General features: G+C 43.8%; 6 protein-coding genes across 9 annotated transcripts; 4 read left to right on the forward strand and 2 right to left on the reverse strand.

Annotated features, from left to right (window-relative positions):
• The first annotated feature begins 5,936 nt into the window (after positions 1 to 5,936).
• ANKDD1A (ankyrin repeat and death domain containing 1A) lies at positions 5,937 to 27,362 on the forward strand. The gene is made up of 14 exons (XM_065412484.1): positions 5,937 to 6,027; positions 8,016 to 8,158; positions 8,724 to 8,822; positions 10,571 to 10,675; positions 12,163 to 12,261; positions 13,370 to 13,468; positions 15,696 to 15,794; positions 17,449 to 17,547; positions 18,813 to 18,911; positions 20,284 to 20,382; positions 22,942 to 23,037; positions 25,112 to 25,313; positions 26,673 to 26,804; positions 27,301 to 27,362. The coding sequence occupies exons 3-14, from the start codon at positions 8,730 to 8,732 to the stop codon at positions 27,360 to 27,362; spliced, it is 1,284 nt and encodes a 427-aa protein (XP_065268556.1). The 5' UTR covers positions 5,937 to 6,027; positions 8,016 to 8,158; positions 8,724 to 8,729.
• Positions 27,363 to 28,805: 1,443 nt separating this feature from the next.
• SPG21 (SPG21 abhydrolase domain containing, maspardin) lies at positions 28,806 to 44,991 on the reverse strand. The gene is made up of 10 exons (XM_065411920.1): positions 44,780 to 44,991; positions 41,165 to 41,361; positions 40,958 to 41,051; positions 36,157 to 36,318; positions 33,562 to 33,642; positions 32,636 to 32,781; positions 31,917 to 32,025; positions 30,673 to 30,780; positions 29,882 to 30,022; positions 28,806 to 29,472 (listed from the first exon to the last, which is right to left on the reverse strand). The coding sequence occupies exons 3-10, from the start codon at positions 41,018 to 41,020 to the stop codon at positions 29,350 to 29,352; spliced, it is 933 nt and encodes a 310-aa protein (XP_065267992.1). The 5' UTR covers positions 41,021 to 41,051; positions 41,165 to 41,361; positions 44,780 to 44,991; the 3' UTR covers positions 28,806 to 29,349.
• Positions 44,992 to 54,993: 10,002 nt separating this feature from the next.
• On the forward strand, positions 54,994 to 86,336 carry CLPX (caseinolytic mitochondrial matrix peptidase chaperone subunit X). Of its 4 annotated transcripts, none has more exons than XM_065411657.1 (14): positions 54,994 to 55,099; positions 61,191 to 61,351; positions 62,769 to 62,886; positions 69,153 to 69,307; positions 69,861 to 70,020; positions 71,935 to 71,976; positions 73,347 to 73,523; positions 77,516 to 77,680; positions 78,044 to 78,132; positions 78,743 to 78,907; positions 79,950 to 80,249; positions 82,267 to 82,359; positions 82,638 to 82,744; positions 85,060 to 86,336. In XM_065411657.1, exons 1-14 carry the CDS (start codon positions 55,030 to 55,032, stop codon positions 85,148 to 85,150), a joined length of 1,893 nt encoding a protein of 630 aa, XP_065267729.1. In that variant the 5' UTR covers positions 54,994 to 55,029; the 3' UTR covers positions 85,151 to 86,336. The 4 variants fall into 4 exon arrangements, with proteins under 4 accessions (XP_065267729.1, XP_065267731.1, XP_065267728.1 ...); XM_065411656.1 differs by lacking the exon at positions 54,994 to 55,099 and adding an exon at positions 60,828 to 61,018; XM_065411659.1 differs by lacking the exon at positions 71,935 to 71,976.
• A 4,082-nt stretch (positions 86,337 to 90,418) lies between these two features.
• PDCD7 (programmed cell death 7) lies at positions 90,419 to 99,627 on the forward strand. The gene is made up of 5 exons (XM_065411792.1): positions 90,419 to 91,270; positions 93,873 to 94,011; positions 95,106 to 95,342; positions 95,969 to 96,056; positions 97,113 to 99,627. Exons 1-5 carry the CDS (start codon positions 90,419 to 90,421, stop codon positions 97,228 to 97,230), a joined length of 1,434 nt encoding a protein of 477 aa, XP_065267864.1. The 3' UTR covers positions 97,231 to 99,627.
• Positions 99,628 to 106,152: 6,525 nt separating this feature from the next.
• Positions 106,153 to 117,844, forward strand: UBAP1L (ubiquitin associated protein 1 like). The gene is made up of 5 exons (XM_065412839.1): positions 106,153 to 106,284; positions 108,025 to 108,855; positions 110,710 to 110,919; positions 116,212 to 116,313; positions 117,710 to 117,844. The coding sequence occupies exons 1-5, from the start codon at positions 106,153 to 106,155 to the stop codon at positions 117,842 to 117,844; spliced, it is 1,410 nt and encodes a 469-aa protein (XP_065268911.1).
• Positions 117,845 to 134,360: 16,516 nt separating this feature from the next.
• Positions 134,361 to 135,722, reverse strand: KBTBD13 (kelch repeat and BTB domain containing 13). Its single transcript, XM_065411487.1, has one exon. It carries the CDS (start codon positions 135,720 to 135,722, stop codon positions 134,361 to 134,363), a length of 1,362 nt encoding a protein of 453 aa, XP_065267559.1.
• Between the last annotated feature and the right edge of the window lie 6,904 nt (positions 135,723 to 142,626).

The following is a 142,626-nucleotide window of genomic DNA, read 5'->3' on the forward strand; positions in this document are numbered from 1 at the left end:
ATTCTAGGAGCAAAGAGGTATAATTCACGAACCACATAAAGACTCAAGAGCCGGTTAAAATCTGACCATGCTTGATTTGACTAACAGAAACGTTAGAAAACCCAACCTTTCGCCGGGTCTGTCAACACGGATCTTCCCAAAAGTTAAGCTGGACACTGAGTTAGTTACATGGTCCTTGTGCTGTGCAGATGTATCAGAGAATTCACACTTCCTTGGGTGGATTCTTGAATGGGCAAATACTGGCCTATCACATCCTTCATCTTCCTCTTTTCTTCTTGCTGACATGCATGTCCTGAGTCCGCGGTCCATTGTAAGAAGTCAGGGGAAAGTAGGTGGAAAGACAGGGAAGAAAATGGTAACCTCACACGAATTGTGATGGAAAACCTAGTCCCAAATTCAAGATTAAACCCATTTGGAACAATGGTCCAGGTCTGGAGATGGAACACATGAAAACTTGAGCCCAGAACATGTTCCCCCTGTCCAGGTGGGAGGAGGTACAGAGTGGAAGCTGATGCTCATGGCTCTGTCCCATTCCTGCTCAGCCATCTAGCGGGACTCGAACAGTGCAGCGTTCATGGAAGGGGGGTTTTGAGGGGAGGCTGCTGTACAATAGATTTGAGGTGGATTCCTTGTCCATCAGTGTCAGAGGGGATGATCTGGCCTCTGACGAGGAAGTTCAGGAGGCAACATCTGCATCTGAAGTGAAAAAAGCGGCCCCCAGAAAACTGTGAATCCCGAATAGCAGAAGGATGGCAAGGTGGGCCGTTGAGACCATCACTCTATACGAAGCGTTTTCACTGTACTATTAAGGGGCAAAAGAAGAACAGTGCAGAGCGGCCAAGCTTGATCCACAATCTGCTGAAACGGGTTTAGTGTCTGAATTAATAACTTGTCAGAGGAGTTCCACTGGAAGAGCAGGGGCAGAGACCGAATCTGATCAAGGAAAAAAAAACCCTCTGCAAAATGGCCAAAAATGTTTCCTCGATACAAATCCAGCTGTAGAGCGTCTCTGTCAAACACTCTGGAAAGAGGCAGAATCCAGAACTGGGGTTTGATCTCATTAGTTAGCAGGAAGGTTTATTCAACAAAGCAGGGAACCGGTGTGATGTGTTAACCCAGTGCCCCGTCTGAAAAGTAAAGCCACTTAACTCGCTCCTAGCGCTGCGGGATTAGTGCAGTTATTCTTAGCAGAAGTGACGTTCGCAATAACCGTAGTCTATTAACATATTTAAAAACTAGTCCCTGCCCATGCTATGAGATACATAAGGAACCTCTCTGTACTATGCAATGCTGCTGACTCACGTTCGCCCTAAAGCAGTTACTGTTTAATTAAGACAAGGGGCCAGATTCTTATTAATCCTAAGGCCCCTTTACTTTGATCTGGCCATATAAAGAGGCCTTAAAGTGAACATAACTGTAATTTACACTCACTTTAAGACCTCTTTACAGCAGTGTAAAGGAGCCTAGGTGTCAATAAAAAGCAGTCTCTTTCTATTTTAATTACATCTGAAAACTACATTAAAAGAACATCAAGGTTGCAAAGTCAAGCACTCAGAGGTTAGGATACGCCAGTATTAAGGTTGCCCGTGCAACCTTAATTCAGCCCCTACATGTGCATATGATACAGTCTTTAACTACAGGAACTCCTCACTTAAAGTCATCCGGTTAACGTTGTTTCGATGTTAAGTTGCTGATCAATTAGGGAACATGCTCGTTTAAAGTTGTGAAATGCTCCCTTCTAAGTCATTTGGCAGCCGCCTGTTTTGTCCGCTGCTTGCAGGAAGAGCAGCCCGTTGCAGCTAGCTGGTGGGTGGTTGGAACCAGGGTGGACCAGCAGCTTCCCATCAGCTCCCTCTATCAGCTCCCCAGTCCCCTAAGTTCCCTGTACAGCAGCTGTCCCTCCCCCCACTGCCATGTGCTGCTCCTGCCCTCTGCCTTGGAGCTGCTCCCAGAGACTCCTGCTTGCTATACGGGGGGAAGGGGGAAGAGAGGGGCTGTCAGGGTGTCTCCCCCTCCCCCCGCTCCTGCACCCTGCTTACCCCATCTTCCATAAAGCAGGGGGGACACAGGAGGGAGGAAGGGAGCTTCTAGGCAGTAGCTGCGGTCTCAGGTCTCAGCAAGCTGATTTAATTAACAAGGCAGTGTACTTAAGCCTGGGGTCAGCTACTTAAAGGGGAAATGCGCATTTTTTCTCTCACACACAGGGTGTCAAGTATCAGAGGGGTAGCCGTGTTAGTCTGAATCTGTAAAAAGCAACAGAGGGTCCTGTGGCACCTTTAAGACTAACAGAAGTATTGGGAGCATAAGCTTTCGTGGGTAAGAACCTCACTTCTTCTGATGCAAGTAATGGAAATTTCCAGAGGCAGGTATAAATCAGTATGGAGATAAGGAGGTTAGTTCAATCAGGGAGGGTGAGGTGCTCTGCTAGCAGTTGAGGTGTGAATACCAAGGGTGGAGAAACTGCTTCTGTAGTTGGATAGCCATTCACAGTCTTTGTTTAATCCTGATCTGATGGTGTCAAATTTGCAAATGAACTGGAGTTCAGCAGTTTCTCTTTGGAGTCTGGTCCTGAAGTTTTTTTGCTGTAAGATAGCTACCTTTACATCTGCTATTGTGTGGCCAGGGAGGTTGAAGTGTTCTCCTACAGGTTTTTGTATATTGCCATTCCTGATATCTGACTTGTGTCCATTTATCCTCTTGCGTAGTGACTGTCCAGTTTGGCCGACGTACATAGCAGAGGGGCATTGCTGGCACATGATGGCATATATAACATTGGTGGACGTGCAGGTGAATGAGCCGGTGATGTTGTAGCTGATCTGGTTAGGTCCTGTGATGGTGTTGCTGGTGTAGATATGTGGGCAGAGTTGGCATCGAGGTTTGTTGCATGGGTTGGTTCCTGAGTTAGAGTTGTTATGGTGCGGTGCGTGGTTGCTGGTGAGAATATGCTTAAGGTTGGCGGGTTGTCTGTGGGCGAGGACTGGCCTGCCTCCCAAGGTCTGTGAAAGTGAGGGATCTTTGTCCAGGATGGGTTGTAGATCACTGATGATGCGTTGGAGAGGTTTAAGCTGAGGACTGTAGGTGATGGCCAGTGGAGTTCTGTTGGTTTCTTTTTTGGGCCTGTCTTGTAGCAGGAGGCTTCTGGGTACACGTCTGGCTCTGTTGATTTGTTTCTTTATTTCCTTGTGTGGGTATCGTAGTTTTGAGAATGCTTGGTGAAGATCTTGTAGGTGTTGGTCTCTGTCTGAGGGGTTGGAGCAGATGCGGTTGTACCTCAGCGCTTGGCTGTAGACGATGGATCGTGTGGTGTGTCCGGGGTGGAAGCTGGAGGCATGAAGGTAGGCATAACAGTCAGTGGGTTTTCGGTATAGGGTGGTGTTAACGTGGCCATCGCTTATTTGTACTGTGGTGTCTAGGAAGTGGACCTCCCGTGTAGATTGGTCCAGGCTGAGGTTGATGGTGGGGTGGAAGCTGTTGAAATCATGGTGGAATTCTTCCAGGGTCTCCTTCCCATGGGTCCAGATGATGAAGCGTAGGTAGAGAAGGGGCGTGAGAGGACGAGAGCTGAGGAAGCGTTGTTCCAGGTCAGCCATAAAAATGTTGGCATATTGTGGGGCCATGCGGGTGCCCATAGCGGTGCCACTGGTCTGGAGGTATATATTGTCACCAAATTTGAAATAATTGTGCGTGAGGATAAAGTCACAGAGCTCAGCAACAAGCTGTGCTGTGTCATCATCAGGGATACTGTTCCTGACAGCTTGTATTCCATCTGTGTGTGGGATGTTTGTGTAGAGAGCCTCCACATCCATGGTGGCTAGTATGGTGTTTTCTGGGAGGTCACCAATGCATTGTAGTTTTCTCAGGAAATCAGTGGTGTCACGGAGATAGCTGGGAGTGCTGGTGGCGTAGGGTCTGAGTAGGGAGTCCACATATCCAGACAGTCCTTCAGTGAGAGTGCCAATGCCCGAGATGATGGGGCGTCCAGGATTTCCAGGTTTGTGGATCTTGGGTAGTAGATAGAATAACCCCGGTCGGGGCTCTAAGGGTATGTTGATTTGTTCCTGTGTTAGTGTTGGGAGTGTCCTGAGTAGATGGTGCAGTTTCCTAGTGTATTCCTCAGTGGGATCTGAGGAAAGTGGCCTGTAGAATTTGGTATTGGAGAGTTTTCTGGCAGCCTCCTTCTGGTAGTCAGACCTGTTCATGATGACAACAGCACCTCCTTTATCAGCCTCTTTGATGATAATGTCAGGGTGGTTTCTGAGGCTGTGGATGGCATTGCGTTCTGCACGACTTAGGTTATGAGGCAAGCGATGTTGTTTTCCCACAATTTCTGCCTGTGCACGTTGGCGGAAGCATTCTATGTATAGGGGGTGTGTGTCTCTGTCTGCCCTCCCTCCTTTCCACTGCCTTGTAGAGTGTTGTGAGAATTAACCCTTGAGGGCTCAGTCAATTGCTAGTTCATTTAGCGGTAAGGCATTCCCTGGGAAATATCCCACCCTCTGACTCCTCCACCTCAACCAAGCTTCACAATCCTCATCACTGTGTACAGGACTGGCTCCAGGCACCAGCTTGCCAAGAACCCTGGAGCCAGCCCTGACTGTGTACCAGTATTAAATTGTTTGTTTAAAACTTATACTGTGTGTGTGTGTGTGTGTGTGTGTATATATATATATATATATATATATATATATATATATATATAGTCTTTTGTCTGGTGAAAAAAATTTCCCTGGAACCTAACCCCCTCATTTACATTAATTCTTATGGGGAAATTGGATTCGCTTAACATCGTTTCGCTTAAAGTCGCATTTTTCAGGAACATAACTACAACGTTATGTGAGGAGTTCCTGTACATGATCACATTCAAAGGCACATCCCTGACACCAGGGTGACCCCCTGCCAAATTCCAAGCCCCTGCTCCAAAGCATGGAGGCGCTAGAGGTTCTCAATCAAATGATTGTGAGAATTTTTTGAACGTGGGCAAAACGCTGTATTTTTGCCCCCAATCTCATTCTCAGAGCAGCTGGACTGTTCTTGCTGAAACTTTCCCCAATATATTTCAGACTAAACTCTTAAAAGTTTGGCAAAGTTATAAGCAATTAGAAACAGGGTCTTCTAATGGGAAGTGTCGGATAACCTTAACTAATGTGTTATTAGTGGCGTTTCCTAGAAAAGGAAGCGTGGGGTTATAGCGGAGATTCGGGACTGGGGATGAAGAGGGGAGGAGGCTTATTTCCATCTCTACCGCTGACCTGCTGAGGTGACCTTGGGCAAATCACATGAGCTTTCTGTGCCTCAGTTTCCCCAGCAGCAAAATGAAGGTAGTAAGACAATTACAGAGTGACGGAACAAACAACAGCCGAGGGAGAGCAAGATTGGGATGTGTGGGAAAGAAAGAAAGGATGTGTTTGCAGCTGAGGTTTGCAAAGAACAGGAGACGTGTTCTTCATGGCAGAAACTGCAGAGGAGAGGGCCCTTGGGCCTACAGGGAGGAGACTGTGTGGAGGGACAGAGGAGGCCAGTGCTGACTGACAGTGGGAGCCAAAGGGCACTGGAGAGACAAGATAGGCAAGAGCAAGCCCATGAGGCAGGTTTTGAAACCAGGAAGGCAATTTCAGTCTGGCTCCTGAAATGGATGAGAAGCCGGTGGAGCTGGAAGAGGACTGGGGTGACGCATTCATGCTTCTGTACATGTGAGAAGGCAGGGAGCAGCATTGTGCACACACTGAAGTCTGGAGGGCTGGGACTTCAGCAGGCAATAGGAGAGGTAGACACCTAGCCAGTGAATTATTCTTCCTAATGTCCATTTATAATGAGTGAGTGAGATGCAGGAAACGTTCAGCAGGAACGGCAATTACTTCTTGCTTCTGCTCAACACCACCACTTACCGTATTGCCTGTCTTGTCTTTTCTCGTGCTTCAGTGCTTCATTCAGAAAAAGAATTCCACGATGCAGCAAAGCGGAACGACATAGCCAGGATGCAAGAGCTCATCAGGACAAGGGTTAACGTCAAAGCCAAAAACAATGTAGGTGCCTTTTGCTTTCTAGCTGCAGAGGGGACCCTCGGAGCTGCAGCCAGTTAACATCCAAACTGTGTCTCCAGACACAAAAGAACGTTACTCTCCTCATTAGTTGCTCCTCTGGGCAAAGCGTAAAAGCACCAACCCAGGGCCAAGTAGTCAATGGTAGAGCACATTCTTCAATGCATTGAAATCCAGAGAGTTGCACCCTGTATCAAAGTTGCTGCCCCAGCGCGACCCCTCCTGGCTGGATGTGGCATTGCAGCATCTTTGCCTCAGTTTCCCCCGCTGTCCTTTGGCCTACTGCAGCCATAGCAGTGTCCTAGCTCTCCGGCCACAGCACTTTGCAAAGAACGGCCCCTTCTGGGGCCACAGAGTCCTTCACCGAAGTCTAACACACGTAAACAGAACCAAACCTTTAGCCTGGCTGGGCTCAGTTGACAGCCATCTTGTCACAGACGTGCTGCTGCTGCTCTGTGCCAACCGCCTGTCTAGCTACAGGCTTCTGTGCCTTGGTGAACCCCGTGGGCACAGGGGCTGGCACACTCCCCCCTCACTCAAGGGTTCAGGCTCACCCCCTGGAGTAGCCTGTCTGCTCCTCTCAGCCTTGTTCAGGCTGCTTCCCAGAGAGAGGAAACTCTCCACTCCGCCTCACTTCACATCTTGGTCTCCCCCCTGCCAACTGGGATCACCCAGTTTTTCATGGTGGGGAAAAAACCAGTTCCCCTCTCACCCAGCTGGGCTTTATCTCTAATTAGGCCTGGCCCATCCTCCAGGAGCACCCAGCCTGGTTAATTGGCCTCTTGGGCCCATATTAACCCTTTCACGGCATGTATGGCGCAAACACCCCACGGCACACGGCCTAAAAGGATTTGAAAGCTGTAAACACTGTGGAATGAGAGGAGTTGATTAGGGTGATTCTGAGGGGCTATAACTAAAAATGACGTTGAGTCTCAGGAGGTTTACTACTAGTGAAGGTCGCTTCAGTCTCCCTGGTTGACGATGCACAGAGTATGTTACAGCTACAAAGACAGGCTTTGATCCCACACTCCTCACGCACTCAGAACTCCCCCTGCACTGGTCAGCAGAGCTGTGGGAAATTTGGGTGCACAAGGAATTCAGACTTGTGGCCATACTTAAAGATTTGTTCCATCCATCCCTCTATTCAGGTGCTGCCATAGCTCTCCTCAGTGCAGAATCTGAGCACCTTGTTCTTTGGACGGTACCACTCCTTTTATGGGTGGGCTTTTCCAATATGTGCCCAGGCCCCCATTCCAGAGCACGAGAACCCATTGTACTCACTCACTGGATGGGGCTCTGCATGAACAAATGGGTCCCTCCCAAATATTTACAGAAATGCTTTGGAAAATTATCCCTGAAGCCCATAGGTTGAGATTGTCCCTAACTTTGTTTCCCTTCAGAGAGATCTCATGCATTTACCATTAGTCCTACTTGAATCATAGAATATCGGGGTTCGAAGGGACCTTAGGAGGTCATCTAGTCCAACCCCCTGCTCAAAGCAGGACCAATCCCCAGACACATTTTTGCCCTAGATCCCTAAATGGCCCCCTTGAGGATTGAACTCACAACCCTGGGTTTACCAGACCAATGCTCAAACCACTCCCCCCCTGCTTACTTCCAATTCACTCTTGTTTTCAAAACAAAGACTTAGATTCCTCACACTATAGAGCTATATTGGCCCAAAGACCCTAGTGGCTCGATCCTACAGTCCTTGCATTGCAATGGGAGCTTTGCCTGCATTTAGATTCCAGGGTCTGGCCCTGAACCTGCAAAATCCCAGGTGTCCACTTGCCCTTCGTCCTCGGTTTCATTACAGTACCGTATGGTGCAAGATGCATTGTGGTGAGTGAATACGCACTGTGGGTGAAATCCTGGCCCCTTGGAGGCAATAGGAGTTTTGCCATTGACTCCGCTGCAGTGGGATTTCACCCTGTGCTTGTATCCACCTTCCCTTTCCCTTTCCTCCTTTCCAGACAGACAGGACTGCTCTGCACTGGGCCGCTGGAGCTGGGAACGAGCAAGCCGTGCGGCTGCTGCTGGAGCACGAAGTCCCGGTGGACGACAAAGACAGTGTATGAGTGTGACTCTCCTTTGCAGCCTGTTGCAGGTTGTCTGCAGAGGTTGGGGCCGGGGGATTTGTCCTACATTTAATGTAGTGCTGGGAGAAGGCAAGGGATCAGCAGCCCTGGAGGCAGCAGGGGCATCAGCCATGCAAGCTTCCTTCTGACTGTGTCTCAAAGCACTAGGGGTGAGAAGGTCATTCAGGGGCCATGAAATCCTTCACCTCTCTGCTGAGGCTGTGAACCAGGCTGCATGGGAGGACCAGCTCAGTTGGTGGTTTATGGGACTCGTCTGCTAGATAGCGAATGGAGCCCAGCAAACCAAGCCAGCAGATGGGAACAACTTTCTGCCAGTGGATATGAGATGCCAGCCTAGAGGCAAAAGGCTGCTTAGCAGTCGCTGATGCAGCTCGCACCCAGAGCCGGGGTGCTGGTGAGGAGACAGGGAGCTGGGCCAGAAAGTGGGGAAACACTGAAACATTTTATTTATTTATTTTTTATCGCCATTCAAATTTCCTTTGACATTCTGAAGACCGATGACCCGCTGCAATGTTTGGGGGAGCGGGCGGGGCAGGGAAGGGCTATCACAGGAAGGGTGGAAATGGCTCTGTTTCCTTTGGCACAGTTTGGAATGAACGCACTCCTCCTCTCTGCTTGGTTTGGCCATCTGCGCGTTCTTCAGATCCTCGTGAACGCCGGTGCCAAGATCAACTGTGTCAATAAGGTGAGGCAGCTTCCTCCTGCGTCCTGACGCCAGCTATTCATTGCCAGTAGGTGACAGGGAGAGAGAGAGGCGAGGGGGAATTTCAAACTAGTCTCCTGTGTGTAATTACAGCGGGGAAAACCTGGGAGTGCTGAGAAAGCAGGAACTAGGAAATGCCTAGAAAACCTGACCCTTGTAAGCACTGCGGGGCTGTCTGCACAGAGGAAACTGTTACATAGAAACATAGAATATCAGGGTTGGAAGGGACCTCAGGAGGTCATCTAGTCCAACCCCCTGCTCAAAGCAGGACCAATCCCCAGACTAATTTTTGCCCCAGGTCCCTAAATGGCCCCCTCAAGGATTGAACTCTCAACTCTGGGTTTAGCAGGCCAATGCTCAAACCACTGAGCTATCCCTCCCCCTTTTGAGCGTCCGCACAGAGCGTGGTACTTGTACCCATACCAGTGTCTTCTGAAGCATCTGTCTCATAGTTCTGGTGGCATTACTCCTCTTACATGATTCCATTGCTCTCCGTGGGTGTTCGGATCTTATAGTTCATTTTTGTAATATTAGAAGAAGAATATATCCATGGGCTTAAATCGAGCTACAGCCCTTCCTCCCTGCCATGGGCAATAAACTCCTCCAGATCTCTCAGCGGTCGAATATGTGTAGCAAACCCAGGGGAATATGACAGTCCGTATTCTGTGCTGTATCACTGCTTTTGAGAGAAGTGATCGCGTGTCGTATCGCTGCTGCCGCATTTCCCCATACCCAGACTCAAGCCAGCTGTGTACATGACATTCCTGCTGAAGGAAGGTCACTTCCCAGAGGAGTGTTATAAAATGAATTCATGCTACATTATGTCACGGTTATGGTGTTTGCACACTCTGGCTGCTCTGGTAATGAGGGTGTGACACGCAGGAACGTCTGTAAGAGGTCGAGTTACAAACATCTGGAGAATGGAGGTTGTTCGTAACTCTGAAATGTTCCTAACTCTGAACAAAACATTATAACTGTTCTTTCAAAAGTTTACAACTGAACATTGACTTAATACAGCTTTGAAGCTTTACTATGCAGAAGAAAAATGCTGCTTTCCTTTTAATTTTTTTAGTAGTTTACATTTAACACTTCCGGTTCCAAAGGAGGTGTGTGGTTGACTGGTCAGTTCGTAACTCTGGCGTTCGTAACTCTGGCGTTCATAACTCTGAGGTTCTACTGTACTAATAAATCAGCAGTAGGTCTGTTTAAAAATCAACCTCCGTTGGGCCAGAGCACATCAGTTCTTAGAAATAGTGAGCAGCCATCTACAGCACAAGCTGACCTAGGTGCCAGATGGGTTTTCTAACAGGAACAAGCTCAGTGGTTCTCAGACTGGGGCCGCTGCTTGTGTAGGGAAAGCCCCTGGTAGGCCGGGCCAGTTTGTTTACCTGCCGGGTCCGCAGGTTCGGCGAATCCCGGCTCCCACTGGCCGTGGTTCGCTGCTCCAGGCCAATGGGGGCTGCGGGAAGCGGCTCGGGACAAGGGATTTGCTGGCCGCCGCTTCCCGCAGCCCCCATTGGCCTGGAGCAGCGAACCACGGCCAGTGGGAGCTGCGATCGGCCGAACCTGCGGACCCGGCAGGTAAACAAACCGGCCCTGCCCGCCAGGGGCTTTCCCTACACAAGGGGCGGCCCCAGTTTCAGAACTACTGAACAAGCTGTTTTAAAAAAAAAAAATCAAACAATTTAGCTGCTGATTCAGTAAACAAGTATGGTTTCTTCCCTCTGCAGAATGGCAGGAACCTGCTGCACTGTGCAGCTCAGAGAGGTCACATCAAGGTGATGGAGTTCATTATGGAGGACCTGGAGGACGTGCATGTGGATAAGACAGACAAGGTAGCAAGATGCTGGACCACTTTCAGTTTCCTAGGGCCTGATCTTGCTCCATTGGCATTAATGGGAACATTCCCATGGACTTCAACAGGAGCAGGATCAAGTCCTCGGGGCCAGATTTTGTGCTCAGATGCACACAGAGGGCAAATCTGGGTTGCGGCTTTAAGAAGAACAAAGCAGGGTTGACTCCTTGTTCACACCCAGATTCTTGATACCTTTACTCATGTTAAATAGCACCTCGCTTTAACAATACTGTACAGCTAGTAAAGTCAATGACACCACTCATGGAGTAAGGTGCTAGTCAACATGGGCAAGTGTGGCCTAGTAAACAGGACACTTGACTGTTACTGAGAAGACCAGGCTTCAATTCCCAGATCTGCCACTAGTTTGTTGGGTGACCCTGGGCAAGTCACTTCCCTCTCTGAGCCTCAGTTTCCTCATCTGTAAAATGAGGATAATGCTACTGACCTCATTTGTGAAGTGCTTGGAGATCTATGGATGAAAAGTGCTATGTAGGAGCTAGGGATTATTAATATTAAGGGTATCACACTCCAACCTCTGGTTCTCAAGCAAAGGCCTGCAGCAGGAGGTGAATCTTCCATCCCATCTCCATGGTGATTTGACTCTGGCTCCAGTCAGTAGAGAATTCTACAGCCAAGGGTCCTCAGCTAACGCCCTCTCTCCCACGCTAGTCCCTTGGAGTTTCAATCCAGGTTCCATTAATTGAAGCCTGCTCCCCTAACATAGCTGATGCAGTGGGGACTGGGTAATAGTTTCCTTTTCTTATTATTATATCTCCCACAGGTTTTTTACTGATTGATTGCTGCCGATGCGTTCAAGCGGCAGGCCTCTTTTTCAATCTGTTAATAAAGAAAGCACTTGCATTCACAAGGCAGAACTCCAGCCCCACATTCTGCCCTCCTGCACGCAGAACCCTCACTGATGTCAAGAGCAGCCCTTTCTTCCCCTGCCACACACTTCCTGCAGTGATCCATTCCCTTTGCTGCTCGGAAAAAGTGGGTCGAACATGCAAATTACCTTTAGCCGAAACCTTTATTAAAATAAATGACTCACCAGATAACTGATGCTGCAGATCGTTTTCCTTTTCTCTTTTTTAAACTGTAGTTTCCTGGTGCTAAACCTTTTACTTTCCCCTCTTCCTGTAAAATAAATACTGAGATTAACTTGCCATTTTATTGTGCCAGATGAAACCAAAGTACACCAAACTGTTCGTTCCCGGGGGTGGTTCAGATCAGCTTGTTTCTATAGGATCACCTCCAAATTTAAAACAAAAAATGTTTTGCTCTTGGTGGTTTATATTATTACCTTTAAAGTACAGCACTAATACCTGGGGGTTGAAATACAACCAGCCTGTCAGGATGTGAGTATTCACAAAGACATTATTTTGGGGCCTTTAGCAAAAATCATGGTGTTTGTGCTTTCCCAGTTTTCCCCATTTCTTCTTTCTTTCTTTTTTCTTTTACCTAAAGATGGACAAGACGGCGTTTCATCTGGCGGCAGAGCACGGGAGGTTAGAAGTGGTGGAGTTCTTGATTGGGTCAGGTTGTAGTCACAGTGTTAAAGACAAGGTATGGAAAGCAAAAACCGTTAAACAGGGCCATAGAAATGTAACCAGGGACTAGATGGTTCGAGGGACTGTTAATGGGATACGGAGCTGGGGGGCTGACTGAAATCTAGCGCAGGTGGGTTGTGAGCATAAGCTCATCAGCTGGTCGCACAGTGGTCTGCAGTGTCTTGCCAAGGAAATTTTCCCCCATCTGTTTGCCCTCCAAGTACACCACCGTAGTGGGGCAAGGGCAGGGGTGACACTCTTCCCTGAACTTTCTGGATGTCATAACTCTAAGGTACATTGCGATGAAGCTGCAACCTGACTCTACCAGAAAAAGCCGTCCCATTGGCTTGTCGCGGGTAGATGGTAGGCCCCTAGTGGGGAGAAGGACACTGGGATTTCTATCCTTGGGCCCAGACTGAGAGGACAGACGAAAGGATCATCAGTTCAGTCATCTAGATCAAGGAACGTACGTGCTCCTACCATTTGCTGAACATTAGGGGTGCTCCTATATTATGGTGATGGGAGATGTCTCAGTAACTAGACAGATAAAGGAGACAGAAGACATTTGCCCCATTCAGAGAAGGTCCATGAGACCCATGCGCCATCGCTCTGTAGTGTGAAATCTGAGGCATTACTTACACTACAGTGATAACAAGATCCTACAGCAATGTGGGACTGATACATGTGTTCCATAACAGTAATAATTAACATCACCTAGGATATATATTTGGGGATCTGGGAGAAGCATATTATTGTTACAAAGTAACGTTCAATGTATATTAAAAAGAACAGGAGTACCTGTGGCACCTTAGAGACTAACAAATTTATTTGAGCATACGCTTTCGTGGGCTACAGCCCACTTCATCAGACGCATAGAATGGAACATATAGTGAGGAGATATATATACATACAGAGAACAGTCTCCTAGACCTCCCTTTGATGTACTAAAGCATCTTTATCAGAATTTGATCTTTTTTTTCTTAAATGATGATTAACACATAAGACACTGACTACAGGATTTGCGATCAGACTAAATCACCCTAAATATTGGTTTGCAGAGAGTTGCTTTGTCTGAGTACTCGATCATGCAGTTTATTTACACACAAAGCAATGTTTATTTGCAGGAAAAGAACACAGCCCTACATTTAGCTGCTAAAAATGGGCACCCCACGGTGCTGCAGAAGATTGTAGAAATTGGACTGGACCTAGAAGAAAAGAACATGGTGAGTGCAAAACAAACCAGACCAGAGCGTCCCTTTCATCCTTAGAGGTGATCTCCCACACCAGCTGATTTAACCAACCCTACTGGCCAGGACTGATGGGGACTGTATCTAGAACAAGTTTATGTAGCTATCTGGTTTTATTTAAAATGCACTGATCCAAAGTGCTGGGCATGTATACAGAATATCGGTGAAAGACAAAATACCTGTTGGAACCAACAGCCAAGACCAAAATCCCTCATTGTGACACTTGTTTATCTTCTCACCCCTGCATATTCGGGATGCCTAAACAGCTAATGAATTTTATTTTAAAATAAATCTTGCTGAAACAATGTTGCCTTAGTCACTGAACAAATCACCCTTCTATCTGAGATCTTTCTCTCTACAGCTGAACAACGGAAGAGTCTGTGATTGGAATATAGTTAAGGCTTTCTGGTTTTTTGAGGTTTATGCATTTCATTTTGGGTGTTTATTTTCTTAGCAATTTTTGATTTTTATGTAATATCCAAAAATCAGGGGAGATTCAGGGCTTTCTCTTTGTATATATAGTGTAATGAGTAATCTCTTTGTAATGTTCCCTAGTGCAATGACATAGTACTGTTTCAAACAGCACTATGTTAAAGCATGTTAGGGAACCTTTAGTGCACGCCAGCAGGGTCTACATGGACTAATTAATGTGCAACACATTAGGGTGCTTCAGAAATCATGCTCCCATAGTCCGCGTTACTGCTCCATGTAGACAAGCCCTTAGCTACAAGGATAGGGTTACCATACGTTCGGATTTTCCCGGACATGTCCGGCTTTTTGGTCCTCAAATCCCCGTCCGGGGGGAATTGCCAAAAAGCCGAACATGTCCGGGAAAATGCCGGCATCCCTGCCCCAGTCCCCTGCTTACCTGAGCGGTTCCGGCAGACTGGGAGCTGCAGGCGGATTCCCCGCTGCGGCGGCGGCTGCTGCTGCTCCCCCCAGACACCTCAGCTCTGTGTAGCTGAAGAGCCGAGCTGCCCGAGCGCTACTGGCTTTACGGTTTGCCGGGCAGCCCCCAGACCTCCAGACCCGCTGCACCCCCGGCCGGGCGCTTCCCCAGCGCAGCCGGAGCCTGGGAGGGGAAGCGCCCGGCCGGGGGCACAGGGTCTGGAGGTCTGGGGGCTGCCCGGCAAATCGTGAAGCCGGTAGCGCTCGGGCAGCTGTTTCGCGTGGCTGGGAGGGAGGAGGGGGAATGTGGGGCGCTCAGGGGAGGGGGTGGAGTTGGGGCGGGGACTTTGGGGAAGGGGCGGAGTTGGGGATGGGGCGGGGAAGGGATGGGGCCAGGGCCCCGTGGAGTGTCCTCTTTTTTAAAACCTTAAATATGGTAACCCTATACAAGGAAGCATTTCTGCTCTTTATTGGATAAACAAAAACAAAAAAGAAATCAGTATTGGGGGCATTTTGTCAGTTAAAACCTAAAATCAGAAGACCTAAACATAGTTAAAACCCTGGATAGCAAATACTGGCTCAGTAAAGTCCTTAGCAATTGCAGGGCACACTACTAGTTAAGTTTATCAGGGTTCCTCTTATATCCTATTTAACGCTCTCTTTGCAGAGTAAATAAGATTCTGGTAAGGTGACATTTGATACTCCCTGGGATTTGATACTCCCTGGGAGTATATGTTTTAATTATTTTATTATAGTGTGTTCTTGTTGATGCACAAAAATATCTTTAAATCACATTAAGATTGTGACCTTAATTAATCAAAGCTAGTAAATTACAGGGTTAGGCATGGAGTCCTTTTCAACTCACTCTTTTGTGCCTAGGTAGAATTGCACTAGCTAGTATATGTGGGTAAAATCACTTTGCTTGCAGACCCTGGGGCAGATGGGTTAAAGAACAGTGTATTAGATACGACAGATCAGAACATTCAGAGTCCCAAGCTGCACGCAAAACTCCCACTGCAGTCTGTACGGAGTGAGGCCTTCACTCTATTGTTAGCGTGTGTGTGTTAATGTCCTTCCTTTTCCTAACTGTAGTCTGGAGTGAGAATGAATCCCTGGTCCTTAGAACCATGATTTTAACATATCAGTGATTCGGAAGACGAGCTGCCAAAGAAGACCAAGTTAATGAATGGACTCTCCTACCGCACAGCTGTGGCTTGTCCTTCCCTATGAAACAGAGAGTGACACTTGCTTTATTAAAGGCTCTCATAGCCTAAACTAGCATGCCCATGTCAAGCTTGTTCTGCTGTGTTTCCAGGAAGGTCTGACTGCTCTGCACTTGGCTGTGGAGGGAGGCCACTACGACTGCGTGAAACTCCTCTTAGAAGCTGGTTGTGACGTTAATGCCCAAACCCAGGTGAGCAGGAACGGTCTGAAGATTATTCTGTCTCTGAGCACTTCACGTTTGTGCTACTTGTAGCAACTGTGTGGCTGGCACAGCCGCAATGCACACGCAGGGCTCATCTCCATTCACCTTCTGGAATGCGTCTTCGGTTAATAAAGTATCAGTGCAGAGTGGAAAAGCCATTTGCCCAAAGGCTAGGCCTCAAACACTTGAATGTGAGCCGCTTTGCCCAGAAGGTCCCGGCGCAGGCTGTTGCCATTATGGTATTTTGTCTACACGTACCCTGGAATTTGTAGTAAGGTCTCACTTTCAGTCCCAGCTTTGGTGGGTCATTGGCTGCCTGTTATTCTGTCACCAAACACAGACTGACTTGTTCGCTACAGTGGACACCCTGCCTCCACAGGAATGCTCTTAGCCCTGGTCTACATTACGAGTTCAGGTCGAATTAGCAGCGTTAGATCGATTTAACCCTGCCCCCGCCAAACGACGAAGCCATTTTTGTTGACTTGAAGGACTCTTAAAATCAATTTCTGTACTCCTCCCTGATGAGGGGATTAGCGCTGAAATCGACATCGCTGGGTCAAATTTGGGGCAGTGTGTGGTAATCTGCCTTCTCAAGGGACAGTGCAGCTGGGAACCAGCCAACAGATGAGGCACTTCTTCAGTGCCAGGCCAAAGGGAGCAAGCAAGCCATCTTTTTGTCATGTAAAGTCTGGCCCAGGGTGGGAGAATTGTTCACCACCAATTAAACTGAAGTTCCCTTCATGGGGATGGAATCTAAGGCCTGGTCTACACTGGGAGGGGTGGGGGTGGGGGGATCAACCTAAGATACGCAACTTCAGCTACGAGAATAGCATAGCTGAAGTCGACGTATCTTAGTTCGACTTACCTCCCGTCCTCACAGCGCGGGATCGACGGCCGCCACTCCCCCGTCGACTCGGCTTCCGCCTCTCGCCGCGGTGGAGTTCTGCAGTCCATGGCAGAGCGATCGGGGATTGATTTATCGCATCTACACTAGACGCGATAAATCCATCCCCAATAGATCGATCACTACCCACCGATCTGGCGGGTAGTGAAGACATACCCTAATAGTGCTGTAGCATCAGGCTGATTGAACAGGTATCGTCTTCCCTCTGAAAACATGTACTGTCTGAGAGAAGGGGACAGCCCATCAGGACAGAGAGATATGAGACTATTACAGGGGAAAAACAACACCCAGCGAAAGATCATTAGGGGTTTCTGAAGGATAAGGGGGCAATTGGGAGATGGCGAAACTCATCTGAATTTTGTATCTTAGAGAAGATTCCCTCTGAACGGGTCAGTCCTGCATGCCTTGTACCTCCCAAATTCCTGATTTCACTGCAGGGCATGAGCAATCGAGGCCATTCAACCAAATAGTTGCATTCCCATGTGAAAGTGGTTATGGCTTTGGTTGTGGAGCTAGCCAGTTGAAATCTATCATCCTAGTATTGTCGTGTCCTTAACTGTGTGCACTGATTTCCTCCCTTGCTCCCCAGAGGAAGGAATGCAGGGAGAACTCTTGGGGTGGCCTCTAAAACAACTGGGATCACTGGGAAGCAGAATGAGCAGAGGCCCCGCTGGAAATACGTCCTTTGGCTTGATAAAAGGTCCCGACTAATATCGGCCGTGTTGCTGTCTTTCTCAGAAAGCGATGACCTGCCTTCATTATGCAGCTCTCCATGGCTATGAAGACATGGCCAGGGTCCTTATTGATGCAGGAATCTACATAGATGCAGTTAATCATGTAAGTCATATTAAATGGCTTTAATCATTGATGAACAGATAGTGCCAAATTCCAGCTTTCTTTCGGCTTGGCAAAAAAATACAGGGCTCAATTCAACACTGCAAAAGTAAGTATTGCTGCGAGCCTGTATTGTGGCTAATCACAGCACTCCATTCAGCCAAGGCAAGATTTGTGTGGGGGAGAACATGTCCTCTGATCCTGGGCCCTGCCTGAGAATGCCCCTTGGCAGCTCAGTTATGGAGTGCTTACCATATGGAGGGTCCATTCATGTCGGGGAGCTAGAACTGGGTAGAAAACTGCTCCCTCAGGCCACCCCGAGTCTGTGTGCATCTGTGCCTAGACTATCGCCAGCCATTGTCAGGAGAGCTGGGTTCCAAGAAAGCAGAGTTCAATTGCTGGTTGTGTTTCATATGACAACAGTAGCTGCAAGCTTGTTCCCATGGACTTCAGCAGGAAGAAGGCTAAGCCTCGCCGTACATCATTCCCTTGTAGAACCTGGAACAATCCTGGCTGCGGTTTATACGTTAAGCCAAAGGCTGCATGAATGGAAGTTAAGTTTCAGAAGTAGCCATTGTGTTCTGGCCAAGGTGCCCTTGCTGTTAGGAACCAGGACGTATCTGGCCCAGTGGGCAAAACAGGCATCCAGGTCAGAGAATGGAAGTGGGGGTAAGAGCCAGAGTCAACTGCCAAGTCCCAGAGCTAGGGGGTTGAGCCAGAGTCAGGACCAGTAATCAAAGGTAAGGATCGGAGCTGGGGTCAGATACCAAATGCCAGAGCCAAGGGTTGAGCCAGAAGTCAGAGCAAGGGGGCAGAGCCAGGATTGGTAGCCAGTGGTCAGGAGCAAGGTGAAAGGGCAGGAATTGGAGAGTGACAAGGATCAGACACGGAGCAGGAGCAAGGCGGGAGCTAGGAGTGAGGAGCAGGTCAGGAACAGGGCTGGATCAGGATTGCAGGAGGCAGGCAAGAGCAGGGGCCAACGTCTGCACAGCTGCTCAGACAGCCCACATGGCTCACTTCCTGGCGTAGGTAGTGGGTATGAGCCAATCGGGCAGCTGCAGGCCTTGGGGGCTCTGATTGACTTTCCAGGTTTAACAAGATGGTGCTTTGCCCATCTCCCTTAGTGCTGACAAATGAGTGTCAGCAAGCCATGGCCCCCACAGCCCCAGGATGTAGACCTGCATCCTTGGATCCTTACATTGTGTGTGAGCTAGACACCCCAATGCCTTTTCCCCCTCATATGCAAGTAATGCACCTTCTTCCCGCAGCAAAATGCATCAGCTGTGCACATTGCAGTGCTGCAGAACTTCCCAGCCATCGTTAAACTCCTCATCGACACAGAGTGCAACCTGGACATCCCGGATAACGTAAGGCTGGGAACCCTTCCATCTCTGAGCCGTGAACCACATTAACCGAGGTTTTAAATCAGCCAGTTCTGAGCAGGGGTGGGGGAAAGAACAACGCTTTTAAATGTGGAAAACGTGGACGTTCAGCTCCTGAAACATGAAAATGGCTGAATTGTTCACATTTTCCAAGCAAATGCAGGGCCCGACCCCGCAAGTGCTCTCTGTGCGTGGAATTCCTGTTGAGTTCTTTGGGTGCTTGATACACAAAGTTTGCCGATTCAGCCCCTCACCTCTGAGCTGTACACAAAGAGAGAGAATTTCAGCACAGAAGGATATTTTGAGACAGTTAAGAATGACTGAAAATGGGGGGTAAGGATGGATTTGGTTGGCTCTCAGTCAAAATTGTGGTCTCACTAATGACGAGTCTGTAACACAAAAAGATCTGTATAACCTAGCATTTGATTTTAGTTATTATTCATTCTACTCTTGCAGTTATCTCAATGCACGCTTGCTTGCTTCATGCCTGCATCAAATTGCCACATTATTTTGTTTGGTTTCTTTTACATTTCCTGGGATTTTCCAGAAGTCCTTGAGTATGAAAGAAAAAAATCACAACAGTGGTATCCATATTGACCTGCGGCCTTATGTGCCATAGAATGTAATGACTATTGGCTCTGGCTCCAGTTGGCCAAGGTGTTTTGTTGCTGCTGTGGTCATTGCCTATGGACGGCACTTAGAGCAGATTCTCCATTTCCTGGGCATCTCTGCTTGATTCACAGGGTTTAAAAAATTTCCTTCCAATAGTCCCAAAGGTGCTTTGTATAATACAACAAGTTCATCCATCTTTAGGCTGAAATATGTACCATCGAGGACTTCCTAGTGCTGGTACCAGACCAGGCCATTGTTATTTCTGAATGGCTCTAGCAGTTCACTGTGGGCCCATTCCAGTTGATGGGAGAGTTACATTGACATTGAATGGGCATGAGGGAGAACAGAACGTGCTCCCCTGTACACACTTAGCATTGTCTCGCAGTAGAATCATAGACTATTAGGGTTGGAAGAGACCTCAGGAGGTCATCTAGTCCAATCCCCTGCTCAAAGCAGGACCAACCCCAACTAAATCATCCTAGCCAGGGCTTTGTCAAGCTGGGCCTTAAAACCTCTAAGGATGGAGATTCCACCACCTCCCTAGGTAACCCATTCCAGTGCTTCACCACCCTCCTAGTGAAATAGTGTTTCCTAATATCCAACCTAGACCACTCCCACTGCAACTTGAGACCATTGCTTCTTGTTCTGTCATGAATTGTTATAAATGGCCATATTTCTTCCCATCATTCCTGGCCAGCATTTCCTCCTAGGTATTTCATCTTGCTTCTGCTTTCTTTTTACACAGAGGCAGCAGACACCACTCCATATTGCTGCAGAACACGGGAGACAAGACATAGCTGAGATGATTCTCATAGCAGGAGTTAACTTGAAGTTAATTGATAAGGTAAACATCCTTAGGGATGGGATAGATGCATGGGGATTTGGAGGAAAGACGTGTTTTGTTTGATCTCAGCCCATGAGTAAAACTGACAGTGTTATTAACATACAAACATTTTCAAGGAATAAACAGTTAAAATAATGCTTTTTTATTGCGGGGGTAGGGTGTGTTCAATTTTGAAGGGGATGTGAATGATTCTTAGAAAAGTACAGGGTAGTTCACTCTTTGCTATGCAAAGTTCTCAGACCCGACTCCTGCTACTGTAGGGTGACCAGATGTCTTGTTTTGAAAGGGACAGTCCCATGTTTTTGGACTTTTTCTTATATAGGCGCCTATTACCCCCCACCCCTGTCCCGTTTTTTCACAGTTGCTATCTAGTGACCCTATGCTACTGCCATATATTTTCACTTATACTAACTGAACAGTGTTATTCTGTAGCGATCATAAATAACAAATTATAGGGATTATAGTGCAAAGAAACATTTTAATGGGTAAAAAAATAAAAGATCCAGTGTGTGTAGATCTTAAATACCCAGCATTCAGTGCTCTGCTTGCTGGGGAGAAAAAAGAAACCCCAGAACTCCAATTAACTAAAAGAATTTTAAGAGCACCAGGCAAATTCTGTTCTTTGTTCTGAGAGTGTAGTTGGGCATATTTGCATATGTGGGGGGAAAACTCAAGAGCATTCAGCCACAGGTTAGTATCAGAGCTACAATTCACTATGAAGTTAAACAGCAGCACGTTTTATAAACAAAAACCAAATCCAATGACTTAGCCTTTGGTACTGAACCAAAATAAATGTTTGTTGTTGCCACCATCTGGCAGCTCTTGGAAGTAGAGCAGTGGCTCTCAACCTTTCCAGACTACTGTACCCCTTTCAGGAGTCTGATTTGTCTTGTGTACCCCCAAACTTAAAAACTACTTGCTTCCAAAACCAGACATAAAAATACAAAAGTGTCACAGCTCACTAGTACTGAAACATTGCTGACTTTCTCATTTTTACCATAGAATTATAAAATAAATCAATTGGAATATAAATAGTGTACTTACATTTCAGTGTATAGTAGATAGAGCAGTGTAAACAAGTCATTGTCTGTATGAAATTTGAATTTGTACTGACTTCGCTAGTGCTTTTTATGCAGCCTGTTGTAAAACTAGGCAAATATCTAGATGAGTTGATGCACCCCCTGGATGACCTCTGCGTCCCCCCAGGAGTACACGTACTCCTGGGTGAGAACCACTGAACAAGAGGAAGACACTGCACAGGGAAAACGTGCTTGCTAAATTGAGGACATTTTATCCCCAGTACAAAGTGAGAACTCTTCATTACCAAAAAGCCAATCCCAACACAGAATTCCTCTCCTGGTATGCTACATTTATTTCTGATAACTGATAGACAGATGATATGTATTCCAGTCCCATTCCTCTCTATCTATGCACAGTTCATACAATATACTGGTCATACATTAATAGTCAAACTGACCTGTGTCGGTTTCTAGGAGATGGTTTCTGTTCATACACGTACTGCAGAAATTTGTGGGATTACACGGATCAGTTCAGATTCATACACCTCGGTGAATCTGTTGGACAAAGGGCCGTAGTTCGTCTCAGACTTAACATGTAGTACTGAGTTGTGCCCTCGGAGACACGGGTGCAAGCGTTCGGTACTCCGTGAATGTCTGTAAAGTGCTTTGAAGCCCCCTGTTTTCTAAGTGGTGAGATCAGAGACATTTAGGGCCAAGTTGTGGTTGCTCCTGCCTGATGCAGTGGGGGGAGGGCACGCAGAGAGGGCATGGTTGCTGTCGTAGAGAGGCATAGGGAACCTGGTTCTGGGCAGGGCACAAGGCAATTAGCAAAGCTACCACACTCCCAGAGCAGAAGAGAAGGCGAGCAGTGAGTGGCATTCAGCATCTAAAGGGACAGATGACTGGCTGGGTTGGGAGAGTGGCTAGAACCTGCCCCATGCACTTAGTGCTCAGTGGTGCAGCATGTGCCATTTTGAGACTCCCTCTAGCACCCCCTGCAGGCACTAGGCTTGCAATGCACCCAAATCCACCTTGCCTATATCAATGATTGCTGATCCCCTTAATTTGGCTTCTGTAAACCCTGCTCCTGTAACAACAGGTAAAAATAATTATGCTTTAATCTCTTAAAGAGCTGGGAATAAAGTAATGGCGGATCACATTTGTCTATCACCAGTAGTAATTGGGGTGTTTCAGCTCCCACATATGATGGAAGATCCATAATCACTGCAGATGGATGAAATGGAAGGATGGTCCAATGGTTAAGGTGCTGGCCTAGGACCTGGGTTCAAGTCCCAGCTCCACCCCAGACTTCTTCTGTATCCTCTTAGACGTCACTTTAGTCTTTCTGGGCCTCAGTTTCCCATCTGTAAACTGGGGATAATAGCATAATCCCTACCACAAAGGTACATTAAAGACTGGGAGGTGCTCAAAGACTATGATGACGGGGGGAGGGGTCAGATTAGTCTCTAAAATAGAGAAATGGCGAATATACATTTTGGACACAATTGTTCTTTTTTTTTTTTTTCCTTCTTAATTTCAGCAAGGAAAAACATCCCTGGATGTAGCTGCCCGGGGTAACCATATCAACTTGGCGGACATGATTATCAAAGCGGATCGGTTTTACAAATGGGAGAAGGTAGGCAGCATACACTGAGCCGAGTATCCTTAAAAACATCCTTTATATGAGACAGTTCTCTGTGCTTATCGGTACGAGGGGAAGAGAAATGCAGACGATCCCACGGCAAAGAGCTCTCTGTTTTCATCGTCCACTTAAAAAACCAACAACAAAGCAGCCCACAACTGTACCACAGACTTTGCTTATTAATATAGGAGTCCCTGCTGTTAAATATCCTGGCTGCATTGGGAGGAAGGGAGGCCGGATTTTCACAGATATTTAGTTACCTAAACATCAGTGGGAGTTTATAAAGCACTTAAGCAGGTTATGCGTCTAGCCCCCATTGAAAGTCAAAGGGAGTTAGACACTGTCACAACTCCAGTCAAGCGCCCCCTCTTGGCCACTCACCAGACTGCTGTGAGGGGATCCCACCAGTGAATCCCCCCGATGTTTTAAGCCTCTGGAGTCTGAATAGATCCCAGGCGCTGTTCCTATCTTGGGGTCCCTAGGCACGCTCTCGGGATCATCTACCCAGCAGCCCCTCCTAAGAGCCGAGACCTCACAGTCCAACTGCTTAGTCTCTGGAACCAATGCTGACCCCCAAGATATGCTTATAGCGTAACACCTTCTCCCAAAACTCCTGCTGCGTGAGTATTCTGGCTCTAGTTTACTGCTCGCAGGGACATGTGCTAGGTGTAGCAGATAACGTACAGACACTCTGCACAGGATCCTAACACATTATTGCTCTTTCTTTAATAGCACGAGGCACACACAGTTCTAAAAAAAATAAATCCTACCAGGAATGTCCTGGAGTCTCCAGGAATTAAAGATGAATCTTCAATTAAAGATTGTCATGTGATGAAACCTCCAAAATTACATCCAACCAAAATCGGCAAACCTAGCACCTTCTTGCCTCAGTTTCCCCACCACTCCAAAGTCTTCTGGGAGATGGGGTCATCCAGTGTCTTCCTGTTGCAGCGTATGGCTTGGGTTCAGAAACACAGAGCCTTCTCCCGCACCTCACTTCTCCCTTGGCCAGTCTGTCACCTTCCTTCTACCTGCCCAAAACTTCCTGTCTCTCTCTCTGTGAGTCTCCCCTCCACCCCCCATGAGTTATAACTGCCTGCTTTGTCAGCCCTGTCTCCAAGCTGGAGAATTTCAGCTCTCCCCACTCCCCTGCTTTCTTCAGACCAGAGGAGGAAGTATCTTCTCCCAACTCAAACAAACCCATTGGCTCAAGGTGCTTCACTCTGAGTAGACCATAGCTGAGTTCTAATGGCCCAGCATTGTCCCTGGTCTGGGAGGTAGGCTTATCAGAATGGTAGATACACACCGACAGAGGGGCATTCTTGATACCGCAGCTTTCATAGCAACACGGTATTATCAGCCAGAGTTCTTCAGTTGTAAATAGGTTCCCCAGATCACCATCCCAAGCACCTAACCTGTTTAGGCCTTCTTGGAGGATGGTCTTGCAGTGAAGGCCTAGAGCCAGGCTATCGGATTCTATTCCAGGCCCTTAGACAGGCTGCCTGTGTGGCCTTGGGCAGTCATTTACCCTCTCCATTTCCTCATACTACTTGCCTACATCGCAGGTGGTTGAGAGCTTTCTCTCATGTTACTGAAGCATGTTATTCAAGAGCGTCAGACAGAAGGCTCTGTAGAAATGCAAATTGTTACCTACATGGGCTTCTGTAGCCAGGATGCCATTAACAAGATGTATTTAATTGGGCCAGGATGAAAAGGACAGTTAGTAAAACAGAAACGTGCTATGTCAGAATGAACTTAAACTGCCCCAGTGGCAAGGCTGGGGGATATTACAGACCGGCCATTACAAACAAAAGCACGGTAGGTCTATTACTGGAAGAGCCCATGGGCGTTACTAGGGATTATGCTACTGCTGCTGCTAACAATCCAGTGTTAGTTTCCTGTTGTCATCAGAACGTCAGAAAGTGGAACATGATAGCCTATGATCGGGTAATGCGAACAGAGGGCATAGCTCATTGTTCAGGATTGTGATGTTTTGGGGGGGTGTTTTTTCTCTCAACCTAAAAGAAATGTGAAGCCTCGCACTGAAACTCCTATTTTACCATCGTAGGACAATCTCAGCAGTGACTCCGACTCCTGGGTGGCAAAACACTTAACCTTTAAACAAGATCACAGGCTGGAAACGCAGCACATTCGCTCAGTGATGTGGAGATTAGCTACTAAATACCTCAAACCCAACGAATGGAAGAAGCTTGCACATTACTGGAAATTCACTGATGCACATATCAGAGCCATTGAGCAGCAGTGGGCAGGTATAAATCAGATGGCGTCTCATTTACGCCAAGCATTTCCATCCTTTTCCTTTAATCTATATATTGCCAGTAGATAATTCTCCAGCAGTGGCACTGGGCCACATGCTAAGGAAGCCACCTGGTTCAGATGGAGCAGCCACAAGATTGCGTTTGAAATGCTTTATAAAATAAATAGGAAAAATGTGTCCTCACCTGAAAATGGCTAGTAGGAAAATCCACAGCTCCTAAACAAGGGGTCTGCTGCCTCTCCCTGGCTGCTATAGAGAAACCCCAAGCCTAGGAGGTCTTGTCCCTAAAGGGAAACTTGATTGCTGTAACTGACAAAGCGAGACAGGTCTGAACACCTTCCTACTGAGTGGGCATTTTCAGGCAAGCGGATAAACGTTCCTTATTCTTCTGCACAGGGAGACCACGGACTTTAACCAGTGAGATTTTATTACCAGTGCCCTGGTCTTATGGGGAACTAACTTCCACCAAAGACCCTGGCCCCACTGGGCCGGTTTGCCCTTCGCTTGCCCCTCTGGCAATTAGGAGCAAATCTAGAGAAGAGCATTTGGAGGGCCACCAAAGAGAAACTCAGGACCATACACCTGCCCTCCTGGGGAACAGGCAGTGCTTTCCCCTTTTGGCTCAGCGCAGAGCACCATGGGGGTAGTTAGAAGGGTATGTCAGGACAGCCTGCATTCTGAGCTTGGAAAGATCCCTGTTTGCAAATCACAGCTCTAAGTGGAAGCATGGAAGAGCCCAAAGAGTCATAAGTTTGCATGAAACATCCTCTGCCAAATTCAGTCATTTACTTGCAGGTGGCTTTCAGAAAACTTCCAGTTCAAGGACCTGGGTTGCCATAACTGAGTTACATGAAGCCCCCCCGCCCCCTTTTTTTTTTTTTTTGGCAGCCTATTCCATTAAATCTTTGATCTTACTTTGGATGTGGTACCAAGGCTTTTAAGATTTCTTGTTGAAGTCAGTACTTGGTCCTGCTAGTGAAGGCAGGGGGCTGGACTCAATGACCTTTCAGGGTCCCTTCCAGTTCTAGGAGATATAATACAATGTAATATATGGAGATATCCTACCTCGTGTGAGTGCAGGCAGCTGCGAGTCCAGATGGTTTAAGAAGTTGGAGTTGCTGTTTAAAGAGCAGGTTTAATTTCCATATCAGATTGCTTCAATTAAAAAAAAAAAAAAAAAAAAAAAAAGTGTGGCTGGGCAGCAAATAGGGCCAAATTTACCCTCACATCCATTCGCTCAATTCCCACCACAGTTGAAGGGAGTTCCGCATGTATCAAGTCAGAATTTGATGCAGTCTACGGACACCATACAGAGTGAAATACAGTTTCATCCATGTATCATTCTTACCAGGTACTAAAAGCTACAGGGAGCATGGCCACAGAATGTTGCTTATTTGGCTTCATGGTGTGATCATGGCAGGAGAAAATCCAATCAAAGGACTATACGAAGGCCTGGTGGGGATTTGTAGAAGAGACTTAGCAGGTAATAATCCATCACTTTCCTCTTAATACAAATTTAGCACCATTTGAATTAACCTTTTAATACTTTATTTAATTTCTGTAGCTGTTGCATAATGTGAGTATATCCAGTCCTTTTTCTAAATACAGAGTCTTAAACTATTAACAGCCTCAAACTCCTCTAGTACCTAGGAGGTTGTCTTTTCCCCCTTGTTTTATGGAGTACACACATTTACACATACTGCTGGGCCATTTCTCCTGCCGCTTTGTACCTCCCATTCATCAGAATCCTTTACTAGAGCAAAAATACCCACACCCAGACATGTAGAACCTCCTTTGTTAAGTAACTAGGATTAAAAAAACCAGACCGAGTAGACACCCCTCAGAGTAAAATAAAAAAAATTTAAAAAAAATCAGCACTGATGTCAAGCTGCTACTCAGCACAAAGGTTCAAGTGATATTTTTCATTCCGCTTCCCCTAATGGGTGAGAGGAAAAACACCTATGATGTTTGTTTTACAGAAAGTATTAGGAAAAAGGCCAATGCAGAATCCACTTCTCCAAGGAAGTGTACAGCAATGTAACGACTGAAGGGGAAATGACTGTACGATGCTGCCTCCGCTGACTTTTTCCTAGAACTACAGTGATTGAACCTGAAGCATTGAACTATTCACCAAAAAGTGGCCATAAAACTTTTAAGGGCTTCTTGTCATGACAAGTGGCACTTCTGCTGCTTCCACTTGAGATCAGGTAAACTACGAGACACATCAGCACATGCTAATAATTTTAAAACATCTTTATACAAGTGTGGGGTTTATTTGCGGTTTCATAGATGCTGGTGACTATAATACAAGCTAAGTGAAAAGTCTCATTTGTGATACTGTGACTACGTTTCAATCAGGACTCTGATATTTTCTTACTGTAATTTGTTTACATCTCGTTTTTTGTATGTATCATTTTTTTTAATTGTCTTTTGTAAGTTACAAAGGGGAGAACCTTTCTATTTAACATGTAGTAAGATGTGTTCTTTACCCAAACATCTTCAGTTTTTGTCCATGTCACCTGTGGTTTACTGTGGGAGGAATGCTCAATTGTTTAGCTGCTGGTGTCATTACATTTGTTGGGGGAGAGGGGGGGGGTGTTACCTGGACTGTATTAAAGAAGGGATCAGATTTTGGATCCCAAAGCCTCGACAGTTTCCCATTAGCTGGCATTTGAAAAGCTACAAATTCCATAGTCCTGTGCAATTGAATGTTTGTTATTTGCGCTTTCCAAGGTTAAAGTCATACTATAGATTTGAGCCATCTTCACACAAATACACAATACAGTTTTGTTAGAGTCAATACTTTTCCAATTCATTTTACCTTATATAGATGAACCACCTCTACCTTTTTGTGCTCTAAAAGTGCACAACTCAAAAGCGAGAGGGATTTGAAGAGTCAGTTCCCCTCCTTGGCGCATAAACATCTGTATATTCCCTAAAGGGGAAAATGTCAGCATACAGGCTAACATGTTACCGCCACACAGGTAGCCTAGCCTTGAGTGCCAGTACGTGGTTTACTCGATTTCAGTACGGAAGAGGTAATCACCTGTTATTTATACCAACCCTCACAAAGAGCACACTTTTCTTAAACACTCAGAAATTTGTCATGTGAAGTTTTGTATTTTTTACAGTGTTTAAGGGGGAAATAAAATCTGTTCTCCAATAAACTAGAATATTTTTCCTGTAAGGTGATGGGTGATTTCTTTCTTAGTTCAATCTGTGTTTTATAAAATGCTTTTTAAAATTCACATCCACATGCTGAAAACACTCTTATCCAACCCAATTAAATTGGAACTCACTATGATTCAAGCGGTTTTACTGTTCAATAAACACCCTTAAAGCAAATCTAAGCAGAATTTAACATCCTTCAACACACCTTTTCTGATGGTAGCACTGCACTTTGATGCGATTTACATCCACATGCAGCTCTGAAAGATCACGTTAAGCTACAGTAATTCTATTTAGTCAATTAGAAAAAAGCCACTTGCTGAAATTGAAGTTTTATTGAAAACCATTGTTACAGCTAGCAAGTTAAAAACTGTAATGCTTTATATTTCAGGTAGAAATAAAGTAACTAACTTGCAACACAACTTATGAAGCAAATAAGTGATGTCAACATTGGCACTTCAGCATTTTTTAATCCAAATATTCAACAAAATTATAAATGAGCTTTTAAGTACACAACCTGCATGTGCAATATATACAGCTAAATAAAAATATAAAAAAGAAATGGGGTTCTGTTTTAAGAACATAGTGGTGAAGACTTTGGTAGCAAAATGTATCTCAATTCTTTAAAACTGGAGTCTTCTCAAAGGTACTTCCTTATATTCAAAGACAAACTTAAACCAAAGTATCCTGTTACACTGCTGTAGATTACCGTTCTCGGTTGCATTACACTGAATATCATCAACCCTGTTGGAGTTACACAGTGATAACCGGCTAACGTAAGAAAAGGCAGATTGGAAACAGCTGATTATATACAGGAAGACAACCAGATTGGTTCACTGCTTTAACTGATTGTGAGAAAGCTACTGCTGCTCTTGGTCACCGCTGCTGTGAAGCTTGATTTTCTGGACTTCTAGTTCTTCTGCACTAACCATAGAAGGATCAATGGCTGAATATCGTGTACCATGGAACTGCAGTAAGTGTATCTGTTGGACATGAAAAGGAACTCTGAAGCAGTAATACAGAATGATGGGTAAGGTACCAGGTAAGAGGAAAGCAGCACGCCTCCCCTGCCAGTGAAATCCAGGAACCAGTCCCCATTATAGTTCAGTCAAAACATAGCATTAGTTCATACACCAACATTTGCTCCACCTACACGGAACACAAGAGCTCAGCGGGAGTGCAGCGATATCAGGCACATGAAAGCCAACCTCAAACCCAGGACCAACAAGTGTGGCTGCTGTGTAGCCCCGACCCCCATGCACCAGTTGGGTTCAGTGTCTGCAGCTCCCAAAGGTTAGGGAACAGCAGCAGATGAGGGTATGAGAAAGACAGGACTCTGCTGGGACATTTCTAAACACGTTGCTAGGAAAGGTTTGAATTTCAGAGGCTTACTTGGATATAGACATTGACTTCAGCGCTTCTGCAGAGATAAGGGAAATTGCCTCCTGTTTTAAGGTGAGCTCTTCTGGCATTGGGGTACAGTTTGTACATTTCTTCTTTCGCTTCAGTTGAAAGTGCACTCTGATCAAACACCTTGAAAACAATCACAGAGTAACTCTGAAGCCAATCAAGTTTTTTGTAGCTATTTACCATAGCATACTAGAATTATTCTAACAGTCACCTCACTGCTTTCTAGCTTCTTTGTGATGTGATATTTGCCCGACAGTGAAATCCATCTCTAAGAATAAAGCCCACAGTCTTACTGTATAAAATAAATTACACATTTTTTGATGCTTATTTGACAGGTGCGAGGCTTTGCCCTCCAGTAATAAGCTTAGGAGTGATTTCCTATATTGTCCATATCTGCCTCAGTTATTAGTTTGACCTCAATGTGACACTGAAGTTAATAGGTGCTCTTAAAGATACAATTGTTCTCTGTCCCTAACATTTTATAGGCATGTCATAATCCAGAAAATGGAAGTCATGCTGCCCTAGTTTATAGCACCATGAGCTCAGACTGTACTGTGCACGATACCCCAGTGACATGTTACAGTTAATTCATAGTGTCACATAATGAGTAGAAAGCAACACCTAACATGAAATTAGATCTTCCACATTTTGTTCTACAAAGGTGATCAAGTATTACAGTTGCTCATGGAATAGCCAAACCCTACTCAATCCAGCCAGGTGAAGCAATAGGCTAAAAGGAAGAAAGAAAAAAAAAAAAAAAAAAACCCACTTACATCCATAATAGTTACAGGAATGTCTCGAATTTTATGAGGTTCCACATAGGAGTTCTGGCAGTTGAGGGTAAGTCTCGATGCTAACTCACTCTGGCCCAGGCTTTCCAGCTGTCAATACATGGAAATAAAGGCTATGAATTCAGTTTCACTTGGGGAGGTTTATGGTAACATAGCTGAAGAAATGGGCACAACCCAAATTTTGCTAAGGAGCAGGACTTAGGTTAGGTGTCCAGTTGCTCCAAATTTGAGTGGCACTGCAACCCCATGCACGAGGTTGCCACAACACTCACTCAGATTTGGTCCATCGTGATGGGGGACACGGAGGAGGGTGGCCAGGCCAAATCTGAACAAATGACTTTGCACCCTGGTGCATGGGGTCACAATGCCACTCATTTGTTCTGGCCGCCCCTCCATCATCTGGTCTGGGGGTGGGTGGCCACCTCTCCTCCCCCGCCATCATTGCACCCCTGCAAAGAAATATGGTGGCTACTGGTCGTTTTTTTTAAAAGAGCCCTGACCACTACTTCCCTAAGAAGGGCTTAAATTGCAGTTTTACATCTCTACAATATCCCCTTCCAGGCATGAGAGGCAGACTTCATCGCATCCTCCACTACACAATGACAGACGTCCTGTAGGACCTCCAGTGTCCCAGGTACTGCTTCTCTAGAGGACGCCAGGGAGTCAATACACTCCATCTACATTAGCCTCTTTCTCTTTAATGGAGCTTGAACTTCACCACAGCTAGCTAGGCTAGTAACACTGTTCGCCCGGCATCTTGAAAACATCAAAAAGAACAGGCGTACTTGCGGCACCTTAGAGACGAACAAATTTATTTGAGCCTAAGCTCTCGTGGGCTACAGCCCATCTCATTGGGTGCTGTAGCCCACAAAAGCTTAGGCTCAAATAAAGGTGTTCGTCTCTAAGGTGCCACAAGTACTCCTGTTCTTTTTGCGGATACAGACTAACACGGCTGTACTCTGAAACCTGAAAACATCAAGTGTTCCTTAAGGAACGGAGACAAACGAGGCAGATCCTTAGCTGGTGTAAACGGTCAGAGCTCTATTGCAGTCAATAGAGCTATGCAAAGTAACACTAGCTCAGGGTCCGCCACTTATTGTTTATCCTTTATATTAGGTAAGTAAAGATGGCAGCAACGTACCTACGGCCTATACATTATGCTATCTCTAGAAGCAAGGTTAAACATGCCCAACGTTACCAGAATTAGACATCCAAGACTCACTTACCCTATCAACCATGAAATCGATTCCATCTGCCATTACAGGATCTACAGGACCAGAAGCAAAGTTTCCAAGAACAATTTTCTTCAGCATAAATGCAGGCATTAGCCAAAAGCTGAAATATAAACATGAGATCACATGAATCTCTTCAAGTTTAAAGACCTCCAAAAATTAAAAGGTTGTGTCTTCTGGTTTCTCCTCTCTCCCCCCCAAAAAACATTTGAGTTTAATTTCAAATCAAGTGGTTTGTGCAGGACTTCACTAGGGCAAGCATTACATAAGCTTTTAAAATAACAGATAGAGAACTGTGTGTATAGGAATAGAATACACTGAAAGTTACTGACTTTATCCTGCGAGAGTGTATTTTAAACGTATTCTTCACCACACACTGGTTTCATCTGAGCTTAATATACCCACTAGGCAAAACAAAGATCTAGTCTTGACTCAGTCTTTCCCAAGTCTGATTATATCAGTCATAAAAGTTTAAGACAAAAAACTTCTCTCCAATGTTAAAATTCCAGGTTTCAAAATCCTGATTGTGAAAGTGTGCACCTTCCTTGTAACATGGCTTTTTAAAGTATTTTGCCACCTGTTTTTCCATTGCTTGCTCAGATTACCAGCAAGTAATCGGTTTTTGAAACTACATTTGTCTAAAACTCTGACATTTTACTATAAAATGTAATAACGGTCAAAGACTGACATTACATTTTATCAATATCTCTCACCTGTTCGCAGTCCATGTCTGGTTAAAGATGGAAGTGTCACTGAAAGCATTACACAGGATCAGAGACTGAACTCTGGGGGATTTGTGTGTATACTCAGCAAATTTTTGAGCCAAAAAGCCTCCCAAAGAAGCGCCAAAAAGGTGAACCTAATTTAAAACCAAACACAAGTACATGTTATGTAACAACTTAAATCTATCCTGAATATCCATGCATAACATATTACAAAAACATAACATTACAATGTTATTCCTTTCCTTGTATTCTGACATAAGCTGAAAGTTTATTTAGAAATAACTGAAGTTCAAAATTTATTTTCAACCAAAAAAAATAAAAATAAAAATACTAAAACACCTCTCAGATGTTGTAATTTTAAAAAGAAAGATACTTTAAAGACTGAAAATAAAGACACGGGCAACGTAGGCGTCTCAAAAATTCAAATCAGGACTTTAATATATTTATCATGCCAAAATCAATATGGTATGAACATTTTAACCTCTCTTCAATAGCTATTTTAATTCAAGATTGAAGATGTTGTGATATGTCATTTACTACCATTACTTACTACTAGTATTGTTTATCTGTATTATCCTAGCACCCATTGTGCCATGTACTGTACAAACAGAATAAAAAGACTGTCTCTGCCCCAAAGACCTAAGTCATTAACTAACTACAAAACTGAAATTAATAAAAAAAAAAAAAAACCACATGCAATTTTTTTTTTAAACAATTCCTGAAAGCAGTGACTAATGAATCGAAGCAGGACAGTTTTTGGATAGTGTTTGCTTCAATTTTGAATTTCTTGTTTTTAATAAGCCTGCATCATAGCATGGACATTTTCTGCATGTTAGTTCTTAATAAACTCTAGGCTTTTTTACCTAACATTTTTATAGTAACCCCACGTTATTTGTCAATCTCAGGGCACTAACTTTATCCAGTTGTAGGTGGTCTAGTAGTTTTCGGAATCCGTCGCAGAACTCAAGGTGGTCCCAATACACTGGATACTGCAACTAGAGTAATAAAGTAAAATGAAAGTATAATCAGTAATTAAATGAAGCTGTTCTTTAAGCAGCTGCTCTTTCTTATCTCCAGAAGCACCTTTGGGCTTTCTGCTTAAAAAATATTTAAAGCCTTGCATATTAAAACCTGGCCAAACAGATGCAGCTAAGACAGGGGTCGGCAACGTTCGGCACGCGGCTCGCCAGTGTAAGCACCCTGGCGGGCCGGGCCAGTTTTATTTACCTGCTGACGCGGCAGGTTCGGCCGATCGCGGCCCCCACTGGCCGCGGTTCGCCGTCCCGGGCCAATGGGGGCGGCGAGAAGCCGCGGCCAGCACATCGCTCGCCCGCGCCGCTTCTCGCCACCCCCATTGGCCCGGGACGGTGAACCGCGGCCAGTGGGGGCCGCGATCGGCCGAACCTGCCGCGTCAGCAGGTAAATAAAACTGGCCCGGCCCGCCAGGGTGCTTACCCTGGCGAGCCGTGTGCCGAACGTTGCCGAGCCCTGAGCTAAGACATTCAACATTGGATGATGTGCAAAATTCTCATTGTGTTGTACAATAGACTAATGTTGTTTCTAGGGTTCCCATACCATAAAAATCATCAGAAATAAAATCATTATCTAGTAAAGATGTAGTGAGTCACTTAAAGCTACACTACTATTTGCATAAATAAGGCTTCTGCTAAAAAATTCAGATCCTCCCTGTGGAATTCCCAGCAGCAGAGAGGCATCAAGACAAACACTACAACTAAGTCCTTCTAAAAAAAAAATCTTGTGACTTAATATTTTCAGCCAGGCTAGCTAGGCAAGGGGGTAATCAAGTTGTATGCCTTTTCAGTAAACTCATCTTCTTAAGATAAAGGATGGCAACCCCTCATCCACTGTACAACTGGCTTAGGAACAGGAGGCAGAGCTGACAGGTTTCCTTCTGAAACAACAGATACTGGTCACTGCTGGAGGGAAACCAGATTGATCAGTGTCTGATCCAATAGGAAGACTTATTTTCTTTTAAATGGGTAGAATTTATAAAACACTATCAGCTTTGCTCCACTGGAAGGATGGAAGGTGAAAGGTGCAAACTCTGATGGAAGCAGACATAGAAAGGGGAACAGGGCCAGAAGTGGCCAAGGAAAAACAAAGGCAGTAAAGGCCTGAAGTTGGGCAGTGACCCATAACTACATGAGGACAGCTCAGTCATACTGGAGCCTTTAGGTTAAATTACCCATTCAGTTAAATTTTTAGACACCAGGTAATGCTTCTTAAAATGATGTGGATAAGTGGGGTAGTCTGGCTGTATCTTGACCAAAGTTACATCACATCATGTTGGCCTTTCAGAGAAGCCAACTACCATGGTTATTTTCCTGACCAATACCAAGCTGAATCAGAGAGGAGCTAACAGAGATCCAACTGAAGACAAATCAAAGCCATGGGAAGTTGTTGCACTGGAAAGAGTGTCAACTGCAAACTTAGAATTCCTCTTGTACAAAACCCCAAGAGAAATGAACGAGTCGGGCTCTACCAAATTCACGGCCATGAAAAACGCATCACAGACTGTGAAATCTGCTCTCTCTCCTCTCCCCCCCCCCCCCCCGGTGAAATCTGGTCTTTTGTTTGCGCTTTTACCTTATACTATACAGATTTCACAGGGGAGATCAACGTTTCTCAAATTGGGGGTCCTGACCCAAAAGGGGGTTATGGGGAGTTGTAAGGTTATTTTAGGGGGGTTGCAGTATTGCCACCCTTACTTCTGTGCTGCCTTCAGAGCTGGGCGGCTGGAGAGCGGTGGCTATTGGCTGGGCACCCAGCTCTGAAGGCAGCGCCCCGCCAGCAGAAGCACAGAAGGGTGGCAATACCATACCATGCCATCCTTACTTCTGCACTGCTGCTGCCAGCGACTCTACCTTCAGAACTGGGCTCCCAGCCAGCAGCCGCCGCTCTCCAGCTGCCCAGCTCTGAGGGCAGCATTGCTGTCAGCAGCAGCACAAAAGTAAGGGCAGCTATACCGCAACCCCCCTAAAATAACCTTGCCCCCTCCCCCCCCCACTCAACTCCTTTTTGGCTCAGGGCCCCTACAATTACAACAACTTGACATTTCAGATTTAGATCGGCTGAAATCATGAACTTAACGATTTTTAAAGTCCTATGACCAAAATGGACTGTGAATTTGGTAAAACCCTATGAATGAGACATCAGCAAACTCCAACTCCTGGTGTTCATGGAGTAAAGAAAAAAAACATCACAGAACGAATCCACTAGGTATAAATCGAATATACATTTTTGTATGTTTCACATACTCACATAGTGAACACAGGTTTGGTTTAGGCCTAGTTTTGCATGTTACATACCCCAGAATATACCTTAGTATAGCCTTCCCTGGAGTTCTCTGCTTTGATTCCTCCAAAAATTACGAGCTAAACAAACTTAGAAGCTGACCTTTACCAGATGCATCTAAAACTCTGGTTTTATTTACTGTAACATAAGAGCAAACACACACTGAATTTTGATGTTGCATTGAGAATACTCACAGCAATAACTCTGTAACCCCATCCAGTCAGTGCCAAAATCTGCTGGAAAAACACATCTGCGGTTCCACTTACAGGTGGAAGAAATATGAGTGGGCACCTGATGTTCTTGGATCCTGCATCATATAGTGACCACACTTTACTGTCATCATCGTCTACTATGATCTGGAAGAAGAGAATTTAGTGAAACTTTGTATAAGCCTGATACCAGATATCTCCCATTCAGTTTCTAGTAATGTTTTTCACAAACCTGTGCTACAAGATTTTTCTTTCAAACAAGTTCACCCTTTGCTACCCTTCAGAATAACTTTTCACCCATTGCCTGTTTAATAAATGTGATGTTTACACTGTCCGCCTACACACATCTGGAGGCAGAACTGTGGTTGTGAAATAGAAAAGAAGCTGATCAGACTTTCTCTCTAAGCAGTATGGTTTTAGTTAATAGAACAGTCCCTGTCTTATGGACGTTTGTGATGTTCTGAACAACTGAAGTCCAGTGCAAGTGCCAAAAGTAAGAAGTGAATTATGTCAGCTTGCAGAGACTGTTTTATGTAGGAATCTTTTCCTTACCAATATACAAGTTACATAACCCCAGCTGAACTAATGTTTGGTTTGAGCTTACCACCTTCCTGAATCAGGCACTCTGGTCCCTTGTATCGGATAGAGTAATTTTAGATATGAAAATTGGTGTAGGAATTAATCATGGGAACATCCCAATATTCTGTTTGCAAACAGGACAGACTCTTAGAAGATACTATACCAGGGATCGGCAACCTTTGGCACGCTGCCTGTCAGGGAAAGCCGCTGGCGGGTCAGGCCGGTTTGTTTACCTGCTGTGTCCGCAGGTTCGGCTGATCACAGCTCCCACTGGCTACAGTTTGCCGCTCCAGGCCAATGGGGGCTGCGGGAAGCGGCGCGCACTTAGGGATGTGCTGGCCGTCGCTCCCGCTGCCCCCATTGGCCTGGGACGGTGAACCGCGGACAGTGAGAGCTGCGATCGGCCAAACCTGCGGACGCGGCAGGTAAACAAACCGTCCTGGCCCACCGGGGGCTTTTCCTGATGGGCTACGTGCCAAAGGTTGCCAATCCCTGTACTATACCATAAGTAGTGGCACATGCTTGGCCAGGAGGAAAATTCCTTCTATGGTTTGACTAGTCCCCTGGCTGCTAAAGGTCTGAATCTACACCACCAAGAACATCCTCCTCCAACTGAGAAACATCATCAAAGTTCTGGGTTGGAAGGACAGCACCCTGCAACTGACTCATTTTTCCTAGGCTTGATATATGGAGGTAGAGGGGGGTGGGCCAAGAACTTGCAGGTCTGGTGACTATTCAACACTACTGTCTTAAACAGACCCAGAAAATTGGGACCACTAATCTGAAACAATGGAGGTCGGATTGTAAGATAGGGACACCGTACAGAGGATACCCAAAGTAGTACAAGCTGGAATGGGACAGAGAGCTGATTTACTATCAAAGAGGAGTTCACTAGAATGTTCAAGGGAGAGACGTTGGAGAAGCAGAGCGGCACATGACCAGCTGAGGAAGTGGCTAGCTTAGACCCTGGCCACTACTGCTGCCCTTACAGGCCAAAAGCCTTCAGACCTTTGTGTTCTCCCTGTCTTATGCTAGAAATTCAAGACCCAAGAATGAAAATCCTGCACAAATGGCATCTTTAAAGAATAAGAGTTTGAGAAGTCTCAATCTCACAGTTTCAGGGTTTGCTTTTCAGGCATATTGCTGTGTATATTTAGGATTTTTTTTAAAGGTACAAAACTCACCAGTAGTACAGGACTATAGGCCAAATAAACTCAGTGACCATAAAACCCCCAAATAAAGCCCATGCAGTACAACAGATGCAGGACCTCTCTGTTTATGCATCTGTGATCCATTTTAAATTTACAACTTATTGAATGGTAGCACCAAAAGCTTTCTCATATTGTCAGAGCAGTACAGCCCCTCTACGGATACTCCGGAAATGCCGTATCACAAATCCTAAGATCTGCCTGGCTGACAACAAATCTGTGATTTACAAGGAAGTCTGTACTTGAGGTTCAGGGAGCATGTGATTATCATATCAGTAGTTTTTGTAAAGTTTCCAAGAAATTAGAATGGACTTAGTGCCAGGACTTCTCAGAGCCCTGGAACTGCTAAGGAACTCGCATTTCTACTTTTACATTACGTGAAAGAAAGTTCTCCTCTGCTATGTAAGATTATTAATTGAATCTGCTCATCGTGGCCCTGTGTGTCTGTGTAACAAGCGCATATCTTCATGATTTTGAAAATGAAACATGCCTTACACGGAGTACTTCACTTGAGGATATTAGCAAGTGTTAAAGAAACGATCAAAGACTCAATACATGCGATGGGGAACTGAGGTCCAGAGAGATTAAATTAATTACTTTCCCCAAAGCCAGACAATTAACGGCACCCAGAGTATGGCAAACACTTGTTCCATTTGAGAAAGAGCCACATAATATGTAGATTTATTGTGATGTGTTTGGATCTGCAATAAATGTTGCACAGCTGAGTCACACTGATTAACAGCTGATTCAGACAGGTTATTGACCACCTTCTGTTCTGTTACACCACACTTGATTGATTATTGAATTTACATTTTGGGTGAAATCTGGCTCCAGTGAAATAAATGGCAAAACTCCCATTGACGTCAATAGAGCCAGAATTTCACCCTATGACTGTCTCAGAGCAGGATAATATTTTAGATAGTAAGACATACTGTTTTACAGATAGCCGGTGTGACATTTTAAAGAGACGGAACACTCCACTCATACAGCACCTCCTACCTGAGGCTCTCAAAGCACTTTATGAAGTTGAGTTAGTTTATCCTCCGCATTCTCCCCAACCCCAGCCCATTTTACACTCAGGAAACTGGGCTGTATGCAGTTTAAATGACTTGCACAAAGTTTTGCAAGGGTTTCCTGAATGACAAACATAGCACAAGGGCTCCTGGCTCCAAGCCCTGTCCTCTACCCACAAAACCAACCTTCTTCCCCACCACACACATCTGCAAGTCATAACGTGTATCTATAAAGCACTTTTCTTTGTAACACTGCAGATTAACTATGGGAATGACTTATCACATTTTGGAAATGCAATCACCAGTGGGGTGGAAGGCAGACGCCATTCTGCACCAGAAGTACTAGTAGTTTTCAGGAGAGGAAGTGAAGAGCCATTTCTCCAGTTGCAACTGCAGGGTGAATTTTATGTAAGCAGAATAGTTATCTGCAGTGGAATTTAGCCAGTACGCCACAGTAAGTACTTAGTCCGTTGCACTCTTTGGTCTTTACTGATCACAAGTAGTAAGGAGTATGGCTATAAACAGATAGCATCACTCAAACTAGGATCAGAGGCAGAATGAAAGACAATCTTTAAAAACTGATTTAATTTTCAGCATCCCTCTAAGCCTCTTCCTAGAAGGAACAGGCTTCCATCTATCTATGACCTCAGCAGGAAGGGGGAGAAGTGGCAGTGATAACACGTGGCGGGTGCAAGAAAAGCAGTGAAAAGCAGCCTAATATCTCCATGCCTCTCACCCCCGCTACCCCACAAAGAACAAACTGTGGGAGCTCACTATGTTGATTTGGTGGCAGCACAAAGCAGCAACGTGGAGGGAAGAAGTGGGATGGCAAGCCCCATTTTCCCTCCTTCTGTATCAGGGAACCTTGCCTCCTCCATGCTGACCATATTGCTAACAATCACAGCCAAAGAGGGAAGTGTCTTATTCCTAGAAACAATCCCCACAATGAACTATAATTAAAATTGAGCTTTTCCCCTTCAGAGACCAAGACTGGCTTGTTTAGGTCTCACCCACTTCCCGCATTCATCACTGTGGTATCTTTGACTCTGTCGTTTTTTATTTTGAAGTAAGCAATCAGTAAAGAAAGTTATGCCCGTACTTTGAGGCTCAGATAAAACCTTCATGGATTACCCTGAAATTGATTGATTAAATGAAAATATGCATAAATCAGCAGCAAATGGAGAGTTATACTTGCTCAAGAGCTTACATGCAATGCAGTTCTTGTAGAAAGTGGCACAGTCTCACTAAATCTCACGGGCGTTCTTTCCAGCTCGTTAAATCCCCAGTATGACAATATGCACGCTAAATTATGACATCAGTACACCTATGCTATCTCTCGGGCTACAAATTAAGTGCCATTACATCTGTGCATACCCATTTTGGGCATAATCTGGAGGCAATGGGACTGCAAAGAGGTAGTTTGGCCTGCAGCACCATTATTACTTGTAATAATGTGCGAGATGGAAAGAACCCGTAGCTTGACGGTCAGAACCCAGGATGAATTTGTGAAGCTGACAGCAAAGTATTTTCATGAGTCAAGACAGCATTGCTGTGTAAGCATGTGAATTGGTGGGCACAGTGGGCAAAGCCAGAGGCAGCCCCAGCAAGGATGGTACACGGCAGCCCTCTCAGCTCCACCCCCTTTTTCTAATCTCAGCTTCAAACGTTTGTTGCCACGAGAGGGCACTCGTGGCCCCCAACAGGCACCGCTTTCCAGAAGGCTCCCAAAGCTCAGGTGGCACCATGAATCCCAGTAGAGGTAACAGACCACCTCCAATGAAAGTTACGTGAATATAAAAGTACTTGCTGAGTACTCAAATACCATGGTGATGGGGACCACGTCGATACCCCTAGATCTGCCACCTCCAGTGACTATTTTCCATTACCTACAAAGGCCCATTGCTTAGGCAATTTCCACCCCTGCACACCATGACCCTTCAGAAATAAGATACCACTTCATAAACAGATGACAAAAACCATACGTACCTTCTTAAGAGGAACTGTACTTCTGAACCAGTTATAGTCAGGAGAGACTTTAATCTCTCCCATGATGTTTAGATGAAACTGAGGTTGTGTAAACCTGAAACACAGACATGTGATGTTTCAGATCAAGAATGTAGGTTTACACTAATCCAGTGCATAAAAGCCTCATTGTGTATACAAAGGATTCTTTCAGGATAAGTTTGTTTTTACCTCTTCTCAGTTGACCGTCCTCTCTCGTCAGTCTTCTAACTTGTGCCGTGTTTACGTATCCTTCGTTTTAATTATAACCACTTTGGGATATTCAGAAAATGCAGTCTCTTGATTGAATATTACTAACCCTCTAATTAGGAATCGATGGTGTCTTGTGCAAGAAGAACTTTTCATAAGGCATTCCACTGTAGCAGCTCCTGAAAGGAAGCTAGTATTGCAGGGTTTAAGATGTTTTTAAACAGTAAGTTATATTTTAACATTCCTTTTAAGCCGGTTTATTAACTGCTCCAAGGTGGCCTCTATTTGAATTTGCTGGTACTTCGCTCACAGTTCAGACAATGGACTGTATAAGTACTTATGTTTCATGGGTCTACAGTCCATTTAGTCAAGTATTCAGACGGCACCTCTCATTTAAGTATAATTAACTTAAAAGCATCTTAAAATGTGTAAAAATCCTCTCTTCAGATTACGTGATACCTATTGTAAAGAACAGTCAAAACTTCAGGGCCTGTCCACACAGGGAAATTGACCAGAATAACTATTGCAAAATAGCTTCCTGTGTGGATAGTATTCCAGAATAAAAATCACTTTATTCTGGAATAATTAGTGTGCTTCTAATATGGGAATATTATTCTGGAATAAAATCACTTTTATTCCAGAACAGAGTATCTACATGGAGCTATTCTGGAATAGCTATTCCAGTCAGTTTCCCCATGTAGGTAAGTCTTAATAAGATTGCCTGCACATTCTGAATGTTATATATTCTATATGGGATCCTACTTATTTGTAGTAATGAAACTTACATAACTGACATGGGATCTACATTTCATTGGAACATTTATAGCACTAGTAGATTAAGAACTTCCATTTGTACAGCAAATGATGCCAGATAATTTTTTAAGTTCACAGCTGTATGCTGACTGCTTGTTAACTTTAGTTTGCAAGGGAAATCCTGCTACTGTGATTCTTTTCATGTGCTCACAAGAATATAGTGGATAAGGAATGCATAATAAGTTTCCTTTTATTAATTATCATTACCCAATTATAATTAATGGCCACTTGTTCATTTTTCTTAGTAGAATAAGGCAATTGCTGATTCTGGTCAGTGTCCCTGAGGGCTAGTCTAGACAGTGTATAAAATCCATTAAAAACTAATTCATTTTGCAACTGGACTAAAGAGTTAGTTACAATTCACTTTCATGTCTCTAGAACTCAGATGCCCATTCTTCTGCTGTTTAATGAAATGTGAACTCTGAAGGAAGGGCGTATTTCCCCTCCACCCCACCCAACATGAAAGAAAAACGTGCACCTCTTACCTACAGTTTTCAGTACTGTAGAAAAAGTCTTTCATTTTCATTATACAACAAATGTTTCCAGATTCAGAGATTTCCCATCCAACTGTGTTGGCTCTCATTTCAATTTTGGCTAAATTACTGTTTATGACACATATTTTACCACTTGTGCTACTCTGGATGCACCAAAAAGGTATAACGGAGGCCAAATGCCTCTTCCAGACTGCAAAGTGAAACAGGCTCAGACATTACTGGAATGGGAAGGACAGCTGTGCATTAGAAAAATAAGAGTAGTTCATTCTACTAATCCCCTGCACCTGCCAAAAGTATGGCTTACCCTATTCACATATAAAACAGATATGGGATGTGATGGTGCAATGAAGTACAGCAAAAATAGTAACAGCAAGCAAAAAAGTACAGTGAACTTTATCCTTTTATACTATATTATTTATATTAAAGTAGCAGTCAGAAGCCCAAGTCAGGATCAGCGTCCCACTGAGCAAGGTCTTGTATGAACACATGTAAGGAAGTGCTAAACAGGAAGCATTTGTGTAGTCTGCTAAAAGGAATGGTATGTTAAAGAATAATTTTGTTCACTACAAAAGGATTAGAAATCAATTCTAGCTATAATCAGTTCTCATCTTTCCTCTTCTTCTGCCTATTGTTTTAGTACCATTATTAGGTAATGGTGATAGGTGCCAGTTACAACTTTGGACACAGGGGTCCTCAATCCATACCGTGGGTACAGGCAGCATCTGTTCAAACTTTTCCTCCTTACTCTCACTGTCGTGTCAATGTACCTCAACAATGACCTGAAGGGGCCCCCTCATTGAACTGATAAAGCATATCAAGCTCCATGCCCAAACCTTGGGATCACTCCTGAGACTGCTAATAAAGATCCCAATCAATGCCATTTGTGGAAGGTTTTGTGCAGTGGACAGCTATCTACTAGCAACTGGACTGAGATCTTCAAACTCACGTTATGCAAGCAAGCCATCCACCAAATGATAACTAGGATCAACCACCACCGCAAAACGTTTCCCCTTAAATTTGCTGTTTTTAAAGTTTGTTCTGACCATGCCTGTACCCCTTGTGTTTGTCTCTCAAGAGTGTTTGTGCAAATGAATTTCAATGGTATGAAATTCACTTTCTGTGAACATTCAAAGTAACATATATGCAAGTATGCACAGAAACAGAATACTACGTTCACACCTGTAAATATTTGTGCCACTAATGCTTGCACGCTCTTTGAAGTCACAGAACAGAAACAATGCCATGAAACGTAGCTGGGAAATCAACTATCCAATACAACTCATATGTAGTGAATATCAACAACTCTCAGACTGGTTAATGATTAAGCCAGTGTAGTTTTTGTTTTTTTTTCATTCAAATACACTAATACATGTAGGAAAATGTTGCCTGTTGATGTATATCCCATAAGCAGGAACAGAGATTAAATGTGTCTGATAAGTTTTTTGTGACTCATTCACAACACCACTCTAGTAACTTTTGGTCACTGATGGTCTGAACTGCTTTTGAGCCTGTCACAGGAGAGGAAAAGCTGCATATATTCTGTTAACAATTGTTTGGACGGCTATACCCCCAAGCTGCATTTGATCTGCAAGAAACAGACCAGTAAGAACCGTTACTCAGCCCACCCATCAAAACGTTTGCTCTCCCGATGTTTCTTGCTGCATCGGCCAGGTTATTCCTGCTCCCATGGACACAAAATCCGAATCAGTAAAATTGTGTGTCTGAAACAAACTGTGCTCATATTGGTAAAGGCAGTTTAGTTACAACAGCTACAGGCGCTTTAACTTACTAATAAATGAAAAGTGCCACCACAGGGAGTTAAAACAGCACCTTTTGGGACATGAGATTACAGGTCCCATCCCGCTCCGCATTCCTGCCTCCCCTCCATTCACTCCCTCCCCCAGCACAGGGGGGCCAAGAGCCCCCTCTACTCCCCTCCCCCAGCACAGGGGGGCCAAGAGCCCCCTCCTCCCCCTCTACTCCCCTCCCCCAGCACAGGGGGGCCAAGAGCCCCCTCCTCCCCTCCCCCAGCACAGGGGGGCCAAGAGCCCCCTCCTCCCCTCCCCCAGCACAGGGGGGCCAAGAGCCCCCTCTACTCCCCTCCCCCAGCACGGGGGGGGGGGCAGAACCCTGTAGCACATCCCAGTACCTTGGCTTCTCCGCTCTCTGCCCCAAAGAGAACGGGGAGGGGGGGGAAGCTCTGCGGGACGGGGGGGTAGGGCTGCACCGCGGGGGAGGGGGCTCTGTGCAGAGGAGGTCCCCGCGCGGACGAACCCCTCCCGCTCCTTACCGGCTCCTCCCGCGCGGCGCTGCAGCGGGCTGTGTGTGTGAGGGGGAGGGGGCGTCTGTCGCCGAGCCTCGCTCCCGCGTCCTGCCAGTGAGAAGCGGACCAAGAGCCCGTTTCCGGGTGCTCCGCCTGCGTCCGGTGGGGGAGGAGGGAGCGTACACGCTGACCACGTGATCACACAGGTGAGCGTTCACAGCTGATGGCGTCCATCGCTACCGAGGCGGAACAGTGGCGCCACGTGACCTGAGCTCTTGGCAACTACCGCGGGGCAGGGGTCATGTGACCTATAATAAGCAAGGGGGTCATATGACTGGTACAGCGGGTAACGTGACACTTGGCAGGCAACCCTGATAGTGAGGGAGACGCCTCCACCCAGACACTCAAAGAAGTGGGGATTGGTCCTGCTTTGAGCAGGGGGGGTGGAGACTAGATGACCTCCTGAGGTCCCTTCCAACCCTGATAGTCTAGAAGTAGTGACTCCCCTGCTTCCCACATGGGCCTCTCTCACCCCAAAGTACTACCTGGGCCTGAGTTCTGGGCTGCAGCTCCAGTGACACTGGGGAGTGTCCTCCATGGTTACGCTGGACCAGTACGGCCAACCCCAAGAGTTCAAAAATCACAAATCAGGACCTCCCCGCAAATTATGAGATTGGCTTAAAAAACACCAGGTTTTATAAAAAGAGAACATTGGGGGGCGGGGTCTTTGCCTTTCTGGTTTTGGAGTCGTTTATGGTGCACTTAGGACAAGTTTTAAAGTTTTTCTCCACATCTACAAGGGCTAGAAACTTGTTTAATGGAAGATGAGATTCTTACATAATAAACATGACTCCAAGAGCTGGGGCTTTAAGTAACCATGAAAATAACATAAGAACATAAGAAAGGCCGTACTGGGTCAGACCAAAGGTCCATCTAGCCCAGTATCTGTCTACCGACAGTGGCCAATGCCAGGTGCCCCAGAGGGAGTGAACCTAACAGGCAATGATCAAGTGATCTCTCTCCTGCCATCCATCTCCATCCTCTGACGAACAGAGGCTAGGGACACCATTCTTACCCATCCTGGCTAATAGCCATTTATGGACTTAGCCACCATGAATTTATCCAGTCCCCTTTTAAACATTGTTATAGTCCTAGCCTTCACAACCTCCTCAGGTAAGGAGTTCCACAAGTTGACTGTGCGCTGCGTGAAGAAGAACTTCCTTTTATTTGTTTTAAACCTGCTGCCTATTAAAATCACTGCAAGACTCCTGATAAAATATGAGAGTTGGTACTAGGGCTCTAGTTTGAACCCAGCCCCATTCCAGTGTCTCTGGATAGCAGTTCTATTATAATGATTTTTTTAAAAAACTCTAGTGAAAGCCAGTGGAACAGATAACCTTGCAGATATGTATGTACTCATATGAGGAAATGGAGAGAGGAGCTCCAGCACTTTTATTTCTATCAGTGAGTTCATGGTCAATGAGAGTTAGGGTGATCACCTTTCTTGGATGGAAATCAGGGAAACCACATGAAAAATAAGGGACAACACTTTATTTTAAGAGATGTTTTAGGGAAATATCATTTCCCTTAGCATATGTATTTTTCTCTCAAGTGTACATTTCTACTGCCCTCGAGTATACAGTGCAATTATCGTAAGCTTCAATTAAATGTTTAAAATAATACTTACCAATTTTAATACATGTTAGTACACAGGTGATCACTCCAAGGGTCAAATCAATGAAATAAGGGACCATCCCTTCAAGTAACCCATACTTGTGGTAACCCATAATTCAAATGCATTATTGGGCGGGGGGGAGGATATTTCCTTTGGACACCAGGTGCATTAATACTCTGAAAGTGGGCAGTGAATTTGTATTCTCTACCAGGAAAACCAAGGACCTGGGGGGGAAATCCTTTGTTGAATTTCATAGAGCAAGTGTACTTGCAGCTGTTGTGGCATAAAACCACCAGATGGCTCTGACTGGAAGTATTGCTATGTGTTAGAAAACGAGCTGAAGGCGGTTTAAATGTATTTTAACAGCAAAAAAAAAAAAAAAAATAGCAACTTTCCCCTGACCCAATGCTGCAACAACAGAAAGTACTGATGAGAAAGAGAGAACCCAAATTTTGGAGGGACATAATTAAAGGTGACCTAAGGGACCAAGGGGGAAAAGTAGGTTTGTGCCCCTTTTCTGCTTTATGCACATCTTCCATTGAACTCTGCCATGCAACAAAGGGCAACGTTTGGATGTTAATTTGTGAACTAGAAAAGCAAATTACCAGTAAAGGTTTTCCAAACCAATGTTTGCTTTATTCTGATTCCTGCGGCCCATTATGCTTGTGGAGAAGGAATAACTGTGGACTGCTGCTGCCGCCTAGAGGAAAGAGAATATCATTATTGCTCAATACAATGTGTTGCAATTTATATCCCGGATCATGCACTTATGCACATGTTGACTTCACATGTGAATAGTGTCATTGATTTTAACAGAACTACGAGTGCATACAGTTAAATGTGTGCATACATGTTTGCAGGATTGGATCTTATTTCAGATAGTATATTTCATACAAACTATCATCTGAACACTACACTAGATTTTCTAGTGACAAAAGATTTCTAAAGATGAAGCTTTGGGCTGAGGAAGCTATGATCCTAATCTTATTTCATAAATCTGGACCACTCTGGTGAGTTTTATTCAAAGTTCAGTTCAAGTTAATTAAAAATTATTTTGGGCGGGGGGGAGCATTATTGGGCGGGGGGGAGGATATTTCCTCAATAATAATCAAAAAATTATTAATGCCAGAGAAGTCCAGGTTTAGCTAATTATCTTAAAATGTCTGAACAAGCTTTGGTATACATTTGGCAACCAACCTTCATGTATAATAGCACACGTACTTAAAGCCAACAGTACCTTTCCCCTAGACCTCCATGGTTTATGAGTGCAAGTCATTCCATTTCTAGTGGTGCTCTTCAGTTGTTGAAGGCACTTCCCCTGCTGCTCCCGTTCCAGGCCTTTCACAAGGAGCTCTGCAGATACAGCATTAGAAGCAAACACTGCATGGGACTTACCTGCCCTATGTCTGGCTGTAGATAGTGTTGTTAAACCTGTATTTCATAAGGCTCAAAATCCATCCAAAATTTTATCAGAAACTACAAAAAAGCATTCAGTATTCATGATACATACTGCAGTGTCCCTCTATAGCAGCGGTTCTCAACCTTTTTCTTTCTGAGCCCCCCCCCCCCATGCTTTAAAAACTCCACAGCCCACCAGTGCCACAACAACTGTTTTATTGCACATAAAAGCCAGGGCTGGTGTTAGGGGGTAGCAAGCAGGGCAAATGCCTGGGGCTCCATGCCACAGGGGGCCCCGCGCCACAGGGGGCCCCGCAAAGCTAAATTGCTCAGGGTTTGGCTTCAGCACGAGGTGGTAGGGCTTGGGGCCCCAGGCTTCAGCCCCTCACAGCAAGGCTTTGGCTTTCTGCCCTGGACCCAGTGAGTCTAACACTGGTCCTACTTGGTGGACCCCTGAAACCTGCTCGTGGCCCACCAGGAGGCACTGGATCCCTGGTTCAGAACGCTGCTCTATATAACTCCGCTATCAGGGATGGTCTGATGGTTTGCAAGTGCCTAATTTAACACACAAAGGGATCAGGTAGTAAGTTTCTTCTTCTGCCCCATTACTTGAGAGGAAAGTCAGGACCAACTCATTACAGTTCATCCATATGTGACCAGTATCACAAGCTCTGCAAGTGTTGCCCACATGCAAGAAGGAAACAGAACCCCCCAGCATCTGTCAGAGGTAGGTACATTCCACCCAGGATAAATTTATACCATGTATTTGGGGGTTTGGCCCATGTCTTTTTGTCATTTCTGTCCATTCCTGATCCGATTGCAGGTTGTCCAGGGCATGATGCTATGATTTACATCTCTTTCACCAGAGTTGTACACAGTTTGCCTCTTTTTTTTTATGTAAAATCTTTTATCGATTCTGACAATCTGAGGAAATACCTTTCTCAAATTCCTGTGTATTTTAGATATTGAAGTAAAATATAAACACTTCCCAATTTCAATTTCTCTTGGGTCATATTATATTGTGCAGTCAATTCTTCCTGGGTTTTCACACTATTTCGTGTCTCCAATTTGTACCGTCACAATTACGGTTCTGCGTTTGATAGAGTCTGCTTTAGCTTTTCACATTTCACTGTGGTGCTGCAGGCTGGTGGTGTGACAGTTCTGTGCAAGGATTTGTCACTGTGTTCTCAGTGTTGATTTAGTGACTTGAGCCATCATTCAATTTGGATTTATTGTTGGAATTTTTTTGAGCTACTAGTGTTTTGCGGGAAGTGAATGCTATTTCTGAGATGGCACCAGAAATGTATATTGATTGGGGAGGAGAATTGACCCAATTATTCTCTCCAGCCATTGTTGCAAGGATTGCTGTGTACACATAGTATTTATTTCCAGAATTATAGCTGTAGGTTTTCATAATGCTGTGGAGATTAGTCTGGTGTTCCCCATACGATCAGACACAACACTGCAGGTGACCCCTGCCTCAGTTTCCCCTCAGCCAGGGTATAAACAAGTCCAAACAGGCCTTTGTAATATTAAAGAGCATCTTCTTCGAAGGGTCTCATTTATGTAACAGAAAAAGACAACATGAAAACATAAAAAAGCTTCTGTCAGCTACTTTTCTGGACATTTTCTACCTGTGGGTTAATCAGTCTTATATTTTGCTCCTTTAGCCCCAGAACACTCTCAGGCTGAATTCCCTGCCTGGAGCTTGGGCCTCTTCTGGGCGTTCGGCCAAATGCTAGTCTTCTCCTGACAGTGCCTCACCCTTTGCTGAGCCAGTCCTCAGTAGCTCCCCAGGAGTTCCCACTCCCAATTTGTTCTCCCAGGCTACTTGGGTCATTTGTCTGCAAGCACATTTTGTCTGGGCCTTTTCCTCTCTCCGTGAGCCTCCGCTCACCAGGGAGACACCATTGGAATAGTTTCCTAACCAGCTTCCCTGAGGAGACTCTGCTCAGGAACTTCCTCTGTTCAGTGGCTTTCTGAGTCCTAAGGAGCCAGCCCCTGAAATTTTGTCTCAAATAGTGCCTGTTAAGGCTTAGTCCCCATTTAGTGGAATGGACTGAATAATTGTAAGCTGCTGGCCTGTCTCCCCCCGCCCAGGAAGGACTAGTCCCAGGACCAAACTCTGTTCAGGTCATTCCTTCAGGACACAGTTTTATTTTTCATATATAAGATTCACAAATACAGTTGTGCAAGCTGGCAACACTGCGAAACGGGGTAAACAGTGAGGTGCAAAATTTGCACATGATACAAACTTACTCAAGATAGTTAAGACCAAATCAGACTGCAAAGAGTTACAAAGGGATCTCACAAAAGTGGGTGACTGGGCAACAAAATGACAGATGAAATTCAATGTTGATCAGTGCAAAGTCATGCACATTGGAAAACATAATCCCAACTATACCTATAAAATGATGACAGGTTTCAGAGTAGCAGCCGTGTTAGTCTGTATCCGCAAAAATAACAGGAGTACTTGTGGCACCTTAGAGACTAACAAATTTATTAGAGCATAAGCTTCCGAAGAAGTGGGTTGTAGCCCACGAAAGCTTATGCTCTAATAAATTTGTTAGTCTCTAAGGTGCCACAAGTACTCCTGTTATTTTTATAAAATGATGGGGTCTAAATTAGCTGTTACCACTCAAGAAAGAGATCTTGGGGTCACTGTGGATAGTTCTCTGAAAACATCCGCTCACCGTGCAGCGGTGTCAAAAAAGCTAACAGAAATGTTGGGAATCATTAAGAAAGGAATAGATAATAAAACAGAAAATATTGTATTGCCTCTATATAAATCCATGGTACGCCCACATTTTGAATACTGCGTGAAGATGTGGTCGCCCCATCTCAAAAAAGATGTATTGGAACTGGAAAAGGTACAGAAAAGGGCAACAAAAATAATTAGGGGTACAGAACAGCTTCCATATCAGGAGAGCTTAATAAAACTGGGACTTTTCAGCTTGGAAAAGAGTCAATTATGGGAGGATATGATAGATGTCTATAAAATCGTGACGGGTGTGGAGAAAGTAAATAAAGAAGAGTTATTTGCTCCTTCTCATAAAACAAGAACTAGAGGTGTTCAAATGAAATTAATAGGCAAAACAAACAAAAGAAAGTATTTCTTCACACAACGCGCAGTCAACCTGTGGAATACTTTGCCAGAGGATGTTGTGAAGGCCAACACAGCGTTCAAAAAAGCACTAGATAAGTTCATGGATGGGTCCATCAATGGCCAAGATGGGCAGGGATGCAAAACCATGCTCTGAAGAGTCCCCAACCTCTGTTTGCCAGAAACTGGGAATAGGCAACACGGGATGGATCACTGGATGATTACCTGTTCTGTTCATTCCCCTTGAAGCACCTGGTATTGGGCACTGTTGCAAGCCAGGATACTGAGCTAGATGGACCTTTGGTCTGAGCCAGCATGGCCATTCTTATGTTCTTATGTTATTTAGCTTATTGAAAAACTTGAAATGATTGGGTCCTTTGGCTGTTTCATGGCATGATGTGGCCAACATTTTTCTTATTTCTAATTATGTTGTATTCACACATTTGTGCCTGAATATGTCTTGATTTCTGCTTGTAAACGAACATAGATATTTCTTGGATTAATTCCCCACCACCTTCCCAGTTCACTCCCCTCTCCTGCATTGCCCTTAGTTTAAATCCAAAAATAAAATACCAAAATAACATATAAATCGGTTCCCAAAGACTATGCTTTGCTGAACCCGGAACCCCTATACTCTCCCCGTGAACACTTGAGGGGTACAATCCAAAAGAGATACACTCTCCACTTATGGGACTTCAACCCTTACCCTTCGGGGTAGATTACCATCTGATCGTTTAAGATACACGAGGAAGATTTACACAGAACCCATAAGTGCACCTCCCCTCTCTATTTTCTCCAATCTCTTGGACCTGTGGATCACCCCCTCCCTCAACCCATTGCCCACTTATTGTCTCTACTTTTTAAAATATTGAACACAGCTATCCGTTATGATCATCCCAATTAAAGCAAACGTCATACTGTTTTCTTTATAACATGAACACAGTTATTGGTCAACTGTTCATTCCTAATGACTCATCTGGGTATAGAAATTGTATGACGGGCCATGAATATTCACAAAATTGGGGTTTGGGTGTGGGAAGGGGTGAGGGCTCTGGCTGGAGGTGCGGGCTCCAGGGTGGGGCCAGAAATGAGGAGTTCAGGGTCTGGGAGGGGGCTCCGGGCTGGGGCAGGAGGGGTGGGCTATGGGGGGAGTGAGGGCTCCGGCTGCGGGTGCAGGCTCTGGGGTGGGGATGAGGGGTTTGCGGTGTAGAAGGGTGCTCCGGGCCAGGACCAAGGGGTTTTGAGGGCGGGAGGGGGATCAGGGCTGGGGCAGGAAATTGGGGCACGGGTGGAGGGCTCCGGCTGGGGGCGCAGACTCTGGGGTGGGGCTGAGGATGAGGGGCTTGGGGTGCAGAAGAGTGCTCTGGGCTGTGACTGAGGGGTTTGGAGGGCAGAAGTGGGATCAGGGCTGGGGCAGGGGTATGTGTGGGGGTGGTGGCTCAGGAGTGCAGGCTCCAGGCAGCGCTTACCTCAAGCAGCTCCCAGACGCAGCAGCATGTTCCCCCCTCCGGCTCCTACACGGAGGTGCGCCCAGGCGGTTCTGTATGCTGCCCTGTCCGCAGGCGCCACCCCTGCAGCTCCCATTGGCCGTGGTTCCCGGCCAATGGGAGCTGAGGGGGTGGCACTTGGGGTGGGGGCAACATGCAGAGCAGAGCCCCCTGGCTGCCCCTATGCATAGGAGCCAGAGAGGGGACATGCTGCTGCTTCCGGGAGCCGCATGGAGCAGCCCCCGGCCCTGCTCTCTGGCTGGAGTGTCAGAGAGAGGCAAGCCCCAAACCCCACTCCCAAGCAGGAGCTCGAGGGCTGGATTAAAATGGCTGGTGGGCCAGATGCGGCCCTTGGGCTGTAGTTTGCCCACACCTGCTCTGGTGGGATTTGATCAGTACAAAGAATAACCTTTTCTATGGCTGAAGAAACCAAACTGCCCCCTGTGGGCAGCGCGGAACGGAGTTCCACAGGAGCCTTGTCTCAAGGCAACGTCTGCTCTGGGGGAGGCAGGTTTGCTTTGCCCGGGACAGCTCATCCCTGCAGGGGCTAAGGGAATCTGGACCTCGTTCCCAGGGAGCAGACCCTCAAAGAGAGGGCTGGAGGGGCAGCTAAATGCCCAGTTTAAGAAGTAGGGGGGACCCCAGCCCTGCCCCATGTAACCAGGACAGCTAGAAACCTCTTGTCAGCCCCCTACCAGCTGAGAGACACCATAGAGCTGGGCAATGATAATAACTCAGCTGCCAAGAATATCCAGCTGGAGAGGGAACACCCAGCATGGCTGCTGCTTTTTGTTCAGCAGCTGGGAGTATTCTCTTGCCTGGGCAGGGCGAGCACAGAAGTTAGTAACGGGGGCGCAGGTTTAGCAGAGTCCCAAGGAATTGCTCAGCTAGACAAGTCGACGTCCCACTCCTTGGAGGGGAATTTTGATCAGTTAACATGTCAGTGGCCAAAGGCTCAAAGATCTGTGGACAAATGTTTTTTCCTGCATCACCCTCACCCAGGGAGTGGTGCCTGCCCTGGTCACTAATGGTTTTTAACTTTTTACTGAGCAGAAGATCATAACTTTCCCCCCTAAGGGCGGTTGTACCCTCCCCTTTTCCAGCCTCCCTTCCCCATTAGATCTGGCTTTTCACCCTGTGCCCACCACCAAAGAATCAAAGCTCAGCCCCCCAGTTATGTGTTAAGCATTTATTCTGCCACCAGGAGCTATAGTCCAGTGACTCCCAACTTTTCCAGACTACTGTACCTCTTCCAGGAGTCTGATTTGTCTTGCAGACCCCAAGTTTCACCTCACTTAAAAACTACTTCCTTACAAAATTAGACATAAAAATACAAAAGTGTCACAGTTCACTGTTACTGAAAAATTGCTGATGTTCTCATTTTTACCATATAATTATAAAATAAATCGATTGGAATATAGTGTACTTACATTTTAGTGTATAGTAGATAGCGCAGTATAAAATTTTAGTGTTGTACTGATTTTGCTAGTGCTTTTTATGTAGCCTGTTGTAAAACTAGGCAAATATCTAGATGAGTTGATGTACCCCAGGATGACCTCTGTGTATCCCCAGGGGTACGCATATCCCTGGCTGAGAACTACTGCTCTACTCAAACCCTTGCTCTCATTCACAGCCTCTCTGGCACCCAAGACCCTGGAATTGCTTTCTTCTGACTAGGACATGCCCAAGTGAGACGTAATGACATTGACTTGGTGGGCAACAGAACGTAGTGAGAAGAGCATGGAATGGATTTTATTAACATCAGAGCTGCTCCTTGTGAATGATGTTGTGATTGGCAGTGAAAGTCGTGAGATTTGTCACCGGTCACTTGGACACTTCTTTCCTTGCTAGAGAAACCAAAACGTTCTTAAATCTAGTGACAAAATTGCTACGCTGGCAACACCCAGGGTGGGTCCAGAAATGAGGAGTTCAGGGTGCGGGAGGGGGCTCCAGGCTGGAGCAGGGTGGGTGGGCTGTGAGGGCTCTGGCTGGCGGTGCAGGCTCTGGGGTGGAGATGAGGGGTTTGGGGTGTAGGAGGGTGCTCCGGGCTGGGACCGAGGGGTTCGGAGGGCGAGAGGGGGGATCAGGGCTGGGGCAGGGGACTGGAGCACAGGGGGAGGGCGTGGGGGGGGAGGGCTCCGGCATCATCACTCATCAACATCACTCCACTCCCTACATCAGCAGGTTGACCCAAAACATCACAAGGTGTCTGCCAACAGGTGGCGCCTCCCCACCCTTGCAGCTCTCCACCGGCCTGTTCCCCACGCGCACTACAACTCCCAGCATGCAAAGTACCCCTGAACTACGGCTCCCGGCATGCAACGCTCCAGCGGGCGCTGTGGGTCGCCGCCTGCCGCGCGCCTCGTCACTCCTAGCGCGCCGGCCTACGTGTTCCAAGATGCAATGCGGGCCGGCACGGTCTGTTTCGCTGAAGCTGGCGCTCGCGAGAGAGGAGCGTGCTGGCCGTGACGACACACAAGCGCCGAGCGTGGTGACGGTAGTTGGAGGAAGGGGGAGGGGTGGTGTTTACTCGGCAGCCGTGCAAGGGAGGGGGGCGGTGGGTCTGAGGCCTAGTGAGCGGGGCGGGTGCGGGGCGCTGAGGCCGGGCGGGACCATGGCCGCCTGTAACACCTGCGCTGCTGCCGCGCGGCTGTTCAGCTCCTCGCTGCCCTCCGCGCACAGAGGTAATGACCCCGCCCGCCTCCGAGCCCCCACTGCCCGGGGTCCTCTTGGGAGACGGGGCCGGGTACTCCCCCCTCGGAGACCGGCCCCCGGGCCGCACCCTGCTCCTCCCCTCCCCAGAGACCGACCCCTGAATGCCAACCCCCGCCGAGACCCCCCTCTGCAAGGCCCGGGCCGAGAGCTTGCCTCCCCCCCAACCTCCCATGGGGCTGAGTCCGCTGGGGAATCACCGCCGTCCGGACCGCGCCACAGTGAGCGCCCCCCGCGCTGGGGCTTCCTCTCCTCCCCTCCCCGAGCCCTGGCCTGGATCCTCCCCCAGAGACGGGGGCGAACCCCCCCCGGGTGTGTGTGCGGGGTTGAACCGCCCAAGCCCTGCTCTCGGCGGGGGGCTCCTCTCACGCATCTGCCCTGCCTGTGTCTCTTCTGCTCAGCCCGCTGCATTCTCCGTCAAACCAAGGGCTACGCTTCCAAAGGACGGGGCGATCGCCCCCAAAACAAGGGGTGTCGGTGGAGGGAGGTCCAAAGGAAGTGGGGTGCCCTGCTTTAGCCACAGTTATCTCTCTCTCTCTAGCCTGGGCTTCATGACTCGACGTTACCGATGTCAATCATCTCGTTATGAACGGGATATATCGCAAGCTCAATGCTGGGGCTGGAGTCGGGTCTAAAAGGAGGGATCTGACTTGGTTTGTGTTTCTTTGTATAGCTCCAGTCGATGGCTCTTGTAAAGAGGGTAGTTTGGAGAAAGAGGGTGGAGGGAGTAGGAAGCATACTTGTCATTGAACTATACAGTGCCAAACATGCTTATAGCAAGAGTTCAAGAATCGAAACTGTTTGTAGGATAGGCCACTTGAAATGGATTTGTCATAGGACCAATGTACCGTTGGGAAGAGATATTAATCTCCAGCTGGCTTTGTTGTGGGTCAGTGCAGAGGCCATGTTGGGGATACTCTTATTAATTCCTGTCTAGGCTTTACTGAAAGAAATCACCTCCCTTGATTCACCGTGTGCAATATATTTCTGGTTCTTACTGTCAGTGACATTCTAACCAGACTTTTATGTTGCTCAATCTTTGTAGGGTCTTTAGTCAAGCAATAGTTTACTCTTTCACTATTTTTTTTTTCTTTTTTAAGTTCAAAAGGCCATTTGGTTAGTTCAGGCCTAAATGTATATTGATTGGCTAGAAGAAAGTTTTTACAAAACTAGTATTAAGAGAAATGTGTTCAGGAAACAAAAAAAGTGCAAATAGGTTTTGTTAGGATTTAAACAGTCCTCATTAGTGATTAAATATAACATCATGTTGATGAATAAACTTGTGACTGACTAGATGCTTCAAGTTTATTTTCATAGTTTAAACTAGAAATGCAAGAATTAAAGAACATAAATGTTAATAGCGTAAGGTGATGCTAGCAACACAGGTAAGGATTTTTAAACCTACCAGTGCCTGTTTAATGCCGGTGTAGTGGGCACGGTGTTTTGTCAGCCTCAGTAACAATAGCTTAATGTGGTAGTTCAACAAGGGCTATTTGTTAAATTGCATGACCCATTCCAGCTGATTCCATATCTGCCAGTCCAGCATGACCTACATTGGGAGGTTCAAATCAATATTTTCAACTTTGAACTCTCTACCTTACACGAACCCTCTAAAAGCAAATACAGTTTAAAAAGTAAAAAGTTCTGGTCAGTATCTGAATCAAGTATTTTCTATAAACAGTATATCCAATGTTTTTCTTTGTTCAAAATATATAATGTAAATTGAATCTATAAAGATAAATGAAAAAATAGAAATTTCAGAGTAACAAAAATAGATTTTTGAGTCCCACTTCCTGTAAAAGTTGTAGAGGAGACTATTCATATTTTGCCATATAATAATGCCTGCAACTTTTATCCAGTATTCTAGGTGCTTGTGGTTGACACCTGTTGCAATCACTGATGGATCTAACCCTGCAAATGGTAGAAAGTTCAAGGATGGTCTGGTGATTAGGGTACTAGTTTGGGACTTGAGTTCAATCTCCTGCTCCATCACAGACTCCATGTGTGACTTGTGTCTCTGTGTTTCACTTCCTCATCTTTAAAATTGGGTAACATAATTTTTCTACATTACTGTGATATTGAGGATAAATACATTAAAAGATTGTGAGGCACTCAAATACCATGGAATAGTACTAAGAACGGAGGTAGTGGTATTGCACATTATATAGCTGCTGTCAAACATAGCAATCACTTGAGTAAAAGATTTTATTTTTCATGCAGTATACATATGGATTTAGCAAAACATACTCTACTGTGTTGCTATAGAGGTGGGGGAATGTTGAATCCCTCAGGGTCTTTACTGGAATGTGGAGTGGAAATAAACCAGGTATTTGACTGGAATGTGGAGTATTCCTGAAAAATTGCACTTTTATGGAAAATTTATATTTTATGGAAATAGGTGCAGTAACTTTCTTCCTATTTTACTCTTTAGGTACACGTACAATAAACTTTCTCCAAAATAACCAATTTTGAAATTTGCAAGGTGGTTCTGTATCATGAAAAGCCTTCTTCCCATCTAACCAACTCGTACTGGTGATACCTAACTTTTCCTTCTTAACCTACTTACACCCTCCTAAACCCAGCCTGGGTGAAAAGATAATTCTTGCAGGGTACCCTGAAATGCTCTGCCAACATCTTTCTCCCAATCTTTCCAGACTACTGTACCCCTTTCTGTTTGTAATATATAGCGCAGTATAAACAAGTCATTGTATGAAATTTTAGTTTATTCGGACTTCGCTAGTGCTTTTTATGTAGCCTGTTGTAAAACTAGGCAAATATCTAGATGAGTTGCTATACCCCCTGGAAGACCTCTGCGTACCTCCGGGGTATGTGTACCCCTTGTTGAGAACAACTGAACTAGAATGTGTCAACTGCCATGGTATCGTAGCTAATACCACACAGTAAATAGTATCACAACCCAGCAGAAGCTTTAAAATTGATAGATTGTCATGGTATTTAAAGTAATGCTTGTCAAGGTTTGAGTAGCAAAACATTGAACTGTTAGTATTACCATTTAAATAGTGCTTTTCATCTTCAGAGTGTTGTAAAAATATTTTACTGAAAGGACACCAATTTCAAATTCTGTATCTACTATTTTTGCAAGTAATCCCTAACATTACTGTAACTGAAAGAGAAATCATTTCTTTTTCATTTTACTTTGTGCATTTGACAGGAGTTTGTTTCATGATTTCCCTTAGATTCAGTTTTCTCTCTTATTGCAGCAGGCAAGAGAGAGACATCTCAAATTGGTAGGGACTAAGGGTTAAGTACAAACACAACTATTTTAGACAATTTTTTTTAAATATATATTTTGAGTTGATAGTGTCCCTTTAAAAATATATATCTTAATTACCTTAATTTATGCTAGTGTCTTGCTAGTAAACTATCTTTTTTTTTTTTTTTTAAATCTGCAAATCTGATTTGATTAAATATCACTGGTTGTGACTTTGCAGTAGCAGATGTTGGCAGAAGGTTTTTCTTTGACTGTATGTGTGTCTGTGTGTAATACTCTTCCTTGTTATTGTCTATCCTTCTATTAAAGTAATAAGGTGTCATTTTCAAAAACCCTCCTCTCTCAACTGACACCAAGAATTTAAGCTGAAAGTCCTAAGAATTTTGTTTATTAAATCATTTAAGATATATTCTCTTATTGAAATGTGTGCATTAAGGGAATAAAGTGTAATGTTGAGGTGATTGATAGCCAGTGAAAAACTCTGAAGGTCAAATATTGGAACAAAATTACGTGTCTTTCTTTGAACTTATTTTAACAAAATCCTGATAAATTAAAATGATAGACTTAGATTCATGATGAGCTGTCTTAGAAGTGACTGGAAATCATTTTCTGTCTCATTGCAAACCAACTCCACTCATCCTATCATCCATAGCCTCCACTCATCCTATCATCCATAGCCTCTTAATTTGTGTGTCCCTGCTTTAGAAGGTTCTGCTGAGATGATAAACTTTCAGTGGATGAGATTTCTTCCCAGGGTTCAATCCTCCTCCACCTATCCCAGTCCAAATTTAGCTGGAATAAAAAACAGGAGCTGACTGTATACTGCTATATCATTATTGTTAAGTAGCATTTTCCTGTAGGTCAGCCCTTAGAATTCCACTCACGTTGTTTACTAGTTATGTGTAGTAGCTCCCTAGCATGAAATCTAGATCTCAAATGTATCATTGCTACTTGAATTTTGTACCATTTCTCGTATTTTAATCTATGTCAGGGATCGGCAACCTTTGGCACGCAGCCTGCCAGGGTAAACACCCTGGCGGGCCGGGCCGGTTCATTTACCTGTCGCGTCCACAGGTTCAGCCAATCGTGGATCCCACTGGCCATGGTTCGCTGTTCCAGGCCAATGGGGGCGGCGGGAAGTGGCAGCCAGCACATCCCTCGGCCTACGCCGCTTCCCGCAGCCCCCATTGGCCTGGGACGGTGAACCGCGGCCAGTGGGAGCTGTGATCGGCCAAACCTGCGGATGCGGCAGGTAAACGAACTGGCCCGGCCCGCCAAGGTGCTTATCCTGGCGGGCCGTGTGCCAAAGGTTGCCGATCCCTGATCTATGTTAAAGCTTCTAAAACTGTAGGAATAGTGTAGGTGGGCTCATACCCACCCACGTGTGGAGTATTTCTCCCAGGCTATTGCAAGAATACCAACAGTTTGGGTAGCCTAATGGAGGAGTTTTTTCATGTTGGGAATAAATCATTTAAAACAGCCAAAGTTAAAAATAGAATATCTAATTTAAAATTTGTCCCCACTGTTTATAGAAGATAGCCATGCTGCCAAACATAACAGCCCCCCTTCATTTCCCCCTTAATAATTTGTTTCTTCAAATCTGACCTTCTGAAAATTCCTGGAAACTGACTTTTGGAAATGTTTACAAGTAAGCATCAAGGATTCTGATTCTGACAAATGAAGACCAGTGTACTACACTGCTAAGACACTTACATGATACATTTCATATGATTAGGAGACATTTCAAAGGTCATTTCATTATTATCTCTGCAGTTACCTCATTTCGTAATACATGTTAAAGGTTGATCTTTTTTTTCATCCTGATTGTGCTTTTTTGTAACTGTCACTAGCGTACTATAACCTCAATTACCTAAATGTTGCAGGGGACCTGAAATAATTTTGGATTATCAAGAAAATCTTTGATATGACAGATATTGTGGTGGGGACATGATGCTATTTTGGATAACTAAAGTTTGGACATTGAGAGCTGAACTGTAGTACTGTTTGCTAACTAACCACTACTGATAGTTTGGCCATGTCCATACTACAGGCTTCTGACGGCCTGGTTATGGTGGTCAGAGGCATGAGGAGGTCTGATCCCTGACAGACCTAGCTGACTAATTGTTATTTGACTATAATGCAAGTAGAAATCTTCAGTACACTATAATGGTGTAAAAAATGGGATCTACATTGTCATTTTTAATCTGTATTTTTCTGCATGGTAGTATATAATGTTATGGGGATGTGTGTATACACAGTGAGGTATTTTGGGAATTCTATTTTAAATTTTTATTATTATACAATTCAAATGCCCATTGTGAACTGTGTGCTGAATTAACCTGTTAACTTAATTGAAAATAAGTCTTCACAGGGATGAATATTAGAAGTAGTGTTCAGTGTTCTGTTGACTTCCTTAAGTCAAAGGAAATTCAAGCTTGTATTCCTTTATCTTACTGTAGCTCTTCTTCTGCTTCAGAAGGAACTTTCAAATAAATCCTATTTTGAATTGTTCTGAAATGCTGGTGACTTTTTGACCAAAAGGAAAGTCATATTTTCCTTCAAAGTCCTTTTCACTGCCATATGATAAGGACTGAGGAAGTTGTGAAAAGGTGTTCTCCATACACGATATATTGGCACTTCAGATGTCTTCTGATAAATGGTAAAATACTAGCTAGAGTGGTAACTATTATATCTTATTCTCTCTTACACCATAAAGCAAACTAATAATAGATAACGTGGCGTATTTTCCCTGTTTTACACACACAGTTTGTTTGGATTGCGGGGAGCAAGATGTGTGCCCCATAGACTTACAGGATTTGTTTCATTTCCAGGTATTACTTGTGGTCGTACTTGTCTCGCTGTTTTAGGAAGAATTGGGACTTTTGAAACTCGGTCTCTAAGAAGGATTCCTTTTAGAACTTTTTCAGAAACACCAGCATACTTTGCTTCGAAAGATGGCGCGAGCAAGGATGGTTCTGGCGATGGCAATAAGGTAGTCTGCATACACTACCTATTGCTAAAGGGATCTCTTAACCACACTCCTTTCTGAAATTTTTACCTACTGTTACAAGTCACCCTTCAGATTACTGTAACTGAAAAGATTGGAGGAAAAATATTTTCATTGTATGGTTTTGTACTGTCAAATGCACAAATACTTGGTTTATAGTCACTTCCCCTATTGTTTAGGTCTTTCAAACAGCAAAAAGTGAGATAAATATTTTTGAAAATATTGTGAAATATGGTTATAAAACCACACACATTTGCAGATAGAAGTAGTATCTGAAACTCTTAACGCTTTTTAAAAAACTGATTAAATCTTATTTTGGTTTTTTGAAACCAAACATGTTTTGGTTTTCTAATTACTTCTATAATATGTTGCTATGGAACTAAGAAAGGGTACTTTGTGGAAAAGACTCATTTTAGTCTTATAATATGTTTAATTGCTACTCTTGTTATGAACTTACTTTAAATCTTTGTTTTACCCCATTCTTAAACTGATATTTCATGGGATGTGAAGGACTAGCAAGGGGCACGGACAGATGTGTTGGTTTTTCAGAGGCTCCTGTGTGTGTGTGTATATATTTTTAGTCAGTCTATCGCTGTTATGATTACAGAGAAAACCTTCAAAATGTAAAGAGGGCTTAGCCAATGTAGTGATGTCTATGTCAGTTTGCAGAGAGCCTGAAACAATAGCTTTGAGATATGGGCAGCCCCATCTTTCAGTGAGTGCTAACTAAGATACTTCAAGTGTCAACATTGATAAGCAATGAAATAGCTAACAAAGCATGTGTTTAAAAAAAAAAAAAAAAAAAAAAGCGAGAGAGGAGATATTTCTATCATTTCCCAAAATGTGGGATGTGCCTTAATGAACTAGTACTGAAAATTTAAAAGGTGAGATGGATAGGCCTTTAATAACGTGTGGTGGGGTTGAAGGAGGGCACAACTAGTTTAATTTTACCAAATTGGGGCTCAGCTTTCAAAAGTTTGGGAAATGAGGCCGTGGTGGTTAGAACCTAAATTTTCAAAGGGGGCTTGTGATTTTGGATGCTTTAATTTTTGAGTACTCATTTTGAGACACCTTGAAAGGGCCTGTTTTTGAAAGGATGGGTGCCCAGTACGTTCTGAAAAAACAGGTGTCTTAAATGTATTTCAGGTTGAGCATCCAAAATCTCTAGTCACTTTTTAAAATGTAGACTTCTGTCTCTTGTGAAAATGTTAGCCTGTTTTAAGCATGAAATTTTAAACTCTCTTACTGTAGATGTTTGAAGTCTTTTTCAAATACTGAAAATAGACCATTTTAGCTGCCAATTTTTTTTTTCATTATATACAGTGGTATGTATAATGAAACAAATCTGAAATTCATTGTATGGAACTAACAATTGAAATATTATTTTATTGTTTCTCTTTAGAAATCTGTCAGTGAGGGAGGCAGTAAAAAGTCAGGTTCTGGAAACTCGGGGAAAGGAGGAAACCAGCTGCGGTGCCCAAAGTGTGGTGACCTGTGCACACATGTAGAGACCTTTGTGTGTAAGTGTTAACAAAGGATTATTGTGTTCTGATTTATATGGATGATTCTCCATTTCTATAAAACATTGAAATGATTTCTAAACTAAATTTTTAACCATTCTGTTCCGATAGCTAAGTTTTATTCTGAACACTGAGAATTTCAGATACTTATGCCATGCATATAAATATCCTGCTATGATGGTGTTAATCCAGAATAATGTCACTGACATTGTAAATCAGGAGTAACTGCATGAGTGTAATCAGGAGCAGAATTTGGTCAACAATATGCAGAGCAATATTGTGAACAATGTAAGCTTATCTGAACGATTACATTTTATATCTTTGTGGAAGAGGTGTTCATGTAAACAATATTACTTCAGCTCCTGATTTGCTTTCTAATGAGCATGTGCATGATTTTTGCTTATTTACCATTAAAACCTTTTTCTTAAGCAATAGGAAGAGTAGGATGAATTGCTGATCCACTAAGAGAATTACCACATTTTAGAAAATATTAGAAGAATTATATGTTTTGGACCTTGTAGGCCAGAATAAGAGCCATAGTGTATTCAAAAGAGTAGTTGAGTTCACAATGAATGGGGAAAAAATCTTCTAATATCAAATGCCAGACCACCACTGATGATGAATCTTATTTTTGAAGTGCAGCCTTTGCCTTCCCTGGACACTTTGTGTACTGTACAGCAAGAATTTTAATACATGAAGTTTAAAATATTTAGAATTAATTCTTTTAAACAGAAGCTTAAAGGGGTTGTAGCACACCAGAGATGTTGAATGGAGGATCAATGAGGAGAGTAATATAACTATAGGACTAAAAGTAGTCATACTTAAAAGCACTTTGGACAGATAAGCTGAGGCAGTTGTCTAGAGCAGCATGAATCCCAGGCCTTAGGATCTACTAGAGTGAAGCACAATCTCTTGCTTACCTAGCAAGTAATAGAGGTCTCTAAAAATTGGGTTGTCAGAGCACAAATATTCATCAGCTTCTTTTGATGAGACTTAAGGATGAGGTCTCAAGAATAGCCAGGCCTGTGCTTTCAGGGTTAAAAACAAGGTCAATTTAAAGTCCCTGTAAAGAGTGCAGGGTAGGTGTAATATTACAGATACCTAAACTAAAAAGCAGATTTCTGATGCTTTGTTCTGAACAAGCTGCAAACAGATAAGCCTTGATAGGAAGGTATTGCAGTAATCCAACTTTATGGTCCCAGGGACATATCTTGGTGTTGCAAGATAGTCCCAAGATAGATAAAGGATCAGCCTGAAAGAGGGACTGCTTTTCAGAAGTGTTAAGCTCCTGCAGCTTCTGTTGATTTCAGTTAAAAATGTATGTGCTCAGTATTTCTGCAAATCCGGCGCTAATTGCACAGCTGGAATAAACACTTCAGAACCTGTTCATCACATGGGACTTTCCACAGAAAGGGTGTAGTTGAAAGTGAGGAAAAGATTCTTAATTTGACTCACCATCTTCAAAAGACACCCAGTTGTAAACAAAGACATCAGGAAACGGAGACTCAAAATTACTATCTCCACCTCTGTTACCACCCAGACCAGGATGGATGATGAGGTTGTTTATGTGCATCCAGCTGGAAACATCATCCAAGAACTGCTTCAGAGCAGAGATCAAACTTGTTGGGTCCATGGGCAACAGAGAGACACCTACATATCATCAATGTCACGAAGATACTTTAACCTGTGTTTAGAAATTATCTTGCCATGAAGCTCATTCTCTTATGATGTGGGAGAGAAGCTTGGCTGATATATTTTCAATTTAAAAAGACCAGACCCAGACTGGAATCTAACCAGGATATCATGGGGCACATAATCATAGAATATCAGGGTTGGAAGGAACCTCAGGAGGCCATCTAGTCCAACCCCCTGCTCAAAGGGGGACCAATCCCCAGACAGATTTTTGCCCCAGATCCCTAAATGGCCCCTCAAGGATTGAACTCACAACCCTGGGTTTAGCAGGTCAATGGTCAAACCGCTGAGCTATCCCTCCTCCCTAAGACTAAAAAACAATTACCTTTCCTTAAAAGGAGGATTGAGGCTGATGGAGGTTTGAGAGAACTCAAGCATCAAGATACAGTGAGAGGATGGCCTCTTTTAGGCAGTTGGATATTCCTAATTTCTCATCCTTCTCGAGAGGCTAGGATTTAAAGAGTCTTTTTAAAGGTCCTTTTATACAATGCAGCATTGCAACAATTAAGAGTGGAACCAACTCCTTTTATTTTATTTAGGGCTTGTTATAGAGATCGAACAGAGGGAGAGCTGTCATTGGATTCCTAGTAACTATGATCTTTAAGAAAATCAGTTGTCATTGCTATAATATTTCAGATATTCCTTTTAGGCTTACATCAATTTCTTCCTAAATCCATTGGACTCCTTACATCTTTTTTCAGTTCTCTTTCAAACTGTTAATTTGAGTACCGTACATTTTTTCCCTAACTCAATCTGTTTTTGTGTTACTCTACTTATTTTCTTTTCTGGGTTTATTTGCACTATAGAATGCAGAATAGCTGTGGGGAAGCAAGCTGTGTTCTAATCCTCCTTAAACTGTCAAAATTTCCATCCAAGTTCCATTCCCAGAACTATTAATGGGTGGTTGTATTCTATGAAACAGACTGTAACTTGATTTTCAGCTAAGCCTGTAATGCCACTACTTTAAAAAGACAAAACAAAACTGTTGTTTTGACTTGTAAATCTTCAGGGTTTTAATTACATATTTACTGACTAAGGAAAACACATTTATCCAGTATGTGCCCCACACAAAAAAATTAAACATCAAATTAACTCTGTACTCATCTTGAGATGATTAACAGAATACTAAATGGAATTGAGTCAGAGAGCTTCTTTATTCATGAATCAAGTTGCAAAGAGCCATTGAGTGGTGGAGTGACAGCTTGACATTCCAGTGCAGCTTGTTTGTAATGTGCTTCTTCATCACATATTGCTGCGAACCTTGCACGATGGTTTTGTGATCCTCTGCTATTCTAACACACTCATCTTCTTTCCTGTGCTCTTTGGAGGTATTAAAGGGATCTTGGTCGTTCTTACCCATTTGCTCAACACTCCTTGTGCCTGGCATTAGGTGTCAGGCTGTGTGGAGGGAAATCCTGTGATCAGTGCTTCCTTCTGTGAGATAAAATTCATGCCTGAGACATGAAGCCAAAACCACCTGTATCTTGTGAGCCTGAGTATTGCTGATTTAAGTACTCTTAAAAACAGGCATTGTCATCACCTCATTCTGCCGGGATGAACTCCCTGCCCTTTCCATCCTCCGGAGCAGGGTTTTCCTGTCATGTTTAAACCTGTTAGGAAATTAGTGGCTTTCCTGCCCTTTTTTCCTTGACATCATGCTCTCTCTCAGAGCAATTGCAATGTAGTAACTATCTCCACCCCAGAGGGTAGATTCAAGCTTTTTAAAAAATACTGTTGCATCAGGTTTTTGCACATATCATGTGGATAATGCTCTGCTGTGGTGTGACATGGCCTGCACCTTACCACTATAAATACTGACTGGGCAAATACCTTTGTAGTGTGCAGCCTTCAGCATGCCATGGGAGCAAAGTCAACAGCTAAGCTTAATGTCCTTTTCACTACCTGTTGTTGTATCTAAACATTTGCAGACCTCATCATGCCAGTGAAGTATTTGAAATTGGAACTATTGCACAGACATTTGTGTGTACTTATTAATATAACATTATTGCTGTCTCTGGAGATCTGCAGGGCTTCTTACACCTCCTCTGTCCTGGGGAAATTGCTAAAAAGTGTGACCTTCTGTGAAGCTGGTGATTTAAAATGTTTTGCCAGTGGCCATTGACACTATCGTTTTAGAGTCTAAAATAAAACGGTCAGAAGTTTACATTTACGGAGTCTGTGGGGCCATCAGCACAGTGTTCAGCAGTCGTCGTCCCCCCGCCCCCCCCCCCCCCCCAAAAAAACCCACACTCCCACAGTTTCCTAGTGGTTCTGGTTCCTTCCTATTTGAACATGAGCATTGCTGTGGAAACTAAGTGATCTTATTTTCCTTTGTCACAGCAGTGGGAGGGAGCATGAACTGATGTTCAGAGCATGAAACTCCTAGTCAGAAGATCTTGGTGCTAATCCCAGCTCTGTCACTGACTTGCTCTGACCTCAGAGAAAATCACCATGGTGCCGCATTTTCCCCTATCTGTATCATGGGGGAAGTGGCTACCTCAGAGGGGTATTGGGAGGCTTAATGTTTGTAAAGTACTTTGAGATCTTCCAATGAAAGCTGCTGTAAAAGTGCAAAATATAATGCCTCGCCTTTATTTTCCTTTTTCTCCCTTGCTTAAGGGAGTGACTATATTCGTGTTCATTCTGTGGTGCTACTGTTGAGTGCTAGCATGATGTGAGGGAAGAGAATGCTCCCATGGTACTAGCCATCAATAAGGATGTCTGGGATGTTCTGAGCTTGTGCAAGTACGCACACTCTCCCTGTGATATTGGCAACTAATAGTATATCATAGGAGGGTTGCTTGCAAGTGAGTGACCTTTGCTCTTCTCCACTTTCCCCCTCCCTCCTATGATATCAGCAGTTCATGCTGTTACCACTGCAGTGTTCCATCTCCTCTGTTCACTTTGCTTAAAGGAATAGGATTAAGAGCAGGGAGGTTACCACAGTGCAGCAGCACTTTGATAATCTGTTAAAATTAACAGATTAGTATTTTTTTTATAAAAATCTAATTTGATTTGTGCAGCTACAGAATTTTGGAACATCTATATCTTATCAGTTGGATGAGTTTCTCCTAACATCTGCTCTATGGGAAGCATGAGCACTATGTAAAAATTTTTTTGGTTCTTGTCATAGATTGGCAATAAAATTACCCAGAATTTGGCTGTGCAACCTGTTTTCTAAAGACTTTTTAAAAGTTCAGAGGATTGTTATAGAGTTTTTCACCTAGTCATTTTAATAAGGAGTAGTTATTTATCGAAGTAGGTCATGCTGCACCTATTTGGCACACTTAACAGAGGACATTCAAGTGCTGGACCAGGAATTGAACACTAATGTTGGATTATGGTTCTGTTCTTTGAAATCATCTAGAACAGATGCCATTTTCTTTGCTTTTCTGAAACAGACAATAGCTTTAATAGCGCCAGTCCACAAGTTGTTATAAAGTATTTCTGAATCTGATTCTTTGTCTTTCTTTGAAGTCTGAGTTGCTGCTGTCCTAAAAATTGATTCCCAAAGGCAGAAAAATGTTCTTCTTAAGAAAATCTATTTGTTCTTGAGGTTTTTTATTATGACATCTCCAAAAAAAAAAAAAAAAAAAAAAAAAAAAAAAATCTAGAACACTATTAGTTAATTTTTGAAGTGATAACCAAAATGTTGCTCACTAGACAGGGAAAGTCATATTATACATCACATTTTCCTCAGTTTTTGCCTTTTCTTTTAAGTGTAAATGCTTGTATATTCTAAATGTGTTAATTGAAAATTTGTCACTACTGATTTAGTATATTTGGATTGAAGCCATTCAATATACTGCCATACTACATTAAATTTATATCAAATTGGTATTTCAGTTTCTTTATGTTCAAAATTGATCAGAAATTGGTTGACAGTAAGCAGAGATTTGTATAGTCTGTGGTTTTATGGGAAATCTCCAGACTCCAACGTCCACCTTTCACGATAGCGTGATTAATTCCATGCAGGGGAGCACACATGAAGGGAGCAGTGTTACTCTTTCAGTTTATGGGCCAGGCCCAGTAGTTGTTGCCTCTCTCTGTGTATTGTGGATCCAGTAGTGCTAGTCTGTTCAGAGCCAAATTATGTGCCTTCCCCTGTGTGTACAGGATTATAGAGCTCCCTGTGTATTTTATGCTCCCTCCACACGTCTCAAGTAGCATGAAAGAGATTGCCACACTTGGGTGAATTTCATCCTTCGAATACAGTTGTTACTGAGCAGAGCACCAAACTGGAAATAGCGACCTGCCTTCTTTTCCTAGGTCTGTCACTGTCTGATCTTGGACAAATTGCTTTGCCTCTCTGTATGAATTTCACCATCTGTTAAATGCTTTGTAAAGCTTTTGAGGTGAACAGATGAAAAGTGCTGCGTAAACGCAGCGTATGTACTAATTTTGTCTCTTGATTTGACATTATCCCAACTTAAAATATACCTTGGAGGCAGAGGAGGGAATTGACAGAATGTTTGTTATTACAGGTGTTTAAGTTCTGTGTAGCATGAAAGTAGAAAGTTGAATGAATGTTGTCTAAACAGTCTCTTACCACTTCATTTTACTTTTTTTTACAGCTTCCACCCGTTTTGTGAAGTGTGAAAAATGTCACCATTTTTTTGTTGTGCTGTCAGAGGCAGACTCCAAGAAGAGCATCATTAAAGAGCCCGAATCAGCAGCAGAAGCTGTGAAATTGGCATTCCAACAAAAGCCACCTCCTCCACCGAAAAAAGTATGGTTCTTAATTTCCCCGCAGTTTACTTATCTGCATTATAGCATATTTGAATGTTTTAATGTTAAAAATCTGTATCAAAGTTTAAAATTCAATTGGGACATAAATCCAAGAAATGATAAAAATTAGTTCTCCAAGATTTAAACATTTACTACTTGTATTCTACAGGACACAGTGAAGTATTTTATTGAAGGAAAAATTGTTAGTTTCATAATCTTTGGTTGTATTTATGTATTGGACAGTTAATACTCAGTTCCATAACCTTTATCAGTTTATATCACAGACCATGAAACAAAATTTAAAAATCAAGTCTGTTTAGATCAGTTAGTATAGCCTCCATTTATGGTCCATCCACATTGTGCCCCAAAGCCTTGGAGTTCAGCTCCTTTTATGTATTAGAATTTGATGTCTCTTAAACTCAGGTTTTGTTCAGTTTTAGATCTCTGTAGTCTGTGTTAATTTTGTCCCTGTGGCACCCTGTAATGCTTTTATCGTGCATGGGTGGCTTAGAAATATAATTATTTTTATTTATTAAGTTAATTTTATTTTTCAGATATACAACTACCTCGACAAGTATGTTGTTGGTCAGTCTTTTGCCAAGAAGGTGCTTTCAGTCGCTGTGTACAATCATTACAAAAGAATATACAACAATATCCCAGCTAATCTGAGACCGCAAGCAGAAGTTGAAAAGCAGACTTCTTTAACACCGAGAGGTTTGTACAATGTTTCATATTTTTCTGATTATAAAGTGTATTGTCTCTGTGGACTTTTCTCCTGTACTTATGGTGGTGCTATAATAAATGCAAGCAGCCATTGTGCATGTAAAACTTCAGATGAATTCAGTGGTATGTGATACCTGCATGAAGAATATATTACTGGCTTCTTAAATGATTTTGTTGGCTAGTGTAGACATAAATGCTAGATAAAAGCAAACAGTTTCAAAAACTTTATTAATATGAATGCCTCCATTAATTTATTTCAATAAAAAGATTTGCTTAGATTTAAAGCTTCTGAAATGTTTGCAACTGCTTTTTCATATGCTGCAATCTTGTCAGTGCATGAGAACCAGCAAGCAAAGTTAATTCTTTGTTTGCCGAGCTGAGTGATGTGCAAGAAGTAAAGATGTAACATAAATGATGAAAAGTAAATAACTTTTAGCACTCGTTAATTGAAAGTAATTTTAAATTTTCTTTATGTTCTGTGTTAAAATGATTTTTAGCTGCATGGTGTACCTTTAACCTTTGACTAGATGTAGGTTTTGTAACTATTATGTGAATAAGCCATAAAGTTTTATGGCATCATGGGCAATTTCTAACTTATTTAAATATTTAGCATCTGTTGGTGGCACCCTTTCAGGTGAATCTGATACTGCTTTATAAAGTGAGCCTATGAAAATTTTTCTTTTTAATCTGCTTTACTACTTGAGCAACAGATTTAGTGTTCAGTTGCAAGCAACAACTAAGGGGAGTTTCAGACAGAAATTGTTTTCTATTTAGTATAACCTGATGAATAATTAACTACATATTTTTGTTCCTAAGTCAACAGAAACTGTTGGTCAGTTTAATATTGTTAAATATCCAACCAGTTCATATGAGGTTATTTGTTGGCCGTGCTTTAGCTGCACAATAGTTATGCAGTAGTATCCGTTTACTTTATTTTTAGAAGTGAGATTAAACTATGATAACTGATTCAAGGCTCACTCAGTTTGATTTATAAAGAGTGTCATTCTGACTTGAAGGTTTAGTATGCTAACTGCATACAAAAATGATGCTTTAGTAATCACACTGTCTGCATTTTATCTTACAATTAGAAATCAGAAACTGTTTTATTATTATTTATATGTATTGCAGTTGTGACTAATTGTCTAAGCCAGGGATCGGCAACCTTTGGCACACGGCTTGCCAGAGTAAGCCCCCTGGTGGGCCAGGCCGGTTTGTTTACCTGCCATGTCCACAGGTTCGGCCAATCGCGGCTCCCACTGGCCGCGGTTCGCCGCTCCAGGCCAATGGGGGCGGCGGGAAGTGGTGTGGGCCGAGGGATGTGCTGGCCGCCGCTTCCCGCCGCCCCCATTGGCCTGGAGCGGCGAACCGTGGCCAGTGGGAGCCGCAATCGGCCGAACCTGCAGACGCGGCAAGTAAACAAACCGGCCCGGCCCGTCAAGGTTGCTGATCCCTGGTCTAAGCACAGACCAGGATCTCGTGCTAGGCACCATACAAACACAGAACAGAGACACTTCCTGCCCCAGAGAGATTAAAATTAACAATTGTAACTGATAGTCTTTTAAAATATGTAGAATAATCTTCCATCAAAGTATTACAATGCTAGTTTAAGATAATTTTTAAAAATCCAGATTAAATCTGGTATGGTTTTTTTTTACTAAGTATCTTGTATTTTAAGATTTTGATGTAAAAACAGCTAATTTATTGTAATCAAGAGGAAGCAGGTAGTCAATTTTAGATGACTAGGTAGTCCCAAATAGGGAGCTCTTAGATCTGACAAATAAAAGCTAACATGGGGATTTCTTGTTTGTAATACCTTGATTACACCATGAAATGTATTCAGAAGAGGGCAAGAGGTGGAGCAAATATATATATTTTTTATATTACTGTTTTCATCCTCTCTCTTAGAATTAGAAATAAGAAGACGGGAGGATGAGTACAGATTTACAAGTAAGTGAACTCTCCTCATGTCCTCCTCTGCAATATCTACCCTTGAAATTAACATCAGAACAGTAGTTTAGTGGTGGCTTGGTAGAAATTATGGGCCAAATCCTGCTTGCTTTTATTCAGACAAGTAGTCCATTGACTTCAATGAGCATTTGTGACTGAACAGGAATTGACCTTGTATATAATCCTACATGGAAGGCAGGTAAAGTGTTAACCTACAAGTTTCTAAATAAGTATCTGTACAAAGAATTAACCTTGATTAAAGAGAGTGAAAGTTTAGACTTGTTTACTCAGTTTGAGATATTCGTTGTGTATATTTTTCATGAATTTCTATCTGATACTAACTTTCTAAGGCAAAGGGAAATGTGAATCACTGCTTAGTAGGTAATCCCTCATGTCAACTTTTGTATACTATTAATCATGCAATGTTATATTAATGTATTTGCTACAACGTAGTTGTACTCTGAAAAGTAACTTTCAAAATGGCATTGGGCTGATCCATGTTTGTCTCATTGACACCTGATCACATTTGCTCAGCTCACAAGTAAAGTTTTTTTTCTAACTACAAGCTGACTTTCAAACTGGGTTCTTCTTGCCTCATGCAGCATCCATCATCTGTAATAAGGCTTCTGCAGACCAATTTGTAATCCTAGTTACACCTGGTCAATTCCATTTTCTTTAAATTACAAAATTCTGCCTTTCAATTGGAACTAGTTAAAATTCTGTTGATGAATGAGAAGGAATAGACTCCAGTTCACTCTCCCATCTATCTGTTGACACTGCAGTACTAATGAATAAAAAAGTGTTTAAAGACCTTAATTTACCACTAAATCTAAGTCACAGATCTACTGTTAGGAGGAGTTATTTTTATATAGTCACTTTTTAGCGTAGAACTGTACATTGTTTTTGTGTATATTAGTAGTTTGCAATTTTTTTATAAGTTCTTATACTTTGCCAGGCATTATGGTATCTAAGTGCCTTTTGTTTTTATATATATTTATGTATAGGAAAAAATACTTGGTAACTTGTTTTGTGTGTGGACTAGGAATTTTGCATGCACTTGTTTAATATATTAGAATGTTTTAGATAAGCCACTATACAATTTCTATTTCTGTTTGAAATATCTTTTCAAATATGTAAAAATGTGCTTATGGAAACAATGGGAATGCAGTTACTCTTTTTTTGGTGTTTATGCAATCCTGTTTGTAGACTGCAGTATTTTCTAAGGTAGGATACTGGCTCACAGAACAAACCACTGAAAGATTACAAGAACCATCAGTTAAAATTTTAATTATTTACTCAACCGTAGTGTCAGACTCTGCCAGTTCAAGTTAAACCTGGTTCTCAAACAATGCTTTTATTGTTCATTTCAGAACTTCTGCAGATTGCTGGAATAAGTCCCCATGGTAATGCTTTAGGAGCATCAATGCAGCAACAAGTGAACCAGCAGATGCCTCAGGAGAAACGAGGAGGCGAAGTACTAGATTCAACCCATGATGACATAAATCTTGAGAAAAGTAATATTTTGCTGCTTGGACCAACTGGGTCAGGTATGTAACTTAACACTTCTGTAGATTTTGAGTACTTTGGGAACAGATAAGCTAAAAATATTTGTATTATGTTACCAGTTGAGTGAATAAAAGCATGGCATAGAATCATAGAAATGTAGGACTGGAAGGGATCTCGATAGGTATATAGTCCAGTCACCTGTACTGGGGCAGGACTTAGTGTTGTCTAGATCATCCCTGGCAGGTATTTGTCTAACCTGTCCTGAAAATCCTCTAATGGTGGAGATTCCGCAGCCTCCTAAGGTAGTTCGCTCCAGTGCTTAAACACCCTGACAGTGAGAAGTTTTTCCTAATGTCTAACGTAAATCTCCCTTGCTGCAATTTAAGCCCATTACTACTTGTCCTGTCCTAGGTAGATAAGCAGTACAATTTTTCACTCTCCTCTTTATAACAACCTTTTACATAATAGTCTTCAAGTATGTCCCCACCCTCAATCTTCTCTTCTCCACACTAAACATATGCAGTTTTTTCAATCTTTCCTCATAGGTCATGTTTTCTAGACCTTTAATCATTATTGTTGCTCTTCTTTGGACTTTCTCCAATTTGTCCACATCTTTCCTGAAGTATGGTGCCCAGAACTGGATAGTGTTCCAGCTGAAGCCTTATCAGTGCTGAGTAGAATGGAAGAATTACTTCTTGTGTCTTGCTGACAACGCTTCTGCTAATACATCCCTAAATGGTCTTTGCTTTTTTTTACAACAGTATTTTTTTACAACATTGTTGACTCATTTTGTTTGTCATCCACTATAAGCCCCAGATCCTTTTCTGCAGTACACCTTCCTCGGCAGTCATTTCCCATTTTGTATTTGTGCAGTTAATTATGCCTTTCTAAATGTAATACTTCGTATTTGTCCTTATTGAATTTCATCCTATTTATTTCAGACCATTTCTCTAGTTTAAGATCATTTTGAATTCTAATCTTGTCCTCCAAAGCACTTGTTACCCCTCCCTGCTTGGTATTGTTCATAAACTTTATAAGTATACTCTTTGCTATTATCCAAATAATTTCTGAAGATATTGAACAGAACCAGACTCAGGACAGATTTTGAGTTCCTGTTTTAATAAATTTCAGTCTCTTGTGTTTCTTTTTGGCAACAGCAGCTGGTTAATAACAGGAAAAACAGCAGGAAATAGAAATGCTAAACCCCAGCTTTTGCTGTATAGTATGTGCTTATCCTAAACTACAAGGAATCTGTATTGAAACATGCTCCATGTTGAAGTTCACTTAAAAGCAGATAGAAATGAGCTTTTCCTCCATAGAATAAAGTTAGCATTTAATTCTGCACTTCAGACCTGGGTACTGCCAGTTTATAGTACACCTCCCTCCTTTCCAACTACCTGTCTGATCCAATTTGCTCTCTGCCATACTTCAAATGCATCCACTATGATGATTTCTTCCAAGCACAGGACAATGTTGACTGTAATCATTGGACTCCAAGAAAAAAGTGCCATGCACAATTTTTATATCCTGATAATGGTGCCTGCAAATCATATTTTCAAATCCAAGAAGACAGGTGGCCATCTGGTGTTACCCACAGATACCTCCATAATGTGTACTGTGGAATGTGGGTGGTTCATCTTGGTCAAAAATCAATCATACTGCAAGGTTCAGGCAGTTTTCCAGAACAATCCTATAAATACCTTGGTAGAATCGGTTCTAGGAAGGTGTTGTAATCATACCTCAGCTACTAGCAGTGAAAAACAGCAGTTACTATAGACTGATAGCGTGGAAACAGAATTGTCTGGAGTCAGGTAGGGAAGAACAAAATCAAAGCAAACTCTGCCTGGATGCAGTTCAGTATCTGGAAATTCTGTATGCTCAGAAAATAACCAGTTCTTAAACCCAATGTGTTGTAGGTGCTTTAATAAATGTGGTTATGACATGCAAAATAATGTGTCTACTGATCTTCAGAGGTGTGGAATACCCAGTGAGGTCAAGTTGTATTGTGTAGATGCTCCCACCTCTTAGGATCTTGATGAATGTAGTGAATTAGGCCTGCTATACACTGGGAATTTACTTCGGTATGGCTGTGTCTCTCAGGGGTGTGAAAAATCCACAGCCCTGAGAGACGCAGCCTAAGTTCTCTGTAAGCTGCACAGCAGCCTATTTAGCGCCCCGCAAGTGTTCAAAGAACCCGCCCAGGGATCAGCCGGGGGAGCAGCGCCCCCTGGCCCCACCTAGCCCGGCCTCCAACCTGCTGCAGATGGGGCACCCCACCCTGTCCCAAACCCGGCCAGGGAAGGGGCGCCTATCCTGCGGCCCCAGAGCTGCTGCAGTGGGGAGAGGCGCCTCTTCCCCCCCCCCCAAGCCCAGGTGCTGCTGCGAGGGGAGAGAGCTGGAGGGAGTCCTCTCTCCCTGCTGGAGCACTCTCCTGCACCCCAAACCCCTCATCCCTCACCCCAGAGCCCGCATCCCCAGCTAGAGCCCTCACACCCCTGCATCACAACTCTCTGCCCCAGCCCTGAGCCCCTCATCCCCGGCGCCAACCCAGAGCCCACACCCCTGGCCAGAGCCCTCACACTCTCTACCCGAGTTCTGAGCCCCTTCCCACACTCCGAACTCCTCGGTACCACCCCCACCACATGAATTTTGTTATGTGCACCAATGTGAAAGTCATGTGTCACACATCATCTCCATATTGGTGCACGTAACAAAATTCATTCCACACATGGGTGGGAAAAATTAGAGGGAACACTAGACGCAGCTATAGTAACCTAACCCCCAGTGCAGAAACACACTAGAATTCTCCCATTGACCTAGCTACTGTCTCTTGAGGAGGTGGATTACCTGTGTTAACAGGAGAACCCTTCCCGTCAGCTTAGGTGGTGTCTGCACTAAAGTGCTATAGCAGCGCAGTTACGACGGTGCAGCATTTTAAGTGTTGACAAGTCCTTAGTGTGAGTAACAGACATGCACGTCAGTCACTCCATAGTGAACTGACTTTCTGCTTGTTACCTTTTTGGTTTATTCATTTTAAGGTATCATTCTTTTGATTTTTAATTCACTCTAACACTAGAGGAAAAATAATGCCCATGTGCATGGCTGTAATTGAAAAATCTTTTGAACAGCAAAATGCAGCACCAAAGACGGTCTCTGTGGTTTGTACCCCTAAATGGCAGCTGCAAGTGATGCATGGTATTTTATGACTCAGTGGTCCTGTACCCACCTGTGCTTAGCGTTGTTGGGAAGGGAGAAAAAGGCTATGCTACTGAATCTTCCTTCATTACACAGTTTTCTCCCCTTAATCAATCATTAAAACCATGTTAAAAATATAACTGTCATGTAACTAGAAAAAATACGTTCATAGTTTGCAGACTTCTCATGGCAAGGTCAAGATGACGTGTCCTGGTTAGAGGAAGATGCTGTTTCACCTTCTAAGCCACAGCTGTTGTAGGGTCTAAAAAGGAAAAATTATATTTCAGTTTTTATAATATATTACTCAGAAGTCTGTGTGCATGTATGTAAAAATACAAACATAACAGGATATTATTTACTCAGTACTCTCCCAGCCAAAGCATGGCTATGCCACTCTACGTTTCAGGCAAAAGTCGGAATAAACAGATGGGGTTTCCACAGTGCCCTGAAAGTTAACAGATGAATGGCAGTAACATAACATTTCGTTTATACTGGCATACAATTGTTACAATATATAAACACACAAACTTTTGTTAACTGTAGTGTATACATCATAGGCAATCCTGAGCAAACTAATAGAATGTCATTAAAATGTACGCAACTTGGCAGAATCAAAAGATGACAGCATAGGTTGTTTGACAAAGCTAGCTTACCCAGAAAACATTGTTGAATGAATATCTGTACATGTTGCCTTCAATTTAGCTGTCTGATGATGAAGATGTCACACTAGTTACGTTCACTGAGGAAAAATGCTTGTGGTCTTGTATACTGCCACAGAAATAAATTATGAATATTACAGAACAAGTAGTCGTTTTTTTGTTTTTTTTTTAATTTTTAGGTAAAACCCTGCTGGCTCAGACTCTAGCTAAATGCCTTGATGTACCTTTTGCTATCTGTGATTGTACTACCTTGACTCAAGCTGGCTATGTAGGTGAAGATATTGAATCTGTTATTGCAAAACTACTGCAAGATGCCAACTACAATGTAGAAAAAGCTCAACAAGGTAAACTTGGACCATGTATTTTCTGATGTTTGTCCGCAAAATATACATGACCCAATTACATTCTGTAAGTCGGTGCCAAGAATCATTTTAATAGTTTAGCATTCTTGGTATATATACTTGACTTCTATTTGATTCATTAATAAGAATTTTCAAAACTTAGTAAATTAATTTTTAAAATGATTATGAACAGGTGTAACAAGTTATTCCTTCCTTGTTATCCAGCAAGTTGCTTATGTAACATGCAGCATTCTGTAACATTGCTATAGCAATCTCTTCTATTTAAGATGGCACTCTTCTCTGTGCATATATAATCTTTCTCTCTTACAAATAGCATCTTCTCTAAATATATTCCTTGTACTTTAGGAATTGTTTTTCTGGATGAAGTAGATAAGATTGGCAGTGTGCCAGGCATTCATCAGTTACGGGATGTAGGAGGAGAAGGCGTCCAACAAGTAAGTATGCAGTTTTTATTTCAGCCTTGTAAATCAAATCATTAAAGTACATGAAGTCCCTGATGTTGTCTTGTCATGTTGCAGATATTGTATGTGTATAGATTCATATTTCATTAAATTCTAGGGTTAATCAAAAGCCCCTTAACCCCCATTCTGCTCTCCACCTCCCTCACCCCCCCCCCCCCAAAAAAAACCCCCTCAGTGGAATTGTTTTATTAGAAATCATCCTTATCTGCTTTCAAGTATCAAGTTACATAAACTAAAAATCACTACGTGCTGTTTTTTCACTTTCTCCAAAACCCTTCATCACTGATGTCTCATAGAAAAATTTGAAAAACATTTTTAGAAACAATTCTTCTCCAATGGGAGGTGGTATGTAGAAGATGAGCAATCTAGGTTTTGTTCCCATCTCTGCCACTGGCTCTTGATGTGGCCTTGGAAAAAATTCTCAGGTACTCGGGACCTGTGGGCCAAGTCCTGCTTGTCATATTCAGGTGGTCAGACTCATTGAATTTGGTGTGAGTAGGTTACAGGATTTGATGTGCATTCTGTTCTAAAGCTATAATGTGGATTCTTTATTTACTGCCTTTACCTCTCTGTTTTTACTTAGGGCTTGTTAAAGTTACTAGAAGGTACAATAGTAAATGTTCCAGAAAAAAATTCCCGTAAGTTACGTGGAGAAACAGTGCAGGTTGATACAACAAATGTCCTCTTTGTAGCTTCTGGTGCCTTTAATGGTCTTGACAGAATCATCAGCAGGAGGAAAAATGAAAAGGTGAGAACACATTGTTTTAGAATAGCTCTTTTTAGCTATATTGAAATGATTTTGGGAGGGTTATCTGTATTTTTAGAGACCTCTAACTGCACCTAGAAAACTGAATTCTAGTGCTAAAAAGTTAATTGTGAAGGTGTTGTAATGTCCCGTAATTTTTAAAAATGGGGTTCCTATGTGAACCATTCTGTTGGGGAGGTGTCCTACTATCACATTTCCTTTAAACGTATGATATGATGCATAGAAAGCTTGAAGCAGAGAGCAAGCATTGGGCGCGCGCGCACACACACACACACACACACACACACACACACACACACACACACAATTTAATATTCTATTTAATCCCCCTTATTTATCAGCAATTGGAGACACACGACCTCGCTCTTTTTTGGATGACATAATAAACCTATGTAGAGCTATATTATTGGGTCAGTTTCCCATTTCCAGCAGATGTCTAAATAGGGTGACCAGATGTCCTGTCTTTAAAGGGACAGTCCCATTTTTGGAGACTTTTTCTTATATAGGCGCCTATTCTCTTTTCCCCTCCCCCCTCCGTCCCGTTTTTTCACAGTTGCTATCTGGTAACCCTATGTCTACAGTTCTGACTCCAAGCTTTGTAAAGCTTTTTGGTGTAGTTTTTTTTTTATTAGAAGTTCATCTGTTTCACTTTGGAAGAGTACTTTTTATTGTTATCAGAGGGTACTCGTATCACATAGCTAGTTAGTACCAGGTATGTAATGTAATCACATCTTAATTTGTGAAAAGTATATGATTCTTTCATGCCTGATCAGTAGTCACTATGTGTTAGTGCCTTGTCGAGAGAACTAAAGTTACAACAGGTTTCTGTTAATTCATACAACATTAAAATGAAAGCCCTTTATACATACATTCTTGAAACAGTTAATTTGTAATTAAAGCTGATTGGTCATTTCAATTTATAGTGCTGTCATTGATGTATTCTAATATGCACATGCCACCAAATTTATATAAAGCAAACATGTAACTGTAGCTTTTTCATGAACATGCAGTGTTTATTTTGCAGTATCTTGGTTTTGGCACGCCATCTAATTTGGGGAAAGGCAGAAGGGCTGCTGCTGCAGCTGACCTCGCTAACATAAGTGGGGAGTCCAATACACAGCAAGATATTGAAGAAAAAGATCGCTTGTTGCGGCATGTGGAAGCCAGAGATCTCATTGAATTTGGCATGATTCCGGAGTTTGTGGGACGTTTACCTGTGGTGGTTCCCCTGCATAGCCTGGATGAGAAAACACTTGTACGGATTCTTACTGAGCCAAGAAATGCTGTTGTTCCTCAATACCAGGCATTATTCAGCATGGACAAGGTTCGATTTTTTTGTGTCTTACTAATTGACATCCTTTTGGTATCCTTGTTATGGAATTCATGTTAAGGCTTTTTCAATATAAAGATATACTGTCTGCTTTATGACTAAAGAAAATAAACTCATCGTCTTATCAAAGAATGGTAAGTAATGGGAGTTGCATAAATCCCCACTCATTGGGAGAATCCCTATTCATTGCCTCAGTGACTACATTAGTTGCTTGGTTTGGTGCCAGGAATTTTAATTTTCAGGGATAAAGAGATTAGCAAGATCTTATTACATTTATTGGGCTTCTCTTAAGTAATCAAAAAACTACATGAGAAACGTATTCTTTATTTTCAATATCTTAAGACTACTGTATCATATTTGGCCAACTGTGTATGCTGTAATTTCTTGTAAAATTGTTGAATTTTCAGAATATCTATCTTCAGTGTAGGAAAACATTGCCTAGTCTCACTAAAGGAATTATTAGCGTTATTCCATTAGCTAGATATTTTTGTGTTCTGTTTTGGAATCAGGTTTCAAAGCTATTTTGATTTGAGTAGCTTATGGCTTGGGGAAAGGGTTTTTCCTAATCTGCTATGCCTCCACTTTTTGCTTCCTCGGAAATAGGCCTCTTAATCATAGTCTTCCCCTCAGAAGTGTTAAAGTATGAGATGCTTGAAATTCTTTCTAGAAACTGCAAACATTCCAAGGCACATGCTAAATTTCACTAATCAGCTTGCCTTTATTGTAGCGTATTCCCTTCACTCATCATTCTCACATTTGTTTGTTGTCTAGTTAAATTGTAAACCCTTTGCAGGGACATTGTCTTCATATCTGTCTCTATAAAGCACCTAGTGTATTGGTACTATAGAAAAAATAATAATCTGGCCTTTTTCTAATAATGTGTATTATAACACATTAGTACCTAATTCAAGAGCCTGATCTATACTAGAAAATTTTAAATTGATTGATGCTCCTGCAGCATTTGTAGAACACTGTTCACACACAAAGAAGCTTCCAATGTTCTACCCAGTTATGAGACCAGATTCTTTCAGAAGATTTAATAACTAGTTACAATTTAATTGGTTCAGTCTGAACCAGTTTAGTGCCACTGTGGATGAAGACAAGCTGAAACTGTTCAGCTAGTCCTCCCACTACAGTCCAGGCATGCACAAGTGTTCTTGCGAAATCTCCCTGAACGGACAGAGGACGTTGCAGTGGAAATGTTTTAGGACAGCACTGGTGTGTGGTTGCAAGGCAAAACTTAAAAGTAATTGTCTTAAAATTAAATGGCTTCTGGGGAAACATTTTAACTGGTTTGTACTTAAACTCATTCCATACAAATGGTTCTGTTACAAGTGTTTGGGTCTGTAGTGTAGACAAGACAGAGAGGCCAGTAGTAAATACACCTGTACAGAATCTAAGCAAATGGCCTTCATAACCCGTTATTCATCATTATTGCTTTGTGTTGAATGCATCCTAGTCACTTGACACATATGCAGTCATATTGAAATGGTAGGAGAAAACCTACTGTAATTGCAACTGAAAAGCAGGTACCTGAAGATTTTTATCTAATACAAACAAACTGAAAATTATCTGCAAACCATATTTTATTCCATTCATGACAACTCAGCCCTCTAAATTAGGTGCAGATTTGTCCCATTTTTTTTGTAATACACATTAGCATTCGTATTTATATAGCTATGGTTTTCTTGTTGCTTTACTTGCGCAGTCCAAGGAACCTGTCCCAAAAAAAAAAATCTAAAAAAAAAAAAAAAGGTGGGAGGTGCAAGAGCAGAAGATGGCAAAATCATCAAAGAGCTTCTGTTAACATCTGTTCTATGGTGAATACATTGTTTAGGTAACATTTCCAAAAGATGAATTAGAAGTGCTACTTAATGAACTAGCTATTTAATAATAATATTATTATTTTGCAAAATGTATTTATTGTTAAATGAAAGATGGGTAAACCAGGGATTTAGGAGAGTTACAAATGAAGTAGTTAACAAAGTTTAATGTATTCTTATGTATGTAGTGTGAATTGACTGTTACTGAGGATGCATTGAAGGCTATAGCCAGACTGGCGCTAGACAGAAAGACTGGTGCAAGAGGTCTTCGATCTATAATGGTAAGTGTGCAGCCGTTTTTAGGGGGTATTATCAGCCTCAATAGGTGTAGAATAGATAATGTATTTTGAATGTAAGTATTCTTCTTGCCAAGACAACTTATGCTTAAAAAAGGATCTCTAGGCAGGATGTTAAGATCTGCAAAGTAAATTTCTTCCTAATGACAATAGCTAGTCAGATTTCTTCCAGTATAGTATCCACTATTATGAAGTGACTCTCAGAACTACTTTTGTGCGAAGCATTGTATACATTCTTTTTTTACTTTTCTCTTTGCTCATAGGAAAAGTTGTTGCTGGAGCCCATGTTTGAAGTACCCAATTCTGACATTGTATGTGTGGAGGTTGACAAAGAAGTTGTGGAAGGCAAAAAAGAACCAGGATATATTAGGTAACATAGGAATTGCAGTTCCAACCAGACTAATAGTCTAGACAGTCAGTCAGCCGGTGCCTCATACAAATGTTGTGTTTTTTTTTTTAATAAAATAAAATTCTACACACATACATGTTCCAAAAATAATCTTCCGACTTTGTGTACATCATACATCGTTGGTAGATATAGGGCACTTAATGCATATTCTGTACTAGTGATTTTGGATTTTATTACTATTGTTACATATTACATACTAAATCTAAAACTATAAAATTATTTTGTAACTTTTAAATTTAAATGTATTACATTCTGTTTTTAACTCTTCCCAGTGTGTGTGTGTTTCTTTAGAAACAGAAAACAAAAAGTGCATGATGAGTTAATTGTGACTATATCACTAAGGCTATTTAAGTGAGTGGTGGTGTATTTGCTGAAAAGAAAAAATTCTGTGTTCTGTGAGGGCTCCAGGACACTGGAACTTGCTCCCCCTTCCTGGGTTGGAAATAGCTGAATTTGATGATCTAGGCATGCTGCAAAATACATCTGTTTGATAATATTTTTGAGATGCCTCAGGGATGAAGGGAATGGGATAAAAAGGTGTTCCTGCAGGTAGGTGGCTGGTTGGCTGAGTTCCTGTTGAAATTACTACTTTAATTCTGCTGGGATTTAATGATTTTATTAGATCTTGGATATGTTTTTTCCCCCCCTCAATCTAAATAAATAGCAGATGACGTGGAGAGGGGAGGGACAGTTCTGTGTTTAACATACAGGACTGGGAGTCAGGTTTCCTGGTTCCTGTTTCTCACAAGATTCCTTGTGTGACCCTCAGGAAGCTGCATAGCCTCTCTGTGCCTCAGATTCCCTTTCTGTGCAATGGAGATGTAACATACAGCACTGGTAGAGTTCCCCGTGGCTGAACACTCATCAGGCTGCTGTAGTGAGCCTCACACACTGGACCCATGTGTTCTTAAGCTTCCTGGGGTCTCTGTAGGCAGCAGCACTGTTTCTCTCCTTGGCCTCTTGACACATTTCCGTCTTAGAAATGGGACCATGTGACCAAGCTGTCCTAGGCCCAGAATCCTGTCTTCCAGTAGCAGCAGATGCCAGATGCTTCAGAGGGAATGAACAGAACAGGGCAATTATTACGTGATCCATCCCTGTCTCTGGGGTGCCCAGTATTCTTCTGCACATGGCTTCTCAAAATCATGGAGTGTCTGTCTCTCCCTGCCCCCCTCTAAGGCAGCTAGCTTCCTCCATCCTCAGCAGATTCAGCAGTAAAACAGGGCTACCTGTTACAAAGGCATGCTCCTCTCTCCTGTCCAATGCTTCGTCCCAAAGCCTGCCCTTGGTTCTATCTGAGAGTCCTTTTTAAATCCCTGCTTTGTCACCCCTGCCCCTTTGTCTTGTTTGGTGATTTTCCACTCTCCCCTCCCTGCAGAGAAGTTCAGGGAACTGTTCCTCTGAGCTCCAGCCAACCCATTGTCCCAATGGGTTCCCACCTGAATAGGCAACCCATTACGGTTTAACAACCGAGCACCATCCCTGATCTAGCAGGTACATGACAAAGCACCTGCCAACTGGTGGCTGACTCACTACACCAGCAGTTCCTGAACTGTGGGATTTGAGGTTGCGCCATCAGCCGATGGGGTGCGGCAATCCCTAGTATGCAGAGAATGCCATTTTACTTCACACAGCATGATCTTGCATGCATGGTCATGTGTGAGGTGTTCTTCAAAATGGCATCCTCCATGCTGTCTGGGGTCCCAGGAGGAAATATTTCACTAAAGTGGTGTCATGCCAGCAAAAAGTTTGGAAACCTCTGTTGTACACATTAAAGCAATTCATATCATCAACCGGAAGTCATAAGTTGTATGTAGACAGATTCCCCAAAACAACATAGGAGATAATACTATTATTTATCAAGTCAGTATTGAGGCTTAATTCTGAGGTGCTCAACCTGCAGATAGAGAGGGGATTGTTGAAGTACGAAGTGTTATCTTCAGTAATACTTGCGTTAAGTATTAGGAAGTGCACTGCAAAATAACTGGGAGCCTGCAGTGTTTATTGGAAATTTAAACTTTACCCTGTTTATTTCTGGTCATTTAATTTGTGATAAAGAATGTAAATAATTTTTCCTTTTCAAGCAAGTAAATAAGGTTTAACCAGTGAATTACCTTCCCAAGAGACATTTGAGACCAGTATTTAAAGCAGCACACATGCCATATCCAACTTGAAATGATGCTTTATGGAATACCTGTCTGTGAGGAGCCATGGTAATCCTACCAGCATTCTCCTCTCAACTTGTAAAATATGTGATCAATTCTTTTTAATTGTAGGGCTCCGACTAAAGATACATCTGAAGAAGAGTATGACTCAGGAGTTGAAGAGGAAGGTTGGCCTCGTCAAGCAGATGCTGCAAACAATTAAATAGTGTCAGTGTTCTCCTGCATATAGTGTGCTTGGTTATTTTTAAGATCATTATCTGGCATTACAGTCTGATACTGAAGGCATTGGCTCTATCCTGGATATAATACATGGTCAAAAAAGTTGATATTTTAAAAAAAATCAGATCATGTATTGTAACATCACATTGATTTATTCAGTGGACATTATTTGGACTTCAGTAGCATAATGTTCAAATATAAATTGTACATTACGTTTTGTTCAGTTTTTAAATAAATGTGCTTTAACAAACAATTCTAGAAAGCAAAGGTGGTGTTGCTTAAACAATGCAGGTGTCGCAAATAGTTAATTTTACAATAATGTTACTCTACACATGGGAAAACAAGTTTAATATAAAATAGAGGATAAGCAAACTTAATTTTGCATATATTTCACTCACTTGGGTTAAGTTCATTCACTGTAAATGCCAGTGTTAGATTTATGTACATTTGGAACCCAAATGGATGCTGGAGAGACTTGTTACATTTGTCATGAAAAATTTCCTAGAAACTGGATTTTGAAAAAGAAATCAGATGTGTTTTATGACTTTTTTTATGCAACTTTGCTAAAATGTAACATTAACTAGTTAAAATAATTGGCTGCAGTACCAAATGTCATGTCATATTATTTACTTACCTTAGCATCACATGTACATTTTAACGGATCCTTTAGAATACTGTGAAAGCAAGTGGAACCAGAAGTCTGAATTTCTTTTGGAAGGAAACAATTTACAGGAAGTAGAAGACCATGTGGATTTAGACTTTAAAATGGCCTAAAAATTTAAATATTAATGTTCTATGTAGTACATTTTGTTTAAAGTATTGGAACTATCATGCATCAGTTTTTTGGTGCCAGATATTTGCCCACCTATCTTCTTATAACATTAAGAGATGAAAGAAAGTAAAGTGAATGTATAGTATTTTTGATGTAATCAGTAGAGACTGTTCATATGACAGTACTTTTTTTTTTTTTTTTTTGTTAAGTTATATGCTTAAATGCTGGTGTTGCATCTTGTGTTTTTTGTCTCTTGGTTTTAGACTTTCAGCAAAGCAAAAAAAAGCCCTAACTTGGTTTTACACTCTAATTAACTTGATCCTTTAGGAAAACATTTGTAAAACACTAAGGGACTTGTATCTTTTTGATTATTTCAGAAATTAAAATCTATGCTGACAACTTCGATGTTTTGTTCTTCCTAGCAATATGTGGCTCTAAGTTATGCTGACTTTTGTTAAGTTTTGAGTCAAGCTAGTTAATTTAATTAAAACACTCTTACAGTTTTTAGGCTAGGAATACAGTGAATGTTTTAGATCAGAATGGGTACTGTTCTATTGGCCCACACCTTAATTCTGAACTACTAGTGAAGAAATGAACATGGTTTGTCAGTCACGTAATACATACATGCTTATATAGAATGGATACAATAAATATAGATTTAATCAGTTTTTCTTCTGGTTAAACTATCCAGTAATGGTTCAGGAAAGGCTGCTCTCAGGGTTCAGGATACTTCCAGGAGAAGCAACCATAGTTAGTTTACTGTAGATTATAATATAGACTTCCAGTTTTGGTAACTTTGTTAACCTCATTTTCCTTTTTGTAGAATGAAAATTCAAATAGTTTTTAATTCTATTAATTCTTTTTTTAAATGATTGAGAAATGTTTTAGTGAAAATCATTAAACAACTTAGTTTAATATGTAATCATGAAATGTTTTTAAACAAATGCGGTATAACTACAATTTGTACTTCAAAAGCAGATTTGGCATTTGAATAAAACAAAGCAAATATTCATGAATTACAGATTTCTGTAGATGAAGCATGAGACTTAAGTAATGGCACATAAAATGATTAAAACATTTTCCAGAATGCTTGAGTTCAGGATCCTCATTAAAAAGCTGAATTAGTTATATATTTACATATTGAACTTTCACAGATGAGTCCACTTTCATATTTTTAAGACGGTTTTGAATCTATATAATAGAATAAAGGTTTTTTGGGAATTATGCAAGCTAATCATGACTATTTTCATATTCTTAAAATTTAAAGGTACATATAACAAAAGTACAATAAAAAAGTAAAGTAGCTATAACTTGGGAGAATGAAATCTGTTTAATATAAATTGCCTTTGGTTATCCACCTTAGTATTGTCAGGTAAATGCTTCTTCCACTAATTGTTTAATTAAAAAGTTACCTAATTGTAATAGGTTCTTAAAGGCCATCCTCTTGCATCTTCATGCTCATTTGAAATCTTATCAAGTTGATACAGTGGGGAATGAGCTGTTTTAGAGCTGTCTTCTATATAGTTAGTTACAGACAGTAATTGCCTTACTGAAATGCTTGCTTTATCTCCTCTTTGGATACTGGTGAGCCAAGGGAAATGGCTGACTTAAATGAAACGCTGTGTCCAAAATAGCAAGAAAAAGGCTAGAATGATGGTATAAGTAAAGTATAAGTAAAGATCAGTGCTTTTTTTTTGGAAAATGCACCAAACCAATGTTTGTGATGGAAAGAGGGAAGAAGAGTTTTATATGTGTATACATCTCATTGAGAAAGTACATTGTGTTAGCAATTGTGGCAGTTATCTGTGTCAATTCCTTGCACCTTTGATGGAATGCGTTGCATAATGGACCCCGCCAAAGGTCTAGGAGAAGAGGTTGGATTTGGCTTTTTGCAAAGAGTTTTACAAATGTGACTATTTGTTCATTACCTCTGGGGACACGAATGTGTGAGGGGAAATTCTAGGAGCCAGCTGGAGAAGACTTTCAGCAGGCTTCAAAAACATTTCAGACTAAATCAAACCAGTTCTCCGCTGTTGTGGATAGAGAAACTGAAAAGGTTCAATTAGACCCTCACCCCACTGTTTCATTTAGTACTCTCTGTGCAATCACAGCTTCACTGCTCCTGGAAACTGAGCTGGGATGGGGTTTATGGGAATGGGATAGATATCCATACTCCGTAGCTGAAAGGATTTAGACTAGCAGGAGTGTGGCTGGGCCAGGCAAACCTACCGCAGAGCAGTTCTTCAACTGCTAGTTTGGCTAGAATGAACATATTGAAGCAGCTGGGAGTAGACTGGTGCACTATAACAAACTTTTGACCACTTCCCTGGAGCAAACAAGGCCACACTAGTAGTTAACCATGTCAACGCATATATTTTTCTGACTTGGCTATATTAAGTAATGTGACTTGTAACAGTCAAATAATACATGTTGATTTGTAATTACCAGTCGTGCATTAATTCTGCTCCTTCTTGTGACATTCTCCTACTGTTGCCTGCCACATCTGTGCACACGCAATAGCCCGATCATTGCACTCTGCTAGGTCATGGGAAGAGGATTTGCACTCAAGTAGCTGGTATTGCAGATGTATTGAGGCCAGCTGTATAGCCCCACTTGACCATTGTGACGCTAGTTGGCCACCTCCAAGGCAGAGTCAATTAAGGCAATGTCATATACTTAGGGCCCTACCAAATTCACAATCCATTCTGGTCAATTTCACAACCATAGGAGTTAGAAATTAGTCAATTTCATGTTTTCAGATGGGGGTTGTAAAGCTGTTGTGTGTGGGATTGCCACCCTCACTTCTGAGCTGCTGTCAGAGCTAAGCTCTGAAGGCAGCAGCGTTGGAGCCTCCGTCAGCTGCAAGAGATTCCAGGAGGTGGATATGGGTCTGATCTCCCCGGTGCTGCTGGGAGGCAGCTGGAGGCTCCTAGGCCTGGTCTACACTAACCCCCAAATTCGAACTAAGGTACGCAACTTCAGCTACGTGAATAACGTAGCTGAAGTCGACATACCTTAGTTCGAACTTACCACGGTTCAGACGCGGTCCACACGCGGCAGGCAGGCTCCCCGTCGACTCCGCGGTACTCCTCTCGCCGAGCTGGAGTACCGCAGTCGAGGGCGAGCGCTTCCGGGATCGATTTATCGCGTCCAGACCAGACGCGATAAATCGAACCCGGAACTTTGATTGCCAGCCGTCGAACTACCGCGGTAGTGTAGACCTGGCCCTAGCTACTAGTCCCAGCTGAGCTGGGGAGGGACCGGACTTGCTCTTCACCTGCACTGTGGTTCTCTGGGGGAGATCAGACCCACCTCTAGGTACCTCCCCCAACTGCAGGGTGCTCCCAGCTGCACAGGGGAGATCAGACCCACCTCCACCTCTGGCAACCTGCGGCTGCAGAAAGATCCAGGGCTGCTGTTTAGTCCCAAATCTTCCTGCGGGTGGGGTAGATTCAGGAAGGTGGCTCTGATGTGCCTGTGAGCATGGCTGTGCAGGGGAAGAGTTAAGTCCTGTGCTGCCCCAGCCTGGCAAACTAGCAGCTGGAGACAGGGACATAATCGTACCCCTCTCCTCCCTTCGGGTAGCTAGATTTCACAGGGGAGGTCTGATTTCATGGTCCATGACACATTTTTCATGGCATAGGATTTGGTAGGGCCCGATGTATACTCCAGGCTGATTACGTGAGGTGGTAGGTGCTTGACTGGTAGGAGCCAGAGTGCACAGGTTACAGGATCGTTCTCTGCTCTTGTTTGCAATAACTGACTCCTTGTCTGCTTGAGTGACAACGTTAGGGGTAGAAGGGTGGCAAGAAAACTTTGTTGTGATTTCAGTCGACTCACTATTGGTATTCTATAGCAGATCTCTTGGAGTGATGCAGGGTCTTGGTCACTCAACTCTACTACTAACTTCCCAGCATATATCAGAACCAGCTCTAGCAGTGAGGAAGGTAGAGGCTTTTGATGTGGACAGGTTTAAGGCAGCAGGTTTCTTAGGGGGAGGGGATCATGCCCGTTCTGCGCTACGCTCTCTGCAATGTGGGACCCCTTCCAGCACGCTGCAGGAGTAGATGTGCATGAGGAAAGGCCGGGCCATGGTTTTAGAAATGACATGGTTGCAGTTGCTTTCTGCTGTCACCGGCTGAACGGAGCAGAGGGGAAAGAGGTAGTGTGACTGATACACCTTCATGGGCCTTTTAGAAACCCCTCCCTCCAGACACATGGATAGGTTTTCCTAATCAGCCCTTGCCCAGACCCTTTTCCTTCCTACACCTGCATAGCACCTCCCACTTTTCCCCTCAGATCCCTCCCCTTCATAAATATTCATAGGCTGGCCCCCACCGCCCATATATACATATTTATAACCCTGCCCCTACTGCTCCTGGGGAAGGCGCCCCGCGCGTGCTGGCTCCTCCCCGCCGCCAGGGGGCGCTGTGAGCCGCCGGAAGCGCTCGCGCCGGCTAAGGGCGAGCCGGGCCCCTCATGTCTCAGCCGCCGCTGCCCTTCGCCGCCCGCTTCGCGGGGCCGCCGCCGCCCCCCCAGTACCGCTGCTTCCCACCCCCGGGGGGGCTGTTCGCGCCTCCCCCCGCCGGCGGCCCCTTCCCGGGAGCCCAGCCCCCGCCGCCTCCCCCCTTCCTGCCGCCCCCGGCGGGGGGCCCCGAGCTGCCCCCCGGCCGCCACCTCCCCGCGGGCGGCCCCTACTTCCCCGCCCCCGGGGGAGGCTGCGGCCCGGCTCCCCTCGGCCGGGAGGCGGCCCCGCGGCTCCTGTTCCCGGCCCCGGGGCAGCCGCCCTGGCAGCCGGGCCTGCCGCCGCCGTGGGGCGAGGGTAGCGCCGAGCCGCGGGAGGCGGCCGAGGGGGAGGAGGAGGCCGCCCTGAGGCAGCGCGATGAGCTCTGGCTGGCCCAGTTCCTGGCCCAGCGGCGGCCCCGCCCCCGCGGCTTCCCCCCGCCCCCGCCGGGCGCCCCGAGCCTCAGCCAGGCCCGGCAGCTGGCGGCGGGGGCGCTGCGGCCGGTGGCCCAGCTCGCGGGCCTGTGCCGCGCCCTGCGGCAGCAGGAGGCCGCCGCGGACGAGGCGGGCTGGGGCCAGGCCCACGGCCAGGCCCGCGCCCTGCTGAGCGAGCTGCGGGAGCAGCTGCGGCCCCTGCGGGAGCCCGGCTACCTGGGCGAGCTGCGGCGCAAGGCGGAGAAGGCGAGGAAGCGGCGGCTGCGCCTCCGCAAGAGGAAGCAGGAGGCCGAGGCGGCCCGGGAGGAGGAGGCGGCCCGGGCGGCGGAAAGGGAGGCCAGGATCGACCGGTGGCGAGCCAAGTGCGTCCAGGAGGTGGAGGAGAAGAACCGGGTACTGCACCCCGTCCCTTAGCGCTGGGGGGAGGGAGCCCCGAGGGGCGAAACTGGGGCACTGAACGGGCCACTCCCCCCCCCCCCCCAGTCGATGCTGTACCACTGCCCGGGGCTGTCCCGGGGGGCGCTCAGGGGTGCTGAGAGCCATTGAACCAACCTATAAACCCTGTAAACCATCTAATCACACGAACCCAAACAGCCTTGCCCCTTTGCCTGCCCCTTCCCTGAGGTCCCGCCCATTCTCTGAGACCCCGCCCTCCCTCACTTTCACCGGGCAGGGGTTGGGGTGTAGGAGGGGATGTGGGGTGCAGGTTCTGGGAGGGAGTTTGGGTGCAGGAAGGGGCTGGGGTAGGGATTTGGGTTGCGGAAGGGGGTATGAGGTGCTGGCTCTGGGAGGGGACTCAGGGCAGGGGGTTGGGGGTGTGGGATGCAGGCTCCGACTGGGTGGCACTTATTTTGGGCAGCTCCTGATCGGCAGAGCAGCGGGGCTAAGGCAGGCTCCCTGCGGGTGCAGCCCCGGGGCCGCCCCTGCAGCTCCGATTGGCTGCAGTTCTCTGACAGTGGAGTTGCCGAGTCAGCGCTAGGGGCAGTGCGTAGAGACCCTCTGTTCCCCACCCTCCCCATGCTGGCTGCTTCCAGGAGCAGCACAGGGCCAGGGCAGGCAGGGAGCCCGCCTTAGTCCTGCTGTGCTGCCGGACTTTTATCAGCCTAAACTCCTAGTTTGGTTTCACTAGCCTCCGGGAGATAGAGCCCGATTCTGGGAGACTCCCGGCCAATCTGGGAGGGTTGGCAACCCTGGTAGGGTGCTGCTACACCCCCCGGGTTTGAAGTGGTTTCCAAAACTACTTCAAGCCAGGGAGTGCGGCAGCATCCCTACTTCTAGCACCTATGGGGGTGCTGTGCTTTTGAGATGGTCCTGACCATTGGTAGTCCTTAAAGATCCACTGGGGGCATTGACTCTGCTTCTCTGGCCAAATCCTGACATGGCTGATTGCATTCAGTCTACATAAAATTTTCCCTGCAGTTTCACCTGGACACAGTTCTTCCTTTCTAGTCCTAAATGTGTTGCCATGTGCCAAGTGGCTGCTGCGTTCCATCGTAGCTATATTAAATTGGAGAGTGCACTGATCCTTGGTGTATCCCTTAGCTACCTCATTGGCGTGTTTGTAAGGCTTATATGCTTTGCCCTCCTCTAATGAAAGTTCCAAGAAGTGTGTGGAATTATTATAATTCTCATTTATTTATTTATTTTGTGCAAGTCTTGTGAAATTTAGTAACATTCTTAAAGCTCCTCTTTCTGGTGTCAAGGGATTATGTGAAAATCCTTGCTTTCATTTTTTTTTTTTTTTAAGTAATTTCTAGCCCTTGTGCTTGCAGAGGAAAGCTTGAGAATGTGACCCGAGTATCCTCTAGAAGATGCTCAGGCCCCGTCTGCACTACAGCAGCACAGCTATGGCGCTTCCTACAGCAATGGAAAGGGTTTTTTCATCGTTGTAGTTAATCACCTCTCCGAGTGGCAGTAGCTAGGTTGGCAGAAGAATTCTCTCATTGACCAAGCCATGTCTACACTAGGGGTTAGGTTGTCTTAACTAGCACGCAGGGATGTGAATTTTTCACACCCCTGAGCGATGTAGCTGGGTAAGGCTAAATTTTAAGTATATATCAGGCTTCAGAAACCAGAAGGCAAAGAAGAAGAACCTAGAGTGAATTATTTTTTAATGTCATGATTTTTTGAACACTTGGGGTTGGCAATACTGTTGTTGACCCACTGAAAGCTCGATTAATTTCCATAGCATAATTCTCACCATAAGCACTTTGGAAAAGTTTCCCTTTTTTTAGCTCTCCATTTTAGATTTTTTTAAAGCAAAAGATTTATCCTGCATTAGGGGCCTGGAGAGGGGTGGCATAAGAGCCACAATGTCAGCTGTATGCCACCAAGGAGTTACTTAGGATACCAGATCCACTCACTATACAGTTGTTTTGTGTTACTAGAATGGTACAAAGTATGCAGTGCAAGTTCCAAGATCTGACCCTACATGTTTAACCTAGTGCTCTTTACTTACAAACTAGTACATCACCCTGGGTGCCAAATCCCGACCACCCGACGCTTTTGAACGGACCAGGAAATCTTATTTACTTATTGTTATCTTTATTGTTGTTATTTTTATATTATTTTCTTTGGGATCTGGAGTTTGTTCACCAAGACATTTGGATCTTGACAAAAAATAATTGATTACCCCATAGTACATCCTACCATAGGACCTGGATCTCAGTTTTGTTTAATATACATACATCATCTATCATTTTGATGTTCTGTGGACAGAATTTATTAAGGCTTATGTATTCACCAGTCTCTGATACCACTGCCGTGGTGTTGCTCTGCTACTCTCCAATTCTTTAGGCTTCTTTGCCATGGTTTATTTCTTTCTATTAAAAATGACACAGTAGGCAGGACTGACTGACAGACTGACTTCATCTCCATCATTGGAATATTGTTTTGGATTTCACTTATTCCTCTGTTTATCCTATTTGAATTTTCTTTTTAATTTTTGCCCATATAGGTTATTTCATGTTTTCTCTGTACATTCTTCTGTTCACAGGAACGTGAACTTAAAGCCGCAGCAGACAGTGTCTTATCTGAAGTAAGGAAAAAACAGGCAGACACAAAGAGAATGGTGGACATCCTGCGTGCTTTAGAAAAGCTTCGAAAACTGAGAAAAGAGGCAGCAGGAAGAAAAGGTAAATTTTTGGCACTTTGTGATCTATGCAGAAATACAAGAAATAAAACATTTTTAGACAAATATTATGTAGGAATTCAAATATGGCTAGCAAATGTTTTAATTTGGCAAAACTCCATAATATTGAGAATTTTCCATCCTTGCATTAGGTAGCCCCTTCATGATTACCCCTATTTCATTGTTATGTATTAAACCAGTGTTTCCCAAACTTGGGACGCCGTTTGTGTAGGGAAAGCCCCTGGCGGGCCGGGCCGGTTTGTTTACCTGCCGCGTCCGCAGGTCCGGCTGATTGCGGCTCCCACTGGCCGCGGTTCGCTGCTCCAGGCCAATGGGAGCTGCAGGAAGCGGCGTGGGTGGTGGTGTCTGTGGGAGGAGACAGTGCACAGAGCCGCCTGGACAGGAGTGGCCACACCTCCGCCTAGGAGCAGCAGGGACACGTTGTCACTTCCAGGGAGCCACCTGAGGTGAGCGCAACCCAGATCCAGCACCCCAAAATCCCTCCCGCGCCCCAACCCCCTGCCCCGAGCCCCCTCCCGCACCCAAACTCCCTCCCTCTTAGTTAACCAGAATTTTTGACTTACCAGCACCCCCCATTCTTCCAACATGCCAGATAATAAAACTTTCACTGTAATAATAATAATGAATAATGAATAATTACTTCATATTAGGTGGTATTATTAACAATCATAAGTTATATTTATTTAAGCAGTATGTGCTGAGTGTACCCAATAACCAGGCTATCAGGAGCATTTTGTACATAAATAATAAACTTCAAGCATAGAGTACCTGGCTAGTGAGGATTCGGAGGATACTGTGTGAGCAAAAGTTATTCTTTACTAGTTACCTTAAATTCCATTCTTATAGGATAGTATCTCCGAAAGATTGTTGTATAGCATGCAGAATACTACAGTTACACACTTTTCTTTCCAAACTCCTTCTTGACCCACATCATTTTATTGGAGGATAGTCATGAGGAAAATGGGTGACTCCAATATAAGTTCATTGGAGATTCTGCAAAGTCCACTCTCAGTATGAAACTGAAATTAATACCATTTCTGTGATTGAAAATTATAACTTAATTCACTATCTCTGTAGGTGTTTGTCCTCCACCCTCAGCAGATGAAGACTTTGAACATCACATAGAGAGGCTGAGGACACTGATCAGAAAACGCACTGAACTGTATGAAGCTGAAGAGAGAGCATTAAGAGTTATGTTAGAAGGAGAACAGGAAGAAGAGAGGAAAAGAGAAATGGAAAAGAAACAGAAGAAAGAAAGGGAAAAGCTTCTACAGCAAAAACGTGACATTGATTCCAAGTTATTCGGGGATCCAGGTAAATTTCTACATATTTTAGTTCAGTATTGGGGAGTTTTTTTAAAAACAAGTAAGGTTAAAATGCAAATACAACTTTGCTTGGAAAAGCTGATATGTGCTAAAGTTACACTATGAAGAGCAGGAGACAAGATACACAAGTTCGTTCATGCTCTTTCATTATCCTATTTAGAGAGTGTGATAAGAATTGGAAAATTACTTTATGTAGGAGGCAGTGTAGTCACAGTATCACAAACTATGATTTCACCAAACCTTACAAGCCAAGCAGGATTAGGCTGAATTTGGTATTTAAATGGAAGACGTCCCACAACATGTTGATGCGTTAGTATTGGTGATTCAGTGGGTGTCCTTATCCTTTTAGTACGACCCCAATAGCAGTGTGTTCCCAGGGAGGGAGTTTGCTAGTTGAAGTATTGTCTTTTGTATGAATGTAAAAAGTCCTAACCACTTGTAGTCACCAGAAATCCCATAATACTTTTTGTAACACGAATCTATTAATTGGCAAATAACTTTAAACAATAATCATGGAGTGACAAGTGAGATATGGCATCTTTAGGGATCCTAACACTTTTTGATATTAGAGGTCATATCTTGTTGAATGGTTTTCTCATGTATGTCTTTTAACAGATGAGTTTCCCCTCAATCATCTACTGCAGCCCTTTAGACAATATTATTTACAAGCTGAGCATTCTGTTCCAGCCCTCATCCAGATAAGGTAAGAGCAAACATCTTTAGTTTATTAGTGGTAGTGAAGTTGTAGTCTGTCACAAAGAGATTTGTGAAGATGAAATTACAGCATCTGTTGTTTCATTGACCTCCAGAATATCAAGTTTATACCATGAATTCTCATCAGATCTCTTGGATTATAAAATTGGCAGCTCTATTTGCCTAGCTCAGCTTTCAGCTAATATAAATGTATTCCCATCCAAAACACTTCATTAACATAAATTTATAGTTGCTGAAATATATTTCCTCACAATAACCTGAACGTTAAAAAGCAAGCAAATAATAAATTAAGGCAACTTTCACACCCAACACAATATTAATCTCAAAGCATTAGCCCACTACAATCATAACATATAATCACACCAATGCACTCGTGGTCTCTAAAAAAAACTCGTTTCCAAGTCAACAATATTACTGCCCTCTGCACACGAAAAACCCGTTGTGAATCTTCCTGGAACACTTGATCTGCTTTTACATGGGAGTATGCTTACCGTCTCATAGAAAGTTTTAAAATTAAGTTTTACAAACTTTACATTTTATAAAGTTCATAGACTAGCAATATCAGAGCTGCCATCAAACCAGTCTAGAAATGAAGGGTCCGTGTCCTCCTTCTGATCCTAAACTACTGTATAATGATCTACAATGGAGACAAAATGGTACAACCTTTAAAATGAAGGCAGCATACTTACTAGGGTAAAGTGCATGATTTAAAAAAAAATTATATTTATGTCATTTTTAAAATCTAATTCAGGAACATTATGCTTTTGGCTCTTTAAATATGCTGTAGACTTCAGCGTAAAGTGTAGTGAATCTCCATATATAATTGCTAGAAACTTGCATGCTCACTCATGCTCATTTCATGGTTTAAAAATGTATCTTCAAGTTTTTGCTTTGAAGAATGTAATTCAGTAGTACTTTTTTTTATATTAAACAATATAAAAACTCATAATATGTATGTGAATGTATTTTATTAAGGTGTGTGAGAGAGCTTATCACTGAAGTTGGAACAGAACAAATGCCTATCTAAATCTTTTTTCTATTAAAGGCATGAATGGGATCAGTACCTGGTACCAGCTGATCATCCTGAAGGAAGCTGCATCCCTCCAGGATGGGTCCTTCCAACTCTCCCTACCAGTGACACCTGGGCCACTGCTGTTAGATAACTTAATAAGTCAGTCTGAAGTGGTAGGTCCCAAGGGAAAGAAAGAAATATACTGTAAATATGTGCGTGTGTGTATATATATTTTTTTCCTTGAAATTTACACCACCACTTCATTTTTTAATTGTAAAGCATGTGGCAAGACACTGGAGTTGGAATTTCCTGTAGAAAAGCGATAAGGGAAAAAATGTTTTAAACCTCCTGGATCAACAGATAAATATCCAATTGTAAAAGATGGTGTAAGCCATGTGTGTTACTAATGTTGTGGTGCTGTAGAGTTACAGTTCTGTTATGGGCCTTTGTTTAACAAGTCTTTGGATTTGAGGAAATTTGTTTACAATTTGAGTGCATTGTAAGTGGGCTGATATCTTTGCAGAGCATGTGTGTGCAATCAAAATGCTCACAAAATGGACATCCGATTCAGCTATTTCCCTAGCATGTAAGCTTTCAGTTCAGCAGTCATCTCTTTCTTCCCTCTTAACTCTTCTGTTTGTAGAGATATTGAATGACTATCGCCAAAAGAGGTGAATTTCCACAGAAAACTAGTGTTGAAACAAATTCCTATTCCAAACGTAGTATCAAAGTCAGTGAATCTCGATCTAACATTTGACCCTGAAGTTCAAGATCTCTTTTTAAAACAAAAAACAAACAAACAAAAAACAGCCAACACCACATAATTATATAAGTATAGACATTTCTAAGAGTCACTGTGGTCAACCTGAGTTCTAATCTTGACCACCGGCTTGTTTTGTGGCCTTTGGCAGTCAATAAACTCTTTTTGTCTATTTAAGCAAACTGCAAAATAAGAATAATTTCCTACCTCACAAGGGTTAATGTTGTATAGTGAGTTTAAAATGCTAAATATTACTTATATTGATATGCTGTTTAGCCATTATGCATCAAACATAGCTCACAAATGTAAGATTCTTTTTCTAAATAAAAAGTGCAAGCTCCACAGATGGCCTCTCTTTCTTTCAGGCAGATTAGGAGCCAGCTTTGGGCATTATACATGCAGTAATAATCCATGCAGCTTTAAAAATCTAGCTCTTTGATTGTCTCCTGTTCAAAATCACAGTTATTTTTCCTTAGTGAAGGGCTTAAAGGCTTGTTTTCAGTTTTGTTATAAGAATGAAAAGGTTTTTCCCCTCGGGATAGTCATGTATTGCACTGTGTCCAAGAGACACTTTGCTTATAAAACCTGAAATTTTGTATGTGCTAAATCTCCTATAGACTAGACGTTAGAGCCTAATATTCATGTAATACCTGTTCCATTTACATTGTATTTTGTTGTGGTGCTAACAGAAGTATCTTGGCAATCCATAATTGTACCATCAGCAATGCGTGTGGTGGTTTTTTTTTTGTTTTTTTTTTTTTAAATACAGTAAAAGTAATAAAGAAATTATATAAATTCAACTATCTGGTCAAGACTACATACAGTGGAGTCAGTGGGAATTTTAATTTAAGAAAATGAACCACAAACACTATTGAAGTTCTTATTAATAAACACCATAAAGAGAATTCATAAATTATGCCACACCATCTTTAAATCATTGTGTAATTCCTAGGTGTTGCAACACATTGAGGATTATATTTTCATCTAAATGCATTCACAACTCCCATTAAATCTAAAGTGAGTGGAGAATTTCCTCCATTGTACGGAAAACTGTTAATGGTTGGAGGAGTTTGCAATATCTAGGCACGGAGAAGTGAGCTAAGAGCGGCCATCCGTATTTATTCTGAATATCCTTGCTTTTATGGGTTTGTGACACTTTACATTAATTCTTTGGTATATTTATACTAATGTTTCTGTAACTATCTTTTAATTACAGTATTGAAATATTGACTCAGTCTTGAATGTAAAAGGACTAAAAGAGTGTAAATCTAATTTTCTCAGTTTGATGTTTCTGCTGTTTTCCATATTAAAATGTTTTTGTTGATTTAATTTTATGAACAGAAATCAAGGTTATGAAGACATCAAAACTAAAAAAAAAAAAATTAAATCACTAGTAAGCGAGACCTTTTTTCTCATATTTAGTAATATATCAAACATCACTACCTGTCTCTTTCCATACTTTGTTAGTAGAAATTAGCAGTTACAAGTTGAGCTAAACCCTTAAAATGCAAACCGGGGTTTAGATTATTTAAATGCTTGATGGAAGTAGCAGTTTTTGGCATTTTGATCTAAAGAGTGCTAAAATTGGAATAATATCTCCCAAATTGTTATGCTCAAAAAGGTAGATTAGCCATGTGACTATATAGCTTGATAAATAAGCCTACTAGAAAAAAAAAATGTAATGCAAGCTGAAGTCTAATTTATTGTAATTGTTCTTGCTAGCTACTTGCTTTCTTTGTAAGTAGATACCATTTGTAAAATATAATTTGATCAAAAATACAACTCTCATTTTGTAAGTGCATTTTATACTTAAAAAAAATAAAAAATAATGGAAACTGTCAATAATATCTGTTCTCTGAGGGCAAAATTTTCCATGGTCCAGAGGACCAGCACAAGCCTTTGCATCACTTAATCTCCATAGTATGAGGAGGGCTGCTGGCAAAGTAGCTATACAGGGAAACCTCCACAGCTCTTTTTCCCTAAGCACCACAGAAGATTCTGCAGCTGTTTTGTGTACAGGCCAATATATAGGACAGTGATGGGGGCATGCAATGGGATCCGTGTTTATGCTGGTTCTAGTTCTACCGAGCAGATCTATGCAAGTGATTTGGAGTTGCAGTTGCAGGGTTGCAGCCTATGGGCTGGAATAGCATATTGACCCCAACACAAGGGAGTGGATTTAATCTTTCCAACTCACTCACACATCTGCTCCGTCTCCGTGTGATGAAATTCATTTTACCCTAAAACTGCATCAGGAAATCAACATATGCTTGACTAAAATATAGTGGCATATTCAACACCATTTATGTTGTGGCTTTATAAGTAAATGTAAATGTTCATAATTTTCAGCTGAAACTTGTGCCCAGAGCTGAGGTCTGTCAGTATGGGCACACTGAGAATTTCTTACTTGAAAGGGTTAAAATGAGCGTGACATTTTTGCCAGAGAAAATGCAGCAATTGTTGCTTCCATGTGTATTACCTGTAAACACCATATGATATAGGTCATCATAAAGTAATTAAAGGGAATGCCAGGGTTTCTGGTTTACAAAAGGAAAAAAAAAATCTGCTCTTTTTAGCTTTGCGTTATACAGGAAATCTTTACTCTAGAATTTTATTTGCCTTTTTTTCATGGACCACTTGAAAATTGCTGAGGGTCTCGGCAGACCACTTTAATGATCTTTCCAAATGTTGTTTGTACCATTAGCTAACTATTGTAAAGTGCTTTGGATAAAAGCACTATATAAAAAAAAATTAATGTTTTTTTTGTTCTACAAATAAAAGCACACAACTCGCATTTTAATATCAGTAGTCTTACCTTTCTAGTGCGATGGATGTGCCCTCTCTCCTCCATTGCAGCAGCCCCTGAGCTGGGGCTGGGAAGGAGGCGGGTCTCTCTCCCACCACAGAGCTGATGCTGGGAAGAAGGGCCATCCCCAGCAGCTGCAGCTCTGGAACTGGGGAAAGTCACCTCTTTCTCTGACCGCTGCAGCCCTGCACATCCCAAATTCCCCCCCACCCCCTCTTCTCACCCCACTGCCCCCTCCTACCTACCCCCTATTCCCCCCAAGGCCACCACCTCACCTTACATGTGCGTCTTTTCCAGAGTCCATGCGCCTAATTAGTGGAGCCACGCCTGCATGGCCCCACTAATTAGGTGGGTGGCCCTTCTTTCTCTTGTGTACGGCCGCCCAGGCTCATACCTTAGAGGGAACTATCCGTGGACCACTTGAATGGAGTTCGCGGACCACTGGTGGTCCGCAGACCACACTTTGAGAACCTCTGCTTTAAAACAAAACTTCAGTTCTATAAAACCAGTGGCAGCAGTGCCCTCAATTTATAAAATTTAACAAGTGACCAGAGGATGTTCAGCATAAGTGGTTAGGCTCCTTATTGTGTCAGAGGATATGGTGATGCAGGCTAACTGATTAGGCAGCATTATAATCTAAAGCTGTAGAAACGTGACTCAGACACCTGACTTTGTGTGTGCAAGCATTTAAAGAACTGAGCAGTGGATAAACAGCCAGTGTATGTAAAACATCGCAAGTTTCTCTACTTCATGGGAAAAGCTGTGTGATTTCTTTTTAAGGTACGCATAACTTTATACTTCTCTTGTTTATGAACAAATAAAATTTAAAATGCCAGTTGATGTTCTGTAAAGCAAAGTATACTCCTGTTATGTAGTTTTAATATAGTTCATATAGTAAATATGCAGCATTGTCCACTATTACTTTTCCTTTTAAAATATTTTGATTTTGAAATGAAAAACACGTGTTTTGATGTTTAAGCCACCAACTGAAGAGGAACTCTTAAAATATTGTGCAGCTTAGTAACTATTGTATGCAAGTTTGTAGTTTGATTCTAAAATAATCTGTCTTCAAATAAACACTAATCTGATTAAACCTATGAACTGAGCTGAGTCCAGACAGGCATTTTCCTGCTATCTTGTAAGGATAGAAAAATATCGTGGCTCAAAAGAAGGTTGATATAAATTTCCATGGCTACTTTGGGTCCAATTCCATGTCTGGTCGCAATACAATTTCAGTTGTGTATGGCAGTAAGACATTCTGTCTACTCCTGTACTAAGTGTCCTCTTTTTTTAATCTGTCAGCCTGGATCCACTGACTAAGAGTGATGTGAAGATGTCACTGGATGAGTGAGTTCAGAATCCTTGTTACAAGTGTGTTTTGGTGGAAACTAGTATTTACTGGTAACTCTGCTTTTATTTTTTTAGGCAGGAAGGCTTCCCTGTGATCTTAAAAGTGGAAGCCTCAGTTATATATTTTTATAGCATATCATAATGGTCCGTTTGGCATTATAATCCAAGCTATGGACCTCTGAAAATATTTGTAGTGCTGATCGACCATTATCTAGTGCAGGGGTCGGCAACGTTCGGCCCACGGCTCACCAGGGAAAGCACCCTGGCGGGCCGGGCCAGTTTATTTACCTGCTGACGCGGCAGGTTCGGCTGGCCGCGGCTCGCCGTCCCGGGCCAGTGGGGGCGGCGAGAAGCGGTGCGGGCCGAGGGATGTGCTGGCCGCGGCTTCCCGCCGCCATTGGCCCGGGACGGCGAACCGCGGCCAGTGGGGGCCGCGATCGGCCGAACCTGCCACGTCAGCAGGTAAATAAACTGGCCCGGCCCGCCTGGGTGCTTACCCTGGCGAGCCGCGTGCCGAACGTTGCCGACCCCTGATCTAGTGTGTCTCTAGTAGTCGCCACTTCTTAGGTCTGATGTCCAAACAATTTTTGTACCAGTATAATTATTTTCATGGGTGGTGGTAGTGAATTTTTTTTTAATAAAAATAGTTATACCAGTACAACTCCTGCTGTGGATACAGTTCTACCAGTATATTTTGTTCTCCTTATATGGGAATGGCTATACTGGTATAAAGCACTTTTATATGGGTATGACTGCATCCATACTAGGGGGATTGTATTGCTTTAACTATACCAGTATAGTTAAAGTGGATTAACTTGTGTGTGTAAATAAGCCTATGTTTTGGCAAATCCAGTATAGCAAATATTTCAGACAGATGTCAGAACACCAATTGTTATGTTCATGGTGGCTTTAGGGATTGCATTAATCCTCCTCATTTAATCCATAAAGGTGACTTTTAAAAATCTTCCTTTAGGAAAAGCTAACAAAATGCCCTATTTTCCCATATACATACCTGACTACCATTGACAATAATGGAAGTTGCACCTATTTTGAGAAAAAGGCTCTGTTTATTATTTAACCCTACAGTACTTCTCTTCCTGCAGTGCGCAATGTCTGCAAGGTAATATTAATTACATACGTGTGGACTCTTCAGTATATACAGTCCAGGTAACTCAGAGTAATGCTTCACAATCATCTGTTTTCAGATACAGTTTGGCTATGTTTTTCTGTGACGCTTACGCAAGCTGGAGCTTATGCTGAACCTCTCTTACGTATGGAAGCAGATGGTCTATGCCTGTGTAGGATTCCAACTTGTTGCACGTGAAATGTATTAGTGAAAATACACGTGCAGCATTGCAAAGCTGGTTATTGTCCATCTGGCTACAACTACAGCCCTGGATGCACATAATCCTTGTAGTAATAATCCAAATAACAATGTTAATATAAACTGAATGTGTTAATTAGGTCAGTTGCACCTAGGAATTGTGCATAGGAATGTTGATACTTTAGTCTAGCAGCAGCAGTATTTAAATTTATTTCCTAATGAATGGAAGTCTGGCTGTGAGTTGATTAGGTGCCTCTTCCTTGTTAGATCCACATTGTTCTTAGTTTTATATATGGTGCTGCTATGTCCCTTTTGTATAAATTCTGCTTCTTTTTTGACGTATTTGTCCTCACTAATGAACATACCCTCCCTCTTGTTTGAAAAAATTATGGGCAGAACAGATTTGTGAAAATTGACCTGATTCCAGCTACTTTTTATTTCTTCAGCAAGATTATAAGGAACTGCTGTGTAGGGATTTTTTTTTTTAAACAAGTTCAGACTTTAGATTCCAAGTCTTGTTAGAAGACTTGCTAGCGAGACTTGCCAGTTAACGTTATGTAAAAGGAAAATATCTATCAGCCCATCATAGATAAGAAATTAGGGAACTGGGATTCTTCATCTGTCTATGCAACAGAATCTTTATTTTTCACCAAACGGAGTCATTCATAGCCTAAATCTACTGGCACAATTGTAGGAATACTTTCCATGCCACTAATCCCCGTTCATCAGATTCCGCCCTTCTCTCCCTGCCATTCTGACCACACAAAAACTTGTCCACACTAAACATTATTTGATTTCTTTTTAAAGTTTATCTAGATAATATAAGAGCAACATCCCTCTAACAATAAGTGTGGTTATATCTCAGCCCTCACAGTAGCAGGGTCTAGAAAACAATGTGGGCAAAACCTCCCAAACGAAGGGCTTAGGAAAATGACTGATCTGGCAGAGAGAGATGTTAAATCATGTAGAAATAAACTGTATGGGCTGGCCCTCATTCTGCATTTTTTATTTAAATAACTCGTAGGAATAAATGTGAGCGTGCTACATTTGAGTCTGATGGGGGCGGGGGAGGGCTGTTTCTCCCAGTGAGGCATAGCTGGAGAAAGGGATATGTGTGCGCACAACAGTAATGTCAGCAATTCTCTCCTTTTTCCAGTAATCTCATCTGGATTTGTGTGCGTCTCTTAAGATGCTCCAGTGCCATCTCAGCAGTCACCTTCCACCTGCTCTTTAAACCCCAAGTGGGGCGGGGGGGGGGGGAAGAGGAGGGAAAGCCCTGGGGATTGCGCTGCTGAGCTCTGACCTTGCTAGGGTTGCTGCTGGGTCATGTCAACTGGGCTAGGAGGAAGTCTATTTGTGCTTCCCCTCTACTGTTCCCTGGCCACTGGCCTACCAGTCCATGGTTGAAACTGCCTACCCCTCCCCGCAACCCAGGGTCATCCTTAAACTGCATAAAGGGTGGAGAGGCTGAGCAGTGGCTTCCTGAGATGCCATTCTAGGCTCCATCTCCAGAAGAACTGCCAGTTGGTCCTTTCCCTGTGCTCAGCTTTCTGGTTGGGAGAGGGAATGGAAGGAAGAATGGTGGATGGATGATGTGAGGAGCTATGTGGCAGTTGAGAATAGAGTGGGAATAGTGAGGGGAAGGAAGAAAGGGAAGTGGATGGAGAGTATTGAAAATATATGGGGAATTAAACTTGAATATAGTGGAGGATGGAAGTGGAGAATGAATGAGTCTTTATCATGCTGCAAATGAAGCTGGAGTCGAGGTGACTTTTGGTGACTCCATGCCACACTGGGACTATATGCCACCTGTTCAAGTTATCATCACTTACTGTGGGTACCAAAACAGAGCACTTGATCAGGGGTTAGAACAGAGGACTGTTGGCTGTCAAAGATTTGGAAAGCCATTTAAACTAACGAACTGAAAGTTCACATATGCAAATGATCAAATGAGTTGCAGTTACAGGCTCTTCTCTGGATAAAAGAATAACTGCATGCTGGTTCTTCATAAGCACTTCTCTTGAGGTTAGAAATGTAGGGCCAAGAAGGTAGATTAGCTGGCTCCAGGCACATTCTGGACATGTATAGATGTGCACTGCAGTGGAACCTAGAAAGTCTGTTTAGCAGAATGCAAACTGGCACGTGGAAAAAAAAACCTGTCTCCTTTAATCGTCCATGGCAAGAGCTTAGTTGTCAGTTCCTCTGCTTGTGCGTGAGTGGACAGACCTGATTCTGCACAAGAACAGTATGTCACTAATGTAGCGTTGAGCACAGACCATATGTGGGTCATAGGACAGGCATGCCCACGTGTGCAGCAGAATTACAGGGAGTAAGATCAACAGTCTGACCTCTATGAGTGAAGTGAAGTAATTGTGTTCACATGTTCAATATGAATCACATTTGGGTTCTGCAACTGTTTCTATCATCCAAAACGTGAACCCTGGAGATCTGGGCTAACCACAGCGCCCCTATTCGGTGTTCATCACAAATTCCTTCATCTAATAATAAAGTTTAGCCCTTTATGTAAATATTTCTAGTATCTGACACCAAATACAGTTTGTAAGATTTTCAGTGTTGTTCATAGCGTACACTGCTCTTCTACTTTACCAGAATCAGCTGCATATAGTGCTTTTCACTTCTCTCTGAGCTATGTTCAAAAGCTAAATTATTTTTATTTGCGGTCGTTAACCTATATCTACTTTGCCTCACCTTTCATGTCTTTTTAAGGATCGGGCATGTGAAATGCTATTGCCCTACTGTTTCACATTACATTTACCGAGACTTCTTTTTATTTACTCATTTTCTGTTAGATTGCAAAATATCAAGAGACAATATGAGCTGTCTGGATGACGTACCTTTTAAAATGTCCAAGAGCTTTGAAGATGACTCTGCGGAAGGCACCAACTTAATCAGTTTAGCCGACTTTGATATTCCTGACTGCACTGAGATCCTAGTGTGCACAATGGTAGGTTAGTCCCTTTTCTAAGAGCCTTTGTTAATTTTGATCCCAATATTAATATCCATGATATTAAGAGTAGCTTAGTATTTTTTCCCACTAAAAAGGAAAAGAAATCCTTGAAATATTTATTTCCTGGACCAAACTGACACCTTTTTTTGCAGTCTCATGCAAGGCCAAAGATTGGTAGGGCAAAGCCCAGATCCTGCTTTGGCCTGTGCCAAAGGACCTGAAAGGGAATTTTGGCCAGCCAAAACTACCCACGCTGGCTAGGACATATGCTGCAGTGGGGTGTATTCTGACAGACTAGGCCCTATTCACATAACAGTTGAACGTTGTGTTTAAATGCACACATTGGTTGCTAAACAGTTTTGTCAGTCATAGGAAACGGCTGTGTATTTCCCCCACTGGCTGGCTGTAGTACTTTTTTTATCACTATCATTTCAGTTGTTGTTATTCCAGAACCCACTAGTGCAGATTTCCTAGGTTACAGTTGTTGCTAGCACAGTTTCAACCATAGGATGGATAGGATTTTAGTTGGAGTCCTCTGGAAAAAGAACTGCTTTGGTTTCAGAGATGTTCCACAAGTTCTCACCAATAGGTGGCGTCATTGCACTTTATTCTTGACTCTTACTAACCGAGATTGATGCTGTTTACTCTTGCTGGGAGGAGCTGCAAAGTGTTAAAAACCACATCCCGCCTCTTCGCTAGTTCACTGTGGCTCAGCTCTGCTTTGCTCCCTATTTTAAATATCTCAAATATACCAAGAATAGTTTTTGGAAGGAGATTGCTGCATCTGTGCCTTACGCAACATGTGTAAAACAGGTAATTGCAGACTGAGAGGTGTGCAGTCTCCTGATTTGCACGTTTGTGTTTGCACAGACACACCAGTTGCCCCCTTCTCTCAAATTCTGACCTTCATATTTTGCTTTGGAAAAAACAATATTATTCTTCACTTGAATTTGATAAAAGCTGCAAGCTTGGATCGAAAATCTTTCCTCAACGTTTGATGTGTTTTAGCTCTGGGGACTTGGTTTAGGTCCATCTTCAGTCATAACACTAGCAAGTACTAGGCCTTATTGTATGTAAGTAGTAAAAACAGAACTTGTGGCCTGACTATGGGGTAGGTTTGTCTGACAGCCCATAAGAGTTCTAGTCTGGCAAGCTCCAGGGCATGATATGAGATTTATTTGCTCAATCAGGTCTTTAGACTTACATCACAAATATATTTACATTTTAAAACAAAGTATATGAAAATAGTACCTCTTCTACTTCCATGCCAATACCCTCAGTCCACAGTTCTGTGTTTCCCCTTCCCCAGTACCGTAGGTGATAAATACTTAAAACAGGGCATAAGGCTTTGATTGTGAGCTCAACTCTGGAAGCTAGTTGGTTTCTAAGCATTACTCAGAGATTAAAAAAAACCTCGAAGTTCCAGTGTGAATGTATTTGAGTGGGATGTAATTATTTCTGAGAGGCGGATACAGTTCTATGTTCAGGATTACAGATACTGGGGCAGACTCTGTAGATTGGCATAACTCCCTTACCTGAGATTTACACCAGCAGAGGATGTGGCCCACCCTGTCCCGTCCTGCACCCGTTACTCTTGCAACTAGTTCTATTGTAAGCATTACTCCGGTGAGTAAGAGTGAAGGTTTGAACCCATAAAAGTCTTTTAATTGACATCACATGAGGGTTTTTTTTTTTTTTAATAAATACTGAATTATTCTGTTTACTGCTATTTTACAGCATGATTTCTCATTAGAAAGAAAGGTGCTTTACTGGATTGAGGCTGCTTCTGGGCAAGCAACTCACTGGTATGAAGTTACTACTGATGTTGTGCCAACAGCTCCACCTTGCTGGCTGCTTTTGGTTGATCCTAAAGAAAACTATGTCATCAATACACAGAACGAGGAGACAACTGGTGGGAAAGCAAAGGATGGTGTGACGCCCACAACCTCTGTTCGGAGATGTGTAAGCCTAAGTGCTGCTGATGTGAAATATGGCCCTCCCCCGCCCAGAGGTGCACCGTCTGAGACGGAAAGTGAGGACTGGTACTCTGAAGAGAATGAGTATTCTGAGGATGATGAGTATTCCTCAACTACCGGTGAAGAAAGCAACAAAGAAGAAGAAAACATTTTGGACAACAAATTTGTTGAAAGCGCCATGCCTCAGCATTCCAGAGTTCACCAGTTTAGGCCAAGGACTTCTCCGGTATTGCTAGATCCACCTTCCGAAAACTGCTGCCACAAGCCAGTTACCGCACATCTGATCAAGCAGAGAAGATCCATGATTTTATTTAATAATATGAAGAATGAGTTGGAAGAAGCCAAAAAGAAGTTAGCTGCTTTAGTGCATCCTTTAAATAGAGCATCTGTTGAAAGGAATCTGGCTCCAAGACCGTTTTCTCTTTACCAGCGCTCTCGAAGTAGCAGAAATCTTAGCTATGGACCTGCCTCGGATGTATCCTTGATGGGAACTTTAACCCCAACACCTCCACCTACCCCTTGCTGCAGTCCCAGGACACCTTCTGCTGCTAGATCAATACCTCCAATAAGAAACCATAAACCCACAGTTGCGGTAAGATATGGCTTTTTTGATACTGTGTACCTCTGTCAATGCTACCTGTAGTAGTCACACAGCCCCATGTAAAGTGGGGTAAAGGGTGAGAGAGAAAGAAGACAATGCGACCCCTATAGCAGTATTTCCCAAACTTAGAAGCTGAGGAAATCATAAACATTTGGCCTTCGTTATATGTTGAGGCTGAAAAAATTAATTGAGGAAAGCCTGACTAGTGGTTGGGGGACGGGTTTTCACTAGAGCTGGTCTAAAAAATTTTGCTGAATTTTTTTTTTTTCAATGAAAAAAATGCCTTTTAGATGACATTTTTGTGAGACAGTTTCCATGTTCATCAAAGAACTACAACCATTTTGATTATTGCCAACTGCAAATGAAAAAACAGTTTTCAACAACTGAAAAAAATTGGCTCTTTTGGCAGTTTCAGAAGGGATGCCATGGATTGAACCAACATGAGGATTAAACTGCTTTCTCATCCCTAAAGTGCAGCTCAGGGTGGAAGTACTGCACTAGAACAGTCTCTTTTGTCCCTGTTTTGTTGGTAGAAGGACTTCCGCTTTCACAGCTACCAATTCTGGCACCTTTTACCTGCACAAAATTCACTTTTAAAAAGTCTAAATGGAATAATTATGAACTAGTTCCATAGTTGCATTATAATGTCTGATCATGTCACTATAGATTAAGTACCAGAAAATGACAGAATGAATGTTGTAGTTCCTGTCATCTTAAATTTTCAAATTTGATCATAAGTACTTGAGAGATGTCAGACTTTTGTTACTTAAAAGCTACAGGTACAGTGACCAAATAAATGAAAGGCAATGTCAAGTTACATGTACTTGCGTGAGATTTAGAGACGGTAATTATGGAGTGGTTATATGCCTATGCGTACTCTGTAAACTAAACCATTGTTAAATTTAATGATTTATCCATCATCCCAATCTTTTCAGCTATCCTACATCATACTGTATTCCATAAGCCCCTAACCGGGATGAGCACTTCTCAGCATGAGACATTTTCTAGCATCTCAGACGGCTTTGTCTCTCTCTCTCTTGCTTATGGTTTTATATCTTTATACACACAACACATTCTTAAATAGGAGATCAAGTGTTTAGATGGTCACTTTTTTTAAGACTTGGCCACCTGACTGTCATCCTCATTGATATAATAATAATTTCCTGCTTGGCCAACCAACGGCCAGTAAAGAGCTTATTGGAGTTAGGAACAGGATTCCCTGAGAATTAGAAGCTGGATGTGATCAGTTTACCATATCAGCATCCTTTGATCTGTATCTGAACCAATGCCTAGATTTAATTAAGTCTAGTCTCATTTGAAGGGAGAGCTTGTGGACAAATTGTTGTAGCTGTCCCTGAGCAATAACTAGATTGGGTTCTTTTGTTTGTTTTTATTTGTAGAGTGCACAGCTTAAAGTTTTCCCAGATTTCCGGTCTGCAGACATTGTCATCTCGGTCTGTTCAGCGTTTCCCTGGAAACATAAATTCTGATCTCAGTAAGGTCATTTGAAGTAAACTTTAGAATACATTTGAACAGGATATATAACACACAAACTCACACGCATGATAGCTAACATGTACTGTAACCATTTATTTATATGCTCACACACAGGACCAGAAGGGAATTGTTGCATTTATTGGAATTTTCCTCTGGTTGCCCAGTCTAATGAAATTATGTTAAATGACAAATGCTGAAATGCTGCTTTTGAACATCCACAATTACCTTGTTGTTCCAGAAGAGGAGAAAAAGGATTCTTTTAATAGTTCCCCATAGTACTAAATGCTAGTATCTTGTAAATGAATGTGTCTTAATTAGCGAACATAAAGTACTGTGTTTATTTTTCAGTCCCTCAGCCCCTATTCCTGCCTTCCACCCCCTTCTGCGGCTCTGCGACATCCAAGTTCCCACAGAACTCATCCAGATTCAACAGCTGACCTCCTCTCGGCATTAAGCCAAGAGGAACGTGACCTTATTGAGCCAGTTATAGCCTTGGGTTATCCGATACGCAGAGCAATCATCGCCCTCCAGAAGACGGGAAGACAAAGTTTAGGTCAGGTTAGTGGAGCCAGTATTGCTTTACTTAAATGGCATGGAAAATACTTGATAAAGGACAGTCATGTAAGAAGCTTTAGTGCAATATCATCTGGTAACTAGCCAAGTCTTAAAAGAGACGCCCAGTTCTGCTTTTGGGAAACTGTAGTAGTTTATCATACGTCATAATAAGAACTGAAGTAATTCAGGATTTTTGCCTTGGATCTTCAATTTTTAAGTAATAAAATTGGCTTGCATTATCTTCAGCCACATTCTCACAGGCAATAATAGTTGCTGTTTTACTGTTTTATAGTGTTCTATTTATTGTATAGAACCAAAAACCTACATCAGTGACATAAACCACAATGTTATTTTGAAGAGCAGATTTCTTGTGTTCATGGTATGGAAACATTTTTGCTAACAGATTTTTTTTTCTCGGTCATTGGATCAATATGATTTATCGCCGTGGCTCATCTAGTCAGAACTGGAGTGTGTAATTCCCTCTGAGATTTCTTGCTTTTTCACCAGAATTAAAGAATTTGTTTCAGAATTGTGATTAGTCACTGAATATGTACAAATAATGCCTTTGCGTTATACTGGGTCATTAAAGATTCTAATTTGTCACCAATGCATACGTATCACTTATAGTTATCTTACTGGATGCTTCTCTACACTAACTAGTATCTGAGCACATGCCAATCTTTAATGTATTTATCCTCGCAACACCCCTATGAGGTAGGAGAGTACTGTTATCCCATTTTACAGATGGGGAACTGAGGCCTAGAGAGAGACTAAGGCCTGGTCTACACTGGGGGGGGGGTCGATCTAAGATACACAACTTCAGCTACGAGAATAGCGTAGCTGAAGTTGACGTATCTTAGATCGAATTAAAATTACTAACTTCGCGTCCTCGCGGCGCTGGATCGACGGCCGCGGCTCCCCCGTCGACTTTGCTTCCGCCTCTCGCACTGCTGGAGTTCAGCAGTGACGGGAGAGAGATCGGGGATTGATTTATCGTGTCTACACTACACGCGATAAATCGATCCCCGATAGATCGATTGCTACCTGGCAGGTAGTGTAGACGTACCCTCAGTGACTTGCTGAACGTCACACAGGAATTTTGTGGCAGAGCAGGGAATTGGATCTAGGTCTCCAAGTGATCGGCTAGCACCCTATCCACTAGATCATCCTTCCCAGACCAGTTCTGCTGTTAAATGCAAGTATTTCTGTAATCCAGATTGGTGAATATTATTTATTCTACTCACAAAGGCTTAAAACAAGCCAGGCACAGAGAAGTGGGCAAAGTGCAGCCTACATGCCCTATGTAGTTGATGGAGTCATGCAATGTGCTCCTGACCATGGCTGCCATCATCTTTACTATGGAGGGTACAGCCCACAGAAGCTATACATCCCAGCAGGCAGTGCTCCATATTACAGATGAGGTTGGCTGCAATCTGCTCAATTTTACGCAAATTGTCTGCGGCCCTCAGGTTCTCACAAAGTTACCAGTGCAGCCCTTAGCTAAATATACGGTTGTATCCTTCTGCTCCCTACGCTGGTCTCTCTCTTTCACCAGCATGATCTCCTCTCTCTTCTCTGGTTGCGTAGGGACACAGCCAAGAGGAAATACAATGGTTAGCCGTGAAGACTTCCAGTCTCAAATTACCAGTGTAAGTCTGACCAAATTAGGCTAAAGACCTTGCAGGAAAAATGTTTGAAAAGAAAAATCGAGACTATTCATTGCTTCTTAGTGTCACGCTGGGTTGCAGTGTGGTGCTGACAGCTACAGGCAGGGTGATTGGTAGTAACATCATATGGTAGCCAAAAATCACTGCATTCTTTATGGTGTTGAGTAAATCTGCCGGAAACTACCCTGATTCCCAAAGCAAGAATTTTCAAGGCGTCAGCCTTAAAGAGGCAGCATTACCCCAATTCTGACCAAAGCACATGGTTAAAAGGCTCATACGGGGATAGGGATTGCCATAATGGGTCAGTGGTCCATATAATCCAGTATCCTGTCTCCACCAGTACCGGGTGGTTCTGAGGGATGTGGAAGAATTCCAAAGTGGATGGGCAATTGTGGAATAACCTGCCCACAATGGAAGTCTCTTCCTAACCCCTATCAGTTAGTGGGTGGCTTATGGCTGACACTGAAGTAATAGTTCTTCAAAACTTTTTGATAGTCCTTGTTCATTCCCTCTGGGGCACCTGGCATTAGCCACTGTTGGAAGACAGGATACTGAGCTAGATCTACCTTTGGTCTGACCCAGTATGGCTGCTCTTATGTTTTATGTTTCTAATGTAACTGTTCTCATTATCTGCATAAATGCCCATTCTTTTTTTAAATTCTTCTAACTCTTGGCCTCAACTATACTATTACGATGTAGTAGTGAGTTCCGCAGGCTGATTATGCATTGTGTAAGAAAGTTCTATCCGTTTTAAATTTGCTGTCATTCCACTTTATTGACTGTCCTATTGTTCTGGGAACACAGAATACTTTAGGGATGTTTTTAACAGTGGGTTTCCCCGCCCTTGGTCCAAAGCTTGCTCCCAGGGAAGAATAGTGGTTTTCCCCAGTCCTTCATCCTGAAGCCATCACTTTTCTCCATTTTGGTTCGACCTAATCTTGCAGTCTGTGCCATTCCTGTGCTTCATCTCTGGCTGTGAGGATGGAATTTACAGGCTGCTCTCTGAATTGGCTGGCAAGACCCTGGGAGTTTAAAACCAGTGTACAATGCAACCTGTTTTAAGCAGCCACCTATGGAATCATCAGAAATTGGTGGCCTAGGAGAGATGGGCCTTTTTAGTGAGGGTCAAACAAACTTGTAATGGAAATCTTGGGAATACATTCAAGGGAATGTGTAAGCCATGGGCTTGTTAACTGGAGCGGATTTAGTTTGAGTCATTGCATTGCTTTTCTTTGATATGAAAAAACAAATATTTTTCTGCATAGCATGACAGGTAACGTAATGAGGGGCGGGGACAGATAAATTACCGAGCTACAAGTGTACCGAAGAACTTCATGTTCCAAAGATTATAATGCCAGAATAAAAACCCCTTTAAGAAGTTTTCTCTGATATAAGATGCTCGCACTGAGGCTACCTGGTGTTTATAACCATCCTCAACCTCATTATAAGACCCAGGAAAAACCCCAGAGAGAACAGCTTATGATAGGAGCAAGCATTAAACTGTCTATGTATTTAGTTTTAGTTTTGCAGAACATGCCTATCTAACGCTTTGTGGGTGCATTAATATTCTTGAAGACTAAATGCAAAACTTGTTGTTCCTAAATCCATTCCTCCAGGGTAAGCTAGCTACATTCTTTCTCCACCTCCACAGGCAAAAGATTAGTCTATACTGTACCATGAGGTCGATAAGTCACAATATTTAAAAACCTGTTTTTGTTTAGTCTTGCTGGTGGTTTTTTATAATGCTGAAATCAGCCTGTTTATGCCAGTTTTGCACAAGTTCCATACTCTGCTTACACAAAATGTCAGGTTCTCTGAATTGTTTGCTTCTGCGGTGAACATTGTAAGCCAATGTCCCTGTTAATGGCCAAAGAAATATTGTCAACAGCACTGGCTTTTTAGGAAGGAAGGTCATGAGACAAATAAAAACAGCAAGTTATTCATGTAAATGGCAAGCAAATAGAGGCTGTAATATTTGATTTGATAATACCAAGTGAATGTAGGTTGTGCTTTTTAATCCTCATTACCACACTGTGGGAGAAATGAGTATTCGGCCAAATTTTTTTCTTAGCTTTAGAAAGCCCTTTTTTTTTTTTTTTGGACATTTAGCAAGTTTTATGATCTTTTAGTGAATCCCTCTACTGGCTTTGATGCTGTTAGTCTGGCAGTGGGCCACTCATTTTCTTTTACTTTGGAGATTATAAATCAAATTCTCCTCTGGCATCAACAGACACAACTTCACTGAAGTCTATGGAGTTGCACCCGCTTACACCAAAGTGGTGAATTTGTCCCTGGCTTTTTTTACCATTATATATTTAATTTATTGTTTGTCACGTAAGTTTTTGGGCAGTGAATGGCTTATGTGATATTTATAAGATACCACTGGGAATTGTGCTGTCAGCACTCCAAGAACAACGAGGAAAGCCAAAAATAACTGTTTACTTTCAGTAATGACAGCAAACAGGCCTCCTTTGGGGTGGGAGGCATATTCTGCTCTGTATTCTGGAGCAAGACCCTAGAGGGTTGAAGTTTTGAACATCAAGAGTGACACTGTGAGGATGACAGGTTAGAGTTCAGCACTATCTAGCACTTTAATGATACAGTCTTTAAAAAAACAAACAAACTTTAAAATATTTTTTCCCCACATCAAGCAGAGTTCAGATTTCTGGATTCCCCCGGGGAGGGGGTGTCCCTCTCATTGTTCATATTTCCCACACCCAGAGAACGGGAAGATCTTAGATGATTATCTTCTCCAGGGAAGTGATGAAAGTCCTGCTGCCTGAGTCACTGAAAACTCATAGGAACAAAACAGGCAACGAACTGAATGGAACAAGTTTGCATTGATTCTTTCCCATCTCTTTTTTTAATTTGTGATACTCCCTCTACTCGGTATCTAAAAACTGGTGCAAAAACACAGCTGACCTTAATGGAGACTGAAAGACAAACGGTCTAGTTCCCTGAAGTGTGGCTGTAACATACAGCTTTTGCCAGCTTGTGGGATAATTGTACAATGCACAAATTACTTGTATTCCATGCATTTCTTGTTACAATCCTAGTCTATTCTCCAATCCCAAATTCAATCTGAACAGTCCAGCGTTAGCACCATTGGGCACCTAAGAATTTAGCCTAATTAAGAAAAACATCCAATTTTGCACTTTTAAAAAAAAGTAAAGGGCCAAATCCTTAGGTGATATAAATCAGTGTAGCTTACTCAAGCTACCCTGATTTGCACCAGCTGAAGATCTGGCCCACACTGAGGGAATGTTTGCATAAATAAGCCTCATACAATACCAGGGCTGAAATCTTGGCCCTACTGAAGTCAGTGGGCCCAGAATTTTGTGAAGCAGGGGGCCCAGCCTCTCAACCAGGAAAGGTCCATCACGGTGGAACAATTTGTCCCTCCCTGTACATCTGGCTCTGGGTAATCAGACCCTCATCCCCTCGAGGAGTTCTGGTGACACCTCAGTCATAAGAACAACCTTCAAGACGGAGCCTCCATATTGCAGTGGTGGGCAGGCAGACTCCTTCAATCAAAGATTTCATATACAGGCAATATATTTTGATTGCTGCTCACCCTCTCTCCCGGAGGTTATATTAACCCAGTTTCTTTGCTGTCTCTCTGTTGTAGTTTCTCAGTTACCTTAGTGCCTGTGACAGGTTGCTGAAACAGGGCTACGAAGAGGGGCAGGTGGAAGAGGCAATGGAAATGTTCCAGTACTCGGAGAAGAAGGTCAGAAGCAGTTAGGTGCCTTCAGAGCAAAGAGTAATGTTGCTTAGGCCTTGTATTAGAGGAGGGACTGAATCAAACCCCCAGCACGACCTCCAGAACTCCTTTCCTTGTGGGCTACACCGAGCTGTTGAGGAATCCAGCTCCACCTCACACAGGGAGTGCAGAATATTGGTGAATGGCTCCATTACTGCCCCCACCCCTTGCAGTGGAAACACTCTGGTTCCATAGCCCCTGCACCGATGAATTCTATACCACATGGGCACCAGCCTCCCCAGTGGCCCATCTATCTACTAGTTCCACAATGAGTTGCCAAGGCCCCTATGCAGACTCTTCCCTGTGTGCCTTCCTTTCCCCAGATGGCAGAGCCCTGGCACTGTGACTGTGTGTGTTGGCATTTATGAAGTCACTTTTGGCCAAGGGTGTTGGGAGGTGCCCCTAACAGTGTGAAAAGCTGGCACGGAAGAGGATAAGCACTACTGAACTTTGGGTCTGGACTGTTTGGCATAACCCCAACTTTCACAACACGCAAGATTGCACCTTTCCCTTCTGCTGACTTAGTTGCAGATGAGAGGCTGTGGAAAATACTGAGGCCAGTAAAGGTCTGGTGCAAGAATGAAGGATATTGGGGGGGGGGGGGGGAAAGCACTAAAAATAAATCCCAGCTCATACTCAGTATTTTTTTCTGATTTGATACATCTTTTTCATGTAACTACCGTATTTCATAATATAGACTGAAATTCTATTTTGTTATCCGATAATGGTAATATTTCCCCCCCAAATTAGTACTATTTCACCATACTATTGGATAGGGGCCACTTTAGAACCAGATTGACACCCTTTGGGAATTGGTGAAGTGAGTGACTGTTTTATCATAAACAGTATTGAAATAAAGAAACAATAGTTGTTACCTGCCATTAAAAACTAGCCCCTCTGTCTGTTCCGTCCATGGAGTGTGTCCAGAAAAAGGACATTTTCTCTCTTTTAGAGAGGTGGGACCAGATTTACCACTGGTGCCGGCGGGTGTCACTCCACTAAGTCAGTGGACTGGTGTCCAGTTTTATCTGTGGTGAATTTGGCCCAGGGTTTTCAAACTATTCTGTTCCTAGTTCTGCCTGGGCAGCCCCTGCACATATCTGGAGCCTCATGGACTTCCTTGGGGCCCTGCCTAAGCACAGGAATTCACCTGTGTGGAGCAGCATTCAGAATCAGGGCTTTACCATCCACATTCTGTGCCATTGATTTCAACATTGTTCTTTAAACATAATGAATCCTGCTAGATCATATAGCTCGGTTGCATCTTTTCACATACTGCTGCTTCTGCTGAAACCTTACAATGAATTCCCCTTGAATCGAGAATGATAAAATAACTTCCTTTCTGTTCCTTTTTCCCCCCCAGGCAGCTGAATTCCTGCATCTTTTAGTGCAATTTAAGGATATGGGTTTCCAGCAAGCTGAAATCAAAGAAGTTCTTCTGCTTTATGAGAATCATAGAGATAAGGCACTAGAAGAGCTGATGACACGAACACAGTGACCAAATCTCTGGTAACAGTGACATCTTTTCATCTCTAGATTGACCACACCATAGCCCCATGCGTGTCAATTTCATTCTAGACGCAGTGAAAGATATGACTACAGCCCCTCAGAAATAAACCATTAAAGTTGCATCTCATTCTCTCCTCACTTTCTGTGAACATCTATTACAAGTGGCTTTGTCACTGTACCATGGCAGTGGCTTTATATCAGAAGTTTTTCTCTGCACCCCCACTTTCCACATGCACACCTTGACTATCTCACTGTTTTGGATAAAATGGAATTGGATCCAAGCCACCATGTGGCTTAAATTCTGCAAAAACCAGGGCATGGCTTACAAGGCTTTGCAAAACATGGCCTCCTCAGTCACTCTGGGATCACATACAGTATAGTCTCTGTTTTTTCTATAGTTCAATACCAGCAAATATAGCCAGATATGAGCTTTACAAAACACAAACCAACAGAAGAGGTTGGTTTTTTTTATAAAAACAGAACATTTCCCCAGAAAATTAGTTCCTGTTTTCTTGAGATGAGTCTTGGTCCTGTCTGAAGTGTGTAACCAAATTCTAGATTTCAGCCAAATAACATTGGCTTCCCATTTAAAAGGAGAAAGGTAAAATGAATACAATATTTAACTGAGTGTAAGAGAAGAAAACCGGCTTCTGTTGTAATTTTGTTGGTAACTAATATATCATGTTTATCCAGTAAGATGAAAAATGGCTTATGCAAGACTTATGCCCTGCATGTACAGGAATTTTCATGAAATTTGAAAGAGAACTGAAGGAATGATTCTGCTCTGTGTCCAACTGAAGAAAGTGTGGGGAAGCAGCACAGTTCCAGAAGGTGGGAAGCAGTGGCTCAAATAATCAAGCTTTGCACAGTCTTCAAGATCTGGAAAATTTGGATGTAGGTTTTTTTCCGGGTGTAACTGACATACAAAGAATGTAATGAATCCAAATCACCACCTTGGGTGTCTCTCTGCCCTTTGCAACGTTACAGGGAGAATGTTGTCACATAGATGAACTCAAGCATTTGATTTTCCTTTGAATTAGTCATAGATGTAATTGCTTGTGAGTAAGGGATATTTTCTTTTTTTCTTAAATGTGTCTTTTCCTATGAAAATGCCAACTGGCACAACTTAGCAGGGACAGTCCTTAATTAGTTGCAAAATATTTACCGTTTTCCATTGTGTCCAATCTATTTCAGCTGAGTTAAACAGTCTGTCCTTACGTTTCTCCCCCATGTTCCCATTTATAGCTTTAAATATCGTTGTTTGGGAAATGTCCCTCTGTTACTGCTTGATATCCGCCCATCCTCCTTAGGTGTCACAGCAGGGCTGGAACACTGGCTCTTGAAAGAGAGGGTGATCTCATGGTTAAGGCACTAGACTTTGACAAGGGGACTTGAGTTCAATTCCCAGCTCTGCTACAGGCTTCCTGTAGGACCTGGTACAATCTCTTAATCGCAGTTATGAAATGGAGGTAAACTTTTCCCGCTCTTTGTCTGTTTTAAATAGACTGTAGACTCTTTGGAGCAAAGACTCTCTCTTGTTATGGCATGCTATGGACCGGGTACACTTCTCAGGAAGTCTTGATTGTCTCGTCTATGGCTGTGTCACAGATCCTAATGAGCGCCCTTGCCTGGCCACACGCTAGGATTGCTGAGAGGGGAATCTAAGCCTTTGTCCTCTGGCTCCCCGGAGCCTGACCAGAGCCCATCCACTGCCCCAATCTCGAGGTCCCTGGGCACACTCTCAAGGCACAGACCTTCTATCTGGCACCCCCTCCAAGGGTTGGAACCTGCTGACCACCCACCTACCCCCTCTGGGCACAGCACTGGCCCTCCAGACTCCCCAGTACTTAAACACGCGCCTCTCCCAAAGTCCACCCAAAAGGTGCGAAGCTTCTAGGTTACAGGTTAATTCTCTCAGGGGCTCACAGTAGTTGTGATGCAGTCAACACACATTGCCCAGTCGAACATGGTTACGCTCTTAACAGATCAAGCACAGGAGAGTACAGATCATACAAACCCTCCTAAATACAGTGTCCCTCATGGGCTTAACCTTCCCTTGGGGTCTTTGGGAATCATCTGTCTTCCAGCAGGCAGACGATGTCCCCCACCCTCATGCCTACCCTGCCCCTGCAGCAGACTCCCTCACCGTCATCTGGAGCAAAATGGCTCTCTCCCCCAGTCTCCTCCGGTGACTCCCTTTGACTCCCACTAGGGTCACCTGCCTTTTTTGTTCTCCTGGTAACTTTCCATTACTTCCAAACCCTACTCCCTTCAGACAACCGGAGGAAGCGTCTTGTCCCAGCTACAGGAACAAATATACCCATTGTCCCTGTTTTGAATAGACGATTGCAGCTCACTCACCGTTGTCTCTGGCCAGCAGAAACATAACACCACCCTGCTCATTCATGGTGGAGCCACATACAAGTAGGCTTCCCATGACACAGTCATTTCATAAAATCGTCCCTCATTCAGAAGTGGTACCAACAGAACCCCCAGTTCATCACAGACTAGACAGGAATCGCTTTGATCCCTAAGCTTTTCATGCTTCCCCTTTGTCTGTATATAACTGAAGAGAGCAATATGGCTGTCCTACTGGAGAGATGCTCAAGCTACCGATACATGTTGTAAATACAAAGCACTGAAACAAACCGAGACAATCCTGAAACCTTGACTCATATGAGTAGTCCCAATGAGATCAAAGGGACTACTCCAGTGAGTAACTCTAAATCTGCATATTAACACTTGGTCTCCCAATCAGAACACATGCTTTAAAAAAAATTAGTTTGCCCGGTAAGTTAGTTCTCTGTGTGACAGGAATTCTGCATCCGTATCTGTCACATACATATTTTTCCTTTCCTCACTTCCTTGCAGAAATTTTTCACTTAGTTACACGGACATTTATTTTTGAACACAGTCCTTATAAGGCAAGTCCATTCTACAGACAGAATTTTTCATCCCATTTATTGTTGCCAAGATGATGTCACTTTAGAAAAAAAAAAGTCTTGCAAAATGTTAACATCTGATTAAAGAAACAGTTTAAAATCTAACTTTGTCTTCAGAGAAGTACACATAATTAAGATGTAAGGGAATAGATAACCGTTGTGTGTTCCACTCCAGTGACTACAAAACATTCTGACTGCAGTATCTTTAGGGTAGGAAATAAAATTTGCAGATGGTTTTGTGCCCACTTATGGTAGAAGAGGTGACTGTGCCTAATGGTCTGTGGTTGAAAGTTTGTGTCGAGATTTTTTTTGGCCTTGTATAGCTGATTTCCCCCCACCTGTTCTTCTTTGAACAATTCTCCTTTCAGCCCTACACAGCTGGCAGTTCTATGTACAGGTGGCTTATAGAGGCAATGGGCAGCTGACTCATCATTTTTACTTTGTTGTGTGTTACTTTCACTTTAGCTTTGTGGACAGGTTGATTTAATCCAGGGGTAGGCAACCTATGGCACGGCACGCGAGCTGATTTTCAGTGGCACTCACACTGCCCGGGTCCTGGCCAGCGGTCGGGGGGGGGGGCTCTGCATTTTAATTTAATTTTAAATGAAGCTTCTTAAACATTTTAAAAACCTTATTTACTTTACATACAACAATAGTTTAGTTATATCTTATAGACTTATAGAAAGAGACCTTCTAAAAACATTAATATGTATTACTGGCACACAAAACCTTAAATTAGAGTGAATAAATGAAGACTCGGCACAGCACTTCTGAAAGGTTGCGGACCCCTGATTAATCAATGTATTCTTGCCTTGCACACTGAATCCCAACACATTTTTCTTCTCTAAATGTTACAACTCTAGGACACTTTGTATTTTAGTCTTGTGTATTTCAGGACATCTAAAAGCTGTGGACAAAAGCAAACGAAGGGAAGAAAAGGTGTTCAAAGGGGATAGAGGTTGTCTTGCTTGGCCTCTTTGAGGCTATACTTATAAGGAATGGAAAAAGCCTGCTGTATTAAATGATCCTGGATGAGTTACATAAGCCTGTAATAGTTATTTTAACTACTCTAAAAAGGGGGTTGCGCTGATTATTCAGGTTAAGGTGATTTTAAAACATAATGCCCTATATGTGCTGCTGTTAGTTTAGGAGACAACAGTGTTAAGTGTTAACTGACTTCAGCTAAGATAGGACATAACTTTGCCTTCGCTGAGTTTATACTAGCCAGTTTGCAAGTAATAGTGGCAGGTTTCCAGTTGTAACGGTTTAGTTCTCTCCTGGAGTTTTAAATGCAAACAGATGTACAGCCTGCTTCTCGCTTGTTACATTTTTGTCAAATAATGCGTGCAATTATAAAAAGGTTAATGAAGCAGAATGACTGGAGGAGCACTCTGCTTTCTATCTTTGTCATATATGGTCTCGTATCAAAAAGGCTTTCTACTGAGTTTTAGCATCCTTGTATTAAGTAACATCTCATTTCAAAATAAAAAGCAAAAATATAAAAATCGAAGCTGTTTACGATTTGAATTGAAAGCAACTGAACCAATGAGGGGAAGGATGATGAGAATCCAAAGATGAAAATCATGTGTACAAAGTGTTTACTAAATTGAATGTCCTCTGCTAATTCACAAGTAGATATGAATATTTTAGGCGCAGATACTTTACTCCCTCTCTGGAGAAGGGTTGACTCATTTCCAGAGCAACCAGCTATTTTCAGGACACGTGAGAAAGACATGCAGGGACTGACAAATTAAAAATGCCTTGACCTGAGCCTAAAGGCCTGGTGATTGCATAATTTCTACTACTTAAAATGAAGCAGTCATTTAAGCATTAGCAGGCAGTGGAATGTGTTACAAATTGTTGTAATGAGCCATAAAATCAATATCTCTGTTGAGTCCCTGGCTTTTAGTAATGACAGGTTTCAGAGTAGTCATAGAATGGCCAGACAGGTTAAAGTGTTCTCCCACTGGTTTTTGAGTATTATGATTCCTGATGTCAGATTTGTGTCCATTAATTCTTCTGCGTAGAGACTGTCCGGTTTGGCCAATGTACATGGCAGAGGGGCATTGCTGGCACATGATGGCATATATCACATTGGTAGATGTGCAGGTGAACGAGCCCCTGATGGGCTTTTGGCTTTTAGTGTTTAGCAGAGCTATGAATTAAAGTTGCCTTTGGAAGGATAGCTATAAAGCCCCTGAAATCTAACCACTATATAGTGATCAAACCAGCACACAAAAGGGGCCGCAACATAGTCCTTAATCATGATGACTACATCAATGAGGCCAATGGACAACTCTCTGACACCACCTACCATAAAGAACTCGAAGAGCCCATAAAACAATTTACACAGGAATTTTAAGATTCCATCAAATCCTTCCCCAAACACTTCCAAGACAATTTCTGCAACCTCTTCACCCATGAACTCACCCCAGGGACCTTCTACATGCTTCCCAAGACATGCAAACCAGTCCTATCTGGCCACTGCACTCTTACTGAGGGACAGGACTCATATAAACCATCTTCTAACCATTCATCATACCAAGGGTCAGCTTCTTCCAAGATACTACAGACTTCCTCCAGAAACACTGCAACATTAACAATCTCCCCCATCCTTGCTACCATGGGTGTCACCTCCCTATACACCAACATCCCTCACCACAGCAGCATCACTGACTGCCTCCAATCCAATGCTCAGAAATCCACCCCAAACACATCACCAAACTCATCCATTTCCTCCTCACCCACAACCACTTCACATTTCACAACAAACACATTGTCCAAGCCATGGGAATAGCCAGGAATACGAGGATGGCTCCCCAATTTGCCAACCTCTTCATGGGCCACCTTGAGGAAAACGTTCTGGAAAATGCACCAAGAAACCCAATGATTGACTGAGTTACATTGATGATATTGTCATCCTGTGGCCAGAGAGCCTAAACTCCCTCATCGATTTCCACCACGCCTTCAATAACCGCCACCCATCCATCCAACGCTCCCACACCAACATCAACTTCCTGGGCACCACAATCAGCGTAAACAATGGAACCCTACAAACGACTATAAACAAGAAACCCATGGATCACCACATTTACCTTCACAGATCCCACGACCACCACAGACATCCCAAGAAATCTGTTTTCTGCAGCCAGGCACACCGATACCACAGAATTTGCTCCAAAGAGGAAGTCTAGGGGACACACCTAAACACATTTAAAACCACCTTCACTAAACCAGGACACTCCACCAGAGATGTAGATCACGTTGTGGAATGGGCCACCCAAATACCCAGGGAGAACCTGCTTCCATACAGGAAAAAGAAACCTCCCTGACCACATGCCCCTAGTTGTCACTTACCACTCCACACTGGAATGTACGTGGGGTATCATCAAACCACTACAACCCATGTTTGATGGGGATCACATCCTGAAAGAAACTTTCCCGAACCCCTTCTTCTGGCCTTCAAACAACTCCCCAACTTCACCGAGCTCAACATCAAAAGCGAGCTCCCCACAGATACACCAACTCAAAGTGGCACCAGATCCTGCTGTAACAACAGATGCAAAATCTGTGGACATAACTCCTCGGTAATGATCATCAATACCCCCCCTCCACAACAGACCTTTCAAGAATTATGGGTCCTACACATGCCTATCATAGCATGTGGTGAACCTCACCCAATGCATCAGATGCCCCAACAACAACTATGTGGGTGATACCAGACAACCACTACGCTCTAGAATGAACGGACAGAGAAAAATGATACAAGGCAAAAACACCCTCTCACCTGTGGGCGAACACTTTTCACAAAGTGATCACTCCTTATCTGACCTCTCAGTCCCCATCCTCAAAGGAAATCTGCACAACAATTTCGAAAGGCAGGCCTGGGAACTTAAATGTATAACTGTGCTAAACACTAAAAACTAGGGACTCAACAGAGATACTGATTGTATGGCTCATTACAACATTTTGTAACACACCCCACTGCCTGCTAGCCCTTAACTGCCCGCTTCATTTTAAGTGGTCTCCTATAGCATAGGTGAACCCTTTACACTTAACAATGTGTCCCCTCTTATATTTAGCTTAGCTGCTCTGGCGCCTTCCCCAGTCCTGAAGAAGAGCTCTGTGAACCTTGTAAGCTTATACCTTCTACCAACAGAAGTTGGCCCAATAAAAGATATATATTACTTCACCTACCTTGTCTCTCTAAAGAAATAGTGCCTAGCTATATAATTATTGGCTCCACTGCCATTTCCATTATAAACTTCTTTACCAAAGCATTCATATTGCAGCCTTAAAATTTTGCTTCCAGGCCAAAACATGGCACAGGTGGTATGGCGCTACATTGAGTACTTGGATAGAGGCAGTAAATGAAGTATTTTTGGCATCTTTGTCTTGAACTGAACAAACAGGCTTTTAAAATTTGCCCAGAACATGTCTGACCTGATCTGTCTGGACCAGGGAAATGTTTGGATTTCACAGTTCCCTTGCATTCCTGCGAAGAACTATGCTAACGTTCTGAGGACGTAGGGTAACCGCTACAAACAGATACTGTGCCAGACTCGTTCTGTGCATTGTGCAATGAGGCCTTGATCCTGACTGGGGCCTCTAACAGAAGTAGTAAAAATCATACTCTAGAGATTCTCTTGCCACCTGCAATATTTGTGCAACCCCATTTGAAAAGTCTTGTTTGTGACTGACTGTGGAACCTCTTTGTTGTTTGAAATGTTCACCCTGAAAGTGCACAGCTGAGGGCTGGAAAGTTCCTTGTAGTTGTGTGAATGACTTTAAGACAAGACTAGCAGGAAATGTTCACACCTTTGGTGTAGATCTTGTTTCAATGAGCAGAACTCTAAGCTAAATCATGAGGTGGGAACTTTTCTGCCAAGCCATGGTGAGATGGCTATTTTTGTGTTTCTTAATTTTGGTAAAAAGAGCAGGAGTATTTGTGGCACCTTAGAGACTAACAAATTTATTTGAGCATAAGCTTAAATGGGCTACAGCCCACTTTATCGGATGCATAGAATGGAACATATAGAAAGAAGATGTATATACATACAGGGAATATGAAAAGGTGGAAGCTGCCATATCAACTCTAATTAATTAAGATGAGCTATTATCAGCAAGAAAAAAAAAACTTTTGTAGTGATAATCAAGATGGTCCATTTCAGACAGTTGACAAGCAGGTGTGAGGATACTTAACATGGGGAAATAGATTCAATTTGTGTAATGGTGAAGTCACATCCGGCGAGTGCAAACTCATCAGTGGTATTGAACTTGGTTTGATCTGGCATCTCATTCTGGACAGAGATCCAAATGACATGACCTAATGGTGAGTTAAGGCCCATGCAACAGTTAAGCCCTTGAAGTAGAGTCAAGTGTGGCTAAAGTGGTCTACAGGCCTTGTGCTGCTGCAGAGGAGTGGATTTCACTGCTTACGCAGAGATCTCTTGGCTTCCATGGGACTGCTTGTGCTGATGTGACTTTATCAGGAGGGAAAGAGGCAGCAGCTGTGGTAGGGTGACCAGATGTCCCGATTTTATAGGGACAGTCCTGATTTTGGGGTCTTTTTCTTATATAGGCTCCTATTACCCCCCACTCCCTGTCTCGATTTTTCACATTTGCTGTCTGGTCACCCTAGCTGTGAGGGGCCCCACACATTAATAAATGATCATAATGAACAAATGCTCGATAATAAACTCCCTGTTCAGAGGCAGGAGAAGCAAGGATTGGACCCTAGCTGGGTTTTCCGATGACATGAGGTGCTCCGATGACATTGTGATGAGCACAGTGTAAAAGGCTAGTTGGGCAGACAGACAGGAGCGCCGCCAGCTTTTCTGCCTCTCTAGGCTGTGGAAGGTCCCACCCCAAAATACCGCCCCCCACAGAGGTGGCGGAAGGTCCCGCCGCCGAAATACCGCCGTGGTCGCCGCCCCCCAAATTGTAGTGCCCTAGGCGACCGCCTAGGTCGCCTAATGGGTTGCGCCGGCCCTGCAGACAGATGTCTTGTGCAAGGAGAATGTTAATTTGCAGCACAGAGTAAAGTTGGAAGCAGAAAATGGTGGAAGGGAAAAAATAAATGTCCAGTGTAGGAGTCAAGGCAACCTCACTGAGACCCTGATGGTACCTGGAGTTCTGCCTTGGGCACCTACACCCAAACACAGAGCCTCATGCAAGTCAACGAGCTCTATGCAAGCCCAGAGGTCTGTCCATGTGCCGCTCCTGGTCTGATCTGTGCTCGGAGCACTTGTACTGTCCACAGTTCTGTCCCACGCATCAAGTTCTCCATTCACGCAGCCTAATTCTGCCCTGAGATGCACCATTTAATTAATGTCAAAGCCGATCATCGACTTCAGCTGCATCGGGCCTGTGTATTCAGTTGAGTTCTGTGAATGGAAAATGAGCTATTTTATAATCCTCAGCATCCTTGCTGGATTCTACAGTGGAAACTATTTTAATGAAACTGGTAGCTGGGAAAACCAAGGTGGTGGCCTAGACCAATGGCAGGGGCAAGTGGAGACCGATGAACCAAAAAAATGAATCTGGACAGAGAGATGTCTTTTAAAAGGCAGAAACTGTTATGACCCACATGGCTGCATACTTGACAATGCAGGGAACTTGGCAAGAGCTAGAAATCCAAGAATTTGAGGCATGCCAGCTGGCATTCTTTTCTGTTCTATTTAGATTCTGAAGGCATGGAGGGTTAGGAGCCTACTCAATTTGTGGAAGAATGGTTGTGTAATATTTTGGCTCTTCATGTTGATCACTACTTTATATGCCCTGATAGGCAGAGTCAGTCCAGCCAACAGAGAGCTCTTCTAGCAATGTTGTGTGTGTAAGTTTGTAGAAATATGAGAGAGAGAGAGAGAGGGGAGGTAACAGTTCTCCAAATACTCCAGAAAAAGGGTATTAATTTGGTGTGATACAATAATGAGCTTCCCAGCTCTTAGCCTTGGAACCCAAGAAAGGAGGAAAGCAGGGGAAGAAATTAAACCTCCAAGTGTTCAGTGACCTGCCTGATGAAACTGTGAGTACAGCGTAAAAACGACACGTTTGGCTCTTTGTATCGGGAAATAATGGACCCTTTGACAATGTTTATGAGCTTGAAGGTGAACCCAGGCTGCTCTTCTATTGATATTTTCTCCTTTCTTATACTTTCAGAAGCCTCTGCCTGCCCTAGTTTATCAGTCCTAAATATATCCTTATTGGCGAAACCATGGCTCTTAGAATAAATAGCATTGTCTCTCTGAAGTCCTTGGCTTAGCTGGCCCTGCCGCTTAGCAGGTGTCTCAGAGAAAAGGGAATAATCAGTCAGTGCAGTTTTGGGCATTATGGGGCTGATTGCCAAGGGGCAGCAGCTCAACTAACCCTGGCACTTCAGCGCCCAGGCTGTCATCCGCGCAACCAGCTGGGGGTGTGCGTGTGCACCAGTAGCCGTGCACCAGTAGCCGTGCACCAGGAATGCCAGAAAGCACCAATGGGGCCTTGAGCTCTGCAGGGACCTCTTGGCGCTATTGGAATGCAACTAGGGCCGGTGTTTCAGAAGGGCTGAGCACCTAAAATCCAATCGCAGTCAATGGGAGCAGCGGGTACTTAGGCCCACAATAAACAATGAGAGGCGTGGGGGTAAATCCGCCTCCGTGGCCCCTCTCCAATTCACGGAGAGAACCAGGAAGGTTCCTAGTCTTCCCTCTCCTTGTACACCTGAAACACGGATCTACCCTAGACTCAGCCTACCACCGTACACATCCTTTGCCAGTGCCCTCCCTGATCCCAGTGACTTACCAGTTTGTCGACAGTGGGACTGGGGCCTTCTTCCCATGCTCGGAGGCGATTTTGGTGATTCCAGATGTATTTTCCCCTTCTTTGTGATGCGCTGTTCATTTTAAAATAGCCTGATCATGGCGCTGAGGTGTGGGAAACTTCTTGGGAGAGCTTTAAATCTGCCTGATTCAGGCTCTGTTTTGCAAACAGAAAATACTTATTTTCTTCTGTTTAAGAGGCTGTCAAAATTTAGGAGCAGGTCAGTGGGTAGCCACTGAGAGCTCTTATTTATGCCTTTTTCTCTATCTGCAGAAAGGGAATGTATTGGGCACCGCTTGAACGAATAGATTCATTCCGGGATCTCAAAATAAGACAATGTCAAGCAAGCTAACACTCCCTAAGCCTTGCGGGGTTCACACTAGGCAGCCTCTGTGCTTCTCTGAGGTAGCAGTAAAACTTCCCCCAAGTCTCCCTCAAGGGAGGTGGCTGTGACGGTACCTCCCATAAGGCTTTATGGAAATATGCTTAGAATGTGTTTTATGCTACATATGCCCTGTAACATATCTCCGTAAAGGTTATGATCTACTGAATGTATTCATCCTATTTGTATGCATGTATCATTTTTGTATTCAAAGTTATGAATGTTATGAATGTTGGCAGGGTACTGGCTTGGTTTCTAAATAACCTTAGTAGAGCATTTGGTCAGTTCCTGGAGAAAGGAATGTTGAAATTAAGTACCTAATCAAGAAACACGTAAAGGACAATAGATCTTGGAATGCTCCAATCCACATAAGAAGTCTACTTGAGGACGTTCAAGGTAGCATGTATACAATGGATGCTACCTGTAAAAACTGTGAGTCATGCATGGACATGTGACTTGCCCAGGTGACTCCTAAACTCCACCTTGGAGCTGGACTTTGCATAGGAGTGAGGAGGGGGTCTCCACCCACAAGAGAAAGTCTATTTAAACCCCTGGGAGACCCCTCCATTTTGTCTTCAGCTGGCTAAAGAGAGAACATCTCCACCCCCCAAGATACTTGGAAGAACTGGAACAAAGGGCAGTGACTGCAAGGGGTGTGAGTGATTGCTGGACCCAGGCTAAAAGGAGATTAGTCTGTAAAAGGGAGCATTCTGGAACTGGTGAGGATCTTATCTGTATTCAGTTTGATTAGAATAGATTTGCGCATTTTATTTTATTTTGCTTGGTGACTTACTTTGTTCTGTCTGTTACTACTTGGAACCACTTAAATCCTACTTTCTGTATTTAATAAAATCACTTTTTACTTATTAATTAACTCAAGAGTATGTATTAATACCTGGGGGAGCAAACAACTGTGCATATCTCTCTATCAGTGTTATAGAGGGCGAACAATTTATGAGTTTACCCTGTATAAGCTTTATACAGGGTAAAACAGATTTATTTGGGTTTAGACCCCATTGGGAGTTGGGCATCTGAGTGCTAAAGACAGGAACACTTCTGTTAGCTGCTTTCAGGTAAACCTGCAGCTTTGGGGCAAGTAATTCAGACCCTGGGTCTGTGTTGGAGCAGACGGGAGTGTCTGACTCAGCAAGACAGGGTGCTGGAGTCCTGAGCTGGCAGGGAAAGCAGGGGTAGAAGTAGTCTTGGCACATCAGGTGGCAGCTCCCAGGAGGGTTTCTGTGATCCAACCTGTCACAGTAGCATCATTGCTAGAGGATGGAACTTGGAGTTAGAAGATGTGGGTATTGTTTTCCTGACTCAACGATGCTGAGCATCAATGAACTTTTTTAGTCTCAGTTTCCCCATCTGTAAAAAGGGGATCACGGTACTTACCCAGCTTTGTGCATTATTTTGAAAGCATTGACTGAAAACCATGGTGTGAATCCAAATAATTACTTTGTATACAATGTACCATATGTGTCTGGTGGCCCCATATAACTGCCCGATCCCCGTTCTCTGCCCTGTACAGATCCCAAGCCTGTGAATCACTCTCTCTGGAATTTTGGAATTGAATGGGACTCTTTTTGGTTTGACTGTTTCTCTTCAGTTCCTACCTGTACTTTATCAACTCCTGTTCTCTCTTTACTAGTATATAGAGTATCCCCTTTAAAAAATCCTCCAAGGGATGTGTCTGTCCGAACTGTGTGCTCCTCTGCATCTGTCGGCTTTCCCCCAGCCCTTAGTTTACAAACTCTTCTACGACCTTCTTAATTTTACATGCCAGAAATCTGGTTCCATTTTGGTTTAGGTGGCATGCATCCTTCCTGTATAAGCTCCTCCTTTCCCAAAAGGTTCCCCAATCCCTAATAAACTTAAATCCCTCCTCCGAACACTATTGTCTCATCCACACATTGAGACCCTGCAGTTCTGCTTGTCTAACTACACGTGGAAGTGGCTGCATTTCAGAGAATGCTACCATGGAGGTCCCGGACTTTAATCTGTTATCTTGCAGCATAAATTTAGCCTCCAGGACCTCTCTCCTGGCCTTGGCACAGAATGTTTATGGATATGGGCAGTAGATAAATGTGCATCTCTTCTGGTCGTAATTCAGGCTCTGTCAGCCACATAGCTCTGTGTCTTTGATCCTGAACCTGCACATCTTGTTTCATCCAGGGAAGCATCAGTATTTCCATGACGGGGAAAAGGGCCAGCAGTTTAGCTAGTCTCTGCTGGCCCCTCTTCAGACAGATGGGCTCATCTCCTCCATGCTATTCTCTCTGGTCCAGTAGCCAAAGCACTGTTGAACTGCAAGAGCAAAGCCTGTAATGACTTGTGGTGAGAGACAATGAATCTGTTGATGCGTGGGAGACACCTTGATATGGTTCAAGAGCTAACGCGTTCATTATGGGACTGAACTAAAAGCTGCTGCAATTGCCAAGCTTACAAATGGAAAGCCCAGCCAGTGAGCTGTGCCTTTCCGTGCGGGAATACACAGCTCCAGCATTGGGAAAGGGGATAGAATTATGTTGTGATGGATATAAAATAATGAGCAATGACAAGCGAGGCAGGAGAAAACAAGGCAGGAATCAAAGACATCTGGGCCTGGGACTTCACAAGCAGCAAGACATCTGTCAGGAAAGCAGCTTCACGCCTATACTACGGGGATTGCACATTGCTCCTTATAGTCGTTTCCCCCCACTTTAGCCCCATTTGCAGGCTGGCAAAACCCAACCGTATCAAAGTCTGTGTGGCTAAAAACTCTTCTCAGATTTGAAGCATAGTCACAACAGTGGCTACTGAACCGCTCAAGTGGCTACCGTGTAGAGGAAAGGCTGCCTATGAGAGTGATGTCGGCTTTGGACCGGAAAATCAAAACATGGGGAAAAAACACACGCTTGCTCCATAATGTCAGGAGAGGCAGCGGGGCCATTTATCCCTCCCAGTGTTACACAGGTGCAGCGAAAGAAGAATCGGGGCCCAATGAGCCTGATCCTTCTCTGCAACGCTGGGGTAAGACCGGAGTAACGCCTTTCAAGTCAGTGGAATCCCCCCAGGGGAAGTACTTGTGCCCAGTATAGGCCAGTGTGCAACACAAGGCCAGTTTAATTATAACAAAAGTAGCACCCAGATGCCCCAACCACTGTAAAGGTGCTGCAGGGCTAGATTCTCAGCTGATGTAAATCAGCATAACACCATTGACTACAAAGGAGCTACGCCAGTTTACATCAGCTGAGGACTGGAGCCATCATTCCTATTCTGGTCCAGGAGTGTGGGCCAACCACAGCTCTCCGTTCCGGCCGTATAACCCCATTGATTTGTCGTGAGGGTGGAATGAGGAGCTGTATTTTGCTCCCTGTACTTAACACTAACGCACCTGTTACTGGGAAGTCGTATGAGCCACTTCAGGATTTCTACCGGGACACACAGCTCTTGACTTCCACTGCAGAATCCGCTGTCACTGTGAAACTGATCCGCCCCGAGATACAGCTCCCAATATAGCCTTGGACCGTGTCAAAGAAGCCTGGGAGCCTGTCCCCCTGTATCATGTTCTTGGGGCGAGGTGCTGGAGTGCTGAGCTGAGAGCAGGCAGCTATTGTAATGCTCACTGACTGGAAATGGAGCAGGAGGGGAACTGGAAATGAGATCCTGCCTGCCTGAAAGAGACAACTGTCAGACAAGGGTGTGCAGGGGGTTAGTCCTTTGGGTCAGAGATCTGGTTTGAAAACCTGGTGTAAGTCACAAACGAGAGTGGCCGTATGTTCTCATTCCAGCTGGGACAAGAGTGAGGAAGGCCCTAAGTGTTGAAGAGAAACGCTACAGAACAGTTCCAGCTCCGCATCTGGTACGAAAATCATGAGGTTGGGGTTTGGATCTGGATGATTCCAGTTCAAGACTCACCCTAGAAATGTTCTTACCAGAGATGCACCGAAACAGAAGCTTGAACCCGACCCCCTTTGCAAGCTGCAGAATTGGAATCCTCCAGATCCAATCCCCGACCCCCAGGTTTTGGTTCAGAATCCACGCTGGAAGCAGCTTGAAATTCTACGAGATCAGCTGGTCTTGTGAGATTTCTACTACTTTGAGCTATAGTCCTACACTAACGGCTCATAAGATTTGGGGGATGTCACATCGAAAGCCAAGCTTTAGCGCTCGGACTCCGCCCAGCCAACTCTCAAACTAAACGTGGCAGACACCACCTGCTGTCAGCTCACCTCTAACAGTTACTGGATTGTCTCACTTGGAATCCTATTGGAATCAATTCAGAACAGCACAATTCTTCTTTCCTTCATCCCCCTGGTATAATTTCCCCACCCCCTCTACATACACTGTCCTTCATAGAGATGTGAGGGACTTTCCAGGGGGAGGGATAGCTCAGTGGTTTGAGCATTGGCCTGTTAAACCCAGGGTTGTGAGTTCAGTCCTTGAGGGGGAGATTTGGGGATTTAGTTGTGGATTGGTCCTGCTTTGAGCCCTTTCAGCCCTAAGAATCTATGATTCCAGTCCATGCTATCACTTCAAATTGGAAACAGGTCCATGGATATATTCCCTAGATATCTCAAGAGCAATGCAGGGAATACACTCCTAAGTACATGTTTGGCAGCTGGAAAAGCATTTCCCAGGCAGTATAAAAACCTGACTTATACACAGCATTACAAGTTATTTCATTTAATTTCCATGAAACGATGATCCTTTTTTAACACGTGCCTACATTTAAAAACAAACAAACTTCCCTTTAATTCTATAAAATAATTGATCTTTTCCCATCAGTACGTAGAATAAATGGTTTTATAAACATTTGACGAATTCGGTCAATATGAACTATACCTAGCTCCATGGATCTCAATGTGCTTTACAGAGGAGGGCAATATCATTATTCCCATTTTAAAGATGGTGAGACTGAGGCACACGGAGGGGAAATGACTTGTCCAAGGTTACCCAGAAGCTGTGAATCCAACCCAGGTCACCCGAATTCCAGTCTGGTGTTCTGTCCCTTAGGCCACACTGTCTGTTTTGCATTTCTGAAATGTCTTTCATCTGGAGGTCTCAAAGGACTCTACAAACTCCAGACACATTAGGACAACCTCGGGTTAAATATAGGGTGGGCATTACAGAGCGCTCAATCCTTTGTAACCACGAGCAGAGGGCAATCAGCAGAATTGCGGCTCCTCACACTGGCTCCTGCTACTTGGAAGGGCGAACGTAGGAGGAGCTAGCAGCGCTCAGTAGGTCGGGACCTGAGTGATACTGCAATCTCCTTTTTATACATGGAATTCTACTGAGCAGCTGGAGGCTTGGAAAGAAAATGAGAAAGCTGAGGATCTATTTTTAAATAGCTTTCAGTGGCTCTTGTATCCTAGAGCGCCCCCTTGTGGCAGGGACTAAGTGGCAATGCTGTGGTCTCTCTTTGGGAACCTGAGAAAGAAGGTTTGTAGGGACCCGCTCCTTGGGAATCCAGCCTTCTCCTTTTTGAACCTCCATGTAGTCTCGTCTATGGAGTAGAGGAGGGTCAGCATCCTGTTGACTGTATAAACCGTATCCCCTCTGATCACGGCAGTGAAGAGAGCTCCTTTGCTGTTCACGTATTGCCCCGGTAAAGCTGTCCACTGCAGGCTGGTGAGGTTGAAGCAGTCTATCGCACACCGCAGGAAGTCGTCTGAGGGCCCATTCCGTATGATGTAGAGATTATCTCTGTGGGCCACCATGCAATGGCCGTAGCTCTGAGGCCGCTTTAAGGCTGAGATGGGAAGCCATTCGTCTTTCTGGATCTCATACTCATAAATGATAGTGGTGTCTAGTGGCTTCCACAAGCAGACAAATATCCGCCCCATGGTCTGGGCGCAGGGCGCACCTGCCGTTGGCTGGGGCAGATCAGCGACAAAAGTCCAGGTGTTGGAGGACACGTTGTATTTCTCCACGGACTTTAGCAAGGTCTTCTCAAATTCTCCTCCTATGGCGTAAAGATAACCTTCATGACCCGTCAGTGTGAGGTCATACCGGAGCTGCTGAGGGCTGGGAAACTCGCTCCAGCTGTTAGCATCTACGTCATAGCAAAAACTGATGTCCACGATTTGTTTGCTCGCTCCGCGGACTCCGCCCACTATGTAGATTTTATTATCCAGCGTTGCCATGCCGGCTAGGAATGTGCTGGCTGTCAGCGGCAAGCAGGAGAGCGTCTTCCACGTGTTGTCATCCTCATCCAGGTAGCAGATGGTTCTCGAAAGGTCCTGTAGAAACTCAAAGGTTGGTGTATGGGCTCCCACTGCGACAAATGTGCTGGGCAGAAGGGAGTCCACGTAATCCAGCAGGTCAGTAGAAAGGCAGTCTAAGTACTCCTCTAAATCAGAATAGCCATCTCTAATGTACAGGGCAGCACTGTGGAAAAGGTCCTGTAGGCCAAACATGGCAGCAGCTTGATAAAGGACAATGCAGTTATCGGAATTGATGGAATTAATCAGATACTTGGTCATCGTCTTCACCTGAAGAAAAGCTGCACATTCAACCGCCTTGAGATTCTCCTCACAGGTCAGCACGGGTCTCTCCCCTGCCAGGACCCGGAGCATGAGGAGAAATCCCATGGCACTCAAGTCTCGGATCTGGATTTCGTCTTGCGTGCTCTCCTTCATGCCAGACTGGAAGAGCGCGCGGAAGTACTCACTGTGTTCCACCAGCAGAGCCTTGTCAGTGGCAAAAAATTCTTCCTCCACTTTGATACGCACTCTTCCCCTCAGGAACGTCTGCATGGTCTGATCCCCCTGAGTCAGCCTTCTAATGCCAGGGACCTGAACCAGGGAAGCAGGCGGTGGTGGCGTCTCAATGCATGGGCAAGGACACAATGGAACCCAAAGCCTTTCTCAGTGTGTCGGCCGCTTCCCAAGCAGAGCACTGTTCCTATTTCTTCTGTGGTTGTTTGCTAGCTTTCTGAGCCTCCCCAGCAGCTAAGACGCTGCTAACTTGTAATATAAATACCTCCAGCTAAAGATAGCTGTGGCCCATGTGATTGGAGCTGCCAGCAATGAAAGCCATAAGCAGAGCCTGTCATTGGCATCCATGGAGCTCTCTTACCAGCTGATACCAGCAGCATTGCTTTGAATGAAACACAGAGAAGCCACTCCAGGGACCGGCAGCACTTAGCTGCCTATCGATGGCGGGGAGGGAGATCATCAAATAAAGGTGGAACTTAACCGTACTGGACGGGTCCGGTTCATCCCAGCTGTAACTTGTGAAATCCCCTCAGGGGATGACGTGAGGTGGTCTCCCAAGGCAGAAGATTACCTAGGGAAGATGGTGGTGAAGGTTTCCAAAAGTGACTAGTGATTTTTTGGTGTCTCAATTTTTGTGTGTCCCACGTGAGGCCACAAAGAGCCCTGGTTTTAGGAGGCTGGCCGCGTAGTGCTTTCTAAACGCCAGGCCCCTTTAAGGCATCCCAGAATCACAAGTCAGTTCTGAAAATCTTGCCTGGGGTCTTTACCAGATTTCCCTGTTGGCTCCTAAAGGCCCATAGATGCTACAGAACTAGAATACTTATATAGCAAGATGCTTGTAATAATCATACTTTGGACTTTGCTGTGAGGATCTCGAAGTGCTTTTCAAAAGGCCAGATTCTGCTCTTGGGAGTGCAGTTGGTCAGTGTTTTTACTCCAGAATTAAACCAGTTTATCAGGGAGCAGAATTGGGGCTCACAGATTGAGTGTTCCTCTTTGGGGGAGCGAGGTGCTCTACCAGGTAAACTGAGGCACACAGGTGTTAAGTGTTTGACCCACAGTCTTAGGAGAGGCTCCAGAACTGTGGTCCACAGAGCAACTGCTGGTGATCCTTGGAGAGCTGGCTAGTCACATGGTACTGGCTCCTCCTCCTAATTTCCAGATGTTAAAATGCCTTAAGCTAAAAATACATTCAATCATTCCCTAATGTGACCTTTTTCAGGTCAGCGATTGCTGCAGTTGCCACAAGCATGTTATGTGACTGCAAATTGGCGGGGAGGCAATCCGCACAATTGGGAATGGATGAGGAGATGCCCCTGGGAAAATCTCTCTATTAAGATGTGGTCCTCAGGAGGAGAATTTCTGAGAAGCGCAGTTCTAGGAATTCCAAAGGCGGCTTCTCTACTGGGTGCATACAGACTCTGATGCGATCTCCCTGGGGGGAGAGCCGGACCCCAGTGCAGAAACGGCCATAGATATTCTAATCCTGACGTTCATTCATCCCACAGCTGTGGCTTTTTGTATTGCTGGAAAGAGCGTGCTTCCCCTCCCCCCCTCATAAAAGTAAGTTTTATGGCTTCAATGAGATAACTACTTCCGTAAATCTGTGAGTCTTTAAGCCCGAATTGTGGGACCGTGCGTCTGCCATCACCGCAGGCCACACACACCAAAGGGCGTTTGACAAGCAGTAGGGATGGTTTATTACAGATTTTTATTTTATTTTTGCACATTGGGAGAGACGATGCAAAATCAGCGTGGGGTCTGCAAGGTGAAGGGTCGGCCTTGGGGTTTGAAAGTTCCACGGAGGTGGGCTCCATTGGTGAAAAAACACCGCATTCAGTTTTGCTATTACAGTAGCTCTTGGATTGACAGCTGGACTGCATCCACTGTACAACCTCAGTGCCTCCTTCAAGGCATAGTCCAGCTAGCTGCTTCGTTCAGGGGCTTGGACAGATACAGGAAGAGGAGTTCACATCTATGCGCCTGGCCATGGTTGCAGGGATCACTGCAAAGCTCCCTGGGGGCCGATTCTGTTTTTGTCTCCCAGGAGTATCAAGGAGGTGGAATTAGCAATTGAATTTGTCCCTAATTTAGGTGATTTACATTTTGGAGGGGGAGCTTTGAAATCAATGGAGGTTAACCTTCAATGACTGCCCCTACTTATTAGTGGTTTTATCCACATCTATGCCGATCGCAGTCAGGGCCGGCTCTAGGATTTTTGCCGCCCCAAGCAAAAACAATTTTGGCCGCCCCCCCCCCCCCGTTTTTTTCTTACCCCACCCCGGCCCCGCCTCAACTCCGCCCCTTCCCCAAATCCCCAGCCCTGCCTCCTCCCCCCAGACTCTCAAGCCTAGGAGGGAGGGAGGGGGAGAAGCAGCGCGCCCGCCGCGGCCGCTCGGGATCTCCCCCTCCCTCCCAGGCTCTCAAACCTGGGAGGGAGGGGGAGCAGCGGCGCGCCAATCAGGTGTTTCACGCACTGCGGCCGCTCGGGGTCTCCCCCTCCCTCCCAGGCTCTCAAACCTGGGAGGGAGGGGGAGCAGCGGCACGCCAATCAGGTGTTTCACGCGCTGCGGCCGCTCCGGATCTCCCCCTCCCTCCCAGGCTCTCAAACCTGGGAGGGAGGGAGAGCAGCGGCGCGCGAATCAGCTGTTTCACGCGCCGCGGCCGCTCGGGATCTCCCCCTCCCTCCCAGGTTTGAGAGCCTGGGAGGGAGGGCAAGCAGCGGCGCGCGAGTGGCAGCAGCGGAGGTGAGCTAGGGCGGCCGGGGCACATTTTTTGGGGCGGCATGGCCGGCACCAGAATGCCGCCCCTAGAAATGTGCTGCCCCAAGCACCAGCTTGTTTTGCTGGTGCCTAGAGCAGGCCCTGATCGCAGTATAGCAAAGCAGAAGCTAAAACAAACCCCAGTTTGCCAGCTCAGTGAGTGGAAGAGCTAAGACGAAGGTAGAGGTTTGAATCCCAGCTTTGGGACTGGGTGCTCCTAACATGTCTGCAACACTGCTTTCCAGTCTGCCAGGGTAACTTCTCCACTCGACCTCCTCTGTCTCCACTCGACCTACTGAGCTCTGCTGCCTTCCATTCAGCGCCAGCCTATGTGGAACTGGGGCGATCCAGGCTCACACTTCGGGAGAGGGGATTTGGAGCAGCACACAAACTCTGCGGTTGGACAGCGTGTGTCCAAGTGGCACCCCAAGCTAGCACAGTCTAAGGAAGGAAGCGGGAGCCCAGTGTATTAATCTCCCATTCAGAGGTACTGGGGTGCATTGGGAAGCACTGCTCTACAGCTCCCCCAACAGGCCAGTTAGGAACAGCATTAGCTGAGCTGTTCCAGCTTTAGCAGCGCAGCTAGTCTGCCTTCCTGGCAGAGGATGGAGGTTGCCTGCTGCTTTCATGGCCTTTAGTCCCCCCCCCCCCCTCTTGGTGAGCGTCCGCCTGCAGCGGGGGCCGGGGGATGCAGACCCCGGGGTATAGCCAGAGGTCAAGCACGTGAGCTTGAAACGGCCTCGTGCTGCGTGCGGGGGAGAGAGACAAAAATAGAATTTGGGAAAAGAACAACGTTGTGACGGTTGTGCGGTGGAGAGAGACGAGGAAAATCATCACGTGCAATTCGAGCCCATGGGATCACTGCTCCGCTGAGCCCTTCGGAGCCGTTCCTGACCCCAACCCGCTGGCTCGGTTGTACTTTGCTAAGGCTGCCGTATCATTTTACTAACCTCCCCACCCCCAAACACTCACTCTGCTTTTCCCTTCGGTTTTGTTCTTCAGCCTTTCTCCTGAACAACAGCCCCTTGTTGTCAGCACCGGGCCTTGCTCAGTCAGGTACATTTAGGCGTCTGCCTCCAGAAAGGAAGACGGTTTATTTGCAGTCCCCTGGTTTACCTGAGTTCAAGCCGGTTCTGAGTCCAAAGCTGGCAAGTTCTGTGCAGCTCCACGTGTGGCATTTTATGCAGGTTATTTAATGGAATAATTTGCATATGTGCAAAGAATTTGCATGGAGCCGTATGTTTCTGTTTATGGTCAACATACTCTGCCGCAAGGAGTGGCGGGGGTAGGGCATGGAACTGCGCAGAACGTGGCAGGTGGGGGTCAGCTGGGTGCTGGAGTGTGTCCGGGGTGTCTGAAGGATGGTGAAGCGGCTGGAGTGGAATGGCTGCTAGGGTAGACGGGGGAAGGGTGTGTCTGGTGCTAGCTGGGGGGCTGGTCACTAGGGGGCTGGTCGCTGGGGTGTCCTTGGGGGGCTGGGACATGTTGAGTCCCTCATTACCACTGTGCAGAGAACAGAAGCGCCGTTTCGTGAAGGATTTTGAGTCTGGGCTTTGTTCTGAAGCAGAACAAAAACGGAACCCAGCTAAATTCTCTGCGAAGCAAAATTCCCCCAAACTTGCGTTCTGACTGCGTGAAACGTTTCATTTAGCTTGTCTTCTGTTTTGTATTGTCATTTACAATAGGCTGCCAGAAGCCGGGATGGCTCTCCCCCAGATTGCCCTGTTCCACACACGCCCCTGAAGCTCTGGTGCTGGCTGCTGTCAGAGAGGGGACACTGGGCTGGATGGACTGTTGGTTTGTCCCAGCAGGGCAGCTCTTATGTCCTTATGCAGAATGCAAAGCGAAAATATTTTAAGTGAAAAAATCATTTCGAAACATTTGGACACTGACGGAACCTTTTTTTCCTGGTTTTTTTCTTCCAAAGTGAAATTCCAGCAAAATCGACCCGGCTTCACAGAGCGTTTGGATTTCAGTGGCACTGGAATGTGGCTCCATCTAAGTTACTCTGACCAGATGTACCTGTCACCTTTGCCTGCACCTCCTGCTTTTGCTGCTACTACTGCCTGCTGGGATCCCCGCTAGCAGAGGAGAGGTAGAAAGGCTGCCTCCGCGGCCTGTGCCGCTGGACCCCTGATAGCTGGGAGGGGCAAATGCAACCTGACCCCATTCCCGCAGGGAGCCAGCTGTGGGGTGAGAATGTATGACAGGGCCGCCAGATGTGTGGGTGTCACGCTTGGTAGCTTTGTAGCTGCTGCTTTTACCTCAAATCTGCTGGGGCTAAGGAAGCAGCTTCTATGCAAGATGCCAGAGGGAAAAGACCGTTATTAGAGCAGGGGACAGGGACTCAGGTTTGGTTCCGGGCTCCACTGCTGTTTCACCGTGTGGATTTGAGCAAATCACTCACCTCATTGCTGGCTGCCTCAGTTTCCCCATTGGTGAAATGCAGATGGCAATAGTGAACCGACCCTTTGAAAATGCTTTGAGATCCCCTGGGTTGAAAGGAGCTGGGCAGGTGCAACTTATTGGGAGTTATTGGTTTGTTGGCAAAGCTTTATATCATTGCTGCCCAGTGCCTCCCTTTCCCTGTGTCTCTTGGTCTCCAAGATCGGTTCCTGACCACTCTGTTCAAAGTGGGAACACTCAGGTCACTGTTGATCAGATGGCTCATTCCTTAACCATTGTCATGACCATACAACACCCTAGTACATCTAGTGTGCTATTAAATGGAGGCCATTTGAAAACCGTGCCTCACGGTTAGCACAGGGATACTGCCCCTACCGCAAGAGAGGGGGGAGGGATAGCTCAGTGGTTTGAGCATTGGCCTGCTAAACCCAGGGTTGTGAGTTCAATCCTTGAGGGGGCCACTTGGGGATCTGGGGCAAAATCAGTACTTGGTCCTGCTAGTGAAGGCAGGGGGCTGGACTCGATGACCTTTCAAGGTCCCTTCCAGTTCTAGGAGATGGGATATCTCCATTAATTTCTAATTTCTAAAATATCTGTATCCAAGGAGCTCTCAGTGAGTGGGCAGTCTGCAATGGTTGTGTCTACTGGCCACCTGAGGCCAGGGATGGGCCTGGATTGCTGGGGGGCGGGGGTGTCTGCCTACCAATCACAGTCATGACCTAAGCCAGTACCTTTAACAAGCGCTGAAAAATTCCCTCTAATGGGACAAAGAGGGGATGAGCAGCCTCGTTCCCCTGCACCCTCCCCCAATGCACCCGCGAAGACACAGCCCCTCCATCAGGTGGGAAGGGGGCCTGGAGAATGTGATTGTCAAACTCCTGGATGGGAGCCAGCGGTTAATCTCCTCCTCCCATGAGATAGCTTGCTGCAGGTGCAGCCCCAGACCCCTGGGGGATTAGCGGCATCTGTAAAGACGTTAAAGACGTAAAACCAGGATGTTCTATTTTCTGGTCCCCAAAACATGGGGCAGAGGAGCGGGTAGAAAAGCCAACTCTGCCCCACTCAGCGCACATGATTTGGCCATTCCTGGAGGCTCTGCAGAGCCCTGCATGTGCACTTGGGTGCCTCTGAGTAACATAGTATTAGTTTCTTATGCTCAGAACCCACTAGATCCTTGCCAGAAGAGAGTTGGTGCATTAAAAATAACAGCTGTTTTGTTTTCTCCTCAAACAGCTTCTATGTCTTGTTCAGGTTGCCATGGAAAAAGGCATAATAGGGATCCATCACACTGGTTAAGGGGCAGCTGCCAAAGGCTTCCTGTTACACTTCTAAAATCATGGCTATAAAAAAATCTCAAACTGAAACAGACCAGAGGAAAGGTCGTGTGTGCGTCCCCCACCCTGGAGCAGTGTACAAAACAGGGAAGAGGCTTCAGGATGAACACTTCCAACGGTCTATAGTGTTTTACTCCGGAATACAATGCCGCCATGTGGATAAATACTAGAGCCGCGCTGGGGAGCTGTCTGATCTGATGAGAGAGAGACAGAACGGGAAGTTAGGACTCCTGAGTTCTAACCCCAGTTCTGCCACTGTCACCTTGGGTGAGCCACTTTAACTCCCGAGTCTCCTTAATTTGCATAAAAGACAAGTGGCGGAGACGGCCCCCAGGTAATAACCCCAGAGCAGGGACCTTCCCCAGCTGGTGCAAAGCTGACACGAGGATTCTCTGCCACTCCCCTGCACAGCCTCCATCACACAGATACATCCCCTGCAGG

Source organism: Emys orbicularis, chromosome 10 (assembly GCF_028017835.1).
Source record: "Emys orbicularis isolate rEmyOrb1 chromosome 10, rEmyOrb1.hap1, whole genome shotgun sequence".
NCBI lineage: Eukaryota > Metazoa > Chordata > Testudines > Emydidae > Emys > Emys orbicularis.

What these genes read in the sequence shown, in the direction of transcription:
- ANKDD1A (XM_065412484.1), top strand. Translation starts at nt 8,730, where the DNA reads ATGAACGCACTCCTCCTCTCTGCTTGGTTTGGCCATCTGCGCGTTCTT. An exon ending in ACCTGGACATCCCGGATAAC is followed by an intron (nt 18,912 to 20,283) that starts GTAAGGCTGGGA and finishes CTTTTTACACAG; the next exon opens with AGGCAGCAGACACCACTCCA. An exon ending in CATTGAGCAGCAGTGGGCAG is followed by an intron (nt 25,314 to 26,672) that starts GTATAAATCAGA and finishes CATTCTTACCAG; the next exon opens with GTACTAAAAGCTACAGGGAG.
- CLPX (XM_065411656.1), top strand. Translation starts at nt 60,940, where the DNA reads ATGATAAGGACTGAGGAAGTTGTGAAAAGGTGTTCTCCATACACGATA. An exon ending in GTTCTGGCGATGGCAATAAG is followed by an intron (nt 61,352 to 62,768) that starts GTAGTCTGCATA and finishes GTTTCTCTTTAG; the next exon opens with AAATCTGTCAGTGAGGGAGG. An exon ending in GACTTCTTTAACACCGAGAG is followed by an intron (nt 70,021 to 71,934) that starts GTTTGTACAATG and finishes CCTCTCTCTTAG; the next exon opens with AATTAGAAATAAGAAGACGG.
- UBAP1L (XM_065412839.1), top strand. Translation starts at nt 106,153, where the DNA reads ATGAGCTGTCTGGATGACGTACCTTTTAAAATGTCCAAGAGCTTTGAA. An exon ending in ACCATAAACCCACAGTTGCG is followed by an intron (nt 108,856 to 110,709) that starts GTAAGATATGGC and finishes TTTATTTTTCAG; the next exon opens with TCCCTCAGCCCCTATTCCTG. An exon ending in TCCAGTACTCGGAGAAGAAG is followed by an intron (nt 116,314 to 117,709) that starts GTCAGAAGCAGT and finishes TTTCCCCCCCAG; the next exon opens with GCAGCTGAATTCCTGCATCT.
- PDCD7 (XM_065411792.1), top strand. Translation starts at nt 90,419, where the DNA reads ATGTCTCAGCCGCCGCTGCCCTTCGCCGCCCGCTTCGCGGGGCCGCCG. An exon ending in AGAGGCAGCAGGAAGAAAAG is followed by an intron (nt 94,012 to 95,105) that starts GTAAATTTTTGG and finishes CTATCTCTGTAG; the next exon opens with GTGTTTGTCCTCCACCCTCA. An exon ending in CAAGTTATTCGGGGATCCAG is followed by an intron (nt 95,343 to 95,968) that starts GTAAATTTCTAC and finishes GTCTTTTAACAG; the next exon opens with ATGAGTTTCCCCTCAATCAT.
- KBTBD13 (XM_065411487.1), bottom strand. Translation starts at nt 135,722, where the DNA reads ATGCAGACGTTCCTGAGGGGAAGAGTGCGTATCAAAGTGGAGGAAGAA.
- SPG21 (XM_065411920.1), bottom strand. Translation starts at nt 41,020, where the DNA reads ATGGGAGAGATTAAAGTCTCTCCTGACTATAACTGGTTCAGAAGTACA. An exon ending in GTACAGTTCCTCTTAAGAAG is followed by an intron (nt 36,319 to 40,957) that starts GTACGTATGGTT and finishes CTCTTCTTCCAG; the next exon opens with ATCATAGTAGACGATGATGA. An exon ending in TCGATTTCATGGTTGATAGG is followed by an intron (nt 30,781 to 31,916) that starts GTAAGTGAGTCT and finishes ATGTATTGACAG; the next exon opens with CTGGAAAGCCTGGGCCAGAG.